The 144179-nt window shown below is 45.9% G+C and overlaps 2 protein-coding genes across 20 annotated transcripts in view; one reads left to right on the top strand and one right to left on the bottom strand.

The window, feature by feature from the left end:
• LOC137439936 (interleukin-17 receptor A-like) overlaps positions 1-15589 on the bottom strand; it is a 75775-nt gene extending 60186 nt beyond the window's left edge. Inside the window, exons 1-3 of the mRNA XM_068136206.2 lie at positions 15354-15589; positions 15153-15177; positions 13336-13482 (exon numbers count right to left, since the gene is read on the bottom strand). Of these exons, the coding sequence (XP_067992307.2) occupies positions 13336-13482; positions 15153-15177; positions 15354-15461 (280 nt within the window). The 5' untranslated portion in view covers positions 15462-15589. The remainder of the gene's footprint in view (positions 1-13335; positions 13483-15152; positions 15178-15353) is intronic.
• A 10548-nt stretch (positions 15590-26137) lies between these two features.
• On the top strand, positions 26138-128664 carry CPM (carboxypeptidase M). 19 transcript variants are annotated; one of them, XR_013621467.1, is made up of 11 exons: positions 26138-26204; positions 44859-45069; positions 48770-48867; positions 58412-58584; positions 63870-64054; positions 77991-78149; positions 83120-83272; positions 103958-104106; positions 124893-125045; positions 125241-125330; positions 127497-128664. XR_013621467.1 is itself a non-coding variant. In XM_078768632.1 (11 exons), exons 2-10 carry the CDS (start codon positions 44895-44897, stop codon positions 125279-125281), a joined length of 1260 nt encoding a protein of 419 aa, XP_078624758.1. In that variant the 5' UTR covers positions 26138-26204; positions 44859-44894; the 3' UTR covers positions 125282-125330; positions 127497-128664. The 19 variants fall into 19 exon arrangements, 18 of the variants coding, with proteins under 18 accessions (XP_078624758.1, XP_078624726.1, XP_078624765.1 ...); XM_078768632.1 differs by lacking the exon at positions 124893-125045 and adding an exon at positions 117286-117412; XM_078768600.1 differs by lacking the exon at positions 127497-128664 and adding an exon at positions 117286-117412 and having other exon boundaries at positions 125241-125545.
• Positions 128665-144179: the final 15515 nt, after the last annotated feature.

The raw sequence follows: 144179 nt of genomic DNA, 5'->3' as shown, positions 1-144179 counted from the left end.
TCAGCTCCATCAGCAAACTCCAAAATCCTTTCACCTTCTCCATTTCTCACACCATATCCGTAACCCCCATGAACACCCTCAAAACCATCCATACTCCTTCCCACATGTCCATTTAGGTCTCCTCCTACCACAACAACTTCCTCATCTTTCACGTTTTCCATTAGCTTCTCTATCGCACACCAGAACTTGTCCTTCTCTTCATCGCTCCGACCAACCTGCGGCACATATCCCGAGATGACGTTCACCAAGAGCTTTCCAATCATCATTTTCACCATCATCAACCTATCACTCACTCTAGTCACACTCACCACACTGTCTACAAACTCCTCAGAAAACAAGACACCAACACCATTCACGCCCTCCGGGCACCCTTGCCACACAAACTTGTATTTCTGTCCCTTCCTACCCTTCACCATTCTCACACCACTTCCCTTCCATCTCGTCTCTTGCACACAACATATGTCCACTCTTCTTCTGACCAATACTTCCACCACTTCTCCTGATCATTGTTCCTGCAATCCATGTCCCAAACCTCAGAAACCGATCTCCACTTCGGGCTGTACCCCTGCTAGTAGTATTATAAATGGGAAACCCTATTTTCGAGCAGTCACCCTTTAATATTAGAGGACATTCAATAGGTTTGTGAAGTACAACAAGCTGTGTTTGATATTAAACCCATCAGCAAAGCTGCCGCTATAGGCACACCTAGTACCCCTAAATATAAGGATAAGTTATGCATTTCATATGTGATCCCTAAAATCTGGTCTTAATTCAACATATTGATATTTGAATTTTATTTCAACATGTTCAACATTTCAAAGTTTCATTTCTTTATTTAATTCAACATTTCAACGTCTCAAGGTATAAACTGAGCCTGGCAGACAGCACAAATGGATTCAGCAAACCCAAATATTGTTGACAAGTGTTTGCTAACGTTTCTCCCAAAACGCCTCGAGGAGAGTAGGGTTTTCTTTTCGGAAAATTCAACGAGGCTCAAAATTCAATGAAGGTTTTATGGAAACCCAGAATGCAACATTGTGACATTATAAACTGTACCTGTAAAACTAGATTTATTACCACTGAGTGACAAGTCTTTCAATCCTGACAAATCTCACACTCTTACTATGTCTCTCCGAAAAGATCGACTGGACAACCCTCCCATCTACTTTCTCAACAATCCTCTCCAAGAAGTTCTGTCGCTCAAGATTTTGGGTCTCACTATCTGCCATGATCTTTCTTGGGAAAACCACATTTCCAAGCTGGCCTCCAAAGCCTGTCGCCGACTGGGCATCCTCCGTCGTGCGAAGTCCTTCCTCGGCACACCTGAGCTCCTCACCACATACAAGGCTTTCATCCGCAGCTCAATGGAATACTGTTCTCCCCTATGGGCCGGTGCTCCTGCCTCACACCTAGCTCGGCTTCACGCTGTTGAAACCAAAGCTTTCAGAATTATTGGAATCTCCCGCGATGAAGCTATCTCTGAGGGCCTTTCACTCACTCACCGCAGGCAGGTAGGTGGTCTTTCTGTCTTCTACCGACTCCTCTCCGGCCTTGCACCCCCAGCTCTCTCTGTGCTCTGTCCCCCAAATATTCCTACAGGTCGCACAAGATCTGCCAGCAACCCTCTGATGGTTAAACTGCCGAAATCTCGGCTCTCTGCTCACCTTCACTCTTTCATTCCTCTTTTCTCCCGCCTCTGGAACAAACTCCCTCACTCCCTTCAATCCCACTCCTCCCTCCAGGTCTTTAAAACAGCTGTTCACCACCATCTCTTATCTTCCCCCATCCAAAACCTTGATCTTTTCTACCCCCGCTAATTCACCCCAGATCCACCTTGTTTGAAATTCCAACTTCTTTCCTGGAAGTCCTGGCAGTGTCCATATGTTTTATACCTCTCCCACCGCCCCCTTCCCACGCCCCCCCCCCCCCCAAAGCCCTCGCCCTCTCTCAGATCTCTCGATGTCTCCATGTCTCTCGGTCCCTGCTCTCAAATGTTGTGTTTGTGTCCTTCCCCCTCTCTCCTCATCTTGTCTACCGCTCCCTATGTTATATGTTTTATGTGTCGGTTTGTCTTTCTGTGTGATTAATGTTCGCTCTTTCACGAGCCTCGATCTTGTATACAAAAAAAAAAAAAAAAAAAAAAAAAAAAAAAAGTATGATTAAACTTGTAAGTTGTAACCTGACAATAAATATGCAATGACAGGTGGTAATGAAATTGATGTTTTTACACATATTTTTTGCAGTATTAACAGATTATTTATGGACAGCCCTTTTACAATGTTTTTATTCTTCTGAAAGTCACCTTTTCATTCATTGACTGGATTTTTCAGGTGGTGCAATGAAGATATTAACTCATCATGATGGATTTTATGCATATAAATCAGTAAACCTTGAATTGTCTAAAAATTGTAATTATTTGAGTAAGATGGGGCCCTTCCTCCTCCCTTGCTCTCTCCTCAACATCTGCGAGGCGTTTCCAACTGATGGTATAACAGATAATTTCAAATTAAAACAAGAAAGAGCAATCAGAGATTGCAAACCCTTGCCAGGACATGTTTTTGGTGGTTTTTAAGGCTTTTGTGTGAAACCAAATATGGCGGCCGAACCACATTACCGATGACGTCATCATTATTATTTTTTTCTACACCAATTTATCCCTAGATGATGCTCAAGAAATGTCATCTTGATCGGATAAAGTTTTGAACTTGTCGAATTATGACGTCATAATGGAGGCACCTATGACATCATCATTAACAAATGTTATTCCACATGGAGGGTTCTTAACAATGAGCCATGTCTCAATTTTTTTTTCTATGCAGTGCTTTCGGAGATATAGAGGTGCAAAGTTTTTTTTGATTTTTTTTCCAAGATGGCGCCCGTACCACGTGAGCTATGATGTCATAGTTATTTTTAAAATTATACAGGTGGCGGTGCACCAATGGTGAAAATTTCCTGTCAATCGGACCAACGGTTGCAGAGAAAATCATATTTATTCTGTGCGGACAAACAAACAGACAGACAGACAGACAGACAGACGGACTCAAATGCAATACCCTCTCCTCTGGTGAGTGTAATGAAAATTATTCACTATCTCACTATCGTATACAATGGTTCGAAGACGAAGTGGTTCCAAACCCAGTTCTACCGAGCTAGTTCCAACCTCAATACTGGCCTTAAGGGGCCACCTAAGGCCAACAGATGAGCACGTACTTTAGCCTTACGCTGGTGCGCGTATTCCAGCACGTACTCCAACCCGAGCTCCGATAACCTGAGAAGGGTGCACCTGCCTGGAGGCCGGGGGTGCCCACTCATACTGAACAAAATAACCGTGGAGGATGCACAGGATTCAGATAGGGCATCTTTCCCCAACAACCGCAATGTCACCCATTCCTTTCTCTGTGATCAGGGTGAAATTGTTGGAGATGTTCTCTGCACATTATTTTTTATGCACTTCCGTTTGCGTCTTACTGGTACCGCCATGTAGATTACAAAACTCTCCGCATGATGCCCAAATGATGAATTAGTTTTTGGCATTTTGTTGATAGTTTTATGACCTCTGCCACTGATGCTGGATGGAGGTTATGTTTTTCTCTCCTGTCTGTCTGTTTGCCTGTCTGTGAGCAGAATATCTCAAAAGGTTGTGGACGGATTCTGATAAAATTTGGTGGACAGGTTGAGTATGTTACAAGGACAAAATGATTAGATTTTGGTGAAGATCGGATATTATCTCGAAGATCGAAGATCGGATCTCCCCCAACCTTCTGCCTCGCTCTTCCCCCTCCTCAAATAACACCTCAGTGTGCCTCACCCAATCACCATCAAACCTTTTGTCCGCCCCATCCTTCCCTTTCTCCGAGCTATTCTGAAATCTCTGACACACCTTCAACAGCTCTCCCGACCTCTTCCACCTCTTCCACATCTTACCCTACCCCTCCTCCCCCCTGTTCTGTATCCGATGCTCCGGGGCCTTCGTTCAAACTGAAATGATCTCTCCGTACAGGTTGCTTCTGTCAAACCAGACGTGATCTGCTTAACAGAAACTTTCCTCCTTCATGATGTCTCTGATTCCTTAGTATCTCTCCCGGGCTACTCCCTCCTCCGGTATGATAGACCTGAGCCTCGTCCTGGAGGTGGGGTTGCTATCTTTATCAAAAACTCTCTTCCTCACTCGCCCTGCACTGCACTCTCTCCACCTCACCCCCAGGAATACCTCTGGCTACGGCTTCCCCTTCGCTCCCACCTCTTGTTCATATGTGTGTTGTACCGTCCACCAAACAGTGATGACTCCATCTACATCTCGCTGTCTGATAATATGGACCAACTTCTATCTACTCATCCCAACTCTCTCTTCCTCATATGTGGTGATTTCAACTGTCATCATGCCAGTTGGCTGGGTGTGGGTACCTCTCTTACCAGCCATGGCTCCTCAGCAAAGGACTTCTGCAACTCACTGGGACTGACACAATCTGTCAATTTCCCGACCCGGATCTCAGTCAACGGAGCATCTTCTCTTCTGGACTTGGTTATGACTAACTTCCCTGAAAATGACTGCTGCTCTTCTTCTGCTCCAATCGGATCATCTGATCATGTCCTTGTTAAAGTGGACATCTCTCTGACCATCCTCAGGGAGCCTGCTCAGCATCGACGAGTCTGGCATTTCACTCAGGCCAACTGGCACGGTCTTCAAGCAGCCATCAATCATCTGGACTGTTCTCCCATCTCTACCACCTCTGACATCAACTCATCCTGGGAATTCTTCCAAAGTAAATTGCTCTCTCTCATGCACAGATTTATCCCATCTCATCTTCAGTTGTCATACCCTTCCTCCCGTCCATGGTACACGGAATCTTGTGGTGAGGCTGTTAGAAACAACTTGCCTTCGTCTCCTGGAAAGCAAATCCAATGGAAGGAAATCTCATTTCCTTTCACAAAGCCCGAAACAAGTGTGTGTCCACCCTCAGGAGAGCCAGGAAACAATATCTCTCCGTTCTCAAGACCGAACTGTCTTATCTGTCTCCCTCTTCCAAATCCTGGTGGCATCTGGTCAAATCCGTTTCTGGTGTTTGTTCCCCCTCCATCCCCTCCCTTACCTCAAACGGCTACACAGCTGACTCCGCACGTGAAAAAGCTGAATGCCTCAACTCTGTGTTTGCCTCTAAATCTTATGCCCCAAACCCATCCCTCTCTGTACCCACCATACCCAGTCGTACCCAGCTGCTCCTGGACTCCGTGTCCTTTACTCCTGACAAGGTGGAAAAGTTTCTGTCAACCCTCGACTCTGATTCTGCAACTGGACCCGACGGCATCAGCCCACGGGACCTAAAATCCTGCTCTGCCACTCTATCTCACCCTCTCTCTGTTCTCTTCACCCTCTCTTTTGCTCAAGGTCAACTGCCATCTGCTTGGAAATCAGCCAACATCACCGCTTTGCACAAAAAAGGTGCAAAAACAGATTCTAGCAACTACAGACCAATCAGCCTTCTCCCAATTATCAGCAAAGTCATGGAATCCATCATTGCTTCGGATATGAAATCTTTCCTCTTCTCCAATGGCCTGATCTCTGATCATCAATTTGGTTTCAGACCAGGTCACTCTACTCTGGACATGCTGCTTCTGCTGTCTCAACAATGGATGGAGGTCCTCAATGCCAAACAGGAAATTAGAGCTGTCTCCCTCGACATATCACGTGCCTTCGATATGGTCTGGCACCCCGCTCTGCTCACCAAACTCTCCTCCTTTGGTATCCATGGAAATCTCCACGCATGGCTGGCGGACTTCCTCTCTAGTCGTCGTCAACGTGTGGCCCTGAATGGGTTTCTCTCATCTCCTTTTCCTGTTCAGGCTGGAGGTCCCCAAGGCAGTGTTCTGGGCCCTGTGCTTTTTCTGGTCTTCATCAATGATCTCTCTGACTCTCTTGAAAATCCTCTCTATCTCTTTGCTGATGACTCCACTCTCTGCCGCTCCATTCCTCTTCCCTCAGATCGGCAGTCTGCAGCCTCCTCACTCTCTGAAGACTTGGACAAAATCACAGACTGGTCAAACAAGTGGAACATGTCTTTCAATCCTGACAAATCTCACACTCTTACTATGTCTCTCCGAAAAGATCGACTGGACAACCCTCCCATCTACTTTCTCAACAATCCTCTCCAAGAAGTTCTGTCGCTCAAGCTTTTGGGTCTCACTATCTGCCATGATCTTTCTTGGGAAAACCACATTTCCAAGCTGGCCTCCAAAGCCAGTCGCCGACTGGGCATCCTCCGTCGTGCGAAGTCCTTCCTCGGCACACCTGAGCTCCTCACCACATACAAGGCTTTCATCCGCAGCTCAATGGAATACTGTTCTTCCCTATGGGCCGGTGCTCCTGCCTCACACCTAGCTCGGCTTCATGCTGTTGAAACCAAAGCTTTCAGAATTATTGGAATCTCCCGCGATGAAGCTATCTCTGAGGGCCTTTCACTCACTCACCGCAGGCAGGTAGGTGGTCTTTCTGTCTTCTACCGACTCCTCTCCGGCCTTGCACCCCCAGCTCTCTCTGTGCTCTGTCCCCCAAATATTCCTACAGGTCGCACAAGATCTGCCAGCAACCCTCTGATGGTTAAACTGCCGAAATCTCGGCTCTCTGCTCACCTTCACTCTTTCATTCCTCTTTTCTCTCGCCTCTGGAACAAACTCCCTCACTCCCTTCAATCCCACTCCTCCCTCCAGGTCTTTAAAACAGCTGTTCACCACCATCTCTTATCTTCCCCCATCTAAAACCTTGATCTTTTCTACCCCCGCTAATTCACCCCAAATCCACCTTGTTTGAAATTCCAACTTCTTTCCTGGAAGTCCTGGCAGTGCCCATATGTTTTATACCTCTCCCACCCCCCCCCCTTCCCATGCCCCCTCCCAAAGCCCTCGCCCTCTCTCAGATCTCTCGATGTCTCCATGTCTCTCGGTCCCTGCTCTCAAATGTTGTGTTTGTGTCCTTCCCCTTCTCTCCCCATCTTGTCTACCGCTCCCGATGTTATATGTTTTATGTGTCGGTTTGTCTTTCTGTGTGATTAATGTTCGCTCTTTCACGAGCCTCGATCTTGTATTAAAAAAAACAAAACAACAACAACAAAAAAAAACACCCATGTATAATGTTTTTCTGATAATTGTGACGTCATAGGTCACGTGGTATGGCAGCCATCTTAGATTAAACGCAAATAATTTAATTTTTTTATATCGGAAACCGCCGAATGGAAACATTTGAAATGTGCCATATTGTCAGGTACTCCCAATGGGGAACTAAAGCATGATAATGATGACATTGTGGCGGACACAAAAGCCCACTGGCGTGGTGACATCATTCCGCGCACCAAGTGGGCGGTGGCCACGCCCGAGGGGTAGGCGTGGCCTCATGCTATACACCGGGCGACCAGCCCGGAGGAGTTCAGTGTTACAGTGTAGTCTTACAATAAAGACGTTTATATGTTACCGCTTGTCCGCTTCCTCCTTGCTCACAAGCAGCGCGCGTAACGCCGCGCTTTACTGGTGACCCTCGACGTTGGATCTGCTGGAGCGATCCTTCCACACGCGACGCCATCGCCATGGCCGACTTCGTCAAACTTCCGGAATTTTGGGAGGCTCAGGCCGAAGTCTGGTTCGTCCAGGCCGAAGCCCAATTTCAGCTTCGGCGCCTCACCGGCGATGACACGCGCTATTGCCACGTCGTCGCCTCCCTCGGGCCCGGCACGGCCGCTCGAGTTGTGTCCATCCTTCGCCACCCACCGAACGGCCACAAGTACGAGGCACTCAAGCGGCTACTCCTAGCCACGTTCGGCCTTACGGACGACGCACGGGCCGACCGCCTCCTGGATCTCCCCGAGCTCGGTGAGACGCGCCCGTCGGTCCGAATGGACCATATGCTGTCACTGTTGGGCGACGAAGCCCCCGGTTCGCTATTCCGGGCGCTTTTCCGGCGCCAACTTCCAGCGCAGGTCCGCCTCGCGTTGGCCGGGACCGAGCTAACGGAACCCCGAGCATTGGCGGCCGAGGCGGACAGGTACTTCGCCGCTTCGGACATGCGGGCGAGCGTCGGCGTGGCCGTCACGGCCCTCGACGCTGATGTTCAGCAGCATGTTCCACAGCATCAGCTTCTACAGCACGCTGATGTTCAGCAGCATGCTGATACGCACCTCGTGAACGCCGCCACGCCCCGCCCACCGCCGCGGCGAAAACCGCCACCGCGGGGAAACCCGCCAACTCCACCGGCCTGGCGGAGCCAGCCGCGCTCCTCCAGCTCCACCACCTGGTGCTGGTTCCATGCCAAGTTCGGCCACGAAGCTCGGCGGTGTCATCCGCCGTGCTCCTTCAACGGGTCGGGAAACGCCCGGGCCGACGCTCAATAGTGGCGATGAGCGCCGGCCATTCGAACAGCCTGCTGTTCATAACGGACACCTTCTCCAGGCGCCGTTACCTGTGCGACACGGGAGCGCAGGTGAGTGTCATTCCCGCCGGCACGTCAGACAAGCACGCCGCGGGTGGGGGCCCCGCGCTGCTTGCCGCGAACGGGACGCCCATCCGTACGTACGGAAAACGCTGCCTCTCTCTGCGGTTTGGAGGGCAGGTTTTCCGATGGACGTTCGTCACCGCCGACGTGCCCATGGCACTGCTTGGCGCGGACTTCCTGTGCGCTAATGGGCTCCTGGTCGACGTCAAGCGCAGACGGCTTGTCCAGGCCGAGACGTTCAGCTCGCTCGCTTGTGCGTTGCCCAGCTCAACGAGCGGCTTGCCAAGCGGCTTGCCGAACGATTCGGTTCCGGCCACGTTGGTCTGTACGCTTCCGGCAGCGGACGCATTCACCCGCCTCCTCGCCGGCTTCCCGGCCCTCACGCGGCCCACCTTCTCGGCGAGGGCCGTCAAGCACGGGGTGGCCCATCACATCCCCACCGTCGGGCCACCGGTCTACGCCCGGGCACGCCGCCTCGAGCCGACGAAGCTGGCGGTGGCAAAAGCGGAGTTCGCTACCCTGGAGCGACTCGGCATCGTTCGGCGCTCAGAGAGCGCTTGGGCGTCGCCGCTGCACATCGTGCCGAAGCCCGGCGGGGGATGGCGACCGTGCGGGGACTATCGCCGTCTCAATGACGCCACGACTCCCGACCGCTACCCCGTCCCCCACATTCAGGACTTTTCCGCCCGTTTGGCGGGCAGGTCCTTCTTCTCGAAGGTGGACCTCATACGCGGCTACCATCAGGTCCCCGTCAGGCCGGAGGACGTCCCGAAGACGGCGGTCATCACGCCATTCGGACTCTTCGAGTTCTTGCGCATGCCCTTCGGTCTGAAGAATGCGGCTCAGGCGTTCCAGCGACTGATGGACAGCGTCCTGCGCGACTTGGATTTTGTCTACGTTTACCTGGACGATATCCTCGTCGCCAGCGCGTCCCGCGAAGAGCACCTACGCCACCTCCGCACGCTCTTCGAACGCCTGGGCCAGCATGGCCTGATTGTGAACCCCGCAAAGTGCCGGTTCGGCGCCGCCACAATCGATTTTCTGGGGCACCGTGTCACCAGGCACGGAGCCGTCCCCCTACCAGCCAAGGTGGAGGCGGTGAAGGGGTTTCCGCGCCCCCGCACGATCAGAGGGCTGCAGGAGTTCCTGGGCATGGTGAACTTTTACCATCGGTTCCTGCCCCGTATCGCCCAGCTCCTGCGCCCCCTGCACGAAGCTCTCCGAGGTAAGCCGGGCAAAGGCGACGTTACCTGGACCGAGCAGATGGACACGGCGTTCACGGGCGCGAAGCTCGCCTTGGCTAACGCCACCATGCTCGCGCACCCGGCGCCCGATGCACCGATCGCCCTCACCACCGATGCCTCAGACTACGCGGTGGGCGCAGTGCATGAGCAATGGGTGCGTGGAGCTTGGCAACCGCTGGCGTTCTTTAGCCGGCAGCTTCGCCCGCCCGAACGCCGTTACAGTACCTTCGACCGCGAGTTGCTCGGACTTCACTTGGCGGTCAGGCACTTCCGCCATCTGCTCGAGGGCCGGGCGTTCACTGCCTTCGTCGACCACAAGCCGCTGATCTTTGCGATGGGCAAAGTCACCGAGCCGTGGTCGGCCCGGCAGCAGCGTCACCTCTCGGCCGTGTCCGAGTACACGACGGACATCCAGCACGTCGCGGGGAAGGACAACCCGGTGGCGGATTGCCTTTCCCGGGCCGTCGCCCACGCAGTCCACCTCGGCATCGACTATGCCCGGATGGCAGCGGACCAGGCCGCTGACCCCGACGTCCAGGCCTTGCGGACCGCCGTCACGGGCCTCCGCGTCACCGAGGTGCCGTTTGACGGCGCGGGCGCGGCCCTCTTGTGCGACGTCTCCCTCGGGCGTCCTCGCCCCATCGTGCCCGCGGGCTGGCAGCGCCAGGTGTTTGACGCCATCCACGGCCTGTCCCACCCGGGCGCGAGGGCCTCCCAAAGGCTGATCGCCGACAAGTTCGTCTGGCATGGCCTCCGGAAGGCCGTCCGCGGCTGGGCCAGGACGTGCCTCGCGTGCCAGCGCGCCAAGGTGCACCGGCACACCCAGGCCCCGTTGGCCCCGTTCACGGTGCCGGAACGCCGGTTTGACCACGTCCACGTGGACCTGGTGGGACCTCTGCCCCCCTCGCGGGGTTTCACCTACGTCCTCACCATGGTGGACCGCACCACCCGGTGGCCGGAGGCCGTGCCCTTGGCGTCGACAACGGCGGCCGATGTCGCGCAGGCTTTCATCGCCACCTGGGTCGCCCGGTTCGGCGCCCCCTCAGACATCTCATCCGACCGCGGCCCCCAGTTCACCTCGGAGCTCTGGGGGGCGGTTGCGCAGGGGCTCGGGGTCCGGCTGCACCGAACCACGGCCTACCATCCCCAGGCTAACGGCCTGTGTGAGCGATTTCACCGCTCATTGAAGGCCGCGCTCCGGGCCACCCTCCGCGACGGCGGCTGGGTCGACAGGCTCCCCTGGGTCCTGCTGGGCCTCCGGACGGCGCCCAAGGAGGACCTGCGCGCATCCGCGGCGGAATTGGTCTTCGGGCAACCGCTGCGGGTGCCGGGCGAGTTCCTCCCCGACTCCACGGCACCATGGTCCGCGGCACAGCAGCGCTCCGCTCTACAAGAGACCGCCCAGAGGTTCGCCCCGGTGCCAACGGCATGCCACGGGCACCCACCGACGCACGTCGCCCCGGAGCTTCGCACGGCGGAGTACGTCTTCGTCCGCCACGATGCCCATCGGACACCACTGCGGCCCCCGTACGACGGGCCTTTCCGCGTGCTGGAGACCGGGGCGAAGCACTTCACCCTGGACATCGGCGGTACTCCTGACCGCGTTTCGGTAGACCGCCTCAAGCCGGCCCACCTCGATGTGGACCATCCACCGCCAGTGGCGCGACCCCCACGTCGGGGCCGCCCTCCTGCGGGCGGACCCCCGGCACCGCCCAGCCCCGCCGCCACGCCGCCCCCCGGTCCTGCACCCATCCCAGGGGCAGCCAGGGGCATCCCACCTGGCATCCCTGCACCCCGGACGCCGCCGATCGCCAGGGGGCGCTTCGGCCGGGTCATTCGTCTGCCCCGCAAACTGGCCCTCCAGGTGCGCGGGAATTCTGGGGGGGCGCGTGTGGCGGACACAAAAGCCCACTGGCGTGGTGACATCATTCCGCGCACCAAGTGGGCGGTGGCCACGCACCAGGGGTAGGCGTGGCCTCATGATATACACCGGGCGCCCAGCCCGGGACAGTACAGTGTTACAGTGTAGTCTTACAATAAAGACGTTTATATGTTACCGCTTGTCCGCTTCCTCCTTGCTCACAAGCAGCGCGCGTAACGCCGCGCTTTAACATCATCTGTGAAGTGGTATACCAGCCATAAATGTCTTAATCAGATGCCTTATCCTAAAAATCTGAAATTGCATGCACATCATCTATGACCCATTTGTATTGAAGTATTACATTTATGACATCATAGGTCACATGGTTTGGCAGCCATATTGGATTTAACCTAAAACTAATTTTTTTTTTTTTCCCCAAACCATCGGAGCGATGCGATATACGTGTGTCATCAACTAGGAATGGCAATTAAAAGTTGATCACAAAAACGATAACGTCATCGGTCACATGGTGTGGCAGCCATATTGGATTGAAGGAAAATAATAAATAATTATATCTCAGAAACCACTTACCATATTGATGGAAAACTTTACAAATGTCATTTAACACCATTGCTGAATCTAGTTGGAAAATGATGACATTGCAGGTTACGTGGTTTGGCAGCCATCTTGGAGAGAAAAACTAACATTTTCCAATCAACACGAAACTTCACAAACGTGATCCCCTTCCTATACATATGCAGAGTGTACATTTTTTTGATATCATATGTCACATGGTTTGGCAGCCATATTAGCTTGAAAGCCGATATTTAAAAAAAAAACCTTCTGCAAAACCACTTCACCGATCGATGTGAAACCTGTCATGTGTGGTAAAAATGTGAGACTTCAGAACAGCTGAAGGGATTTAAATCAAACCTCTTTATTTTTAGGACAGTCAACGAGGGCATCTACCTGTTGTCAAAGGCAGGGACTACATGGAGTCATATTGGCGACGCAGTCGCATTGCTCTAGTTTTATGTGATTCTTCACCATCGAGAGATACGACTAAAACGATATATAGCATGATATCTCAAAAAGTTATAGACGGATTGTGACAGCACTTGGGGGATGAGTTCGTTTGGTGACGAGAACAAGCTGATTCGATTTTGGTTCAGGTTCGGATCCAGATCCGGCCTATCAGTGGATACAAAACCTAATCTGTTCAGCCTGGTGGAGGTATGCGCTCTACAGTGTGCTGTTATAGTTTTATTTTACTTTCTTCTCTGGATTATACAAAAGCATATTTTGATTATTTACCTGTTATCGAAGATTTGCAAATACTTTACATTCGAGTTATGCTTTCTGTCATGCAGTACAAAATCACTTTAAGCAAAAAACTTCAAAGTCAAAGCAGGTTTTGATGGACAGATAACGTATTTCCTTGGCATGTGTTTGGTGGTCTGCCTTAGAGCAGATTGCGCGTTCTGCTCAAACAGTCTCATGGCAAGGATTACACTGGGTTGTCTGCCATTGCCTATGCAGATTCAATTGACATTTTTATGTAAACGATCTCCACAATTGTGCTGAGTTGTGAAACTGCAATCTCTCATGCAATCCAGCCGAGGCATCATGGACGAGGATTATTTGAGGATTATTGATGGATTTAATAATACTGTACATTGCAAACCTATAATATATTTCATGAGTAATTGTAATAAAGGTTGTCCATTCAGTGAAGTATAACTATCTATACGCACCATCTTGGTTGACTTCCCAGCGTACGTGTAGCCATGCAGATCCATCTCCATCTTCATCCTCCCGGTACAGTATCGACAAGTTGAGGGACTTTGGGGAAGATGGATCATGTTTGTAACCTTTGAGCCATGATTCGTGGACCCCATCCCCTGAAAGTAGGGAAAAGGCATGCGAGAAGGACATGTGATGTTCTCAGACCAGAAGGGTCTGCAGTCACGTGGATAAAACTCTTTTTCACAAACGACGAGTTTGGAAAAAGGTTCTAGGTTTTCCCCAAATCCTCAAGTGATATCCATCTTCTTGACTATATTGCTTAACCCAGCACGTTCTGGATGCAGTATATTAGTTGAAGAAAGTATTCATTTAAGTGAGCCCCAGCAAGATAACAGGAAAGTTAAGCATCTGCAAACACTTAAAAAAAAAAAGCATTAATGCATGGCGATTGTTATAAACTAGCAAAGTTACCCGGCGTTGCTCAGCAACGCTGGGTCCCTCCTCCCACCCCTTTCCACTGTCTCCCTCGTACGGTCTGGCACCCCGCTCTGCTATCCAAACTCTCCTCCTATGGTATCCATGGAAATCTCCACGCATGGCTTGCAGACTTCCTCTCTAGTCGTAGTCAACGTGTGGCCCTGAATGGATTTCTCTCATTTCCCCTACCTGTTCAGGCTGGAGTTCCCCAAGGTAGTGTTCTGGGCCCTGTGCTATTTCTGCTGGTCTTCATCAATGATCTCTCTGACTCTCTGGTCAAACAAGTGGAACATGTCTTTCAATCCTGACAAATCTCACACTCTCACTGTGTCTCTCTGAAAAGACCGACTGGACAACCCTCCCATCTACTTTCTCAACAATCCTCTCCAAGAAGTTCTGTCACTGAAGGTTTTGGGTCTCACTATCTGCCATGATCTTTCCTGGGAAAACCACATTTCCAAGTTGGCCTCCAAAGCCAGTCGCCGACTGGGAATCCTCCGTCGTGCGAAGTCCTTCCTCGGCACATCTGAGCTCCTCACCACATACAAGGCTTTCATCCGCAGCTCAATGGAATACTGCTCTCCCCTCTGGGCCGGTGCTCCTGCCTCACACCCAGCTCGTCTTCACGCTGTTGAAACCAAAGCTTTCAGAATCATTGGAATCTCCCGCGATGAAGCTAACTCCGAAGGCCTTTCACTCACTCACCGCTGGCAGGTTGGTGGTCCTTCTGTCTTCTACCGACTCCTATCCAGCCTTGCTCCCCCAGCTCTATGTGTGCTCTGTCCCCCAAATATTCCTATAGGTCGCACAAGATCTGCCAGCAACCCTCTTGTGGTTAACCTGCCAAAATCAAGACTCTCTGCTCACCTTCACTCTTTCATTCCTCTTTTCTCCCGCCTTTGGAACAAACTCCCTCACTCTCGTCAATCCCACTCCTCCCTCCAGGTCTTTAAAACAGCTGTTCACCACCATCTCTTGTCTTCCCCCATCCAAAACATTGATCTTTTTAACCCCCGTTAATTCACCCCAGATCCACTTTTTTGAAACACCGACTTCTTTCCTGGAAGTCCTAACAGTGTCCGTGTGTTTTATACCTCTCCCACCTCCCCCCCCCCCCCCCTTCCTATGCCTCCTCCCCCCAAGCCCTCTCCCTCCCACAGATCTACCGATGTCCCTGTTTTCTGCTGCTGTACTTATGTGCTTCCCTCTCTTTCCCCATCTTCTCTCCCGCTCCCTTTATTGTATGTTTTGTGTGTCCGTTTTTTTGTGTGTGATTAATGTTAGCTCTTACACGAGCCTCGATCTTGTATACAAAAAAAAGAAAAAAAAGTAATGAAGCATTATTTACCTTCTTCCATCGTGCAATTAAGACCCTGCAAAATAAAAAGTATGAAAAAATAGGTGATTGTAAACCAAACTGATGACACAAACGGTTCGGGTATTAAACACAAATGGATCCAGGTAATAGGACCCAGGTATAAAGGATAAGGTAGGAAAAAACCTTTAGTTCCAAGGTTGTTGTGTACAGTTCCAATGCTATTATACTCACGTCTTGCGAGCAGTTGTTGTGTGTCAGGAATAGGCCGTACCTGCACTCCATTCTGGCTTGCACATCGCAACACAATATGGATGCAGAGATCACCAAGAAAGCAAACATATTCCTACTTTAGTGAAAAGACACAGAACATGAAACATCCGATGGCGACATAATGATATCTGCACCCCACAGCTCCAGCATAGATTGTCTCCAGAGAAACTGTTACCGTACGGTGAGCTTTGCCCTCTACATACAGTTTTATTGCCTGTTTGCAGTGGAAGCCCGTGCCTCAATTACAGGACACCCGAGGTGTAAGATCAGGGTGAAGGAGCAAAAGTCACTCGTGAGGGGTGCTCTGTGGTCAGTTTGTAAAACTACAACAAAGCCCTTACATTTTTCCCAAATTTCCTGCTTTATCCTCATGCAACAATTGCCAATTGTGCAATTCCCTTTTCAAAAATCATATTATCTCTGTTTTATTGCAGAAAGAAGCTTATTCTGGTGTTGTGGTGTTTGTGTGTTTTGAAAATGGAGGGCGTGGAGGTGAGGGAGGGAGAATGAGAGAAAGGAGGATACATTTTCAATTTTTGCACCTGTCATATGAAGATGGTTACTATTTGGCTTTTTCAAAAGCTGTGAAGGACAACATGAGCAGAAATAAATGATACCATTACTCTCGGCCTACTTAAAGAATGACGCTTTTGTGCTTGCAGGATAAAGTTTAAAAATACCTGCCAGTTTCAAGAAGAATTAAAAAATTAACCAAACTATAAAATGATAATAACGACTTTGAAGGGAGGAAAATAAAATGAAAGATATAAAAATGGATACACAGACAACTAGAGGTTCTCAAACACATTCTCCCACGCATTCTTGCGAAAACAAGACCAAAAGTCTAACAGCGGCATGGCCGGGCTTGTAAAACATTATAAACCACAAACACATATTAAACAAAGACATATGGAGGAATCCCGACATCCATGACGTAAGTTTTACTTACAGAACTGAGCGAATATCTACTGTAATCTATATACCCCACAAGGGTTGGAGGTATATATATATATATACTGTATATATATATACAGACTTGGCATTTAATATGGAATATTTTTTTTGTGGGGGTGAACTTACATTTCAAGATGTCTTAGAACCAAAAGTTCATTGGAATTATGTTGAAATAATTCTAGATTTTGTTAATGTGACCTTTAAAAGAAACAAAAACCACATTTGACATTTTGAAACAAATAAATTGATCCTTGAAAGTGATGTAAACTGATATCGAACTCAATTCATGGACAGTACTGTGTTAAACTTCTGTACGTTTTCCAGAAGTATCTCTTTATTTTGCACATTAGCCAAAATTTTTTTTAACAAAAACAAAAGTTAAATTACGACTGGGATTACGGACAGGAAAATTACAGTTCAGAACTTCGTGTAACCCCCACGAGCATTCAGGAGAGCACGTACACGTCGAGGCATGCTGTTCACGAGATTTGCCAAGGTTTGGACAGGAATCGCTTGCCATGCAGTGACAATAGTCTGCTGCAATTCACGCACAGAGGTAGGCTACTGGTCCAAGTTGTCGATTTGACGCGTTAATTCTGCCCACAAGTTCTCTATCGGATTCATATCCGGGGACATGGCAGGCCACTCCATATGCTCTACACCACGGTCAGCAAGAAAGTGTTGGATCATGCGAGCACGATTAGGCCGTGCATTGTCATCTTGGAAGACAAAGTTTCATCGAAAGGCTGCACGAGCAAATGGAAGCAATGTTTCTTCCAGAATGACCCTGTACTTGAACTGGTTCAGGTTTCCATTCAGAACAACCAGGTCAGTTTTGCCCCCTGCATGAAAAGCAGCCCAAACGGTCACCCCACCACCTCCAGCCTGGACTCGTGGCACTATACAAACTTTGTTGTGGGCTTCATGCACTTGTCTGCGCACTCGAATGCGGCCATCTTGACGATAGACCAGAAATCTAGACTCTTCACTGAAGGTCACATGATTCCAGTGTCCTGGCTGCCATTGACGGTGCTCTCTGGCCCACTGCAATCGGCGCTGGCTGTGTTGTCTGGTCAGGCGTGGCTTTCTCATGGGACGCCTGGCACGATAGCCTGCTTGAACCAGTCGTTGGTTGACTAGCCTTCTGGATACAGGCACATTTGTCAGTTGCTGCCACTCAGCCCTAAGCCGATTAGCTGACTTGGTACGGCCATTGTAGACTAACCGGTGCAGCTGGCGATCACCTCTCCTTGTGGTTCTGCATGGACGTCCTGGCCTCGGTATTGGAGTACGGACACCCCTCTGAGCATTTCGTTTCAGGATCTTTGACACCTGACCTTGAGTGATGCCATACTGCCGAGCAATAGCATGCTGTTTCATGCCAGAATTTCGTAAAGCCACGACTCCATGACAAACAGCATTGTCAAGTTGACGGACCATCTCCAGAGGAAGCGGCAATAACTTTTGTAGACGTGCAGCAGTTGTTTTCCACTAATACAGAACGCAACAACCCTTATATACCCGATTGTGAAGCCAATCGTCAAATGTACCTGTCCTTACATTTTGTCACGCCACCTGTGATATAATCCTGTTATTGACTTCTTGCTGCGAAAGACAATCAGTGACATGGTTCTTTCAACAAAGACATCACTGAAGGGTAAAAGAAACTCACCAGATTGATATACTGAGTTCAGAAAGTAAACCCAAGTCAAGAAAAAAAAAAATTCCATATTAAATGCCAAGTCTGTATATATATATATATATATATATATATATATATATATATATATATATATATATATATATATATATATATATATATATATATATATATATATATATATATATATGTATATATATATATATATATATTGTTGCGGATATGAGGATTGAGTTTTTTTGATTGTGTTGTATTGTATAGTAAATGGTTGTGAATTATTGGTTTAGTCTGAGCCCTCCTTGCTCCAGTGTGTATAAAGGTCAAAGGGCGTTCCGGTCGTTAATTCCATAAAGCATACATTGAAGGACACTATAATACCCTTGTTCAGTAGTTTATTTCCTTATTCTGTGTATTAGGTTAAGGCTTTGTCTTCCATTAAAATGACACTCCATTGCACCAAGTGAAATAAGATAGATTCCCTTCATTCTTCATTCCCATTCCCAAAAACCTCCATTTCCCCTTTCGTCATGGCCAAGCCTCAATTTGCCAATTACATCCCCTCCAAAACCACCATTGAACATGTGCTCGGGTCGGGGAAGAAAGGCGTGCCCGCCCGTCGTCATCAAGGGCGGAGCCAGAGGGTCGCGCGACCAACCATGGCCGAGGTGAGCACACCGATGGGCGTGTCCTGAAGGCCGGCGGCTTAATCGCCGGAGGCGCTATAAAGGCGCGCGCGCAAGAAGTCAGTGGTTGCGTTGAGTGGTCGGTGGTTGCGTTGTGATGGTCAGTGGTTGCGTTGGTTGCGTTGGGTTGTCGATGGTGAGGAGTGGTCGGACCAAGAAAGAGAAAGAGTAGATGATCCAGGAGAACAGAGAGAACCAACTGCGAGAGAACATTAAGGAGATCATCATCCAGGGAAGCACAAAGTCTGTTGTAGTCCTGGCAAAGCACGCGACGTCCACAGCAGCAGCAGCAGCGGCGGCCACAGCAGCAACAACACTCAACAGCCGCTTGGGGCCTGGACGGCGGTTTTGAGCAGGGCCGCGAAGGAACGGCGGCTGCTAAACGCGCCGATCGTGCTGCCGGACCCCTTGGACTTTCCTCTCCCTCCAGCCATCCACCTCCCGCCAGTCCTATCATCATTCCCCGCGTGAGTTTGTTCTGTTTGTTCTGTCCTTGGGTTAATTAAGACTGTTTAGATAAGCTAGCGATTTGCACTGTGTCTCTAAAATCTTCTGTATATTATTTTCTTATCTTTCCTTCTTCCTTGGTTATTTTGAGCCTGTACATAGTAAATAAATTAGATTCGTATTTCCAACCTTTTTGTCTTCTTCTCTTCACATCCGTGTCGCTTTTGTCTTTTCCATATTGAATATCTGTGGCGCGATCCGGTCAACGTTCGGGAATCGGGTTAGTCGGGGTAACTGTTAGGCCGCGGTGCCATCCGCTCGGCAAACCAACATCCTTATCCGCGGGCCGTAACAATTGGTGTCTGGGAGTGAGATACGAGGCCCGAACCAAATTTTTAAAACATCTAGAAAAAAATTTGGTCAAAATTTGGGGCGGGAGAAATTTGTTTTGTTTTACAAAACCCGAATTTTGAAATCACGCCATGGCTGGTCAAGGCGACGGGATGTCGGTGGGAGAGATAGACGGGGTAGAATCGACCCAGGACCTCGGGGAAATGTATGTGGAGGAAGGGGAGGAGGAGAACAATGGCAATGTGGTTGAGGAGGTTTCAGGCGCACAAAATGGCGCTCTCGTGCACGTGGTTGAAGAGGCACAAAATGGCGGCACTGCGGCGGTCGAGACCGCAGCGCTGGGGAAATTGAACCTCTTTGCTGCGCAGATGATGGGGTATATGGAAAAAATGGGTGAGCGAATGAGGGCTGATAGAAAAGAAATGGAAAACAGAATAATGAACGAAAGGAGGGCTCAGGGAGAAATGTTGGGAAATCTAATTGAAGGGTGTTGTAATAGAATAAAAGGGGACAAATTTAAGGACATAACTGCCCAGGCCAAAGAAGTAAATGAGGGACTGGCGAGGGACAAAGTCGCATATGAAGTAAGGGAAGCGGAGAGGGACAGAGACCGTGGGTTGAGCGAGCAGGTCCCAGGGGTGCACGAAGAGGTAACGCGGGTCGAGAAGCGCTGGTTGAGCGAAGCGGAGAAAAGCGCGGGTACAATGACGGGGGTAGAAATCGTGACACGGGGTTTGGAAAAGCCGGCGACCGATGAGGTAGAGGGAATTTTATTAAAGCCAACGGTCGTCGAGGTGAGTAAAGAAAAAGTGGTAGTGGGCATTGAAATTGAAGAGACCGGGGACTTAGAAAACCACCCGCGGCGGGAGGAAAAGATGGAAACTGTACAAAGTCCGTGCTCACATCACGATGCTGTGCTTAATCCTTATAAAGATTTGCAGGTGTTGGTGCAGGGAGGAAGAAGAACCCCGAAGGTGAGACGGGCTGCATGTGGTGCCGGGAGCTTTTGTAAGAGGGGGTTTGGCGCGAAGAGAATTGTCGCGCGATTGGGATCGATATGGCACCCGGGCGTTGGTGAAGGGTCCCGAGTGAGTGGAAATGGCACGCGTGTGAAAAAAAAGTGTGCGTCAAGGGATTCGTAACACGGGTGAGCGTGTTACGAAGCGCGAGTGTGAAACCGAGTGCGAGCGAGAATGCACGTCGGGGTGTACGGAGTGTGACACAGGGAGTGAGAGCGATACGGAGTGTACGTGCGAGGGTGAGTGTGACACGGAGAGTAAGGTGGTGGTGGAACGTGTGCGAGGAAGCACACCGGAGTTGGCCGTGGCGCGGGTGTGGGAGAGCCCATCTGAGCGCGTTAGTGGGTGGATGCAAGAGAGCACGCCCATGGTGAGTGGTACGGAGTACGTACCGGGGGAGAGTGCGCAAGATGGTGCGCAAGTTGTGTTAAGGGAGTGTGCAAACGGCAAGTGTGCGCGAGAGGTGTGGTGTGTAACAGGGAGAGTGTTGGTGGAATGTACGGACGGCGTTGGAGCACCGAGCTCGGTGAGGGTGAAAGGGGTAGCGTATGCGTGTGAGCATGCAGGTGAAGCATCGACGGAAACCGGGTTAGCGGTTAGAGCGACGGATAGCCGATGCAAGCACTCGGGGCGCGGTGTGCTTTGTTGGATGCCAGGCCCGGCGCGGATCGAAGCTGCGTCGCTTCTCGTCGAAGCGTCGTTGCCGATTCGGGCTTGGCCCCGCCCCGCACGGTCGAGTCCGGGCCTTGTCGGGCGAGGCGACCGGTCCGGTTCAAGGGTGAAGGGGAGGAAGCGGACGGTGCCTCCTCATGGGGACGGGGTTCCGACCTGGCGAGCCTCAGCCATCGGGCCCGGGATCGCAAGGTACCGTGCCGAGATGGTGCGTGGAACCTCGTCCCGAGCATGCCTCCTCCCCAGACTCGTGAATGCCGGACGGATCCAACTGCAGGCGACCAAACCACCCGAATTCATTGCTCGGCTTTGCGAAGCCGAGTTTTAATGATGTGACGACGCACCGAGGCTCAGATAAAGCGGACTGTGATGATGATAATGAGGATAGTGTTTTTGATCCGAAATTTAGAAAAGTGAATAGAATTGGCAGTAATTGGAAATTTTTGATTGGTTGAAATTTGGGTGTGCAAAATTGGTAGTGAGAGATACCCGATGTGGTGGGATGGCAACTCTGCCATCTCTCACAGCGGGGGCAAAGGAGCACTAGTTATGGGGTTTATGGCAGTGAAAACTAGCCCGGGAGGGTTAGGATATATGTGTAGGGCCCTAGAGATTGACAATAGGTAACGTTAAGATTAGTTAGTGACAATGATACCGGTAGTGGGGACGCAGGTAGATTAGAGTGGATGATAATGACATGGTATGTGCTTAGTTTAAAGGGAAGACGGGGAGCACTAAGTTAGCAGGGCAACAGGTAGATTAGATGATGCCGTGTGAGTGTTGGAGGTGTATTCAGAAGTGTATTGTGAAAAGTGTGTGAGGAACAGGTGTGATTGCACAGGTGTGCAACTGGACAGGTGTATGGAGCAGTGTATGAGTGAGTGATGGTGATGAGTGTTGTATTGACCGAATGGTCCTGGGAGGAAGGAGGGTGCAGGTGGCACCAGGTAAGATTGCACAGGTGTGCAACTACAGGTGAATGGAGAATGGTTGTATGGAATAAATGGTATGGAATATATGGAGTATGGGAATGGATGGTCGTGGAGTGAGTATGATGGAAACTGTGGAGTGGAGTGGATGGTGCGGAGGTGTGAATGGGGGAAGGATGGATCCCCATCACGAATACCCAGGGAGGGTAATGTAAGTGTTAGGTAGAGGGTATAGGTAAATTGTGGTTGGATATTGGCATCTGTGGTGCGGGTGAAAGAATGGTATTTGGATGGGTGCATTAGTGTCGTGGAAATGGCTGGGCGTGTAGCCTGTTAGTGTGTGTGTAGTTGGTTTGGGCACTCCACCACTGTGAGGATGTCGGCCAGGTGAGGCCGCAGTTGGGCTCTGGGAGCCGGTAGAGTTGTTGTGGATGGGGCCCGAGGATCCGGAGGACGGACCCGGGTAGCCCAGTGCCAGAGGGCACCGAGGGGTGACAGAGCCAGGAGGGGCCTTCCCCAGTTAGATAGGTTAGGGTGAGGAGCTAGGTAAGCTCGGGTGGCAACTACAGTGGTGGAGGTGTGCAGGTGGGTAGACCTGCTGGGAGAGCTGCACGACCCAGCCCAGAAATTGTGCAAGGGCACCGGGAGATGAATCGGGGGAGTGAGACCCCAAATTGAGAAGCACCACAGTTTGGTCAATGGGAATTGGTTTTTAGAACCCATAGTGTAAGTTGGCCAATGGATTGGCAGGGAAAGACCCCGGGTGGTGTAAAGTGTATTAAAGTCATTTAGAAAGTAGTTAGGATGAAGATCTCCTCACACCATCTGCATCCACTCACCTGGGATGACGTACCTCCACACCATGCCAGGTTGTTTTATTATTTTGATGCAAATGTTTGGAATGTGAGACGCATCATGACGTGGGTGTGACATTGTGCTTGATGTTCCATCTCTTCCTCCTTATGAGGATTGATGATGAATTGGTGATGGCAAATTTTGGATAGAGGGATTGTGGAGACGAATTTGGTATAGGGGAAATCTGGGGAAGATGTGACGATAGCGACCGATTTGTAAATGTGTAGATTTTTGTAAATATGGGGTAAGGGCAAGGGTAGTGTAGGTGGCAGGGGGGGTGACGTAAGGTAGGGACGAGCTTTCTCACTTCGCTCTCCGTACGCATTTCGCCTTGCATTGCCTTATTGATGTGTACCCTTGTGACCTTACCCCTCGCTCATCTGTCTCTCCCCCCCTTTGTCTCCCACATGAGGACCTGTGCGCCACTGGGCGCCAAGGGGAGCGTGCGTGAGTCCGCCATTGTGCGCCCGGAACTCCCAGAACCAGCTGTCTGCATCGATGCACCACATTATGGACCACATGTCTGTGGCTGAGCACCACTGATGGACCCCATGGGTTGGGGCATGGCCTCTCTGCTGGAACCGGCCATGAAGGCCCGAAATCTTGCTGGTGGACCTTGATCACAGGGCACCGATGCCCCACAGGTGAACCACACTAGTCGGCCCTGTGGGCCATAAATAAAATAAATAGACATGGACACATTGGGTGCATTTTTTATTGCAAATAGGCCGCCAGCAAAGGAAGATGACAACATCAGGAACATAGTAATAGCCAGCAGAGGGAGCCGAAGAGCAAGAGACCACCTGCAGGGTTAGGGGTTGTTGTTTTTATTTTTTATTATTGAACAGAGATGACTGTGCACCGATTGGTGCTTGAGGGTATGTTGGTGCGTTTTGGGTGCTTTCAGGGTGCATTGATGCAGAGCAGACTGTCTCTCCCCCCCAAAAGAACAATCACAGGTCCTGGGTTGTGTTTTGTAAATAAAAGTAGAGTCATTGTAAATAATGCTCCCCACCGTCAATGTATAGTTTGAAGACCATCCCACAATTTGGTTAGCTGTGGGCATGAGTCTGTTAGGTAGGGTGCAATGGAGCAGCGGGACATACTTATTTATGTTTTAAAACTGTCGCACTCAGGGTCAGGTTAAATGTAGAGGGAACTACACCTACGTGTCACACTAAATTAAAGTTATAGGCCCGGGACGTGCCTAAGAGGAGGAGGGTGCAGTGTTGCGGTTATGAGGATTGAGTTTTTTTGATTGTGTTGTATTGTATAGTAAATGGTTGTGAATTATTGGTTTAGTCTGAGCCCTCCTTGCTCCAGTGTGTATAAAGGTCAAAGGGCGTTCCGGTAGTTAATTCCATAAAGCATACATTGAAGGACACTATAATACCCTTGCTCAGTAGTTTATTTCCCTATTCTGTGTATTAGGTTAAGGCTTTGTTTTCCATTAAAATGACACTCCATTGCACCAAGTGAAATAAGATAGATTCACTTCATTCTTCATCCCCATTCCCAAAAACCTCCATTTCCCCTTTCGTCATGGCCAAGCCTCAATTTGCCAATTACATCCCCTCCAAAACCACCATTGAACATGTGCTCGGGTCGGGGAAGAAAGGCGTGCCCGCCCGTCGTCATCAAGGGCGGAGCCAGAGGGTCGCGCGACCAACCATGGCCGAGGTGAGCACACCGATGGGCGTGTCCTGAAGGCCGGCGGCTTAATCGCCGGAGGCGCTATAAAGGCGCGCGCGCAAGAAGTCAGTGGTTGCGTTGAGTGGTCGGTGGTTGCGTTGTGATGGTCAGTGGTTGCGTTGGTTGCGTTGGGTTGTCGATGGTGAGGAGTGGTCGGACCAAGAAAGAGAAAGAGTAGATGATCCAGGAGAACAGAGAGAACCAACTGCGAGAGAACATTAAGGAGATAATCATCCAGGGAAGCACAAAGCCTGTTGTAGTCCTGGCAAAGCACGCGACGTCCACAGCAGCAGCAGCAGCGGCGGCCACAGCAGCAACAACACTCAACAGCCGCTTGGGGGCCTGGACGGCGGTTTTGAGCAGGGCCGCGAAGGAACGGCGGCTGCTAAACACGCCGATCGTGCTGCCGGACCCCTTGGACTTTCCTCTCCCTCCAGCCATCAACCTCCCGCCAGTCCTATCATCATTCCCCGCGTGAGTTTGTTCTGTTTGTTCTGTCCTTGGGTTAATTAAGACTGTTTAGATAAGCTAGCGATTTGCACTGTGTCTCTAAAATCTTCTGTATATTATTTTCTTATCTTTCCTTCTTCCTTGGTTATTTTGAGCCTGTACATAGTAAATAAATTAGATTCGTATTTCCAACCTTTTTGTCTTCTTCTCTTCACATCTGTGTCGCTTTTGTCTTTTCCATATTGAATATCTGTGGCGCGATCCGGTCAACGTTCGGGAATCGGGTTAGTCGGGGTAACTGTTAGGCCGCGGTGCCATCCGCTCGGCAAACCAACATCCTTATCCGTGGGCCGTAACAATATATATATTTAAATTTTTTTTTAAATCATACAATATTTTATGACTTTATCCTTGATGGTGATGATTCCAAGAATCACTTAAAAATTAAATAATTCTCATATTCGAATCCATATTCGGGTCTTCACCAAAATCGAATCGCATTGTCCTTGGCAGATCCCCAACCGGTCCACCAAGTTTCGTCCAAATCCGTCCACAACGTTTTGAGATATCCTGCTATGTATCGTTTTTGGCCCTATCTCCCAATGGTGAAGAACCACTTAAAAAATTAAATAATTCTCATATCCCAATCCATATTCCGATATTCACCAAAATCGAATCGAATCGTCCTTGTCAGACACCCAACCAGTCCACCAAGTTTTGTCCAACTCGGTCCACAACTTTTTGAGATATCCTGTTCACAATCAGACAGAGGCAGGGATGAAAACAACGTCCATGAACCTTCGGTGGTGGAGGTAATGACCACTTTGTATATTTGTTGTTGTCTTGGTTGCAGTGCGGATGGTGCTTCATAGGAACTGATTGGTGAACAGAACTTCGATTCATCCAACATGAAGTTCTCCTTTCCGAATCCCACGAACCCTCGTGAATAATAATTCATACATTTCGAGCGATCCATTCCGTGCTGAAGAATCCGTTCCTCGTTTTCGCTTCCTCCTTCAATCCCACGCCCCCCAAACTTGAAATCCTCACGGCACACAGACCCGGCAAACTTCACGATGGAGAGTCAAACTTCCTAGAAGGTACCCAAAGCGTGGCTCTCATTATAGGTGTGTTTACCTCCGTTAAGGTGTGTGCGCTCGGTTTAAGCAGGCGATGATGTCGTGGCGAGTGATACAAACACGTGTGTTCGTTCCAAACTCCATTTAATGAAAGCTCATGCAAATAGATCGTTGATGGATTCGCTTCCCCAATTCCCCCATTGTGCTGGAGTTTTCATTGCTTCCAGTGTTTTTTCAAAATTCCCCCATTGCTTCCAGTTTTCCGAAGTCACGTGTTGCGCCTCAGCCACCGCAGTGTTTTTCGAGTTAAAACTCCATTATATCCACTCCAATGCGGACAACCATAAAGGATATATGGGCATGCACTCCTGCTTGTACTTTATGATCATTTGTGTCTGCGATTCGAAGTTCATATATTTGGGACAAACATCTACGAACGAGACCGGGAAATTCAAAAATAAAGTTGCTTTTCTTGGACAATATATTGTATCTCATTCCGAGAACTATTTCAACGCTCCACGTATGACGTCGATGTTCGATCCTCCGATGAACCGACAACGTATCGCCGTCGAAATGTTGGATTACAGGTGAGACGCAATGATGGACAGTACGCTTTTGTAATTGTGTCGTAAAGCCGTATGTAATTGATCACAATGTAAGCAGCATTTATATGTCAGCCATACCCAATGGAGGCGTCAGTGAAGTCATCGTGTTCCAAAACAGCAAAGGTGTTCATGTTTCAAAACCACTCGTGGGTGTGCTTTGGTGAGAAACCCAGAAGGACTTTTCACCTGATGTGGAATTTAAGTTGAATTCTTGAACGATTTTTCATTCAAACTTGAAACTTACTTGAAACTATTTTGATTAGAAAAACCTGAAACTTATCTAAGATTCTTGCTTAAAATGCAACCTGGGGCTTAAAATGCTTAGAATGCCAGGGGCTTTTCATTTGTTTATTATTCATGAACAAGATGTTCATTTGTTCATTATTCAAGACGATATAAAAGACTTGAAAAAGTAAGGGGAAAAAAATATTCAACCCAGACAGGATTCAAACCCACAATCCCCAGCTTGGGAGTCTGGTGCTTTACTCCATTATAGTGGAGCAGATATGTGTCCATTACAAGACGAATTGTGGGTTTTGTGGTAAAAGCACCAAAATTGGTGTATATGATGTTAAGGGGTTACTAAATTATTTCAGATATCGTGCCAAGCTGATTTTTTCCCATGACGCCCCTAACATGGGAAAATCGAAAATGGCCGCTGCCCGAATCTAAATATCTATTAATTGTCCTATCTTTGTGCATAGTTAACATAAAAACATAAATAAACTGTCTTTTTATATGTTTTCAGACATGCCAAATCCAATGGCATCAGCAGTTCATTGAAAAAAAATGCATATATTTTAAGATAGGGCTCAGGATAACCCTAACTTACTCGGGGGGGGGGGCTAAATTACCCCCCCACCCCCATGACAAAATTACCCGCTCTGCTGCGACCACTGACTTTTGCGGTGTGCTACTTCATGACTTCTTTCCTTCGAGTCTTACTCATCTTTTGACACCTTATTCGTGAAATTCTGATGTGCCGTTAGGAAGTCACATGATTTTTTGTACACCCATGCGGCTCCAAAAATGACAATTTGCATGTATTTGTGTACAAAACATGGAGAACGCTTTTGGGATTTGTTCCAAAATTGCTGTAATTTAATATTTTTTAGAATAAAGAATCAATAAGATTGGTCAAGTTTTACTCACAATAAACTTCTAAACAAGATTAAATCATAAAAAAACAAAAAAAACAATAGAATGCATAAGAAATTTGTAAAACAATTTTTATCCTCAGAATTGCTCCTAAGTGTTCGGACAAGGTTTTCTGACAAAAACTTTTACTGTAATATCTTTCTTTTATTTCTTATGAATATTAATGGTGATTTATGTCCTACTTTGCATAAAATATATAAGAAACAAGTACAAAAAGTTTTAATTAAAACAAAAGCCGCGTCGATGTTACACAATGCCTATATGCAGCTGTGCCTATAACGTCGATGTTATAGGCACAGGACATTCCTATTGATTCGATTACTTGATGTTATTTTTGTTTCAAGTGAAAATATATCTCGGCAATTTCCCGTGTGTGGCGACGAATTTTTAATATATCTCGGCATTTTCCCATCTGTTATTTCAGGCGGTGTATGACTGACCATGCCGCGATTAAAAAAAAAAAAAATCTCTGCAATTTCCCGTGTGTGGCGACACGTGAACGAAGCTATGCTCCTCTCTCCACATTATTGTGACGACATATAAATTAAATATTTCATCGTGACGATTGTCATCAAATGGACGAATTTTAAATATATCTCGGCATTTTCCCGTCTGTTATTTCAGGCGGTGTATGACTGACCATGCCGTGATTGTAAAAAAATATATCTCGGCAATTTCCCGTATGTGGCGACACGTGAACGAAGCTATGCTCCTCTCTCCACATTATTGTGACGACGTATAAATTAAATATTTCATCGTGACGATTGTCATCAAATGGACGGATTTTTAATATATCTCGGCATTTTCCCGTCTGTTATTTCGGGCGGTGTATGACTGACCATGCCGCGATTTAAACAAAATATATCTCAATGGACTTGAAGTTACAGGCCTTTGAGAATTCATTTCGTTCTATAAAGGGCAACTTTCATCGGATTTTCTTCCCGTTTTTTTTCAACCGAGTCTAAAACTATGTTAGCGACTGTGAAAAATGAAATGATATATCGAATTTGATTTGAAATAAAACTGTGTGAGAGAGGATGACACCACGGGCCTACAAAACAGGCCTCAAAGCTATGCGGGTTAATAAAATGGTGGATATTTGTTTATATGAAGCCTCTCCCAAAATGGGTGGAGCTATGGTTCCCAGAATGGGTGGAGCTTTGAGGTTTTGTCTTCTCTGCAAGAACAAGAACAAGAAGAAGAAGAACAAGAAGAACAACAACAACAGCAGAGGGCACTCTATTAGCAGCATCTGCGACACGGCTAAAAATGATTAACAAGGATTAAACAAAATAATGATCGTCATTTTCTTCACGACATTCTTGACGATCAAGCAAATGTTTCAGTTCGTGTGACAAGATATCACAGGATAATCGTTATATAACCTGATGTTGGCATACAAATGAAATGCACTTGATTAGAGGATGACGGTGATATGGTGTAACACAATTTTGAATAACAAGTCGTATCAGACACTTCAATACCCATATAAAACGAAGATTGTACTTTACATTTATATTACGTGTTGCAACACCAAAACATGTTGGAAAGGAAATAGTGATGCATTCCATACTGTTACGGATGCGGCTAGGATGTTGTTTGCCGAGCGGATGGCCGCCGCGCCCGAACAGTTACCCCGACTAACCCGATTCCTGAACGTTGGCCAAAATCACGCCACAGATATTCAATAGGGAAAAGACAAAGGCGACACGGATGTGAAGAAGAAGAAGGAGACAAAAAGGTTTGAAATACGATTATTATTTATTACTATTTACAGGATTGAAAGAAACCAAGGAAGAAGGAAAGATAAGAAAATAAAGCAGAAAGAGGGACGGACCAGAAAGACACAGTGAAAATACTAGCTTAACTAAACAGGCTTAACTTATTACCCAGGACAGAACAAACAAAACAAGCTCACGTACGCAAAAGGATTGAAGGGCAGGAATCGTTTGGAGGGATACGGGAGCAGGTGGAATCACAGGGCACAGCGAGCAGGTCCACTCCGGGCGGGAAGCGAGGAGCCGGCAGCTCCTTGTATTCGGCTTTACACCACACACCAGCAGGGTCACTCGCTGCCCCGTCAGGGCTTCACGCGGCTGGTTGAAACGGGGCTGGTTGAAGCGGCTCTTTGTCAAAGGCTTTTCGTATCTCTCACGCAACAACCACCCAAAGGCTTTCCGTATCTCTCACGCAACTCCGGTGCAACTCTCAACTCTCTCCCGGTGGACTGCCAACCCTCTTACGCACCTGGACTCATCTGCCGTATCTCTGGTGTATCTTCCTTTAGCGATCGTCGCACCCTTCCCTCATTCCTTCAGCGCGGGTGTGACACGCCCTCGTCGGTTTCGGTACCGCCCTCCCCCCCCCAACCCCCCCCCTTGCTCTGTTTCGTGACCTTGTATGGCAATCCCACGGGCTTGTCTCCTTATTTGGGCATGGCGCCGACGGCACGCCCCTCGTGGCGAGCCACGGGCTTGTTTCCTTATTTGGGAATGGGGCTGAACAGCCCCGCCCTTCGTGGCGCGCCCTGGGCTTGCCTCTCCCTGGCGATCCCGCCCCTCCTGTTCAAACAGAGCACGGAGCACATATTCACTATAGCAGCGAAATGAGAGGGCGCGCACCCCACGCTTGTGAACTGCTTTACCCAGAGATGGAGAGTTTGGCTGGGAAATGGAATTATTGAAGGGGAGCTATTCTTAATTGATTCGGTGCAATGGAGTATTAATTAATGGAAGACAAAGCCTTAGCCTAATACACAGAATAAGGAAATAACTGTCAACAAGGGGGAAATCTATTTTTGGCTAACGTGAGTGCTTATGAACTAATTACGGGACGCACTTTGACCTTTATACATAACTGGAGTAAGGAGGGCGATATTTTTACAATAATGTAATGCAATGTAAATGCACAACAACAACAGCAGAGGGCACTCTATTAGCAGCGTCTGCGACGCGGCTAAAAATGATTAACAAGGATTAAACAAAATAATGATAGTCATTTTCTTCATGACATTCTTGACGATCAAGCAAATGTTTCAGTTCGTGTGACAAGATATCACAGGATAATCGTTATATAACCTGATGTTGGCATACAAATGAAATGCACTTGATTAGAGGATGACGGTGATATGGTGTAATAGTGGGGCGGCTTAGCCCAAATATTCAAAAGAATTGTGCATTTTGTGATACAAGCACCAAATTTGGCACAAATGTACATTAATATGTTGCGAACATTTTCAGATATTGAGCCACTTGAAATTCCGTAATTTTTTTTTTAAAATTTTTTCAAATTTCGTAATTTCAAATTTTCGGGTGACACCGTCACAATTTCGGTCTTCGAGGCCGGCCGATAGGCAAAGTGTGACCGGAAGGGACGAGGTTCTCCTGACCACGTGGCCCTCGATCTGGGAAGCGAGAGGCGTTCCATTAGTGGACGCGCCCCTCACGCCCGACTTTTGGGCGGCCCCGGCAGGCCGTTTGTTTTGACGTGCCGTGACAGGCCCCGCACCCCCACCTCCGGGCCGACCGGAAGCTTGTGCTGAGTACATCATACCTGAACAACTCAGTGAGGCAGAACACAGCAGTGCACACCAGGGTGACCCCTTCAGTGCATAAACCAATTAACCTGTCCACTGCAGGGCATATAGAAATGAAGTTATTTTCTGCATATAATAATAATATAAGTTCAGTTCTATATAACAATTTCTGTTATCACCACTACCACTACAACTACCACTACTACAAGCTTTGTCTGGAATTTTGTGGACTAACAGACAAACAGACATACAGACAAGCTGGGATCAAAACATTACCTCCTTCCACCATTGAGTGTAGAGGTAAACATCATGGAAATTATATCATGCCCTAGATTTAATTCATGCTTACCCGTGTATTTGCTTCACTGGTTCACAAGGTCTTTTGCATACATGTAATTCAGACTCTCGTCTTCATTGCTGACCACACAATGTTCGCAACATATTAATGTACATTTGTGCCAAATTTGGTGCTTGTATCACAAAATGCACAATTCTTTTGAATATTTGGGCTAAGCCGCCCCACTATATCGGCCGGCCTCGAAGACCGAAATTGTGACGGTGTCACCCGAAAAATTTGAAATTACGAAATTTGAAAAAATTTGAAAAAAAAAATTACGGAATTTCAAGTGGCCCAATATCTGAAAATGTTCGCAACATATTAATGTACAGTTGTGCCAAATTTGGTGCTTGTATCACAAAATGCACAACAGGTTTGCTATGCTGCTACACTATAACACAATTTTGAATAACAAGTCGTATCAGACACTTCAATACCCATATAAAACTAAGATTGTACTGTACATTTATATTACGTGTTGCAACACCAAAACATGTTGGAAAGGAAATAGTGATGCATTACATACTATACATCACATACATGGTTGATAACTACAAACAATGTCGTGCATTGGCACACTTCATCCAGAATTTAAAAGAAACTGTTCTGTACATGTCATATCGAAACAATTACGCTTAGTTGGAGTCATTGTGGTCGCAGTTGCCACTGCAACGGCATTGTGACGTGCATTTTAGAGCAGCCCTGACACACCTGCATATTCACAATTCACAATTCGTGAATCATCATTCCGATATATATAGGTAGTGGAGTCTCCCTGCTTTTACTGTGGTGTGAACCAGTCGACCCTTGGCGCCTTCTCACATAACTGTTGTACTCCAGCAATTGAGCAAGACAAAGTGATGCTTGTCTTACTTCGTCTGTATCCCTTTTCTTGATATTAGGTCCATCCATGATCATGCTAACTAATGCAACGAGCGACTTGGGCACAGCATCTTCCTGACAACCCCCCGGAAAGGAACCATCAAACCGTGTATGTATTCCCATCATATCTCGGCGGATTATGACTGCCGCCTTGGCCAAGCAAATAGCTTCATCATCAGCCTCGTCCAAACACGCATCACGCAACGCATGTCCGATATCATCGTCGAAGCTCAGCATGACATCTCGACCTTGTTTGTAGGAATTGAGACCTGGCACATTTGCGAGTATTCGATTTTTCAAATCTGTAGAGTGAATTCGGGCAGTTACGTCCAAATCAGACGGTCAGTGTACAGCTGGAGAAGATCCGTCAGCTTGAAGATAGGTGCAACATCCTTGGCACTCCTTTTTGTCTCCTCGATATAACCCATGAGTTCTACCAATGCTATGCCATGAGAAACTCCATCAGTGTTCTCCTTTTTACCTTCCTCAACCTGCCTGTTGCTAGCATTGTACAATTTCACAAGGCAATGTGAATGGTACTTTGCTTCTTATGCCACGAGATCACCAGGACATAGTTTTGCGATTAACATTTGGTCTTGTAGTTTCAGTGCACATTGCCTAACACGTTGTGTGATCCTTGGTGTCATCGCCTCAGGCAGAGGCGCAGTTTCCGTTCCAACTTCGTCACAGAAGAAACATTTACAATCTTCGAGAGGAATATCCCTGCGAGTAGCCTGTCGCCGCATAAAAGGATGTCCTCCAGTGGCATCACTGGTCCCAGCTACATTTTGTTCAAACCTGGCAAAACGACTGGCAGAACACTTCAGGCGGCATGATGCGTGCCATTTGGCATGATTACGTGTCAGTGTGCTTGAAATACCATCGCCTTCATCGAGCCTATTTATGTCAATGGGTAAAGGGTCGTTGCCAACACTACGAAAACTACTCAAGTTATCACCCAAAGTATCATAGCCAGCCCCGATGTCCGTACGCTTTGGTTTGCCTGGACAAATTAGTGGTTTTTTTTTAGTGTTCCTGGCACAAGGCACAAAGACTCCATTCAATAGGTGCGTGTGTGGCCGTAGGTGATGTCATTCTCTCACCGTGAACAAGCTTACACTTTTTCCGTGCAGACATGATTTTCGTCACAGTTGTTCCATCACAAAGAGAGAACAATAATATCATTACAATGAGAAATAATCGTTTATTCTACCGATAATTATTACATGAAACTGCTGGTCCCAAAATGCTTTCTATGCCTTATTTGTGAAGAGGTGATGCTGCCATTGATTCCCGTGTGCGAAAACATTTAGAAAGAGACTTCATTGAAGTTCTTATGTTAAACTATTGTGGAAGATACAACATTTGGTAGATAACCACATTTCAGGCAGTGGCCAGCTTGAATTTGAACATGAATCTGGCTTCCGATGTATATTTGTTCGACAAAAGGATGGTGTGATTGGATTCGCCATGTCAGGAGAATCTTCAACCATGGTTTTATGTCAACTGGTTGGGAAGATGTGACACAATTCACAATTCAGGTGGCGACCATCTAGGATTTTAGCATTAACCTGTGCTACATATATATATATATATATATATATATATATATATATATATATATATATATATATATATATATATATATATTGTTACGGCCTGCGGATAAGGATGTTGGTTTGCCGAGCGGATGGCACCGCGGCCTAACAGTTACCCCGACTAACCCGATTCCCGAACGTTGGCCGGATCGCGCCACAGATATTCAATATGGAAAAGACAAAAGCGACACGGATGTGAAGAAGAAGAAGAAGACGAAAAAAAGGTTGAAAATACTACTAAATTTATTCCTACTATATACAGGCTCAAAATAACCAAGGAAGAAGGAAAGATCATAAAATAATATACAGAAGAATTAGAGACACAGTGCAAATTCCTTATACAAGCTTAATTAAATTCCCAGGGACAAAACAAACAGAACAAACTCACGTACACAAAAAGGGTGGAAAGGCAGGAGGTGGATGGCTGGAGGGAGAGGAAGGTCCAATGGTACTGCAGCACGATCGGCGCGTTTGACCGCCGCCGTTCCTTCACGGCCCTGGTCCGGAACTGCCGTCAAGGCCCCACGCTGCTGTCGTTGCTGCTGTGGCTGCGGCTGCTCTGGGGACGTCGCGTGCTTTGCCAGGACTCGTCTGGTCCAACCACACAACTGAACAACGTGCTTGCTTCTTGCCCAACTCTCTTGCTTGGTCCAACTTTGGCGAGCAAGGCGACGAATAGCAGGCTTTGTGCTTCCCTGGACGGTCTCCTTAATGTTCTCTCTGGATGATCTCTCTGGATGATCTTTCTGGATGATCTCCTTAATGTTCTCTCTGGATGAACTTACGCAGTACCTTGCGCCCGCGCTTTTATAACGCCTCAGGCGATCAAGCCGCCGGCCTTCAGGACACGCCCATCGGTGTGCTCACCTCGGCCCTGGTTGGTCGCGCGACCCTCTGGCTCCGCCCTTGATGACGACGGGCGGGCACGCCTTTCTTCCCCGACCCGAGCACATGTTCAATGGTGGTTTTGGAGGGGATGTAATTGGCAATCGAGGCTTGGCAATGATGAAAGGGGGGTGTGAAAGGAATCTACTCTATTTCACTTGGTGCAATGGAGTGTCATCTTAATGGGAGACAAGGCCTTACCCTAATACACATAATAAAGATATAACTATCAACCAGGGGGAAATCTATGATTGGCTGACGTGTATGCTTTATGGACTAATTATGGGACGCCCTTTGACCTTTACACAACACTGGAGGCAGGAGGGTCCAGAATCAAGCAATATTAATAAAACACACAATAAAAAAAATACAATCCTCATATCCACAACAATATATATATATATATATATATATATATATATATATATATATATATGTATATATATGCATTTTGTCAATGAACTGATGACGCCATTGGATTTGGCATGTCTGAAAACATATAAAAAGAAACTTTATTTATGTTTTTATGTTAACTATTCACAAAGATAGGACAATTAATAGATATTTAGATTCGGCGGTGGTCATTTTGGATTTTCCCATGTTAGGGGCGTCACGGAAAAAATTCAGCTTAGCACTATATCTGAAATAATTTAGTACCCCCTTAACATCATCTACACCAATTTTGGTGCTTTTACCACAAAACCCACAATTATTTCACATGTCTGCCCCACTATTAGGCCATTGGACCAGCACACTCGATTTGTGTAATAATATTTTGAAGAGTTATAAAGTGTGTATATATATATTCAATATATTTTTATATATTTATTTATTTATATATATTTATATATATTTAATTTTAAAGCAAAAACTATAGCACGTTGGTGGAATTTGTTCCGAAAGCCATTAACCATTATTGGCTATTATCTATTGGCTATGATCTATTAATATACTATTGGCCGATGTATATTCCAAGTTTCATCTAGTTTCAATGTACACTACTCACAATAAGTTCGGGATATTGTGGGAGTGAGTTTATTTTTTGTATAGGGGTTAGGGTTATGGTATTGAAATCAAGAATGCTGTGTTTTTTCACACTCATTAATAACCATAGAATTAGGACCAACAACGTTTTTCAACATAATTAATACACAAAATCAACCACACCGAAGCACCTGCCAATATCCCTAACTTATTGTGAGTGGTGTATAGTCCTTGGGATATGAGCGCCAACACATTTTGGGCTGGCGGACGGACGGATGGACAGACAGACAGACGGACTTACAGACACCAGCGTGATTTTCAGGTTTTTCTAAATATAACGAAAGAATGCATAAACGGACGTTGCTGATATTTGAACATATTACCTCAGCATATAAAGCATTTACTTCTGAAATTTGCAGCCGATTTCGTCCAGTGGAAGTTGAGAAACGTATTTTCAGTCCCCATGTAAAAGCTGCTGTACGGAGAAAGATCCCTTATATAAAGGGAGTGGTGCTTTGCGCCTCCCTTTGATTTAGATTTGAAGGAATTGAAACTTACTTGAAACTAAATAATCTTAATATTGTTGCGGTTTTGGGAAACCACTAAAAAGTAATGGGAACCACCATACCTGTCGGTTAGAATAGCTATTTCATAGCAGACCATTATCTTAGCCCCTTCCCCTTATTTTGGGTTGGTATGTCTTTGTGCATTGGAGAAGGGAAAGACAGACCCTCCACTCATAAGGGATATTAAAAACCAGACAGATGCACAAATATTGTATCCACAGATTGATTTAAAGTTTTGAAGAACAGAACACAGACCAAAGACCATTGGGATATGCACCAATCAGGGACTGAGGAACTTCGGGGAAGTTGGAAGGGGCAGAGTGATGGGCTCCACCAATCGGGAGCCTGGACACCCTCGAACAGCAGACCCACCCCTTGCCAGGGCCCTGGCAAAAGGCCTTGGACACATGTTTGTTTTCTCTCTCTCTCTCTCTCTCTCTCTCTCTCTCTCTCTCTCTCTCTCTCTCTCTCTCTCTCTCTCACTCTCTCTCTCTCTCTCTCTCTCTCGCTGATGGGTTCACCCAGCACGTGCCTGCATTACTCTCTCTCTTGGTTTTTGGACATTTTTGACCTAGGACATGCCTGCATTTCTCTTTCTTGGCTTTTGTATTCCATTGGCAGAGCATGTGAGCATCCGCTCTGGGCTGGACCCTCTGCACGTGATTCACTCTCTTGGCTTTGGACATTCTTCACCTTGCACGTAATTGCTCTCTTGGCCGTACTCTTCCTGCTCCCTCTCGCTGCACGTGTACATGACAAAAAGGCCTTGGGCTATGCTCGTTTTGCACGTGTTCATTGCTCTCTGCTGGCCGCAAGACTCCCTCTCGGTGCACATGTGCACGACACTCACTTTCTGCACAAGGCCATGGCGTATTCTTTACCCTGCACGAGATCACGACGTGCTTACTCCTCATGTCCCTGGCACTCGCTCTGCATGTTTCCCGACGCACTCACTCTGCACGGTTCCCGGCACTTCTCAACTGCCTGTCCGTGCTGGGATCGCCATTACCTGCGCGTGTTGTGGACTGCCATTTGCCGGCCAGGTGTTCGTTGGTGAGGTCAGAACAAAAGGCATCGCGAGGAGAGGCATCTGGAACATCGTGGCCTTTGTGCTAACAGGTTTCCAACGTTCGTTTTCCCCTCCCACTTCCCCGTGAATGTGTGCTGGGCCCATATAGTGTTTATTTGTTCTGCTCATAATAAGGCATAGAATAAGCTAAGTTTCTGCCTCTTGCCCCTTTTTTTTTCCTATCAATAAGTTTCACCGTAAATATTTGTAAATAAATCAAATCGTTAAACGTTTCCTTTTCTCTCTGTCTGTGAATGTATTTTCTTCCATTGGTCTGCCATTGCTCGCACCCAGGTTAGCGATCGGCCACAACAAAATTATCATTAGCCCGGTGGGTACGAACAGTTGCTCGGCCATCTAAATTTCCATCCAGGAACAAAAGAATGTGGTACACCACCGGTGGGAAGGTACGTAGGTACGTTCTCCGATTGGGAACATCATGTGGTACAGGTAAGCTATCGCGCGATGGACCAATTGGCATTTGTAGTTGCTGGTTCGCAACCTGCCGAAGCACGAAGTTATTCGTGCATGTCAGCCGCAGGTCCGGTAAGTTCGGGAGGGAACCGAGGCTAACCCCCTCGTAGTAGACATGAACCCCGGGCCGTAACAATATAATGGAACTAATGCGCATGCATATAATGTATAAATAAATGTATATATATATATATATATATATGTATGTATGTATGTATACATATATATATATATATATATATATATATATGTATATATATATATATATATACACACATACATGCATTCTGACACCGCTATTCGAGTGGGATACATTCCTGCAAAATCCGTGAATATCGAAACCCGCGAATAGCAGGGCATTGTTTAAATGGAAAAAGGCGAACGGTGAGGCAAAATCCGCGAATGGTGATGCAAATCCCGAGAATGTCGAAGATAATCCGCGAAGGTTGATGAAAATCCACAAAGGTCGATGAAAATGCACGAAGGTCGATGAAAATCGCCGAAGGTCGATGAAAATCCCATGAATGTATGCTGCGGCATTGTTTCAATGTGAAAAAGGGGGATACTTTGGAGGTTCCCGGCAGTTCCTGATTCATAGAGGAAAATTTTTAAAGTTTAAGATGTTTTCGACCACAAATGCACATGATTGCAGTTTCATTAAAAAAAATGCTTACAAAAAAAAAAAAAACACACAACATCAGGTACTATTTCCAATTTATTGAAGGAATGCGCTTACAGTTTATGAAAAGTGCTTAACCATACCGTACCATGAAAGTATAAAAACACAACACCATCATGTGACGTTAAAAAAATTTTTTTACTCGTACAAACACACGCAACTTTCAAATGATGAGGATGATGGTGATGAATTAAAATCCCATGAATTCCTCGAACTCTGAGGTTGACCCAAATGATAGTCCTGCAACATCGTGCACTGAGGGAGAGGAAGGAGAGGCAGGAGAGGGAGCTGTTGAGGCTGTTGGTGAGGATGCTGGTGAGGAAACTGAGAGGGCATCAGGAGAGGAGAGTGCTGGTGGTGTTGAGGTGGACTGAGCAGTACTGAAGAAATGGGTAATGGAGAGCTGTCTGGCAGATTGCTGCAGGTTTTGATGCAGATCTTTGTAGGGGAGAAGCAAATCATCCAAGCACCTCTTGAACTTGAGGTACCTCTCCATGACTGGGTCAGCATCTTCCAACTTATCGACAAGTGCCCGCATGCCATGCAGCAACTCACCCAGGAACTGGACTGTGAGGTTAGACTTTGGCACCTCTTCCTCATCACTGCCTGCCCCCTCCTCCTCGGAAACCATTATAATGGCCTCCATCTCCTCCTCGGTGAGGTTGTCACCATGTGAGGCAATGAGATCCTCCAACTCCTCAGGCTGCATGTCATCAAATCCTTCCTCTCCCAACTGCTGTGCCAACCCAACAATCACATGCCTCTCCTCAGTGTTATCGGGAAAGCCAGTAAAGTTTCTGACTGCCTGTGGCCACAGGTTGTGCCAGTATGCATTGATGGTGGAGGCTCTCACCTCATCCAGCTACTCCATGACGGTGCCAATGCAGTGGGCAATGTTGAAATCCTTCCAAAACTGCCCGACGGTGAGCCCTGGGTCGGTCTCCATCGTATCCAAAATGCGGTGAAAGGTGCGATGGGTGTAATACGTTTTAAACGTTGAAACCACACCTTGGTCGAGTGGCTGGATGAGGGAGGTGGTGTTGGGCGGCAGGAAGATCACCTTGACATTCGGGTGAGCCACGTCCAGTTTCGGGGGTGGCCAGGAGCATTGTCCAGGAGCAAGAGAACCTTGAATGCAAGGATTTTGACCACCATGTACCTCTCTAGCTGAGGGACGAAACAATTATGGAACCAGTCCAGGAAGGTTGCTGCTGTCACCCAGGCTTTCCTGTTGGCCCTCCAAAACACAGGCGGAATTTGCTTGTTATTGCACGGGTTCAGGGAATGGTACATTATCATGGGTTTTAGCATGAAGTCCCTTTTGTGTTTGCACAGAGGAGAAGTGATGCCCGGTCCTTGGCAGCCTTGATTCCTGATGCTGTCTCCTCACGCTTCGAGATGAAAGTTCTCATGTGCATCTTTTTCTAGAAGAAGCCAGTCTCGTCAGCGTTGAACACCTGCTCTGGGAGGTATCCCTTCTTTTCGATCAGCCTCGCGAGTTGAGCAGGGAATGCTTTTGCCGCTCATGGGTCGCGGAGGCACCTTCCCCTGTGAGCTTCACATTTTTGAGAGAGTACCGCCGGTTGAAACGATGGAACCATCCCCTGCTTGCAGTGAATGAAGTCTCGCTGCTTGTACCATCATCGCTCGGTGCATCACTCATGCTGGCACCACCCGTGCCAGACAGATGATCGTAAATTTGTTTGGCCTTTTCACGAATGAGATGTCCACTCAAAGGCATGTTCTTCTGCATGTGTACTCGATCCATATGCTGAGGGCCTTCTCCATCCTTTCTATGTGGACATCATCCCCGACATGGGTGACCACCTTCGTACTCGATACAGAACTCGCTGAAATAATGTCATGTATCACCTTCTCATTCTTCCGTATGTGGCGAACGGTGGATTTGTTGACGCCATAATGCCTGCCCACAGAGGCCGTACTCTCTCCTCTCGAAAGCCGGTCGAGCAGCTCCAATTTGTTGCTGAGGCTCATAACTGTCTTCTGCCTTTTGGTAGTCGACGCATCTTCGGCACTGGTCTTGCGCTGGGGAGCCATGATTGAACGATGAGCAGAGCGGGTCAAAAACCCAAGTCAAAGCAATGGGACGAGAACATTGATCGGGATCGAGGACACAGCCTGTATATGTAGGATTGCGAGCATTGTGGGTAGCTGCGGGAGGGGTGAATCTCCTGACATTTTCTATGGGGGATGTTATCGGATGATGCTCTATTGATACAATCTGCTAATTTCAATAATAGATTTAATGAAGCATTTGCATTCTATAATTTGCTGGGTTGACTTGTTTTTGTCGCTGATGGAACATCCCCCGAAGCATTTTCATTGTCTAATATCTCTGAAGATGCTTTACTGAAAATTCAAATAGTAATCGATTTAATGAAGCATTTGTATTCTATAATTCGTGGGTTTGTCTTTGTGACTTGGTTTCGTAGCTGGCAGAACATCCCACGAAGTTCTCGTTTATAGTCCGGCTAAAATTCGCAGCCGCGAAAGCCATGAAAACGCAAATCACACAGCAGTAAATGTATAAGCAAGTCATGCTTGTGGCTCGTAGATAGTTTTTTGTGTATGTCCAGCTGCTTTATGCAGGGCTGGTGAAAGATGGGTTGTATAAATAACTGTACCTGTACCGTATGTCAAACTAACAGCTCGTGAAAATTTTGTTTTTGCGCCCCTGAAAAAAAGCGAAATTGCGGAACACGGCCGCGAATAGAAAACAAAACCACGACTTCGTGGAACACGACCGCCAATAGTAAAAAAAAAAACGCCAATTTGCGGGACACTTTTCAACAAATAGAGAAACAGGTCGCATTTTATCACCCATGAATATGCGGATTCCGCGAATAGCAGAACCGCGAATAGTAGGGTCCAACTGCATATTGATATACACATAATGTCAAAGTAGAATTTTGTTTTTAGAATTATTCTACAAATTAATTAAAGATGAAAAGCTGAAATGTCTTTAGTCAATAAGTTTCCAACCCCTTTGCGAAACACTCCAAATTGAGCTCAGGTCCATCCAATTTCCTTTGATTATCCTTGAGATGTCTCTACAACTTGATTGGAGTCCACTTGTGGCTAATTCAATTGACTGGACATGATTTGGAAAGAAACACACCTTTCTATATAAGCCCCCACAGTTGACAATTAATGTCAGAGCAGAAACTCTATCAAGAAGTCCAAAGACCTGTCCGTAGAACACCGAGATGGCATTGTGAGTAGGCATAGATCTGGGGAAGGCTATAAAAGAATTTCTAGAGTGTTGAAAGTTCCCAAGAGCACAGTGAGCTCCATCGGAACTACACAGACTGCCATCACCGGAACGAATATGGAACGAATATGGAACTACCCAGACTGTTCCTAGAGCTGGCCGTCCGACCAAACTGAGCAACCAGGCAAGAAGGACCTTGGTCTGGGAGGTGACCACAAATGCAAGGACCACTCTGACAGAAGTACAGAGTTCTTTGGATGAGATGGGAGAACCTGCCAGAAGGCCCACAGTCTCTGCAGCCCTTCCCAAATCTTGGCTTTAAGGAGAGTGGCCAAAGGGAAGCCACTCCTGGGAAAATGGCACATGACAGCATGTCCCGAGTTTGCAAAAAGGAACGTGAAAGATTCTGAGAGCAAGAGGCCAAAGATTATGTTGTCTGATAAGATGAAAATTGAACTCGTTGGCCTGAATACAAAGTGATACGGCTGGCAGAAACCAAGTACAACTCAACACCCTATCTATGACCAACCCTACTGTGTAGCATGGTGGTGGCAGCATAATGCGATGGGGATGCTTTTCAGCGGCAGGGACTGGGAGACTTGTAAGGATAGAGGGAACAATGAATGGAGCCAAATACAGACAAATCCTTGAGGAGAACCTGCTTCAGAGTGCAAAAGACTATGGCAAAGATTTATGTTCCAACAGGACATTGACCCCAAGCATGCAGCCAAAACAACACTGGAATGGCTTCAGAACAAGAACATTGAAGTCCTTGATGGCCCAGCCAAAGCCCAGACTTGAATCCCATTGAGAATCTGTGAAAAGACTTGAAGATTGTTGTTCACCGACACTCCTAATCCAACTTGACTGAGCTTGAGCAAATCTACAAGAAGGAATTGGAGAAACTCCCAAATACAGATGTGCAAAGCTGATATATACTGTCCTGTCAGCCATAACGGGTAAGACCACAGGGTGACGAATGGCCGTAACAGTTTTAAATTCCGAGGTGCATAGCCGAAACTGGCGGGTGGTCCATCGGCGCGAGTGAGGAGACCCAAATGTTTACCTGCACGGAGCTCACTGGGCTTATCCTCAGACCCACAAACACAGAAATGAGACAAGGAAAATAAAAAATACAACAAAGGAAATGCATCAATTAATGGTTTAATGAAATAAAGCATGGCAAAGTAAAGACTGAGGTAAAATAAATATTTGCTACTTTGAGGGACCCTCCACGCTGACACAAAAACAGACAGGGGTATGATAAAAGAAAATAAATGTTTTAAGCCAGCTGATAATCAGCTTTGCGTCTCAAACGTGTCTGGGAGCTTGATGGTCGCAGCAATCCATGCCGCATGTGGGTTAGTGTGTGAATTTTGGGTGTGGGTTAGTGGTGGTGATGGTGGATCGGGGCTTGTGGTAGCATGGGGGAATGGTAGAGGGGGATAGGTTGGATGGTGATTGGGGGAGCGGGGGAGGGGTGAGGAGTGGTGGGGGAGGTCGGCCAAATATATTTTGTGCTCTGATTGAATATACTAGGGCATTGCCCGTACGTGGGTGCCCGTTCCTTGCCAAAAAAAAAAAAAAACGCTACCCGTACGCTCTACCCCGCCCGTACGCCCGTAAACAAAAAAAACAACGCTCTTCGCTTCCGCCCTTCGCTCTGACTGAATTGGGAGAAATAATGCGCATAAGAAATCGAATTACGTACCGTAATGGCGGTCAGCTCGTAACGCGCTCAGCTCCGCTCGTCTCACATCGGCCACGCCTACGCAACAAAGCGTTCTGTGATTGGCTGCCGGAAGTGAAGTCGTCACTGTCCGGAAGTTCGCAAATCGCAGTTACGAGGAATCGTTTTAATTTAATCGCAGTTTGAATTCGTTTTAAAACATAGTTTAACGGCAACATAGTTTTCCAACGTGAAATAAATGAATACGCTGTCAAATGTGCCGTCCGAGGCAGAGTCTGATCGCCACGTTCGGCACACGTGATAGCTCGCTGCTCTCTGATTGGTTGAAGCGTTTTTTGGACATAGCTCGGTAAGTACTTGTCCGATTAATTACAAACCTTGAAAAGGCACATCCTCGGGTCCCCAGCAATATACCTGGCAAGTTTAAAGTATATCGGACCCGTGGTTGTCGAGAAACAGCGGTCACAGACACACAGACACACAGACACACAGACACACAGACACACAGACACACAGACACACAGAGATTGCTGGAATTATAGATAGATACCGTAAATCAGAAGTCAGAACCCAACACGTATAAATAAAAAAGGAACTGAGCACAAATTTATGTTTATTTTAAATTATCAGTTAAGCTGGAAGGGAAGGTCAACACAAGTTTATCAAAAACTGGAATGGAAATTCCAACTGCCAGCCTTACAGAGCAGGTGTTCCCCCAATACACCGCCGGATGGTCATGTTCCTTTGGACAGAAATATTTTGAGGCTCATCATGTTTAACCTTCAATAAGCTATATCGATGGGATCTACAGAGAGAGATGAGATGTGTTTGGGAAAAAATTGAGCTGATTTCAGGATCATTTTGTAGCAATATAAGTTGTCTCAAGAATCAGTTTCATGGAAATTCCATCATTTTGTATGTGCACTGTGCAGTATGTATATGGATGTTAAAGGTTCTACATATCCTCTAATTTTGTGACAGCATACCGGAAGGTTGTGGCATTCCCAAACAGCAGTCATGGTTACCTGGAGGCTCCTGCAAGCATTCGGCCTTCCTTTCACCCTGCTTGCAGTAAACGCTGTGCTGGATTTTGGCTACCATGATGCTGCACTGCTCGAAATCTTCTTGAAACGAATGCACGAGATACACCCAAACATCACGCATTTGTACAGCATTGGCCGTTCCACTAGAGGTGCCTTTATTTTGCTCTGAACCAGCTTGAAATTGAATGTCTATTTACCAGTTAAGGCGTTGTGTGACGAACAAAATATGTCACCAATTTAAGTATGCATTGTGAAATTAAAGTTAAAATTTGCTTATAATTCTGATGTTGAAAAGGCAGTCTTGCCTATCTATATTGGTCACAAAAAAGTTAAGCAACAAAGGTCTTGAGGCTTGTATTGTTTTTGTACCTTCAAATGTGTTTATACTCTGATTGAAGAGAATCAGCGCACTGATCGGTACACTCCGTCAGCAAATGTCATGTCAGTAGAAGCCAAAACCAAGGTGTCTAATATGTGCGTCCGAATTTGCAACGAGACGAGTCCACAAATGATTACAGATATTTTTTACATTGCAGACATGGCTTTAATAATGTATGTAGTGGAAAATGAGTATTCTGGTCCTCTTTTCCCACCAGGTATTGGTTAGTCTCATGCTCACCGGTTACCACTCCTGAATATCATGTGCACTTTCTGTTTCTGGATAAAGCTTCTCACGATTTTACATCATTCCTTCCATTAAGCTTAATTGTAGCTGCTCTTACACATTTTCTTCTTCACAACGATACCTTCCTGTTTACAGGAAGTACAAATAAAGTCTCTGTCAAAACACAAAATATCACGAAAATGCATTTTGATTTCAGGATGACAAAGTGGGATTCGAATAACTTGCTGTCTCTGCCATTCCAGACTAGTTGCCTACACACAGGGTATGTAGAGTCACTTTCAGCTTTTATATCTACAAAATGAATGTTCGTTGAATGAAGCACTTCTTCCTTTTAAAGCTTTCAAATACATTTACAAATGCTTCACTTTCCTAATTTCTCCAGTAGGAACACTCCATGTGATCTTCTTCTTCATCATGATCTATTCCTCGTCTTTTCGTCTTCGCAATGGATTATTTTTCAAAGCTTCTCACTCATATATGCCTGGTCCATCAACCCTCCTCTCACACCTACAGCATCCCTCCTCCATGTCTTCAACAATCCTTCTTTCCACCACTTCCATGATGTTTGTCTCCGTATATATCCAGATTGAGAATCTTGAGAAATCCAGCTTACAGAGGTTGTCTGTCTGCTCGCAGCAATCAATTCCAGTAAAAAAAGGTGCAGCCAAATAACAATAATTGTTATAAAATGAAATATGACTACCGGTAATTATTATTAGTATTAAACTATACTCTTCCACAAACTATACTCCATTCGTATAAAACTGAAACAACTAAGAAAGAGTACCACTTAGCCTCAGATGACGTATCATTTCATAACCAAGACTTTGTTTACAGCAGAGGAGTGTCGTATAGTTTGTTTAGCTTCTTTTTGGAACATGTCCTACCCTGAAAGAGAAAATGAGAGAAGAGGGTCAAGACCAAAAAAGAAGAAGAAGAAAAAAAAGGCACAGGCAGCACAATAAGAGGAAAATAAAATTAGGTCATGATAATATATGTTTCCATTACAGTCAGGTACTTCACCTCAGGAACAATAAACATGTAAAGTGAGAGTTTTATTCTGAATTCAGTCAACATTACCTTTTGGGTTTGTTTTTTTTGTGTGATGGGTAATAAGGCAGATGCTGCTTATTAATCTACTATAGTGTAGTCTGGTGTTGGCATAGCGGCTAGGGTGCTGGCTTGGGATCCTAGGACCCTGGGTTCGAATCCCGGTCGATCGCTGAACTAACGCCAGGGGGGTTGACTCAGCCTGTTCATCCATCGAAGGTCGGCAAATTGAGTACCAGCTTTCTGGGATGAATGATCCTGGTGTGTACCCCAGCCTAGAATAGGTACACCGTATCCCTGCGCATCATAAGAGTGTGACCAAGGGCTGGCGTCAAGAAGGGCATCCGGCCATAAAAACATTGCCTCAAACAACAACCATGATTGTCATGGCACCCGCAAGGACTAACCCCCACTCCAGCGGGGAAAATGGCCTTAAAACGATCATTCATTCAGTGTGAAATTTCAATGGCCTGCAAATGTATTCACCCCCTACCAATAATACCACATTTAGGTGAATTACGAATTATGTCGATTTTTTTTTTCCAAATGAATTTTTTATTCATACCTAAAGATATCAAACTAAACACTTATAGTTGAAGCAGGTTACATGTCAGGAACACCTTTAAAAAACATGTACAAATCAAAATTCACTGGTTTTAACAGTATTCAGCCCCTTAAGTTAGTACTTGGTGGAAGCAACTTTTGCAGCAATGACTGCTATGAGTCTTTGTGGGTAGGTCTCTACCAGCTTTGCACAGTGAGATGGTGAAATCTTTACCCATTCTTCATTTGAAAATTTCTCTATATCTACCAAGTTTGATGGGGATCGTCGATGGACTGCAATCTTCAAGTCTCACCATAAATGCTCAATTGGGTTAAAGACAGAACTTTGACTGGGCCACTCAAGAACATTTATTTTCTTCTTATTCAGAAACTCCAGCGTGGCTTTAGCTTTGTGCTTCGGATCATTATCCTGCTGAAATGTGAATCTCCTACCCAGTTTCAGATAAATGGCTGACTCAAGTATGTTTTAATCAAGGATTCTCCAGTAATTTGCACCATCCATTGTCCCTTTTATCCTGCCAAACTTGCCAATCCCTGCTGATGAAAATCAGCCCTGTAACATGATGCTGCCACCGCCATCTTTGATAGTAGGGATGATGTTGACTAGGTGATGTGCAGTGTAAGGTTTACGCCAGACATAATTTTAGGCCAGAATTTAATTTAGACCAAAAAGTTGAATTATTGCCTTGTCTGACCACAACTTTTTCTCCACCTGCCTGCAGTATCATCAAAATGCTTTTTCACAAACTTCATATGAGCTTTTATATGCATCTTTTCTTTTTATTGGATTTTTTCTTGCCACCTGTCTACAGAGGCCAGCTTTGTGAAGGGAACGGGATATTGTTGGTTGATGAACACTGGCCCCGATCTCGGACATAGTGCCTTGCAGATCTTTCAAAATCATTATTGGATTTACAGTGATATCCTGAAAGAGTTTCCTGCTTGCCCAGATGCTGAGTTTGGATGGGAGATCTGATCTGAGTAGAGTCTGGGTGGTATGATACGTCTTCAACTTCTTAATGATGAATTTCACCATACTCAAAGGGATAATGAGTAACTTTGAAATATTCTTATAACCCTCTCCTCAATATTGCTTCTCTACCACTTTATGTCTGACGTCTTTGGAAAGCTCCTTGGTCTTCATGTTTGCCTTGTTGGTTGACCAAGTGAGTTACACCTTAAAACTCCTTAGATAAGTAGGAGAGCTTAATTTTAAAGTTAAACTACTGCTTACATACAGGTAAAACCTATTACACTTATTTTGTAACTGTTCAAACAAATAATTTGCTCCTGATGTGATTTAGGGTTAATTAGTCAAAGGGTTTGAATACTTATGCAACTGAGAATCATCTGATTTTCTCTGTTAATCTAACTTATTCACATTTTATCTGCATTTTTTCATTTTATCACTTTCGAGTAGTTTGTGAAGATAATATATATTAAGTTTGATTTGGAAGTATCATGACAACCTCAGGTGGCATCAAAATGTGAAAACTTTGGAGAGAGGTGAATACTTTTTCAGGCCACTGCATACGATTCTCAGTTTCAGCTCATTTGACCTGAATCGATTTCTCAATCCATTTTTCCTTTTTTTTTTTTTGCTGCTGCAGATGTCGAGCTGTGGGTGCTGGTGATTGGTAAGAATCCTTGGAATCACACCATTGGTGTCCCGGAGGTGAAATATGTGGCCAACATTCATGGAAATGAGGCAAGTATGGTATTGTGGTGATTTATTTTGAAAGCACTTGTTTATTTAGCTCCAATCCATCCTCCATATCAAAGTGAAGTTGTTATTATGTAAATATTTAAAAGAAAAGAAATTGTTTGTGAGCTTGGTATTTAGAATACTTGTTTTTTTTACCATCGCGTCATGTTGACAAAGACAACATGAGAGAGTTAATATAACACAATACCCCACACAGTATTCAAGTATATACTGTACTTAAATTATATAAAATAATGATTTTAAAGAACATTACTAAAATTCCTGAAGTTTAGCACTACTAGGGCATGCCCGTACTATATCTATATCTAAAATTATATCCCCCCCCTCTATTTACATGAAATGGTTTGGTCCAAAGCGAATGGCTTGCGAGTGGTGACAATCCCCCCCCTCTATTTACATGCAATGGTTTGGTCCAAAGCGAACGGCTTCCGGAGTTTGGTAAAGAAATCGCCATCGCGTGAACAAACGCGCAGGAAAGCGAATGAATCGCAAATTCGTTTTTATTAGTTGTAAAACATAGTTTAACGCCAACATAGTTTGCAAACGTGAAATAAATGAATACGCTCTCAAATGTGCCATCCGAGGCAGAGTGTGCCCGCCACGTTCGGCACACGCGATCGTTCGCTGCTCTCTGATTGGTTGAATCGTTTTTTGGACATAGCTCGGTAAGTAATTGTCCGATTAATATGAAACCTTGAAAAGGCACATCCTCGGGTCCCCAGCAATATACCTGGCAAGTTAAAAGTATATCGGACCCGTGGTTGTCGAGAAACAGCGGTCACAGACAAACGTACAAACGTACAAACGTACAAACGTACAAACGTACAGACAGAGATTACTGGAATTATAGATAGATGAAGCAGTCTTATGCACCACCCTTATATACCACCCTATAGATTCTATAGAACATGTTCAAGTACTGCACAATTAGAGGTCCTTGGAAGTATTATGAAGGCAATTTGTGTTATACAGTGTTCAAGTATGTAATTCAATTTAAATAAAGTAAAGTTTGTAAAAGTCGAAAAAGAAATTAATTCCGGGTTTTACCACCATTTTATGCATTGTCTATTACACCACCCTAACTAACACATTGCATTAGTCATTTGTGTCTATTGCATGTGTCCTTAATGATGTCCTTAAAAACAGTGAATTTCCTGTTTGGAATAATTTTCAATTTTGTTTGACTGCCAGGGAGGCAGACAGAGTAAAAATATTATCTCACTTCTCTCTGTGTAAAACCGCAGATTTATTTTCTGATTTATGTTCCGATTTATGTCCAAAGGATGACTTTCAATTAAAATAACTTGTTCCTTGATCATAAACTGATGTTTGCTGACAGACAGACGGACAGACATGATCCAATTGCTCAACCCCAATTTTTTGCGAAGCGTGCGTGGGGCAATTAATTGAAACACTAGTGAACTTTCATTAACATAAAAACTAGATCTAAATGTTATCAAATTTTATTCGCTTAACATATTCAGTGTACAGAAACATATCATTAAGCAGAAAATCCATTCCTCAGTGATTTGTTGGATGCACATTGTTTGCCATGTTTCTCAAAACGATTATATTGTTGCGGTTATATGAACCAGCGTGCACCGAGGCAAGGGAAACCAACTTACAGGTCCCTAGTTAGTTTTTCCTCAGTTAATGTGCAAATAGTGCTTCACTTTTGTGTAGTGGGCTTCTTGAGTCAATATGTGTTGTGTGGGATTAGCTAGGTTTTTCCCTTTTTATCCCAATTTCCTATTAATTAAACTCATAAACAAGTGCCACAACATCAAAACATAACTCACGCCACCAGCGTCCCTCGACCACCTTACTTCATTTGCTTACACTCGCCAGAACCAAACTGTGATGCTGATTTGGCCAACACCACACTCTTCCTACAATCGCTATAATAATCAAACCACACTGATAAATCATTAAGACACATTTATTATCACTCCTCTTTATTAGAACATTACACAAGCTCTTTACATGGGGAGCATTGGTGAACAGCAAACTTCAAATCTTTCTAGAGATTCTCAATGGGATTCAAGTCTGGGCTTTGGCAGGGCCTCTCAAGGACTTTCTCATTCTTGTTCTGAAGCTATTCCAGTGTTGCTTTGGCTGTATGTTTAGGTTCATTGTTCTGTTGGAATGTAAATCTTCTCCGCAGTCTAAGGTCTTTTGCACTCTGAAGCAAGTTCTCCCCAAGGAGTTGCCTGTATTTGGCTCCATTAATTGGTCCCTTTATCCTTACAAGTCTCCCATGCAATGCCACTGAAAAGCACCCCATAACATGATGCTGTAACTGCCATGCTTTACAGTAGGGATGGTGTTAGATGGGTGATGACCTGTGCTCGGTTTCCGCCAGATGTAGAGCTTTGCATTCAGGTCAAAGAGTTCAATTTTCGTCTCATCAGACCACAGAATATTTTGTTCATGCTCTCAGAATCTTTCACGTGCCTTTTTGCTAACTCCAGGCGTGCTATTAATGTGCCTTTTTCTCAGAAGTGGCTTACATCTGGCCACTCTCCCATAAACCCGAGAATTGTGAAGTGCTGCAAAGACTGTTGTCCTTCTGGCAGATTCTCCCATCTCAGCCAAGGAACTCTGTAGTTCTGTCAGACTGGTCATTGGGTTCTTTGTTACCTACCTGACCAATTTCCTTCTCTGTAGTTCTGTCAGAGTGGTCATTGGGTTCTTTGTCACCTACCTGACCAAGGTCCTTCTTGCCCGTTTGCTCAGTTTGGTCGTCAGCCACCTCTAGGAAGAGTCTTGGTAGGTCCATATTCTTTCCATTTCCTAATGATGGAGCTCACTGTGTTTCGGGAACTTTCAACACTCGAGCAATTGTTTTATATTCTTCCCCAGATGTATGCCTCCTCACAGTTATGTCTAGGCGTTCCATGGATAGTTCCATGGACTTCATGGTAAAGTTTCTGCTCTGAAATGTACTGTGAACTGTGGGACCTTATATAGAAAGGTGTGTTTCTTTCTAAATCATGACCATTCAATTTAATTGGTCACAGGTGGGCTCCAATGAAGTTATTGAGACATCTCTGGGATGATCAAAGGAAATTGGATGCACCTGGGCTCAATTTGGAGTGTCATAGCAAAGGGATTGAATACTTATTGACTTGAGACTTTTCAGCTTTTCATGTTTAATTATTATGGAAAATTTTCTAAAAAAAAAAATTCCACTTTGACATTATGTGGTATGATATGTAGATCAGTGACAAAAAAAATTTCAGTTGAATCAATTTTAAAGTCAGGCTGTAACACAACAAAATGGGAAAATAATTCAAAAATTCAAAGGGTGTGAATACTTCCTGAAGAAACTGTATTTAAGCACCGTGTTCCACATGTACGAGAGTCAGATTTTTGGCTTTGTCAGTAACATCTTTGAACAGAGGACAGGGCACCAAAAGGTGGAACAGAGCTGGTTGTGTGGAGCAGAGCCAGAAGAGCAAGAGGTGGAACGGAGCACTGGGCAAGCGAGTAAAGCAGGTGCCGTGCAAGGCGAGTTCATTAAAACCAGGCCAATTATCACCTCACACACATTAAGTACTCCATCACCTCACACATTAAGTTAGTCTGTCTCCACATGTTCTTTCTCTTCTCTCATCCTGTAGTTTGGACCTACCAAGAACTCAATAAAGGCACAGCCGCAAACCGTTCTTTTAAGAGAGACCTCACTGATACTTGACTCTTTCCAGTTTCCTCCTTGCACCTTACCCACACCCTCACCCACACCTCTTCAATATGCACCGTAGATGCCTGATTTCCTCCTTTTTACGTCCCTCCCCAAGCGAATTGGCAGTGAGGGCTCGTCAACCCACGCTTGGTGAGATAAAGAGGTCGCAACAACCTCACACTGTTCTATCTCTCTTGCTTCGTCTACCCTTCCGCGTGATGAGTCTTCTGGGTACCCTGTTATGTTAGATAGGTGAGGAGTGTAAGCTAGGTAGTTTGGGACAAGTCTGCTTTGTGTCCCTGTTCTTTGTCCTTTTTGAACCCTTGTACAATTTTGTTTGTTGAAACTTTTTGATTGCGTGTCCCCTTTTTATTTCTGAACATTTTGATTGCTCGTACATCAAATTGCTTTGAACTGCACCGGATGCTCCCCCTCGGCTCGCCTTGTGAAATAAACCCCCTATTGTTGAATTGTTCTTCCGATCAGTCTGTGCCTGTCCTTATTTTTTCATTGATCTAACACAGTCCGCATATAGTGTTAACCTGGGAGGTTTTATTCTCCAACTAATTGGCTCCAGTCTATGTCTGATGTGCAATGGCAGTTTTCGCTCGGATGCATCAAATAAAAATATAAAAGATAAGAGCAGAGCACATCAAGGGTGCGAGACCCAGATGGAAAACCCCTGACTGATAGGTAAACGGCAACTGGATGGAGGACCCTGGGGGAACCTGGTAGACAAGCTGGCACTCCTGGTTGATTAGTAACCCGCCGGGATACGGAGTTATTCATGCTGTGTGGTCTCAGCTCCAGTAGTCCGGGAGGAGCCGACTAATCCCTCCGTCCCCCAGCTCCCCACTTTAATCACCTCCCGGGTGTGATAAATCCCAAAAACCAGGGCCATAACAATATGTTTGTCATTGCAATCTGTTTTCTTGTTGATGTGGATATTGTAACAAATGAAAGTGCCAATTTATTTTTGTTTAACTGCTGAATTAATATTTGTGATTTTTATTTTGCAGTCTTTGTCGTTGATGGTCAACTCCCTCGTTCCATTTGACATTCATATTTTCTGACTTGCTTGTAGGCTACCCTCAGTCTCCTTTTGTATTGGCTCATGACTATTGGCACTTGGAAGAAAATGAGGGGATCTTGGTTTGGATAGGAGTTTGAGAGGAGGGAAATGGGGAGGAAGGGATGTGCATGTGTGTGCATCTATTGAAGATTGTTCTAAAGCTTACATTAAAAAAAATCCTTTATGAAGAAAAGTGTAAAGCCTTTAAAAATATATCTATACCAGATCAAGACTTATAGAAGAGTGAGGTGATGAAAGGTTAAAAAGTAGGAAACTGAAAATGGGGGCAGTGGGGTACCACATTTGGATTCAACAAGTTTGGGAATGAACAAACAGGAAAGAGAACATGGGTGATGGGAGTAAAAAGGTTGTGTTAGGTAGGGATGATGGTAGTAGAAAAGATCCCAGGTATGGTTGTGAGATAATATGGGATGGTAGGGAAGAGTAAGATCGAACAGTCTCAAGTAATTGGTTCCACAAATGTGAGAAAAGAAGAACCGAACAGTGGAGGTGTGCAGTGAGCCTGGATTGTGGGAGTTGAACCAGGATGGGGTTGCTGTAAGAGCATGTGTGCCCTGTGAATTTACGTGAAAAAAAGAGTTTAATTATCCACATATTCTACTCCAGCCACTCAGTATTGTTTTATTCTGGCTTTCAATAGCACATTTAAAAGAAATTTCGACATGGTCAAAGCACATCAAAAGCACGGAGAGCAGTACTCCAAGCTTTTTATACAGTTGCATCCAATATAAGCAGAATTTGTTACTCAACTGCAAGCCACAAACTCAAATTCAAGAGCATTTGGTAATTACAGGATATAACTTCCACCATATGAAATCTGTAGCAGACATCCCAACAAATCGTTAGCACATCTGCCATCGTCTTGAAATTCTTTCATTTCCAGTTGTTGTTTTGTAGGCAGCCTGTGGCTGCTGGTTGCATCGTTTTCTGGAAGTGTGGCTGTGCCGTTGATGCAGTTCCCCCTGTTCCCAGTAATCTGGTACTCATTTTGCTGACCCCGGAAGGATGACAGGCTGAGTCAACCCACCTGGTGTTATTTCAACGGCACGAAAGGGGCTCAAACTTAAGACCCTAAGATCTTAAGCAAGCCAACTTAACTGTTAAGCCAACACCAGGCTTTTTCATTTTGAGCTTAACTGTATGATATTATACAAATACAAAATCCGTTCAAAACAATGTCATAAATGCGCATGTTCAAAAGCATTTGATACATCTTCAAAAACGTTTGGCAACGGGTCACGTCTTGTTTTATATCAAACCAACCAATCAACACCTGTAGAGACAATTAGTACACAACATTAACGTGTTATCCAATGTCTTGGCGATTTTTCCCTGGATTATGGCAAGATGTCCCAGCACAGACCACATTTTGTGCAGTTGCATCTTCCAGATTGGCAATGATCTTCTGACTGCTTGCAGCCACATGTTGTAATCTGGAGACAGCTTTGAAACAGTTTCCTTTGTAGTTATCAAGCGTTGCAGGATGTTGTTCTGAATTTTCCAACGGCTCTCTGTGGTGGGCGGTAATTCTGGCTCCGGCACCATACATTTCCTCCACACCAGGGTCTGATAGTGAGGTCTTCCTATGTGCTGTACCAAAACATTCTTTGTCTGGGGGAGATTTTCCAGGTTAGTCTTTGTCTTTCGAAACAGGGACCCTCTGATAGTGTGGATAGAGATAACCTCTATTCAAGGAACATACAATTTACGACAAAGTTTTCTGCTTCTGAATGAACCGTTTCATCTGGCTTCAGATCATTGCTCAGACCATGTAGGAAATGCAGATTTTCTTGGAATATTTTCAAAGACTACCTATTCCCAATTCCAGCAAACTGACTAGAACATCCAGGTATGGTGTGATATGCCAAGATATTTGAGCGAACCACTTCTCCACACTGTATAAGATGGACAGCTATGTAGTTGGGTTCCATTTTGGTGCCAGTTTTCATCCACACTTCCTCGTAAACGTTAGGAGATGTCAGACGATTGGATAGGAGATGTCATTGCCATGGCAGGCTTTGACTATTTACTGACTAGCAGAAGTACCCGGCGTTGCCAGGCGGGGGAGCAGTGGGGAACGGAGGGAGGGGGGAAGGGGAGGGGAGGGGAGGAGAGGGGGGAGGGGGAGGGGGAAGGGAGGGGAGGGGGAGGGGGAGGAGGGCAAGGGGAGGGGGAGGGGGGAAGGGGAGGGGGGAAGGGGAAGGGGGGAAGGGGAGGACGTCGAGGGGGGAGGGGGAAGGGGTGGGAGAGGGGGAGGGGAGGGCCAGTCAACAATGACGTTGCAGTTCTCATGGTAGGAGAGCAGTGCAACAATCACGACATCGTCCTGCGTCTTCGCGACAACAGCATGAAGCGGATTTCGGAGACTCACCGATCCTATGACGCCCTCCTGTACCGGCGTTGCCGGGCGGGGGAAGGGAGACACGTACATTCCCAACCCATACATTCGCCCTCTCGACTCAAGCTCACTCGGACAAAAGCCTCACACAAATTACACTGTGATATATGGTGCGAGTCTGGTGGCGAGGATGGAACATCACGTGATTGATCTGAGCGAATCAGCGAACTGCTCTGGCACTGGCTGAGATTCAGTGTATAATGTTCCTTGCTGAAATGCGCTAAGTTAAATATGAATAAAAAATATGGATCTCATCATCGGAGGTCATTTTTAGGTAGGCCATGTCCTTCTGGGGCCCAATGGCCATGTCTATGCCAAAAATCAAGTACGTGAGCCTCTCCGTTTAGGAGTCTATAGGTAACACACAAACAAACAAACTGTGTTTTATATATATAGATATCCCAACAGCTGTGCATCTTTAGCATGGAAGATTATTGTTGTATCTGCCTCTTCGTGGTTTGCACAGAAATTGGAAACATCCCGGACAATAGATAAGGTACTTTTGGAGATGTCAGCAAAGTCACCACAAATCACTAGTTATTTTATGTCAACTGGAGGATTTGAAAGCAGTTCCTCACATATAAAACTTTCTATATTGGATTTGTTCTCACCGAGGCTGATAAATTTGCTTTGATGTTTGTTCTGTCCACCAGTCACATGGGAGACAATGTCCTGAGCAATGCATAGCAGTTTGATGTGGAAGTGTTTGTCCTCGGGAGTAGAGACATCATCATTTTCAATGTGTTTGTCATATGAACACAATAGCTGTAAATAGCAAAAACAGGCTGTCGGGCACTGCCCTTTCTGTGTGCTCCAAGTCAATTCCGCCAATGAAATTGTGCCTGGGAGTGTTCCTGATATCAGTACGCACATTTACTGCCACGTGAAACATCCAGCTCAGAATTTCCACATCGGGATCATCGTTTTCCGGAGTCAAGTGAGTCGCTGGGATACTGTAAGAACCTTCCACCATGTCGCTCACCTTGAAGAATGATTGCACTTCTGGCTCGATCTTCTGGCTATTACACACTTGGATGATTTTGGAAAGCACCATGTTGATCCGTTAACATCCACTCCCCTAGCCCACGAATAAAGAGTTTTCTCATAAGAATCTAAGAGTTGTACCTCGATGATATTTAATAGCCTAATCATTAGGAATTATGACTTTGTGAAAACTGTCAGGCAAATATAATATACTAGCAAAGGTGCCTTTCCCCAGTGATGGGAAAAGATAGCCATGGTGGTGGTGAGAATAATCACAGAAGATTACAGTCAGGCAGTTGTCGGGAGAAATTCAATCCATACCTTGGTGAAATTGCCAAAATCAAGACTCTCTGCTCACCTTCACTCTTTCATTCCCCTTTTCTCCCGCCTCTGGAACAAACTCCCTCACTCTCTTCAATCCCACTCTACCCTCCAGGTCTTTAAAACAGCTGTTCACCACCATCTCTTATCTTCCCCCATCCAAAACCTTGATCTTTTCTACCCCTGTTAATTCACCCCAGATACACTTTTCTGAAATACCAATTTCTTTCCTGGAATTCCTAGCAGTATCCTTGTGTGTTATACCTCTCCCACCCTCCCCCCCCCCCTTCCCATGCCTCCTCCCCCCAAGCCCTCTCCCTCCCACAGATCTCCCGCTGTGCTTCCCTCTCTCTCCCCATCTTGTCTCCCGCTCCCTTTATTGTATGTTTTGTGTGTCCGTTTTTTTTTTTGATTAATGTTAGCTCTTACACGAGCCTCGATCTTGTACACAGAAAAAAAAATATATATATCCTGCAACGTTCAACTTCACCAAAGGTGGGGCTATTCAAACCAACTGCAACAAAGAGGAAGTATTCCCCCATCATTTTTCCTGGTGGTTCCCAGGGGATTCTTGGCGACCAAAAGAGACGCCAACCCCGGCAAAACCTGGGCGGTACAACTTTGTACCTCTGTGACAAATTTGGTCCCAATCCGTCCAGAGGTGTAGGAGTGTATATGTAACACACAGACAGACACACAGACAGAGAGATCAACATTTATACTTTTTGATGATTAATGAATGATGAATTGGAGTGATTAAAGCATCCATTTGTGTTGAGGAAACGAGAAACATCACACAGCCAATTGTGAACCAGACATGATGACGCATGGAATAATACATCAGAAAAGTTCACTGAGGTCGTTTCTTATTAATAACTATCTTTAAAAAAAATTATATAGATAATATTAACATCGATAAATTTAGAGGTATTATATTGAGAATTCGTCAGAGCACAACCATGATTCTTTAAGGCGAAACTAAAAAGCACAAACATACATGCTGCATTGGTGGGACAATCACATGACGTTTTATCCTTGGCTACAGGTTGTCGGTAGAGAGTTGGTGCTCCATTTCATTGAGTATCTACTCGAGGGGTACGGTCAGAACGAGGAGCTCACTCAACTGATTGACAGCATCCGACTTCACTTGCTACCAAGCATGAATCCTGATGGTTTTTCCCAAGCTTTTACTTCCGACTGCGATGGAGTGATTGGCAGGTGGGCATTGAGGATTCAGCTGGTGTGAGACTGAAAATAATTTGCTCTACCTCTCCTATGAGTGCCATTTGCCATCATCTCTTTTCATTGTCATTTGTTTATCTGCTCATTCCAATCATTTGTTTTATTATGCCAATATTTCCATTTCTGCCTTTTTTGTTTGTGCAGTGGTGAGACGGGGCTTTGCAATCACTTCTGTGTGTGTGTGTGTGTGTGGCTGCATGGATGTGTGTGTGTGTGTGTGTGTGTGTGTGTGTGTGTGTGTGTGTGTGTGTGTGTGTGTGTGGCTGCATGGATGTGTGTGTGTGTGTGTGTGTGTGTGTGTGTGTGTGTGTGTGGCTGCATGGATGTGTGTGTGTGTGTGTGTGTGGCTGAATGGGTGTGTGTGTGTGTGTGTGTGTGTGGCTGCATGGATGTGTGTGTGTGTGTGTGTGTGTGGCTTCATGGATGTGTGTGTGTGTGTGTGTGTGTGTGTGTGTGTGTGTGTGTGGCTGCATGGATGTGTGTGTGTGTGTGTGTGTGTGGCTGCATGGATGCGTGTGTGTGTGTGTGTGTGTGTGTGTGTGTGTGTGTGTGTGTGTGTGTGTGTGTGTGGCTGAATGGGTGTGTGTGTGTGTGTGTGTGTGTGGCTGCATGGATGTGTGTGTGTGTGTGTGTGTGTGTGTGTGTGTGTGGCTTCATGGATGTGTGTGTGTGTGTGTGTGTGTGTGTGTGTGTGTGGCTGCATGGATGTGTGTGTGTGTGTGTGTGTGTGTGTGTGTGTGTGTGTGTGTGTGTGTGTGTGTGTGTGTGTGTGGCTGCATGGATGCGTGTGTGTGTGTGTGTGTGTGTGGCTGAATGTGTGTGTGTGTGTGTGTGTGTGTGTGTGTCTGCATGGATGCGTGTGTGTGTGTGTGTGTGTGTGTGTGTGTGTGTGTGTGTGTGTGTGTGTATGTTTGTCTGGGCCATAACTGTTTTTCCATTTGATTTTTGTCATGAAATTTCAACAAAGCTTTATTATGAGAATATGGAGAAGACAAATTTCGAATTTGGTCAAAAGGTCAGAGTTCAACATCACATAAAATCATCAATTTTCTTCCGATTGACCTGAAATTTTAAGAATTTGCATCTTGAGTCACTGAATTGGTTCAATCAAAAGGTAGAAGTTTATTGGGTTTTTTTTTTTTTAGATCAAAAGGTGAAAGGTAAAGGTTGCATAAAATATCAATATGTAAGTCATATCAATATGTCAGTGACCCAATATGACCCAATTCATTGAGTGTAACCTATGTTTGTCAAGATGGTTAAAAGGTCAAAGACCAAGGTCACAAAATCGTTAATTTCCATGTGATCGACTTGAAATGTTAACATATTGGGTCACTGAAGCCTATTGCTTTTGAGGTCATAAGGTCAATGTCGCCTAAAATCGTCAATGTTTTTGTATTTTTTTTTAGCTGATTTCATGATGTTTAGCAAATGGAAGAATAAGAAGTCTGAATACAAAGCAGAGGCAGATGGGCTTTGCATTTACAGGTGCTTTCTAGTTGTTGTTTTTTTGTTCAGTCACCGCAATCAGAATTACAAACATACTTATAGGCAGCTTGGCTAATTATTGCTTTGTGTCTGTTTCACTCTCCTGTTCAATCTGTCATTTGAAAGGCCATTGAGCTCTGGAGGTGAGCCAACTTTTAGGTTTTGTCAACTTTCAGGTTAAATGTGTACTTTTGCTGCCAGCTCAGATTTGGAGGTACTGCGGCTCCATGGGACGTCAGTGCTGCAGTCATTCAAAGTTATTATCTGGGTGTCCGTGAGAAAGTCCTCATGCCGAAGTCTGTTAATATGGTCAGGAGTCTTTTGATGGCAAATTCATTGAAAGAGTTTCAAGGCTCCAATCATTCTGTCTCAAACTCTTTGACAATCTTCTCTTGAAAACCAACTTTACCATTTTGCCCATGACTCCATCCTGTGCAGAGCGATACGGACCGCGGATAAGATGTTGTGTTTGCCGAGTGGATGGCACCGCGGCCGTACAGTTACCCCGACTAACCCGATTCCCGAACGTTGGCCGGATCGCGCCACAGATATTCAATAGGGAAAAGACTAAGGCGACACGGATGTGAAGAAGAAGCAGACAAAAAGGTTGGAAATACGAATATAATTTATTTGCTATTTACAGGCTCAAAATAACCAAGGAAGAAGGAAAGATAAGAAAATAATATACAGAAGATATTGTGAGTTTGGGAACATGAGTGAGTTTGATGCTGCTAAACAGCTTTCATCTGATCTGAAAAGGAAAAGCTGATGATGATCAATGCTGACAAGTCAAACGCTCTCACACTTCTCATTCTTTTCAATGCCGACAATTGACAATCTCCACAAGGATCGTCAATCAAACTATCCAATGCACCTTTGTTGGTTTGTGGGGTCTCTATATTATACAAACTTACAGTTGGCCTTAGGGGTGTTGATCGCTATTGAAAACTGGGGGGAAGGGGGGGCGTGGGGGGGGGGGAGGGGGAACATTTTCTGGGAAAATTATTTTGAAGTGGCTATGAAGACGATGATTATGTTTTTGGCATTTTCATGAATGTGATACAATCGCATAAATAGTCGCCAATTTGAAATCTGATATCAAACTTCAAATGATTTGATGATATATCAGGAAGTCGGGAGACTTCATATTTAGGGATGACACACAATTCCTAAAAAAAGAAAATCTACCAGGATACGAGCTTGCAAACCTATAAAAGTACCAACCAATCAGTCGTCTGTGGAGGATTTCACATCAGATAACACTCATTAACCCTTTGTGGGCTGCATTTTCTTTTTTATTATTGTCATTAAAAAATTAAAATTTTTGTCGTTTTCCAAAAAAAAAAATTAATCTTGTGACAAATCTGCGACAGCAGCACACAAAGGGTTAACCGTTTGGACAGCATTGCTGAACTACTAAATTGACAGAACAAAAATAGCCCGTCTGCAATTCATTCTTCTTTTCAGACAGTAACTCAACATTGGTTTAAGCTTAGTACTTTCTTCAGGCGCGGATATACTGCATTTTACAGTGGGAAGGTCCATGACACCTCAAACTTTTCACAACTTGAAAGGATTCCACAAAAAGTAGGTGTAACTGAATATTTACACTTTGGGAAATGAAGTGTCAAGAGGGGTGGGTGGGACAATGACTGTCAATCAGCCTGATGGGGGCGGGGCCACAAAACACATTGACTGTAATGTACTAAAGAATGGTAGATCCTCTATAAAGTATGTACAGTGCTGTAACATTACAATGTGAAAAAGTTTGGACGACAACATTTAAAAACTAGAATGACACATAAACTAGAGACCATACCTTGGCCAGGGTGAGCAGTATACGTTTTGTATCCCTCTGATAGGTCAGATCTGGATCCGGATCTGACCCAAAATATAATCGGTTTGCCTAATCAACTAATCCACCCAGTTTTGTCATAAGTCATCCACAACTTTTTGAAATATCATTTTATTTATCGTTTTTGGACCTATCGAGCAATGTTGAAGAATCACTTTGAAAATTTTAAAAAATTCTCGTATTCATATCCGGATTTGGATCTTCCCCAAAATCTAATCGATTCGGCATTGTCACCAGGGCCGCCGAGAGCTAGAATTTGCCCCGGGGTAATACCAAGTGTCGGGCCCACTTCATCCGGGCCCCCTTCAAAAATTTTTTTTAATGAACCTATAGCTAAGATTGTTTCCGTATTTTCATCAGACCAAGTAAATGCCATGATTAAGGGAAATCAATTTGTTTGTTTTTTCTATATTTTGTAGGTGCCTAAAACACTCCCCGACCTACACCCAAAAAGGAAAATTTATATTTAATATTACACACACACACATACGGCTCTCTTATCCGATGATTCTTCACAACTTTTTGAGATATCCTGCTCACAGAAAAACAGACAGACAGTGGCAGAGGTAATTATATTTGGGAACGTCCATATTCAAATGAGGGCTCCATCCCTCTGGGCTGGCTCCCCTGCCCCACACCTTTGCTCAGCTTGATACGATGGAAACCAAGGCCTTTACGATCATTGGAATCTCATGCGATGAAGCTGAGTCTGTGGGGCTATTACCTCCACATCCCAGACAGGTCAGTGGTCTCTCTGACTTCTACCGCCTCCTTTCTTGTTTTGCACCCTCTGCTTTTTCTCTGCTTTGTCCCTTAAGGTTTCTGCATGTCCCACACAGTCCGCCGGTAACCACCTCCTGGTAAAACGTCCCAAATCCAAAATCACGGCTCACCTACACTCATTCAATCTGCTTTTTCCACCAACTGTGGAACTAACTTCCACATTCTCTTCAATCTGATTCTTCCTTCCAGATTTTCAAGACAGCTGTTCACCACCATCTCAGATCATCCCCCACACATAACCATTATCTTTTCTACCCCCATTATCCCTGATCCACAAGCCCAACTCTTTCCAAGTTTCCAATTTTTCCTTTCTGAGAGTTTACAGCTGTATCCATCTTGTTTCACCCCCTGTCTCCTCTCCTACACTTAATTCTTCCCCACATCCCTCTATTTTGTCCCTCAACCCTGCTGTTGGTGTGTTCCCCCCCCCCCCCCCCACCCCCGCCACCTCTCTCTTTCTACTTTTACGTTTGTTCTGTTATTTCCTGATCCATTCTATGTTCTAGTTCCTCCATCCTCTAAATCCTCGACTTTGCATCTAAAAAAGATATATATTGTATATCTACCTCAGGGCTTGTAATTGTCAGGCGACCTCTGGGATTGTTTTTGATACAAGCATCTAGCCTCTGGATTTGCTAAACGATGACGGGAAGCAGGTTTACGGATATGGGGGAGGTACAGTGCATATACAGAACACAAGAACAAAAGGAGGAACGACACAAAAATGAGGAAGAATGTCCAGGAGAGGAATCGAATGGGAAGTAATCAAAATGTGTCGAAGATATTTTGGATGTACATGGGTGAGTACATGAGTTGGTGATGGGCAGGGCATTTGAAAGACTGTGGTGAGGAGGACGAGACAATGGACACAGTGACATGATTCCACAATTGGGAGAATAAGGGGATGAATAAATGCAGGTGGGCAACCGGTCTGGACTTTGGGAAGCTGATGGTTCCTTAAGGAACGCATCTGACCTGTGGTGATTGATAAGCTCTCATTTATTTTCTCCCAACAGAAACTCAAAATACTAGTTTGATGGAGGGATGTATGCACATACCACTTCATAGGTGTGAGGTGTGGGAGAAAACATTTGAAAGTAACCATACACAACTTACCTTTCTACTCCTGTTGCAGGTACAACCATAATGGAAAAGACCTCAATCGAAACTTCCCTGACCCATTTGATTCCGGGAACGGGTTGCGAGAGGCCGAGACCAAAGCAGTGATGCAATGGATAAAGAGCGAATGGTTTGTGCTCTCTGCGAGTCTACATGGAGGAGCTCTCGTGGCTAGTTATCCATATGATAACAGGCCCCCTGGTGAGAGTCTTACCCAGTTATCTGGAAAGTTAACTCTTTTAATCATAAACTTCGACCCAATTTGGTACCTTTTGTATTTGCACACTCTCACATGCCCGTTTGGAATTAATGATTGTTATTATTTATTAGGCATAATTTGCTTACTTATTATTCACGAAATGTTTAATTAGTGAGAAACTGGCAAAGGGATTCAAGGATGAAGATTTCCAAAACATGAACTTTCTCCAAACTTTATGTAAGCTTCCAACGAGTACTCGTCTATGTTCAGATAGTGTCAGTATGCAGACAAGACGAGCAATGGATTTTATCAACTAAAAGTTTTGAGCTTCTGCCACTTTTTTGCTCTTTCAGAGGGCTCCTTCCTTGGCACACCTGAGCTCCTCACCACATACAAGGTTTTCAACCGCAGCTCAAAGGAATACTGCTCTCCCCTCTGGGCTGGTGCTCCTGCCTCACACCTAGCACGGCTTCACGCTGTTGAAACCCAGACTTTCAGAATCATTGGAATCTCCCGCGATGCAGCTGACTGAGGGCCTTTAATTCGCTCACCACAGGCAGGTTGGTGGTCTTTCTGTCTTCTACCGACTCCTCTCCGGCCTTGCTCCCCCTAGCTCTGTCTGTTCTATGTCCCCCAAATTTTCCTTCAGGTCGCACAAGATCTGCCAGCAACCCTATTCTGGTGAAGCTGCCAAAATCAAGACTCTCTGCTCGCCTTCACTCTCTCATTCCTCTTTTCTCCCACCTCTGGAACAAACTCCCACACTCTCTTCAATCCCACTCCTCTCTCCAGATCTTTAAAACAGCTGATCACCGCCATCTCTTATCTTCCCCCATCCAAAACCTTGATCTTTTCTATCCCCGTTAATTCGCCCCAGATCCACTTTTTTGAAATGCCCACTTCTTTCCTTGAAGTTCTAGCAATGTCCATTTGTTTTTACCTCAACCCCCTTCCCCTGCCCTCTCCCTCCAAGCCCTCTCCCTCCCACAGATCTCCTGATGTCCCAGTTCTCTACTGTTGTACTTGTGTGCTTCTCTCTCTCCCCCCATCTTGTCTTCCACTCCCTTTGTTATATTTTTTATGTGTCCGTTTATATTTTCTTGTCATCATTGTTAGCTCTTACACAAGCCTCGATGTTGTATACAAAAAAAAAAAAGGGCTCAATTTTTAAATCTTAAAAATGCTTAGTTGGGAAGATATTGTTTCTGTAAGCTAATGTATTTATTTATTTATATTTATATATATATATATATATATATATATATATATATATATATATAGTTTCAAGGCACACCCGATCACAAGTGTGCCTCACTGACCGGGTCCTCAGTCGAGGTCCTCAGCATCATCCCGTTTAGGCCCTTCAACCTCGATACGGTCAGCTAAGGTGGGCCAGCAGGGGCACATACGCCTCCACATGCAGCAGCTACACCTGGATGCGTACTTACCCCACCCCCAGCCAGTGAGAACACAGACTACAACAACAAAACTGCCTCCACTCCCAGAATCAACAGCCCCTCATCCACTCACTCACACACCCAAAAAACAACAACAACAACAACAAAACAAAAAAACAACAACCGGCCATCACCCTTACAACATGCACCACTCAAACAAAAACACATTCATGCAAAACCACACCCACTCCTGCAACACATACACCCACTCCTGCAACACACACACACACACACACACCATTCACACATCTCCATTTATCTTCCGTGCTCAGTCAATACCCCTTTAGACTGGAATGAACCACCTCCCACAACCTCAACCTACACCATTCGACATGCCTCCATAAACGTCCTCCATATCCAAAATGAGCCTTTCAAGGCAACCTGGGCCACTTTGTCACACATCCTCCTTCTTTCTGTCACACACACTCCAAGCCAAGCAAGAAATGCAGAAAAGGAAATTGCCAATATACTCTCTACACCCCACCTCAAATGGCTGACAAGAAACTCGCCAACCCTTCTCCCGACACTCTGCCTCCAGCTCACTGTACTTTCCTCTCTTCCTCTCGTGCACCTCCTCGATGTCCTCTTCCCAAGGTACAGACAATTTCCCTAAGATGACCTGTCTTGTTGCACCTGACCAGATGACAATGTCAGGCCGCAACCTTGTCACACAGATCTCCTCTGGGAATACCAATTGTGGCTTTAGGTCTGCCACCACTTGCCAATCACAAGCATCTGACAGCCCGCTTGTTTTCCACCTCCTCCTCTTTCACCTCTTACCACTTGGCCATCTTTCACAAACAACACCTCTCCCCCATCGGTCTCCTTCTCCACTCTTCTTTCTCTTGACCTCAGCACCTCTTGTTGCACCATCTGCACCACCACCGCCAGCACCTGATCATGTCGCCACCTGTATTGTCCTGCTGCCAATGCTACTGAGCATGCACTCAGTGCATGCTGCATCGTTCCCAAACCTCCACACAAATAACATCTCTCCTGCAACAATCCACACAACCTCAAGTTTACTGGTGACGGAAGCACATCATACATTGCCCGCAACAGGAAACTCAACAATATTGGCTCCATCCTCCAAATCTCTTGCCACTTCAATGTCCTCACCCGCACACCTTCCCACCTAGTCCAAGCACCTTGCTGTGCCTTTCCGACTGCATTCACATATCTCCCCTCCTCTTTCTTTCTTCTCACCTCCCTCTCCACCATCTTCCTCCTCTCTTTCACACATGCCTTTCCCCATCGCTCATGCTTCATTCACTCCAAGCCATGTTTCCGGTGCTGTACCATCCCCACGACCTCCTCCTGTTGCAACTGCTCCTCCATCTCGTCCACCTCTGCTCTTGCATTCCACTTCCGACTTCCATTATTCTCTGGGAGAGCATTCTTTACCACTGAATCACTTAAATCCCACAACATCATGAACTCCCGCACCCTCACCACCTTAAACTCCTCGGTTAATGATGTCAAAGGAAACTGGAGTTTCCCACCCTGACCATAAAAGGCAATGTTCATCAAACAGCGTGGCACTCCCAACCACCTCCTCACAAACCCACTCACCACAACCTCCATCCTCTCTACATGCCCAATCGCAATATCATACATCATCAATGGCCACAATACTCGTGGCATCAATCCAAACTTCAAACACCATACCTTCAACTTACCTGCCAAACCACATCTATCAATCCTCTTTAAACCTCTCAAAAGATTGTTCCTCACCTCCTCCACCCTTCCCACATCATCCAACTCCATTGTATACCATCTTCCCAAACTCTTCACAGGGGCTTCTGTCAATGATGGAACCACTTCCCCTCCCAGCTCAGACCTATGCATGTTATCCACCACTCCTCGTCTCACTACCACACTCCTCGACTTTCTTGCTTTAAAGCCCATTCTTGCCCACCGCATCAACCTTTCCAGTTATCCCAGTACCTCTACTACTGCATCAGCGGGTTGTTGGACAACTTTCAGGTCATCCATGAATGCAAACATCGATGGCAAACTCTGACCAGTGGCTAGCTCCACTTCTTTCCCATGTCCACTCACCGCATGTATCAACAACTCCATAACCAGCACACAGAAATTAGGGGAGATGGTACATCCCATCGGGATCCCCACTTCCAACGTCTGCCACTCTGTTACATAGGACTGTGTCGCAAACCGCATCAAAAACTGATCATAATATGCTCTCAAAAAATCCCTAAATCTCCGTGGCACCCAAAAGAAATCCATGGCATACCTGATCAAGGCATGCGGCACTGACCGATATGCATTCTCCAAATCCAGCCACACCACTGCAACCCTCATATTTGCCTCTTTGCCTCCTGTAACACTTGCCAGACCATTGCCAAGTGTTCAATGCATCCTGGTGATCCTGGTATTCCTGCCTTCTGCACAGAACCATCCACAAAACGATTCTCTCTGATGAAGCCTGAGAGCCATGCCTCAAAGACACCCATCAATATCTTCCCATGTACATCTAGCAATGATATTGGTCTAAACTGTTCAAGTGTCACAGCCTCCTCAATCCTCATGCTTTGGAATATAAACTCCTCCCGCCCTATCCATTGACTGGGCACCACTCCTTGCCTCCATACCACCTTCAGAGGCTTCCACAGATACTGCCTGATGCCTTCACAACTCTTAAACACCTTGTAGGGCACTCCATTTAGTCCGGGATCCGATGCCGCCCGTGCCTTCCTCAAAACAGCCTCAACCTCAGACATCTTTGGCTCTGAAAAATCAAATGGAACACCTGGCTCTGCGGTCCCACCAAGCCTTTGATGTCCTCCACCATTTCGTTGCTCCTTGTGTCTGCATACGTGACACACAGGATATATATTGTTACGGCACCCAACGTCGGCCTCTTTCCCCCTTATCGAGGGGGGATTAATCCCCTCGTCTATGACTGACCGACGTGGTCCTGGGGGTATGACGTCACGCCCGGTCAGCGCTGGGCAGGGTATTAGGCCCACCCGTCCTATGACCTAAATACCAGTGCCTCTCGGTATGCAAGTAAATACTCCCGCTCACGGCCGCAGCGTAATGGATTGGTTGCGCCGAGCGAAGCGAACTGTGGCGTGAGCCATTTATCGAAGGGGCTAAGCCCGATTCATATGCGTTGGCCGAATCGCGCCACGTACACTCAATTTGGAAATCGCTAAAGCGACCGAATGAGAGAGAAGGAAGGCAAAGGTACAGAAGAACAGATATTTATTAATTATTTACACAACCCAAAGAAAAGAGAGCAATCAAGGTAATATACAGGGAAATGGAAGGAGCAGAAGACACAGTGCAATTATTAGCTTATCTATGCAGTCTTAACTTATACCCAGGGACAAGACACACAAAACAAACTCACGTACACGAATGGGGAATTTGTAAGCAGGAATCACTGGAGGGAGGAGAAGGTCCAAGCCGATGGCAGGGCGGGAGGTCCGGGCAAATGTACCCCGTCGAGGTCCACGTTCCGGGCTCGAAGCGAACAGCAGCTGGCAGCTCCGCGTCTCCACAACCGGCAATAGGGCCTAGAGGGTCTCGGCCTATTGCTGCAATATGAGCACCCCCTCACGTCTCATCCTCTCTTGGCTGCTTCAGCTGGGTCACGCATCTGCCGCGAAAAGGCATGTGTCCGTGCTTATATCGCGCATGGCGCGATGATCCGCCAACTCCTATGCCACGCCTCCGGTTTTTGCTCACCGCGGCGCTGATTGGTGGGCAAGGCTCTTTGGCTCCACCTTTGATGACGAGGTGGTGCCACGCCCGTGATCCGGCGGCTCCTGCCCCCTCCTTGGCCTCGTGTGCGATGGAGTCTTGTGGTGAAAATGATGGCAGTGAAAACCGCCCAATGCAACGGCGGCCAACGCCGCCGAAAACAGCCCAAATGTCGCTTGCACTTTGAGGAGACGATTTGGGGGAAACTTGAAAGGGGAACTAACTTATTTAATTGATGCAACACAATGAATTAGTGGACCACAGAGCCTTATACTGACATTTACTAAAACATAACTACTGAGGGACATCTATGATTTGCTACGTGTGTGCGATGGCCTAACTAAGGACGACCTTTGATCTTTACAATTGGAGGTATTTACAAGAAATATTTACAGCACACAAAAGGGTATATTTTACAACAAATTACACACAGGATTCTCAAATCCTCAACACTGCATCCTCATCCTCACGGGACGTCCCGGCCCGAAAACTTTAACTTTAGTGTGACACGCAGGTGTAGTAACCCTCTACAATTAACCTGACCCTGAGTGCGACAATTTTAAAACACGAATAAATATGTCCCGCTAATTGCGTTGCACCCTGCCTAACAGTTTCACACCCACAGCTAACCGAAATGCGGAATTATTTTCAAACTAAACATGAACGGTGGGGGAGCATTATTTACAGTGACATTATTTTGACTATTTACAAAATGCAACCCAGGACCTGTGATTTTTCTTTTAGGGAAACAAAAAAAAGAAATTCCTGTTGGGAGGGAGGAGACAGCATGCATTGCATCGACGCACCAGCACCAATAAACACCAAAGCACCAATCACCAAAACCGCACCCAAAGCACCATTCGGTGCAACAGTCACCAGTTCATAATAATAACACACAAAAAAACAACAACTGGTGGTGGTCTTCTTCTTCTCTGCTGGGCCGATGTCCTTCCTGATGTTTTCTCTACTTGCGGCCTATTTGGAAATAAAAGGGCACCAACGCGTCCAGTTTTTATTTAGGGCCACAGGGGCCAACTAAGGGTGGTCCACCTGTTTGGCATAGGTGCCACCTTTACCCTGGACCGCAAGTGAGATTACCTGGCCACCATGGCCGGTCCCCAGCAGAGGTGCCAGGCCCCAAAACGTGGGGTCCATAAAGTGGTGCTTGGCCGCAGAACGGCGGTCCATAAGTGGTGCATCAATGCAAGCATGCTGGTTGCGGGGGTTCGGGCTCACGGACGCGACCTCCCCGCACGCTCCTCTCAGTGCCCAGAGAGCACAGTCCTCGGGTGGGAGACAGGGGAACAGAAGACAGGTGAGTAATGGGTCAGGGCACAAGGGTACACATCAAACAAGGTAATGCAGAATGAGGTGCGCACGGAGAGCGAAGTGAGAAAGCTCGTCCCTACCGTACGCCCCCCACATGTGACCTACACTACCCCCCCTTGCCCCTCCCTGTATTTACAAAAACCTACACATTTACAAATTCGTCACTACCGTCACGTCTTCCCCATATCTCCCATATACCAAATTCGTCACCACAATCCCTTTGACCAAAATTTTCCATTACCAATTCATCATCAATCCTCATAATGAGGAAGAGATGGAACAAACAAGTACAGTGTCACACCCACGTCATGATGCGTCTCACAATCCAAACATTTGCACAAAAAATAATCAAAACATGGCATGGTGTGGCGTTCTGTCACCTCAGGTGAGTGGATGTAGATGGTGCGAGGAGATTCCAATCCTATCTACCTTCTAAATGACATTAACACACTTTACACTACCCGGGGTCTTTCCCTGCCAATCCATTGGCAATCTTACTCTATGCGGTTTTAAGAACCAAATTCCCATTGACCAAACTGTGGTGCTTCCTCAATTTGGGGTCTCACTCCCCCGATTCAACTCCCTGTGCCTTTGCACAATTTCAGGACGGGGTCTTGTGGCTCTCCCAGCAGGTCTACCCACCTGCACACCTCCACCACTGCAGTTGCCTCCGAGCTTACCTGCTCCTTACCCTAACCTATCTAACTGGGGAAGGCCCTCTGGCGCTCTCCCCACTCGGTGCCCTCTCGGGCACTGGGCTACCCGGATCCGTCCTCTGGATCCTCGGGCCCCATCCGCAATAACTCTACCAGCTCCCAGAGCCCACCTGCGGCCTCACTTGGCCGACATCCTCACAGTGGCAGAGTGCCCATTTAACTACACACACTAACAGGCCACACGCCCAGCCATTTCCACGTCACTAATGCACCCATCCAAACACCATTCTTCCACACGCACCACAGATGCCAATATCCAACCACAATTTACCTACTCCCTCTACCTAACTCTTAAACTACCCTCCCCGGGTATTCGTGATAGGGGTCCACTTTTCCCCCATTCACACCTTCGCACCATCCACCACTCCACTACACAGTTTCCACCATACTCACTCCACACCATCCATTCCATACTCCATATATTCCAGACCATTTATTCCATACAACCATGCTCACCTGTATTTGCATACCTGTGCCGTCACACCTGGTGCTTCCTGCACCCTCCTTCCTCCAGGACCATTTGCTCAACACAACACTCAATCACCATTACTCACTCATACACTGCTCCATACACCTGTTCACTTGCACACCTGTGCAATCACACCTGGTGCCACCTGCACCCTCCTCCCTCCCAGGCTTCTTCAATCATTCAATACAATGCACAACCACAATTGTTCCTCATGCACTGCTCCATACACTTTCACGCTCAATACAACTCACAATCACAATTATTCCTCATACGCTGCTTCATACACTTCCACGCTCAATACAACTCACAATCACCTCACTCTTTTCACAATACACTTCCGAATACACTTTCAATTCTCAAACACACGGCATCATCTGATCTACCTGGTGCCCTGCTAAAACTCGCGCTTCCCAGTCGCCCCTTACATTATTGCGCTCCCTCGTCATTATCATCCATTCTAACCTCTCTATGTCCCCGACTACCTGTCCAATGTTGCTACTTAAATCTAGTTACCGATGGTCATCTCTACGTCCCTATACATTATCCTAACCCTCCCTCGGCGAGCTTTCACTGCCATAAACCCCATAAACCTATAGCTCATGTGCCCCGTTTGTGCGAGGGATGGCAGAGTTGCCATCCCACCACATCGGGTATCTTCTACTATCATTATCAATTTTGTCATCAAATTTCAACCAATCACAAATTCCCTATCCAAAAATTTCGGGTCCAAAACACTTACCATCACAGTCCGCTATATCTGAGCCTCGGTGCATCGTCACATCATTAAAACTCGGCTTCGCAAAGCCGAGCAATGAATTCGGGTGGTTTGTTTGCCTGCAGGTTGAATCCGTCCGGCATTCGGTTCAAGGGAGGCAGTTTGGTCGGGCCAAGATTCCACGCACCATCTCGGCGCGGAACCTTGCGGCCTCCGGCCCGATGGCTCAATCTCGCCCGGTCGGAACCCCGCCCCTGCCAGGGGGCACCGTTCCGCTTCCTCCAACCTGCTCCTGAACCGGAACGGTCACCTTGCCCGACAAGGCCCGGACTCGACCGTGCGGGGCGGAGCCAGGCCAGAATCGGGCACGACGCTTCGTAGAGAAGCGATGCAGCACCGACCCGTGCCGGGCCTCGCATCCAACAAAGCGCACCGCGCCCGGAGTGCTCGCCTCGGCTATCCGTCGCCCTAACTGCTAACCCAGTTAACATCGATGCTTCACTTGCATGCTCACACCACGCGTTCCGTTCCTTATTCACACATCCAGGTGTCTCCAAACACTTCGTCATTGCACCTTCTCTTACACACCACCCAGGTACACTCATTACGCTCACAGACTTCATCACACACCTGACCACCGCACACCTTGGCACACACTCGTCGTTCGCACACCTCATCAACGCACCTCTTCGCGCCCACTCCTCGGTCACATCCTCTGGACAACCACGGGTGTGCACTCTTTTGCACACCCAATCACGCGCTTCCATGTGCCCTCTCGCACCTGCGCCAACACCAACTCAGGTGTACATTCACACACGTGCTCGACCATTCCAGGTGTGGATCTTTTCATTCCAGGTGTACATTCTTTCTCACCTGTCACAACTAACTCGTGTTCCGTGTCACTCTCACCACCACACTCTGTCATGCGTTCACTCTCACTCTCGACAGCATACTCACTCCTCGGCGCACACTCTTTCCTCACACACACCTCCGTTCCACACCTTTCTCGCGCAACCCTCGTCGTTCGCACACTTCTCCTCCGTTACGTCCTCCGTAACACTCACCATGGGCGTGCACTCTCGCATCCACCCACTCACATGCTTCAATGGGCTCTCCCACACCCGCGCCACAACCAACTCAGGTGTGCTTTCTCGCACACTCTCGCCGTCCATCCCAAACGTGCATGCTCGCACCCGCTCCTCCACCAACTCACTCTCCGGGTCACTCTCACCCTCTGTGGCACACTCCGTACACTCTGTTTCACACAGACCCTCCGACGTGCATTCTCATTCGCACTCGGTTTCACACTCGCGCTCCGTAACACGCTCATTCCCCGATGCACACTTTTTTTCCACAAGCACGCCATTTCCACTCACAGGGTACCATTCACCAACGCCCGGATGCTTTCTCGATCCCAAGCGCGCGACAATTCTCTTCGCGCCAAACACTTTACCGAAAAACCTCTTAGCGCCATACACAGCACGACTCACCTTTGGGATCCTTTATTCCACGCGCACCTGCAAATCTTTATAAGGATTAGCAAGTACGGCATCAGGATGTGAATACGGACTTTGCACATAATCCATTCCTTCCTCCAATTCCCGGGCTACCTCCGTCGTCTTTTCAATTTCAACTATACCCATTATTTCTTTGTTCACCTCGACGACCGTTGGCTTTAATAAAATTCCCTCTACCTCAGCGGTCGTCGGCTGCCCCATACCCCGGGTCGCGATCTCTATACCCGTCATTTTACCCGTGCTTTTCTCCGCTTCGCTCAACCAGCGCTTCTCGAGTCGCTTTACCTCGTCGTGCACCCTTGGGACCTGCTCGCCCGATCTGCTCCCAAGGTTCTCCCCCATTGCCAAATTGGTCCCCATCTTCCTTTTTGACTCTGCATTCATTTCTTTTAGTTCCTTCGTCATTTGAACACCCATGTCGTTAATTTCCCTGGTGGATATGAGCCCCTGGGCATACATTTTGTTTTCCTCATTCCATTGGGTCAAAAATTTCGACAAATTTGCAAGAAGTGGATCCCAGACCGTTGACAACGTGGGCTCGATTGCCGCGACCACGTGCGAGGCGCCATTTTGCGCGCCCGAAACCTCGTGCGTGCCGCCATTTTGTGTCTCTACAACCACGTGCGCGAGGGCGCCATCTTGTGCACCTGATACCCCCGCAACCACATCTTCATTGCTCTCCTCCTCCATTTCCCCCCTGTGGTCCTGGGTTACCCCTAACCCCTCTTCTAATTCCCCCACCGGCATCCGGTCGTCTTGATCATCCATGGCGCGATTTCGAATTTGGATGTTATTACAATTTTGTACCACTCGTAATTTTGAGTGCGTTAAGCGCACTTCGGGTCCGAATCCCACTCCTGGCACCAATTGTTACGGAACCCAACGTCGGCCTCTTTCCCCCTTATCGAGGGGGGATTAATCCCCTCGTCTATGACTGACCGACGTGGTCCTGGGGGTATGATGTCATGCCCGGTCAGTGCTGGGTAGGGTATTAGGCCCACCCGTCCTATGACCTAAATACCAGCGCCTCTCGGTACGCAAGGAAATACTCCCGCTCACGGCCGCAGCGTCATGGATTGGTTGCGCCGAGCGAAGCGAACTGCGGCGTGAGCCGTTTATCGAAGGGGCTAAGCCCGATTCATATGCGTTGGCCGAATCGCGCCACGTACACTCAATTTGGAAATCGCTAAAGCGACCGAATGAGAGAGAAGGAAGGCAAAGGTACAGAAGAACAGATATTTATTAATTATTTACACAACCCAAAGAAAAGCGAGCAATCAAGGTAATATACAGGGAAATGGAAGGAGCAGAAGACACAGTGCAATTATTAGCTTATCTATGCAGTCTTAACTTATACCCAGGGACAAGACACACAAAACAAACTCACGTACATGAATGGGGAATTTGTAAGCAGGAATCACTGGAGGGAGGAGAAGGTCCAAGCCGATGGCAGGGCGGGAAGGTCCGGGCAAATGTACCCCGTCGAGGTCCACGTTCCGGGCTCGAAGCGAACAGCAGCTGGCAGCTCTGCGTCTCCACAACCGGCAGTAGGGCCTAGAGGGTCTCGGCCTATTGCTGCAATATGAGCACCCCCTCACGTCTCGTCCTCTCTTGGCTGCTTCAGCTGGGTCACGCATCTGCCGCGAAAAGGCTTGTGTCCGCGCTTATATCGCGCATGGCGCGATGATCCGCCAACTCCTATGCCACGCCTCCGGTTTTTGCTCACCTCGGCACTGATTGGTGGGCAAGGCTCTTTGACTCCACCTTTGATGACGAGGTGGTGCCACGCCCGTGATCCGGCGGCTACTGCCCCCTCCTTGGCCTCGTGTGCGATGGAGTCTTGGGGTGAAAATGATGGCAGTGAAAACCGCCCAATGCAACGGCGGCCAACGCCGCCGAAAACAGCCCAAATGTCGCTTGCACTTTGAGGAGACGATTTGGGGGAAACTTGAAAGGGGAACTATCTTATTTAATTCATGCAACGCAATGAATTAGTGGACCACAGAGCCTTATACTGACATTTACTAAGGACATAACTACTGAGGGACATCTATGATTTGCTACGTGTGTGCGATGGCCTAACTAAGGACGACCTTTGATCTTTACAATTGGAGGTATTTACAAGAAATATTTACAGCACACAAAAGGGTATATTTTACAACAAATTACACACAGGATTCTCAAATCCTCAACAATATATATACAGTGCATTCCAAAAGTATTCAGACCCCCTCACTTTTTTCACATTTTGTTATGTTGCAGCCTCATGTTGAAATCGTTTAAATTCATTTTTTCCCTCATCAATCTACACTCAATACCCCATAATGACAAAGGGAAAACAGGATTTTAGAAAGTTTTGCAAATTTATTAAAAAGAAAAAACTGAAATATCACATTTACATAAGTATTCAGACCCTTTGCTATGATACTTGACATTTAGCTCAGGTGCCTCCCATTTCTCTTGATCATCTTTGAGATGTTTCTGCACCTTTATTGGAGTCCACCTGTGGTAAATTCAATTGATTGGACATGGTTTCGAAAGGCACACACCTGTCCATATAAGGTCTCACAGCTGACAATGCATATCAGAGCAAAAACCAAGCCATGAGGTCGAAGGAACTGCCTGCAGAGCTCAGAGACAGGATTGTGTCGAGGCACAGATCTGGGGAAGCCTACAATAAAATTTCTGCTGCATTGAAGGTTCCCAAGAGCACTGTGGCCTCCGTAATTCTTAAATGGAAGAAGTTTGGAACAACCAGGACTCTTCCTAGAGCTGGCCGCCCGGCCAAACTGAGCAATCGGGGGAGAAGGGCCTTGGTAAGAGAGGTGACCAAGAACCCGATGGTCACTCTGGCTGAGCTCCATAGATCGTTTGTGGAGATGGGAGAAACTTCCAGAAGGACAACCATCACTGCAACACTCCACCGATCTGGGCTTTATGGCAGAGTGGCCAGACGGAAGCCTCTCCTCAGTGAAAGACACATGAAAGCCCACAGAATCTTGTTTCTCATAGTCTGAGAGTCCTTTAGGTGCTTTTTTGCTAACTCCAAGCGGGCTTTCATGTGTCTTTCACTGAGGAGAGGCTTCCGTCTGGCCACTCTGTCATAGTGCCTTAAAGCCCAGATCGATTAATTAATCACCGCTTCATCCACAGATGAAACTGTTGGTATAACTGGATCGGTAGACTCCTGCTTCGGTTCGACCTTGAAGTAGACATTCGGTTCCATAGTCCAACTGGGATACAAAGTAGTTCACTTGGCGCATGACTCACAATCAGACATCGCAACGTTGCGACTGAAGTCTTTGTTCAAATCTTTGTTCCCTACTCTATCAAGGGTGTTAAAGTGAAGCAACGTTAACCGGAGCTAAGTTATACGAGGCTGACCTGTACTAGCTTTTTACCCTTCTCAATTAATTCCACCTTCTCATGGGGTCAGCAGAGAGGGAAGCTTATCATCAAGTTTTCATGAACTGACTGGTCAGGCTTGACATTCGACTGTCGTAGATATGCACAAGAACATGTTTGTTCAGGATACCGGTGATAACTCGCTTACTCTCGGAGAAACACACCGTATAATCTTTAAAGTCCAAAAACTAATACTAGCTTATGGGAAATGTAGATCAACATCCATTTGAGAGGCAGAGCACTTTGTGATGCAATACAATGCCTGAGAAACACCAATGCGACACTTTATAGTCGGGTCGGAAATCACACCCAGACTAGAAAGCTCAGAAGTAAGTGGACTAGATAGCTGCTACCTATGCATCATTCCATCTGAATTAAAATAACACTAAACACACAAAAAGAGACGTCAAAAATGTTGATTGTTCATTAATGATTTTGTTTTGTATTGTTTTCCTGTTGGGTTTAATAATTTCAGACGACAAATATAATTATTTTTTTTTGTTACAAAAGGAAACACCCACGGTCTAATAACAGGTTGCCCTTTGCTCTATGTTTTGACTGTTTAACAGTTAATGTTTTGTTCAATTTCTTCTGTTAACAGGAAGCACCAGTAGATATAGTGCATCACCAGATGACGACGTTTTTCAACACCTGGCACAAAGCTATGCAAATAATCATGGCAGCATGGCAACGTCAACAGAATGTTTCCCACGTTTCACGGGTGGCACGACCAATGGAGCCGACTGGTACACTCTTAGAGGTATGTTCTATGGGGAATTTAAAAAACGTTATCGGAATGAGTGCTCACTGAAGTGTCCACCTCCATTTCAGTAAGGGATCATGATTCATGGACCAATTTGTGAAATTTTCTTGTTCTCAAAGTTTTGTTCCGAGGGCTCTTTGAGGATCGTCACCAAACGTCGAGCATTAGACATCTTCAAACTGCGGTTCGTTTGTCATAATATTCCCAGGGATGGTTTTTAAGATCCCTGTAAGGTTCTTTTTTATCGTTCCCATTGCTCCAATAATCACTCGTACAATTTCGTCACTCTTCAGCTTCCAGGATCTTTTCACTTCACTTTTGAGCGCTTGTTGTGTTTGATCATTTTCTTGATTTCTGTGTTGGTTCGGCCAAAATTGCTGGGGGCTGACACCTCAATTAGCAATGTCTTCCTTTCTTTTTTGGACTTCAGTTCAATATTCGGTTGCAACCCCCGCAACCTTCGGGCTAACCCCCGCTCTAGAGGGGAAAATGGCCTTAAAACGATCATTCATTCATTCATTCAATGCTTTGTTTTCTGTTGTCCATGCCAAATTGATGCCAAATTTGATTGCGCATACACATTTCACGCCAGCGACTGCAGGTTAAAAGTTCCCCGACGAGCAGAAACGGGTCGCTGAAAATGCACACAACGCATGCGCTGAAGAGCTCGCGAGCATTCATTCGTCATTTGTCATTTTGCATTGTGTGATCATGTTATGCATGAGTGTTTTGGTCCTTTTTTGCTCACACGTGCTGGCCTATTTTTGTGGCTGCTGATTGAAGTCGTTTCAGTTTGAAATAAATAACTTTACCTCACTTGTTGGTGCCGCTGTGAAACTGGTTACAAGGGTAAAAAAAGTTGGAAGTGTGGGGTTTGTTTTATACACTGCCAATGATTCAGAATGGATAGTTATGGTAATAGTGAAGAGTTTTCAATGATGGCAAAGACAACACTGCATTTTGAGTAAGTGCTTCAGAGCTTTGAATGTGCCTTTTCTCACTTTTTACTCCTTTCTCTTTGCACGAGTTAACACTAAGATACGCGTGACTCTATCATGCATGAGACACGAGGTGAAGCACAACATACGGTAACTTGGTGAGATGGACAGAACCTCTTCTCACCAATAAAACTTTATTCTCCCAAAGAGAATTATGTCCTGCAATTGAAAATTATGATTGACTGCCTTCAGAGGCAATCTATTAACCTATTCTACTGGATTCTCAAACTCCCCTTGATTCCTACAAAGCCCTTACTTGCCTCCCCATTTTTTTCAGTCTAGACTGGTTATGAAAGTGTTGAATGGAATAAAATCACTTTGGGAAATGGACACAAAGAGCCCACCTACAGTATTAAGTATACAAAATAGTAACATTTTTGTATCCCTGTATGCCCTATCTATCCCTGTATCCCTGTTTCCTCTCCCCTGACTTCTACTTGGTAAAACGTTTCCCTTTCATCCCACCTCCTTCCCTCTTCTCTTCATTTTCCTTTTCTCAACTTTCTACCCTGCTCCCCGACCTCCCCCGTGGACCTCCATCACCAATACTCCTCGATTTCCTCACTGTCTAGTAATATTTATAAGGTCTTAAAGCGAATATTGATATAAATATTACAAAACTGGCATTTTAACTCTTATCTATTATTTTGAAAACCATCTTTCCCTACCATCGCTGGATACAAACACTTTTGTTTTTCATTATGGATGATACATCGTTAGTGCTGGAAGTTCCTTTATTTAATTTTATCCTTGTTTCCCCCTTTTGTGGTGTTCGCAAAAGCACCGCATATGTCACTGCGCATATCAGTGCTTTCGTATCCTGTTCAGTAAAGTTTTGATTTTTACTGCGCCCTTGAATGATAACTTGTGCAAAATTAAAACTGTACGGTGCAATCTAATGAGACCTAATACTTTTGTTGTGAACTTCTAATACAATCTGTTTAAGTTTCTTATTGAATACATATGGCCCATATCACATTTCCTTGGATTGGAGACAAATTAACGGATATAACTGTTTAACAGACTGTAATAATTTAACAGACCTGACAGATTAAGTGGTGAGATCCGATGGCATCAAGCTTCTTACCTGCCTTGACCACTATCTCCACTTCCCTCTGTCCTCAGCCGACTCTCTCCACCCTCCAATAACCCCCACATTACTGATATCCCTCTACACACAATCCTCCCATCTCAACCGTGGTCAACCTCTTTTTGTCCCCCATCGCACAGCGGAGCGAAAGGGGGACTATGGCTTTCTCCTCCGTCCGTCCGTCCGTCCGTCCGTGCGTGCGTGCGGGCGTGCGTGTGTGTGTGCGGGCGTGCGTGCGTGCGGGCGTGCGTGCATGCGTGCATGCGTAAGCGAAGGACCGCATTCGAATTTGGTGTGTGGGTGCAACCCACGTCAAAATCCAAGATGGCCGCCGCCATGTATGTCTGATGCCATGTATGTCTGAACCTTGTAACCTGCATATCCTGAAAAATAAGCGAAGTACCAACTTCTAATCTGGTGTGTGGGTGTATCTAGGCACAAGGAAGAACGCTATTTAAAATTGGGTCGCCACGTCAAAATCCAAGATGGCCGCCGCCATGTATGTCTGATGCCATGTATGTCTGAACCTTGTAACCTGCATATCTTGAAAAATAAGCGAAGTACCAACTTCTAATTTGGTGTGTGCGTGTATCTCGGCATAAGGAAGAACGCTATTGAAAATTGGGTCGCCACGTCAAAATCCAAGATGGCCGCCACCATATATATGTCTGAACCTTGTGAGCGAAATATCTTGAAAAATAAGCGAAGTACCAACTTCTAATCTGGTGTGTGGGTGTATCTAGGCACAATCAGGAAGGCTGTTTAAAATTGGGTCGCCACGTCAAAATCCAAGATGGCCGCCGCCATGTATGTCTGAACATTGTGAGATGAATATCTTGAAAAATAAGCGAAGTACCAACTTCTAATTTGGTGTGTGGGTGTATCTCGGCATAAGGAAGAAGGCTGTTGAAAATTGGGTCGCCACGTCAAAAGCCAAGATGGCCGCCGCCATGTATGTCTGAACCTTGTGAGATGAATATCTTGAAAAATAAGCGAAGTACCAACTTCTAATTTGGTGTGTGGGTGTATCTCGGCATAAGGAAGAAGGCTGTTGAAAATTGGGTCGCCACGTCAAAATCCAAGATGGCCGCCACCATATATATGTCTGAACCTTGTGAGCGAAATATCTTGAAAAATAAGCGAAGTACCAACTTCTATTCTGGTGTGTGGGTGTATCTAGGCACAAGCAAGAAGGCTGTTTAAAATTGGGTCGCCACGTCAAAATCCAAGATGGCCGCCGCCATGTATGCCTGAACCTTGTGAGATGAATATCTTGAAAAATAAGCGAAGTACCAACGTCTAATTTGGTGTGTGGGTGTATCTCGGCATAAGGAAGAACGCTGTTGTAAATTGGGTCGCCACGTCAAAATCCAAGATGGCCGCCACCATATATATGTCTGAACCTTGTGAGCGTAATATCTTGAAAAATAAGCAAAGTACCAACTTCTAATCTGGTGTTTGGGTGTATCTAGGCACAAGGAAGAACGCTATTGAAAATTGGGTCGCCACGTCAAAATCCAAGATGGCCGCCGCCATGTATGTCTGAACCTTGTGAGCGGAATATCTTGAAAAATAAGCGAAGTACCAACTTCTAATCTGGTGTGTGGGTGTATCTAGGCATAAGGAAGAACGCTATTGAAAATTGGGTGGATTGAAAATTGAAATCAAAAGATTGAAAATCCAAGATGGCCACCTCCATGTATGTCTGAATCTTGTGAGCAAAATATCATATCATAGCATGTTTTCTGTGTCTTCCACTTTGTCAACTCACATCACTTCACCGACGGGGGACCTAGGCGTAACGCTTGTCCTCCTGCCTTGTTACCTCAACCTATCCGCTCTCTTTGCTATTCTCTCTTCCCCTATCTGCACCAAATGTCCAGCCCATCTCAGCTGGCATTTTACCAATCTCCCTGTCAAGCTCATCTGCACAACAATCTCCTCCCTCAGTTCATCCATTCTCCTTCTATCCACCCTCTTCACTCCCACAATCCTCCTGACCCAGTTCTCGCAAACCTGCAGCTTCTGTTGTTGTCTCTCTGTCGGTGCCATCTTCCAAAGACCGTAAATGTAGGCCGGCGTTACACATTACATCAGAACCTTTTCTTTCAATCTCCTTGAAATCTTTCTATCTGCCGTTATACCCTCCACCCTCCTCCACACATTCACGCCCACCTGAATTCTCCTCCGCGCCCCTGCCTCTGACTTGCCATCCTCAGTCACTGTTCTCCCCAGAAACTCAAACCTATTTCCTTGTCTGATCTCCATCCCCTCTGACCTGATATTCATTTATTTTCTCTGCTGCCCAACCCACATCATCTCGGTCTTCTCCATGCTCATTTTCAGCCCATGTTTCTCAAATGCCTCCTTCCACTCCGCCAGTACTTCCTGCATCACCCGCCCACTCTCCACCATAACAACCAGATCATCTGCATACAATATCCTCCCCAGAATATATTTAATGTTTACCTTCCTCCTTACCAGCTCCATCACCATGATAAACAGGAGTGGGCTGAGAGCGCTTCCTTACCTCAAACCAATGTTCACATTGAACTCCTCCAACAACCCAGGACCAAACAAAACTCTCCCCTTCATTCCCTTATACATCCCTTCCACCAACCTAACTTCTGCTTCTGGCACTCCCATCCATCTAAGTGTCGCCAGCACTATCTCTCTCGGGACAGTGTCGTAGGCCTTCTCTAGATACACAAATCCCAATGCCATTTCACCTTGCGCCTCCAACCTCTTCTCCACCAGCTGTCTCAGCGTAAACATCTCATCTGTCATTCCCCTACCCTTTCTAACATCCTATCAGGTGTGCACGATTAGTCACATATGTGTTTGTTAGGGATGTACACATACTTTGTGTTTTTGGGCAGGTGGAATGCAAGATTACAACTATGTGTGGGGTCAGTGTATGGAGGTGACGTTGGAAGTGAGCTGCTGTAAATATCCAGAGAGTGATAAACTGAAGGACTTCTGGGATGAAAACCTGCCAGCTCTTCAAGCTTTTCTACATAAAGCACATTTAGGTATGCACCAATGTTTGTATTCTTCCTTGTATTCATTTGTCTGTGCATCATCTCCATTTTTGACTTTCCACAATTAGTGGCGAATATACCGATAGGACATAAAAAGCAAGTGTAAACCCCACCAAGCTTGTATTTTGCCGACAGATTTTTGACAATTTATGGATTTTTGTCGATACACATTTACCCGTATAAGTTGTTTTATTTAATTTTATTTCACAAAAAAGGCTTCCTGCTTCACTGCACTTTCTCATTCCTACTTGCTATGTCTCATTAAATGGTGTATAGGTTGCCTTGTGCATGTGGCATTTTAAGCTGAATACGTTTATTATTCATTATTGATGACATCTGAAGGTAGAAATATATTACTATTGCATCAATGAAACCAAGGCCTTCAAGATTATTGGAATCTCCTGTGATGAAGCTGAGTCTATGGGCATATGACTTCGCCATCACAGACAGGTCGGTGGTCTCTCTGTCTTCTACCACCTTTTGTCTGGTCTTGCACTCTCTGCTCTTTCCGTGCTTTGTCCTCTCCAGGTTTCTGCAGAGCTCACATGGTCCACAATCAAACGCCCTTTGGTAAAACTACGCAAATCCAGGATAACCGCTCACGTACACTCATTCGTTCCTCTGTTTCCCTGCCTGTGGAACCAACTTCCACATCCTCTTCAATCTCAATCTTCCCTCCAGGTCTTCAAGATAGCTATTCCCCACCATCGGAGATTGTCCCCAATCCAAAACCATGATCTTTTCTACCCTTGTTCAACTCCTCTATCCCAACCCTTGTTAACCCTCCTCCTTCCAAATTTCCAATTTTCCCTACTGAGATTTCTTTCTGTATCCATCTTGTCCACCCCATTCACCCTCTCCAGTCCCCATTTCTCCCCACTCCCTTTGTTTGTCCAAGTCTCCCTATAGCTTGGCCTTCTACTCTGCTGTTGGTGTTTCCCCCCTCTCTCTCAACTGTTCCTTTTGCATCCTGTTATGTCCTGATCCATTCAGTTTACTAACTCTTCCAAGAGCCTCGACGATGCATACAAATTCTTTTTTTTAATGTGAATTTTACTGCCACTAATAGTGCGTGTGTGCAATTGCATTATGTACAATTTTTCAGGGGCAAGTGTGAGTTATTTGTTGATCACTTAGTACCCAACTTTCCCATGTATGGCACTAGTAATCTAATGGCTGCCCCACCACAAGAATGCACTGTTACGATGAGTTTGCTTTTGGAAACCGGATGACACCTCAATGCTCGTAGGGTTGCACTCTTGTAGTGTGGCAGCCATCCACAACACCACCACCAGGGCCACATGCGGGGAAGTTAGGTACTAAGTGGAAAAACAAGACTCACGTTTCCGAGCAATGTCGCACATATTACAATTGTATTATTTATCATATGGAAAAACTTGTATCCTGTATCGAAAATACTTTTGTAAAAAGGTTTTCTACAAATTTTGTTTATTTAAAAAACCCATGTCACAATACATGAATGTAATACAATTTTTTTTATAGATTATCCACAATTGGTGGAAAAAGAGAGAGTTTCGGGTGAGGGGGTAGATAAAACCAAGGGTATGAAAGACGAAGATAATAAATAATAGATCTCCAAAAACAGGACATTGTCATGAACCACCACCCAAAATCGTAAGTGCGCAATGGTCACATGTACCGACAGTGGGTCAGCGAGGCAACAAGCAGGGCAGCAGACAGACAGGAATTCCTGGAAGGAGAGGAAACACAGCAACCGACCTGAACAAAGCTCACAAGACCATAGGGCCTGGGCAAGGACACACGAGATGAATATAAAAACATGCGAAGGCACTTGACAAAATGCGCAAATACATTACATTGCGAAACTAGAACGGCACCCAGTAGAGGGCATACCTCCGCCAGGTAAACAGTTTACGTTTTATATCCCAGACTAGACCAGAAAATCACAATGCAGAATCACATTTAATCAAAATCATCCATCCACAACTTTTTGAGATATCCTGCTTTGTATCGTTTTGGGCCCTATCTCCCAATGGTGAAGAATCACTTAAAAATTATACTAGCCGGAACCGGATCCGGATCTTCACCAAAATCGAAATGATTCAGCCTTTTCACACACACAACCTGTGCACCAAGTTTCGTCCAAATCCATCCATAACTTTTTGAGATGTCCTGCTATGTATCGTTTTTGGCCCTATCTCTCAATGCTGAAGAATCACTTTAAAAATTACATAATACTCATATCCGAATCCATATTAAAATCTTCACCAAAACCGAATCGATTAGTCCTTGTGACACACACAACCTCTCCACCAAGTTTCGTCCAAATCCGTCCACAACTTTTTGAGATATCCTGCTATGTATCGTTTTTGGCCCAATCTCCCAATGGTGAAGAATCACTTTAAAAATTCTACTAGCAGGATCCGAATCCGTAGCTTCGCCAAAATGTAATAATTTCGTCCTTGTCACATACACTACATCTCTGCCAAATTTCGTCCGAATCGGTCCACTACTTTTTGAGATATCTTGTTCACAAACAGACAGACAGACAGACAGGGGTGAAAACATAACCTCCATCCATCTTTGGTGGTGGAGGTGACTATAACAGCACTCAGTAGAGCGCATACCTCCACCAGGTTGAACAGTTTACGTTTCATATCCACTGATAGGCCGGATCTACATGTGGACCTAAACCAAAATCTAATCGGCTTGTTCTTGTCACCACCAACTCATCCACCAAGTTTAGTCATAACCTGCGCACAACCTTTTTTGAAATATTATGCTACATATCGTTTTTGGCCCCAGACCTCAATGGGACCTTGTGCACAATGGTTCATTGCATGAAGAGACCCTTGGTGCATTCCAGAATCGACAGGGAGGAGAGATGAGCAGATCCCATCAAGTCACGCACTGTCTACGAGAGTGGACGAAATCAGGAAGCCATGAGAAGTGGCCTTAGATGTCATAGGTAGAGAGTTTAGAGGGCAGGGTTGTGTGTCAGACTATGTGAAAAGCTTGACATATATCATGTCCAGAGAGAAAGAGAGATGGCGCTGATTTCATGTCGGAGATTGAGGGCATCCATCCATTGTTGGGAGAGGAGAAGCAGCAGTTCCTGGGTGGAGTGACAGCGTCTGAATCTGAACTGATGATCATACAGGAGAAACACTGGAGAAATGGAGAAACACTAGAGAAATGGAGAAACACTGGAGATCCATTGGAGAAACACTGGAGAAATGGAGAAACACTGGAGAAATGGAGAAACACTGGAGATCCATTGGAGAAACACTGGAGAAATGGAGAAACACTGGAGATCCATTGGAGAAAACACAGGATTTGTTGTCAGCCACGATGATGGATTTCATAACTTCGCTTGTAATTGGAAGTAATATAATTGGCCTGCAGTTAAAATGATGTGTTTTTACACCATGTTTGACTTTTACAGTGATGTTGGCTGTATTTTAAGGATAAAGAAGGTGAAGTAGAGCAAATTCAATGCTGTTTTCTTTAATCTTAGGAATCGCTGCTTGCAGTGCGTCTCCTCATAATTTTAGGCCCACAAGAGGGCAGCAGAGTAAGCATAATCATTGCAAAATGGCATTTCTAATGATTCGTAAGCACTGGACTTTATAGAGCAATGTTATTAGCTACCTATGGTGTACTTGAGCTTTGGTCCTTCATTACTGCCAATGTAAAATGATACCGAATAACCTTCAAAAATCCCCTCGAGCCTCGGTTTGCATCTCGACCGAGCTACAAACTGTCACCTTGGTGTTTGGCAGGTGGAGTGACACCTCAGTGTGCGCACCAACCCTCAGATGAATGTTACACTGGGTGTCCCGTCTTTTACAATTAGCTGCTGGACGTTAAACATCCCACGGTATCTTTCGCAGAGGAGATGAGTTATCACCGGCACGCTGAACAAATTACAAATTTCTCCTACGACTGATTTCTGGAAAGGCAATGGCAAACTACCCAGCATAACCTTTGCCCAGGAACTGTTTTGGCAATACGAATGCTCTGTCAAGAGTATATGTTGCATTTGATTGATTGAATTCTATCCGAGGCACTTCAGAGAATAAAAAAAATGATCATTTCGCAGAAGTTAATCATGAAAACATCATTAAAAGATGATCATTGCATTCACCTGTTTAACATTTGCTTCTGAACTAATGGCCCATAAAGCTCCAAACCCAAGTTCATTGTCTACTAATGAAGCTGAGTTTGGAGCTTTATGAGCCATTTATATATTGTCTACAAATGTCCTTGTAATTCACATTAAAGTACAGTGTTGCTTTTGTCCTGCACATGATCACAGGCTCCTCTATGAGCCTAAGGTCAACTGAAAAAAATATTAAATAAAATAAATGGACCACAACATGACAATAGGCGGATATCCATCCTCCCTAAGGGCTGTATAAAAAACTTCCAGCCTGCTCTTGGGGGTTGTTATCTCAATGATGCGGGGTTCAGAAGGAGGAACGGAGCCCTCCCAGGTCTCAAAGTATCCACCTGTGTGTGTGTGTGTGTGTGTGTGTGTGTGTGTGTGTGTTTACATGTGTGTGCCCATATATGCATGTATGTGTGTGTGTGTAAGTTATTGTTGTTAACTGCTTTGTCCACACCTGTGTGGGTTTCAGAATATGGAACGGAGCCCTCCCAGGTTTCAAAGTATCCACCTCCATGTGTCTGTGTGTGTACATGTGTGTGCCTGTATATGCATGTATGTGTGTGTAAATTGTTGTTGTTGTTAGCTGCTATATCCACACGTGGGTGGGTTTCAGGAGATGGAATGGAGACCCACCATGTCTCAAAGTATCCGCCACCTCCGTTGTGTGTGTGTGTGTGTGTGTGTGTGTGTGTGTGTGTGTGTGTGTGTGTGTGTGTGCAGGTGTGTGTGTATGTAGATGTGTGTGTGTAGATGTGTGTGTGTGTGATATTTGTGTATCTAATATGTAAAAATAAATAAATAAACAAATAAATACTAACCCCATCCCCTAATTTAAGGCTAGTTTTAACTCCATTTCTAAACTCGCGCTTCACACTATAGAAAATGCCTTGGGCTGTGATATCTTCCTCATTTTGTATGCATTGTGGGAAAAACTTTCAGATTCATGAAAAATAAACGGTTTAAGCCTCCCTGCTACCTCACTGAACTCTCTTTTGCAAACAAAGAAGATTACTGGCCGAGAAACAATCAACACAGTTGGTGCACTTGCCTCGCAGTGCTGGATTCCCCATCACGAGGCAGCTCCACTGTCTTTCAAATGCAATGGCAGTACAGCAAACCCAAGCCACTAACCTGGTGGCTTGACCACACTCATTTGTGGTGTGAACCCGTTGTGCAACAATATGTTACTCACCAGCAATGGCTGCGCACTTATTGTGTAACAAAAACTTCTGGGCAATTGCACAGGTTATTTCACCCTCTCATCTGTTTTGATCCTCAACGTACCATCCTGAGACCCAACCATTTTATCAATCGAGCGTAGTTTATGTTTACTAAACGGTGTTGCTGATGTGTGCAAGAAGCTCGGCTCATTCTCTCTCTTCCTCTGACTATTTTCATATTATTGGCTCTTGTGTCGTTGCTCAGTTCGATGTGCACTGTGCAGGCAGTGTCTGTAGGAAGTGGGGCGTGCAGGAATGTTCTGTACCTAGTGCTGTAGTTCTCCAGCTGTCTTCATGTTTCTCATCTTTCTGGCTTTCTCCATTCCTTTGACTCAAAACACAAGATACAGCAAGAGTAAGTCCTCAGGATGCTTCAAATATTGAGTCTTGTCTTGCAGAATCAACCACTTGAAGAAGTCCTCATTCTGCATGTCCATCTCCTTGCCAGTCTTATGAAGCTGCAACAACTGAAAAACAAACTTCTGACCAATCATGCGTAAATTTGCCTTCTTAGGGCAACTAAACAGGTCTCTTTTATAGCCTTGTCCTTTGTTCTATTTCGATGTCCAGTTAATCCCGTATTTCCTTTAAAAAACAACACCATCTTGTGCCAGGAGCCTAGCAAAGTTTGAATGAAGCTTTATACTGGTTAATCACTAACCAGTTATGTTTGCACCTTCAACCAGTTTGTCCTGCAGGCCATGAAGCTTAAAAGTCATCAAGTGGATGGAACAGCGATGTGTTGCCCTGGCGTGCCTCAAAAAGGTCAAAATTAGTCGGTAGCTTCGCTTTTCATCTGCTTGTTGACAACATTTGATATTGGCATCTTTGGAATGCAAGAGGCATTTCTCGGGCTGCAGTCATGATGGCGCCATGATTGTGTAGTCAAGTTGTTCGTTCAGGTCGGAGAACTTCATTAATCATCTTCATAAAACTCCCGACCACTAGAGATAATGGTGATGTCTACTGGTTGTTATTGGTAGGCCCAAGACAACATGTCTATTGTCCATGTGGCAGATGGCATTTGTTTGTCCCAGATTGCGCAGCAATGGCTGCGATGCGACCGGATCTGGTGTCTTCACTAATCACAAGTAGGGGTGCATCATTAATCATTACCCAAATAACCAATACAATATTATATATATAGTACCTTCCGGGTGATATAGAAAGCTGAAATTTGGCGTGCTGACGGAAATCGAAGCCGATACACTGGAAAAGACCACAGAACCGTCAAAAAGTGTCTGAAAATGAAAAAGAACCTCAATCGATATCTAGCATTTGAAAATTGTAATTTATATAACTGTAAATTATGAAATAAAAACCTTGATGAAAATTTACATATGAAAACACCAACCATAAACGCACCCATTAAAAAAAAAAACCTAAATTGATATCTAGCAGGAGATCGGTGATGCTTGCCGATAATCATAAAGCTCTGATTTATTCTGTACCTACAAAAGAAGAACAGTTCGTTATTGCTTAAAATGTGTAAGCATACCCCACTAGTATATGTACATCTATACATGTGTGTGTGTATATATATATATCAGATTATAATTTAAGTTCTCCAGCCTAATGTTAAGTTATCGCTCCCATTAAGGTACAGCATAGCTGGATCGGATACCTTAATGGTGGTTCACCACTCATGGTATGAAGTCGCATAATGACTGATATATATGTATATATATACATATATATATATATATATATACCGTACAGCTAGGACGGTTCATTGGTGGCCCAGAAGTAATAGGGCAGTTGCCAGAAGTTGCCCAGAAGTAAAAGGGCAGTCAGAGAATCCACATTTAAGCAGAAATTTTTTATTAGCAGATCATAATATATGTATGCAATGTATGTGCAGAACATAATATTTAGACACACAACAAAACAGAAACTGTTACAAAAATTGTTCACTGAGCTGCCCAACTCTTTTCACCACAGAGTAGCATACCTTCCAACATAAATCCGCAGTCATTTGTGCGCAAGCATCAACAATTTTCTGTTTCAGTTGCTCTATTGTCCGGGGTTTCTGAGTGTAAACCGCATTCTTTAGAGTGCCCCAGAGGAAAAAATCCGGTGGAGTAAGATCTGGTGATTGGGCAGCTACTCAACTTGTCCACGGCGACCAATCCACCGCTGAGGGAAATGTTCATCCAACCAATTGCACGCAACGATACTGTAATGGGCTTGTGCCCCATCATGCTGGAACCACATTTCGTCAATATTCGGCCAGTTAGCTACAGCTATAAGAAATTAGTTGTTCAGCATCGCCACATAACTCTCACCAGTCACTGTTTGGTCAAAAAAGAACGGACCCATGAGACCAGCAGCACAAATCCCAATCCAAACGGTGACACCTGGGGTGTTGACATCCTTTTCAACTTCATCGTGCGGATTTTCACTTGCCCAAATAAACAGTGTTGTGCCGATTGACATGGCCATTCAACATATAAGTTGCTTCATTACTCCAAAATATTTTTTCAGGAAAGGTGTCATCCTCGACACATTTTTGTCTAAAACATTTGCAAAACTCTACTCGCTGATCTGGATCGTCTTCAGTCATAACATGGAGCAAATGAGGATGATATGGTTTCAAGTTGAGCTCGTGAAGCATCCTCTGAATGGATGTTCTTGAAATGCCAATTTCTTGTTTAGCTCACCTGGTAGTCTTTTTTGGACTTTGGCTAAAAGCAGCTTCAACAACCTGTTTGTTTTCTTCAGTGCAGATGGATCTTGGTCTTCCAGGTCTCACCAAGTCTTTAACTGAACCAGTGGTTTCAAAGCGCTTGATAAGGTTGGCCACTGTGTCTCGTTTTATTAACAGGTGAAAGTGCTCTTTAAAAATGCGGCACGTCTCACTCTTATTCTCCGTTTTGTAAAATGTCTTCACAATAAATACACGCTGTTCGCTTGTATAACGTTGGTAATTACGGTCCTCCATGGTTCAAATCTTCCACTTTGGGGATTCTGAAATCAAAATAATTCTCAATTAATAACGTCAAACAAAAATCAATTAATTATTAATCATAATAATAATAATAAATTATAAAATAATAATGAAATTGTAGTGACTATTGTTCCGGCAACTGCCCTATTACTTCTGGGCAACTTCTGGCAACTGCCCTATTACTTCTGGGCCACCCTGTATATATATATATATATATATATATATATATAAATATATATATATATGGTACTGTTTATATATATATAAACAGTGCCTTTAGAAAATATTCACACCCCCTGACTTTTTTCATATTTTGTTGTGTTACATCCTGAATTTAAAATGTATTAAATTGAGATTTTTTTGGTCTCTGATCTACACACAATACCCCATAAGGTCAAAGTCGAATTTATTTTTTCGAAATTTTTACAAAATGAATAAAAAATAAAATGCATAAATAACGAATTCACGTAGATATTCAACCCCCTGAGTCAATACTTCGTAGAAGCGTCATTGGCAGTGATTACAGCTCCAAGTCTTCTTGGGTATGTCTGTATCAGCTTTGCACATCTGGATTTTGGAAGTTTCTCCCATCCTTTCTTGCAGATTTGCTCAAGCTCCATCAAGTTGAATGGGTAGTGTTGGTGAACAGCAATCTTCAAGTCTTTCCACAGATTTTCAATGAGATTTAAGTCTGGGTTTTGGCTGGTCCACTCAAGGACTTTCACTTTATTCTTCTGAAGCCATTCCAGTGTTGCTTTGGCTGTATACTGTTGTCCTGTTGGAATGTAAATCTTCTCCGCAGTCGAAGGTCTTTTGCACTCTGAAGCAAGTTCTCCCCAAGGAGTTGCCCGTATTTGGCTCCATTGATTGGTCCCTTTATCCTTACAAGTCTCCCATTCCATGCCACTGAAAAGCACCCCATAACATGATGCTGCCACCACCATGCTTCACTGTAGGGATGGTGTTAGATGGGTGATGAGCTGTGCTCGGTGTCCACCAGACATAGTACTTTACATTCAGGCCAAGGAGTTCAATTTTCGTCTCATCAGACCACAGAATATTTTGCCTCATGCTCTAAGAGTCTTTCCCGTGTCTTTTTGCAAACTCCAGGCATGTTGTAATGTGCCACTTTCTCAGAAGTGGCTTCCGTCTGGCCACTCTCCAATAAATCCTAGATTTGTGAAGTGCTCTTGAGGCTGTTGTCCTTCCGGTATGCTTTTTCTTCGATTGAAATGTATGAAAAATAATGCCTCACAGTAAATCCACCAATATGCTACACCAACCCCTCCTGTGTTAAGTTCAGCTTTGCCTTGTATTTCTTGTTTCTGCCAATTGAGTTTCGGACATTCTGCTTAAAGTGACTGGACTTAATACTCAATGTGTTAACTTAATCTACCTATTGACTTACCTTCTGTATAATAATCCAATTCTTACTATCATCTTCATCAAAGTTAAGCTCTACATGCTTGTATCCATACTATAATTCACGGACCGGTGTGTGTTTGTCGCGCTACTCCTACAGTTCTTGGCCGATTGCATGATCAAGACTTGCTACATAGGATCATCATGACCCCTATTAGTGCATGGAAGTATTTATATATTTGCCTGATGGTCTTGGGGGTGGGGGGTTGGGAGATGCAAATTCTCCATGAAAATATGTAAATGTGTATCGTGTAGCACCGCCTCCAGGTGAGAGAGGGTATTACAAGTCCTCATCCTTTACAGTCCGTACTGTATTTCTGTCTCCCCGTTTTCCAGTGTAGTGAAGTATTTTGAATTATAAGCAGTAGGCATGCTTTCGCTTCGTGCACGTAACTCAGGTTATTGTTATTTTTATTTTTAGTGAGCGATTGAGGCAGCTGTTAGTTGCCTATACACCGCCCAAATGAAAGTATGTGTCAGAAGAACGTTGCCAGCGGTTACTCTGCTAGTAATCAAAGAATACTTTGGATACAATTTTAATGTTTCTTTAAAATTTTCTGCATTGTCTCCTTTCCTCATTTGTGTTTTAGGAAAATCATTAATACCTATCTCAGTGTTTTGTTCACCCATGATCTTTTTCAAAATCACCCATGACCTTAATGGGAGGTGTGGCTTAGTTCATGTCTCTACTTTATTTGATCTAAATGTTAGCAGGATAGCTGAGAGGGATTTACACTCGACTTTGAGCTATGTGGTATGTGTTTGAATCTCGGCTCGGTTTTACACTGTTATGTGAAAGCCAGTTCATGAAAAGTTGAGGCTAAAATCTCTTCTCAGCCGACTCCACAAGAAGGCGGGAATAATTGGGGCTGTTAAAGAAGTAGTAGTAGTAGAAGTAGTAGTACATCATATCTGAACTTTTACATTGCAAAAGCAAGAAATTACTTCAAAGCATGATTTCAATTGAAAATGTTTGCAATGCCTGGAGGTCGATGGTGGAATGGTGGGGTTGGGGAAAGGAGTTTGGGGAGGGTGGAGGGAAGTTTTCGACGTTGATGATAACTTTGTACATTTATTTGACACTCCAAATGCTTATTATGTTTATTGCTATTTAGTATACTGTACTTCTAACTTTTATGGGTTTTTTGTGTACAATGTCGAGACTCATGGAGAAGCTAGAACATAGAACGGATCAGGATGTACCGTAAAATGGGGTGAATAGGGACAGCAAGGTGAATAGGGACACAAACTGAAAAAAAGCTCGGAAACTTTTTTCGCTGAAAATTGATAACCATACTGATTTGTTGATATTTGGGTTGAAAGTGTTCTCTTGTTTTTTTAAAAATCAACTTATAGTCCCAATTAACCCCATATATGGGTTAAATAGGAATAAATAGGATTTTTATGGCTGTCACTATTCACCCAGTTTTATGGATGAATAAGGACAGTCACTAATACAAAAAAAATAATAATCAAGAAATAGGGACCGTTTGGAGAAACTTTTTATCCCATATTTTTTTTCATTGGCACCGTGGTTTATATTATGGGTGCATATTATGTGCATCCATCTGAGCTATCAATTTAGCAATAAGTTGGAAACTCAGGATTGTTTCTTGATTATTATTTTTTTGTATTAGTGACTGTCCCTATTCACCCGAACCAGACGTGATCTGCTTAACAGAAACTTTCCTCCTTCATGATGTCTCTGATTCCTTGGTATCTCTCCCAGGTTACTCCCTCCTCCGGTATGATAGACCTGAGCCTCCTCCTGGAGGAGGGGTTGCTATCTTTATTAAAAAAACTCTTTAGTAAGGGAAACATATAAAAATCTGTTAACTAAATTGTTACCAAAAAATTTCTTCACCAATATGTTTGTAAAGGTGTGTAATAACATGTGTTAAAATGTTGAAGGTCAACTCCCGTGGGAAACCCAGAAAAAAAGCTGTTGAATTCGGGTACCGAAAAATTATTTTCGAGAATTTTTATTTTTTTAAATCGGCCCTTAAGTAACTTATGAGGGGTCAAATAAGGGTTTTTCATGATTCTGAGTTGATTGTTAACATTTATATTTCACCACAGACACTCCTTTGTGGAAAAATAATTTCTAAATATATCTCATTTTCTACTTTGCAGGACATGGAGTCTAGCAATATGGATGAAGACGTTACTCCACCTGTGCTCAATTGCTTCATCTGTGCACGCTCGGATACACCAGCTGAAAGGCTCATACAGGCAACTCCAAAGGGATACTCAACTTTATTGAAACAAGCAGAAACTGTCGAAAATGTTACTGTTGTGGAACGTATGAAGGAGGCTCAAAAGGAAGGAAAACTGAGGTACCACCAGAAGTGTAAAAATGATCTGTACAACAACTTTGTTGCAACCACCAAGAAGTCAGCTCAAGCATCATCAAAGGCAGAGAAAGAGTCATCAAAGTTGAAGAGAAGACGCACTACTTGTGAGTTCAGTTCATCAACTGGCTGCAGTTCTAGAAGATCACAGTCAGTTGACCTCCTGTATAAGGATGTATGCATTCTTTGCAACCAACCAGCCCAGCTCTACAAAAATAATCCAGCACAAGCTAGAAAGAAATACAGAGTGCCAGATAATTTGACTGCAGATACACTGAAGGCAAGCTTGCTGAAGACAGCACGGAGTCGCGGGGATGACTGGGGTACTGAAGTCACTGGACGCCTGGAAGGGATCAACGACTTGGTAGCAGAAGAAACACTGTACCATTTGCGATGCAAACTTATGTTTGCGAGAGGTGACAGTTTGTCCAAGACTGATGAGGAAGGAAAAAGGAAGAGAGGACAGAGGAGTATTGATGAGGAGCGAGAGGCAGTTTTTATTGAATTCTGCGAATGGTTAGACTCAGAATTAGAGCATGGGGTAATGAACATGGACCAAGTCCATGAAAAGCTGCAGGAGTTTGATCAGTCACCAGAGAAGAGCCTTTCTTATTCAAAGCATTGGCTAAAGATAAAACTTCTAGAGAAATACGAAGACACCTTGTATTTCACAACACAGGAAAGAAGGGCAGATGTACTCTGTATCAAAGATGGCACCGACAATATTCTGCGAGGGCATCATGCTAATCTTGACCATGGAGATGAGAAGACTCAGATCATAAAGACGGCACTCAAGTTCATATCCAATGATATTGCCTTGATTGATTTAGGTCCAAAGTCATACCCCACCACACACAGTATGACTGACATCGATAGTCAGCTGTCACTTGTTCCTGCAAGCCTTCAGATGTTCTTGAGACCGATTGTCAAGACAGACGAAAGAGTTGCCGTTTGGGGGCAGAATTTTATTAAGGCCTGTCGACCTCGGTCTGGAGTATTGCCACACCAAATGGGGCTTGCCATACAACTTGATCATAGATTTGGGTCAAAATGGATGCTCAACAAGTTCCACCGGCTGGGATACACTGAGTCTTACACGGAGACACAAAACTACAAATACTGCTTCCTTAATAGTAGGAGTGGAGATGATGTTCCAGATACTTCTGGCACTCTTGACACCATTGTGGAGGAAACCGATGAACAGATCAATGATGAGGTTGCGGTTGATGCTGCGCTTGAGGATCAATCAGTGATGACAGCCAAAGTGCCAGCCAGTGAAAGTGAATTGTCAAGTAATGATCAGGTGGTCTTTATGGAGGTTGGGGAAACAAACAATGCAGTCACTCAGTTTGTTGGAGACAATATAGATTTAAACATTGTCTCTATTCACGGAAGCACTCCCTTTCACTCAATGGGTTGGATCGAAGTCACCTCTCCGGCACCACCTTTGCCAGATCCACAGACAACAGCAGCTTTCCCCCGGGTGAAGTTGAAGGCACTCGACAAAGCTAAGATCCTGAGAGGAACTGAAGTAAAGATTATTCCATTTACAAAAAGGAAACAGATAGGAACGAACGCGATCATGTTTCTCCCCCTCGCTGAGCTTTCCTCCTCCCTGGCTCATGATCAGCCACTCCTCACTCCAGGTGACACACTCTGGGCAGCGGGGTGGGTGATCAAAGCCAACGATCCTGAGTTCCCACACTCCAACTGGAATGGCTGGATGAAGAGAATCCATGCTAATGATGCAAAGCAGAGCACACAGATCGAGTTCCTCCCAGTTATTGAAGGAGACCCTAATGACCTCAACACCATCTTCACCACTCTGAAAGAGTGCATACGGCGCGCTGGGGTCGCTATAGTGACCTTTGATCTTCCGATTTGGCTGAAGGCTGTGAATATAATAAAGCAGGCAAATCTACCCGTCATTCCAAGGTTGGGTGGTTTTCACCTGCTGAAGTCTTATCTTGGATCAATGGGTAACATCATGGAAGATTCTGGACTACTAGATGTGATCCAGTTGATCTATCCTGGAAGTACGACAGCCAACCACATCATGGATGGAGGATGTTTTGACAAGGCAATCCGTGTTCACCTCCTCATCGATGCAGCCATCTATCAACACATCATGAAACTTGCCTTCACTGAGGAGGAGCGTGGTGACATGAAGACCTTCATGGAGAAGGTGGCTGATGGGAAGATGGGAGCCAGACACTCAGACCCAGTAGTGCCAGTGTTTGAGCAAAGGTTTGAAGAAACCTTCAAACGACTCGCAAAAGGAGGAAGAACACCTGCACTCTGGGTGGATTACCACCACATGGTAGATGTGATCAAGGTCTTTATCAGAACCGAGCGACTTGCAGACCACAATGGGCATCTGTCCTGCATTGTTACCAAGATGCTTCACATCTTTGCCGCTGCAGGCCATCATCAGTATTCCAAGGGCGCACGGCTGTACTGTCAACTCATGAAGGAACTAGAAACTTTGCCTGCTTACAAAGACACCTTAGAATGTCTCACTGCCCACGGGAACCACGTTGTCCGTTACTCAAGTCATGAGTGGTCCGGCACATGGTGTGACATTTGCATTGAGCAGACATTAATGAAGGCAGCCAAGTCACAAGGTGGACTGAGCAGAGGAAGAATGAGAAACAGTTTTTCTGGCCACAAATGCTGGGTGCTCACCCTCAGTCACCTGTCTGATGTCAACCGGCGGATGGAGGAGGACGTCAGTAAACATGTTCCAGTCCACAGAGACCTTGCCAAGACAGAGATGAAGCGAGATGCAGAGGCAGTTGAACTTGTCCTAAAATGGTTTGAGGAGATCAAGCCATTCGACAACGATAGAGACAAGGAGTTGCTCGTGTCTTTCTCAACAGGATTCACAAGCACTGGAGATGACGCAGTCAATGCTGAGAGAGCAGCTGAAGTTGGGATGGAGATGCAGATCAAGCTGGATGGACAGTCAGTGACGTCGACCATGGATGACACAGAAGCCACCAAGGAAACAGTGATTCAGGCTGGTACTGCGATTTTCAAGTACATTTACCATGGACGAGATACTACATTGGGTGAAATTCGGTACAACATGTTCTCAAGGAAGGCAGCGGCAGGAGTGATCAAACCAGAGACTCTACCTCCAACAGAGGGTGCAGCTGCACAACATTCACACCATGCCTACCTGCAGACCCGGGACTGGATCCTTCTACAGAGCATGTCTCTGAACCCCAGTGACTATGGATGGACAATAGGTGTGCATGGGTATGAGCCAGTTCCAACACTGGACCCCACGGCTCCTGAGGAGCTATTGCAGTTCACAAGCTGTAATTGTCATGGAGATTGCAGCAACCGGCGATGCAGCTGCAAGAAGAATGGGGTCACGTGCATCTCGGCCTGTGGAGTCTGTAATGGCATTACATGCAGAAACTGCAGTCATGATGTTGTTGAGTCTGAAGAAGACATAGACAATGACTGTTGAAACTTCTGACATTGTGAATGAGAAATAACTCTTGAGTATTATATATGTATGTGAAATAAAAGCTACTTTGTGTGTAAATGTAAAAGTGAAAATATAAATGTTAACAATCAACTCAGAATCATGAAAAACCCTTATTTGACCCCTCATAAGTTACTTAAGGGCCGATAACAAAAAAAAAAATTCTCGAAAATAATTTTTCGGTACCCGAATTCAACAGCTTTTTTTCTGGGTTTCCCACGACAGTTGAACTTCAACATTTTAACACATGTTATTACACACCTTTACAAACATATTGGTGAAGAAATTTTTTGATAACAATTTAGTTAACAGATTTGTGAAATATCTCATAAAATGCCCTTACTACTTCCTCACTCGCCCTGCACTGCCCTCTCTCCACCTCACCCCCAGGAATACCTTTGGCTACGGCTTCCCCTTCGCTCCCACCTTTTGTTCAAATGTGTGTTGTACCATCCACCAAACAGTGATGACTCCATCTACATCTCGCTGTCTGATAATATGGACCAACTTCTATCTACCCATCCCAACTCTCTCTTCCTCATATGTGGTGATTTCAATTGTCACCATGCCAGTTGGCTGGGTGTGGGTACCTCTCTCACAAGCCATGGCTCTTCAGCAAAGGACTTCTGCGACTCACTGGGACTGACACAATCTGTTAATTTCCCGACCCGGATCTCAGTCAATGGAGCATCTTCTCTTCTGGACTTGGTTATGACTAACTTCCCTGAAAATGTCTTCTGCTCTTCTTCTGCTCCAATCGGCTCATCTGATCATGTGCTTGTTAAAGTGGACATCTCTCTGACCATTCTCAGAGAGCCTCCTCAGCGTCGACGAGTCTGGCATTTCACTCAGGCCAACTGGCACGGTCTTCATGCAGCCATCAATCATCTGGACTGGTCTCCCATCTCTACCACCTCTGACATCAACTCATCCTGGGAATTCTTCCAAAGTAAATTGCTCTCTCTCATGCACAGATTTATCCCATCTCGTCTTCAGTTGTCATACCCTTCCTCCCGTCCATGGTACACGGAATCTTGTGGTGAGGCTGTTGCCTAGAAACAACTTGCTTTGTCTCCTGGAAAGCAAATCCAACGGAAGGAAATCTCATTTCCATTCACAAAGCCCGAAACAAGTGTGTCCCCACCCTCAGGAGAGCCAGGAAACAATATCTCTCTGTTCTCAAGACCGAACTCTCTTATCTGTCTCCCTCTTCCAAATCCTGGTGGCGTCTGGTCAAATCGGTTTCTGGTGTTTGTTCCCCCTCCATCCCCTCCCTCACCTCAAACGGCTACATGGCTGACTCCGCACGTGAAAAAGCTGAATGCCTCAACTCTGTGTTTGCCTCTAAATCTTGTGTCCCAAACCAATCCCTCTCTGTAACCACCGTACCCAGTCGTACCCAGCTGCTCCTGGACTCTGTGTCCTTTCCTCCTGACAAGGTGGAAAAGTTTCTGTCAACCCTCGACTCTGATTCTGCAACTAGACCTGACGGCATCAGCCCACGGGTCCTAAAATCCTGTTCTTCCGCTCTTTCACTCCCTCTCTCTGTTCTCTTCACCCTCTCTTTTGCTCAAGGTCATCTGCCATCTGCTTGGAAATCAGCCAACATCACCGCTTTGCACAAAAAAGGTGCAAAAACAGATCCTAGCAACTACAGACCACTCAGACTTCTCCCAATTATCAGCAAAGTCATGGAATCCATCATTGCTTCAGATATGAAATCTTTCCTCTTCTCCAATGGCTTGATCTCTGATCATCAATTTGGTTTCAGACCTGGTCACTCTACTCTGGACATGCTGCTTCTGCTTTCTCAACAATGGATGGAGGTCCTCAATGCCAAACAGGAAATTAGAGCTGTCTCCCTTGACATATCATGTGCCTTCGATATGGTCTGGCACCCCGCTCTGCTCACCAAACTCTCCTCCTTTGGTATCCATGGAAATCTCCACGCATGGCTGGCGGACTTCCTCTCTAGTCGTAGTCAACGTGTGGCCCTGAATGGGTTTCTCTCATCTCCTCTTCCTGTTCAGGCTGGAGTTCCCAAAGGCAGTGTTCTGGGCACTGTGCTTTTTCTGGTCTTCATCAATGATCTCTCTGACTCTCTTGAAAATCCTCTCTATCTCTTTGCTGATGACTCTACTCTCTGTCGCTCCATTCCTCATCCCTCAGATCGGCAGTCTGCAGCTTCCTCACTCTCTGCAGACCTGGACAAAATCACAGACTGGGCAAACAAGTGGAACATGTCTTTCAATCTTGACAAATCTGACACTCTTACGATGTCTCTCCGAAAAGACCGACTGGACAACCCTCCCATCCACTTTCTGAATAATCCTCTCCAAGAAGTTCTGTCACTCAAGCTTTTGGGTCTCACTATCTGCCATGATCTTTCCTGGGAAAACCACATTTCCAAGCTGGCCTCCAAAGCCAGTCGCCGACTGGGCATCCTCCATTGTGCGAAGTCCTTCCTTGGCACACCTGAGCTCCTCACCACATACAAGGCTTTCATCCGCAGCTCAATGGAATACTGCTCTCCCCTCTGGGCTGGTGCCCCTGCCTCACACCTAGCTCGTCTTCACGCTGTTGAAACCAAAGCGTTCAGAATCATTGGAATCTCCCGCGATGAAGCGAACTCCAAGGGCCTTTCACTCACTCACCGCAGGCAGGTTGGTGGTCTTTCCGTCTTCTACCGACTCCTCTCTGGCCTTGCCCCTCCAACTCTCTCTGGGCTCTGTCCCCCAAATATTCCTACAGGTCGCACAAGATCTGCCTGCAACTGCAGGCAGATCTGCAACTGCAGATTATGGTTAAACTGCCAAAATCAAGACTCTCTGCTCACCTTCACTCTTTCATTCCTCTTTTCTCCCGCCTCTGGAACAAACTTCCTCACTCTCTTCAATCCCACTCCACCCTCCAGTTCTTTAAAACAGCTGTTCACCACCATCTCTTATCTTCCCCCATCCAAAACCTTGACCTTTTCTACCCCAGCTAATTTCACCCCAAATCCACTTTTTTGAAATACCAACTTCTGTCCTGGAAGTCCTTGGTATCCTTGTGTTTTATACTTCTCCCACCCCCCCCCCCCACCCCCTTCCCACGCCTCCTCCCCCCAAGCCCTCTCTCTCCCACACATCTCCCTGCTCTCAAATGTTGTGTTTGTGTGCTTCCCCTTCTCTCCCCATCTTGGCTTCCGCTCCCTCCTTTTATATATTTTGTTTGTCTGGTTGATTTGTTTGTGAAATAAATGTTTGCTCTTTCACGAGCCTCGATTCAGTATACAAAAAAAAAACAAAAAAAAACGGGGTGAATAGGGACAGCCATAAAAATCCTATTTATTCCTATTTAACCCATATATGGGGTTAATAGGGACTATAAGTTGCTTTTTAAAAAACAAGAGAACACTTTCAACCCAAATATCAACAAATCAGTATGGTTATCAATTTTCAGCGAAAAAAGTTTCCGAACTTTTTTTCAGTTTGTGTCCCTATTCACCTTGCTGTCCCTATTCCCCGCCCCCCCCCCCCTCCCCCATTTTACGGTAACATAAGAAAAAGAAGAGTAGAAAGAGAGGGGGGGAACACACACAACAGGGATGAGGGACGGAATAGACGGAGATGGACAAACAAGTAATGTGGGAAAGAATGAGGCATTGGGGAGGACGCAGGTGGTAGACAAGATCTATACAGAAACAAACTCTCAGGAAGGAAAAATAAAAAACTGGAAACTTGGAAAGAAGTGGACTTGGGAAGGGTTAATGTGGGAATGAGGGAGGGATAGAAAAAAATCATGGTTTTGGATGTGGTGTGATTGATCTGAGGTGGTGGTGAACAGCTGTCTTGAAGACGTAGAGAGAGGAATGAGATTGAACTGAATGTGGAAATTCGTTTCACAGTTGGGAGGGGGGAGAAGAACAAATGAGTGGAAGTGAGCAGTGATTCTGGATCTTGTGAATTTCACCAGAAGGTGGTTCAACTGGCAGAACACTGCACGCCGCAGATACCTGGGGTGGTGGGAGGAGGGGAGGACAGAGCGTGGAAAGAGTGGATTATGGAAGACCAGAAAGGGGGCGGTATAAGACAGAGAGACCACCGACCTGTCTGCATAGATGAAAGCGATCGGCCCAGAGGCTCAGCTTCATTGCAGGAAATTCAATGATCTTGAAGTCCTTGGTTTCCATGGCATCAGGATGAGCAAGGTGTTTGATTTGCATCTTTGAACAATGTGTTTTTCATTTTCTGTATGTCAACTTTTTCATGTGATACCACCAATTATTCCTGGTCCACTGGAATAGTCTGCAACAATATAAGTTTTTAATTGTATTCCATTATTTGCTTTTGATTTCCTCTGGCATTTCTGAGGAATAATTATATGCAACATTGCTAATTCACTTTAATTGCTACGACGGCCCTTGGGGTGTCAATCTCCAAGCAGTCCTGTGATAGATAAGTGTACTAGGTGCCCTCCCTCAAGTCACATTCACTATTTGCAATCCCTTTTATGACTAATGGCTATATTTTGGATTAATCAGTATGTGACACGTAGCTTGTGTGAAAGACAACAAAAGGAATAAGATGCATCCAATAGTTGATTTTAGTCTTACAAGAAAAATAACGATAGCAGGAGGAAACATTTTGCTGAAATCATAAACTGTACATAAATTAATCATTTAATGTTTCCTTTGATTTGTAAGTGATTCCGGGGCCGGCAAGATGGTGCAGAGGTAGCACACTTACCCTTGAGCTGTCTAGTCTGGGCTCAAATCCTGACCGGACAACCTGCCAGGTTGGAGCCCTGCAGCAGGATGGCACATCACAAAGTGCCCCAAATGGATGTTAAGTTGGGTGTCCCATCTGCCAGCATCATTTGGTGGATGTTGCAGATCCCACAGTGTCCCTAGTGAAGATTAGGTGAGCTATCGCGTGGACCTTGAACGAATTACAAATTGCTGCCCTAGTCATCTTCATTTTTAACGTCAGGCCTGGCCAAACCCCACGATTATGAACATTATTCCTGTGTAATGTCTTTGGATTGTGGACATGACCATGTTTGTTTTTGGAATGCTGCCATGTTTGCTTTTTGATGAAATACAGGTGTGAAGGGGCAAGTGTTGGATCAGGGTGGATGTGCAGTTGTGGGCGCAAATGTTCTCGTGTCTGACCATAACAACCTTCGCCCTTTTAACACCACACAACATGGAGAATATTTTCGTCTGCTTCTTCCTGGACAATACGATTTTACGGTGAGAGCATTATATTGAGGAAATTTATTCCAAGCTATTTGTCGCATATTTTTCTTTATTTATTTTTAACAGTTATCTAAGGCTTCTGAAGGGAATGTATTATATATATATATATAAGAAAGTTTTTGTTTGTTTGTTTGTCTGCGCAAGCTAATCTCCTGAACGGTGAAAGATAGGAGGAAACCTCTAATACAAAAAATGTCGGGACGGGCCCCGGGAAGGTTATAGGCTAGGTGGCGAGGCCGGTCGAGGCCGCTTCGGCCAGGCTGGGCCCATTTCGCAATTAAAAGTTGAGCTAAATTATAGTAGTCTATCTTCTACAGCCGTGAGTAAAAGCTGAATTATAGTAGTAAATGCATTCAAAAAGAACCAAAAATGTCGGGACGGGCCCCGGGAAAGTTATAGGCTAGGTGGCGAGGCCGGTCGAGGCCACTTCGGCCAGGCTGGGCCCACTTCGCAATTAAAAGCTGAGCTAAATTATAGTAGTCAATCGTCTACGGCCGCGAGTAAAAGCTGAATTATAGTAGTAAATTCATTCAAAAAGAACCAAAAATGTCGGGACGGGCCCCGTGAAGGTCATAGGCTAGGTGGTGAGGCTGGTCGAGGCCGCTTCGGTCAGGCTGGGCCCACTTCGCAATTAAAAGCTGAGCTAAATTATAGTAGTCAATCTTCTACAGCCGCAAGTAAAAGCTGAATTATAGTAGTAAATGCATTCAAAAAGAACCAAAAATGTCAGGACGAGCCCCGTGAAGGTCATAGGCTAGGTGGCGAGGCTGGTCGAGGCCCACCTCGGCCGGGCTGGGCCCATTTCGCAATTAAAAGCTGAGCTGAATTATAGTAGTCAATCGTCTACAGCCGCGAGTAAAAGCTGAATTATCTATCTATAATTCCAGTAATCTCTGTGTGTTTGTTTGTACGTTTGTACGTTTGTACGTTTGTACGTTTGTTTGTCTGTGACCGCTGTTTCTCGACAACCACGGGTCCGATATACTTTAAACTTGCCAGGTATATTGCTGGGGACCCGAGGATGTGCCTTTTCAAGGTTTCATATTAATCGGACAATTACTTACCGAGCTATGTCCAAAAAACGATTCAACCAATCAGAGAGCAGCGAGCTATCGCGTGTGCCGAACGTGGCGGACACACTCTGCCTCGGACGGCACATTTGAGAGCGTATTCATTTATTTCACGTTTGCAAACTATGTTGCCGCTATGTTGGCGTTAAACTATGTTTTAAAACTAATAAAAACCATTTCATCTAAATAGAGGGGGGGGGGGGGGGGGGGGGATTGTCACTGTACTCGCAAGCCGTTCGCCGTTCGCTTTGGCGTTGCGAATGAACCAACACATTTCATGAACCAAACCATTTCATGTAAAGCGTTCGCCGTTCGCTTTGGCGTTGCGAATGGACCAAAACATTTCATGGACCAAACCATTTCATGTAAATAGAGGGGGGGATATAATTTTAGATATAGATATAGTACGGGCATGCCCTAGTAGTAGTAAATTCATTCAAAAAGAACCAAAAATGTCGAGACGGGCCCCGATAAGGTTATAGGCTAGGTGGCGAGGCTGGTCGAGGCCCACGTCGGCCGGGCTGGGCCCATTTCGCAATTAAAAGCTGAGCTGAATTATAGTAGTCAATCTTCTACGACCGCGAGTAAAAGCTGAATTATAGTAAATTCATTCAAAAAGAACCTGGGCAACGCCGGGTGCTTTCGGCTAGTATATATATATTTGTTTGTTTGATTGTTCGTGAACATACTCCTCTGAACTACCAAGGTTGATCGGCACGAAACTTTATAGGATAACATATTTTACCACGATGCACCTAAATAGGGGTTTAAAAACAGTTATTTTCTCACAATTCATAACTTATAACCACCTGAGCCTCCCCTTTCCCCTCCTCTCCCCCTCCCTCACTCCTCCTCCTCCCCCTCCCTCACCCCTCCCCCTCCCCCTCCCCTTCCATCCTCCCCTTCCCTCCCGCTCCTCCTCCCTTTCCCCCTCCCCCTCCCCCTACCCTTCCCACTCCCTTCTCCCTCCACCCTACCCTCTCCCCTTCCCCACTCCCCTTTCCCCTCCTCCCCTCCCCCTCCCTTTCCCCCATGCCCCTCCCTTTCCCCCCTACCCTACCCTCTCCCCTTCCCCACTCCCCTTTCCCCTCCTCCCCTCCCCTCCCCCTCCCTTTCCCCCATGCCCCTCCCTTTCCCCCCTACCCCTTCCTTTCGGCCCTACCCCTTCCCCATCCCCCTCCACCCTCCCCTCCCCCTCCCTTTCCCCATGCTCCTCCCATTCCCCCCTACCCCTTCCTTTCTGCCCTCCCTCTCCCCCCCTCCCTCCTCCCTCTCCCCCCCTCCCCCTCCCTCTCCCCCCCTCCCCCTCCCTCTCCCCCCCTCCCTCTCCCCCCTCCCTCTCCCCCCTCCCCCTCCCTCTCCCCCCTCCCTCTCCCCCCTCCCCCCTGTTCCCCTCCCCCCTCCCCCTCCCTCTCCCCCCTCCCTCTCCCCCCTCCCCCTGTTCCCCTCCCCCCCTCCCCCTGTTCCCCTCCCCCCTCCCCCCTGTTCCCCTCCCCCCTGTTCCCCTCCCCCCTCCCCCCTGTTCCCCTCCCCCCTCCCCCCTGTTCCCCTCCCCCCTCCCCCCTGTTCCCCTCCCCCCTCCCCCCTGTTCCCCTCCCCCCTCCCCCCTGTTCCCCTCCCCCCCCTGTTCCCCTCCCCCCTGTTCCCCTCCCCCCTCCCCCCTGTTCCCCTCCCCCCTGTTCCCCTCCCCCCTCCCCCCTGTTCCCCTCCCCCCTCCCCCCTGTTCCCCTCCCCCCTGTTCCCCTCCCCCCTTCCCCCTGTTCCCCTCCCCCCTCCCCCCTGTTCCCCTCCCCCCTCCCCCCTGTTCCCCTCCCCCCTGTTCCCCTCCCCCCTCCCCCCTGTTCCCCTCCCCCCTCCCCCCTGTTCCCCTCCCCCCTCCCCCCTGTTCCCCTCCCCCCTCCCCCCTGTTCCCCTCCCCCCTCCCCCTGTTCCCCTCCCCCCTGTTCCCCTCCCCCCTCCCCCCTGTTCCCCTCCCCCCTCCCCCCTGTTCCCCTCCCCCCCTCCCCCCTGTTCCCCTCCCCCCCTCCCCCCTGTTCCCCCTCCCCCCTCCCCCCTGTTCCCCTCCCCCCCTCCCCCCTGTTCCCCTCCCCCCCTCCCCCCTGTTCCCCTCCCCCCTGTTCCCCTCCCCCCTCCCCCCTGTTCCCCTCCCCCCTGTTCCCCTCCCCCCCTCCCCCCTGTTCCCCTCCCCCCTCCCCCCTGTTCCCCTCCCCCCCTCCCCCTGTTCCCCTCCCCCCCTCCCCCCTGTTCCCCTCCTCCCCTTCCCCCTTCCCTCCCCTCCCCCGCCCGGCAATGCCGGGTACTTCTGCTCGTGATCTCTAAGGATCAATCGTCGATCCACATGTACAAAGCTTTTTCAAAGTCCAATTTTTTTTTCGGATTCCAACATGGATTTCGATATAATTAGTGAGATGGTGAGCTCCGATCATCAAAAATGTTATCAGATGTGAAAAGCAACTCTTAATTAAGGCTTTACCATGATCGGTATGTTCTGAAAAGGAGTCACGTGACCTCTGAAATGCACTAATTTTTCAAAAACGGTAAATATTACAAAGACACCCTATACATTGATTTAAAGTGAATTGTACTGCTCATGGAACAACATAACTCTCAGGGGTGAAAAATAGTTAGTAGAAAAAAGTACCCACGTGACGCCAATTACGAACCACCACATGCGAACGGGCGAATCTCCACCGATTACCTCATCCTCACAATAAGGTTGGTTGTTGTTTTGCTGTTTATTTGTGACCTTACTGCTTTGATCTCCTAAAGTTAAGGCCGAGAAAAATATATTTCCGGGTATTGGTCAGCGCGCGCATCGATTTTGACCCTGCGCGTCAACAATTCTTTTTCCAAATTTGGTATCGACGTTCGCGCACGGTTCTCCCCTACAAAACTGCGTTTAGTTTGTCCAAATCCATCCAGCCGTTCCAAAGATATGAGTAGTTTTGTGTGCCGTGACGTTGTGAATCCAATGGGGAAGTTGCATGTGACGTCATCGTCTTAGTCACGTGACCCCTTGGGGTGGCAAACCATTGCTTCTGCCACCATACGTTAAATGGCGGCAATTTGAAACTCGTCTCACATATAAATTGCCCCCTACACGATGGTAAAGAGTTGTTGTGCTGTCGGATGTACAGCCCGATTTCATCCGGACGACACAACGCTAAAACGGATTCATGGCTGCCTTGACTGCAGCTCTCAGGTGAGAATATGGCTCATGAGGTTGTTACCTTCGCTCGCGAAGCGAAAAGCAGGATTAGGCATTTGGTTACGTACATGTGGAGTGTGTATGGCGTACGTGTGGCGTACTTGTGTACGTGTGTGTGGAGACTGTGTGGCGTACGTGTGAAGTGTGTGTGGCGTACGTGTGGAGTGTGTGTGGCGTACGTGTGGCGTACGTGTGGCGTACGTGTGGCGTACTTGTGTACGTGTGTGTGGAGACTGTGTGGCGTACGTGTGGCGTACTCGTGGAGTGTGTGTGGCGTACGTGTGGAGTGTGTGTGGCGTACTTGTGGTGTACGTATGGAGTGTGTCTGGCGTACGTGTGGAGTGTGTCTGGCGTACGTGTGGCGTACGCGTGGAGTGTGTGTGGCGTACTTGTGGTGTACGTATGGAGTGTGTCTGGCGTACGTGTGGAGTGTGTGTGACGTACGTGTGGAGTGTGAGTGGCGTACGTGTGGAGTGTGTGTGGCGTACGTGTGGCGTACTTGTGGTGTACGTGTGGAGTGTGTGTGGCATACGTATGGCGTACGTGTGGAGTGTGTGTGGCGTACGTGTGGAGTGTGTGTGGCATACGTGTGTCGTACTTGTGGTGTACGTGTGGAGTGTGTGTGGCATACGTTTGGCGTACGTGTGGAGTGTGTGTGGCATACGTGTGGCGTACTTGCAACGTGTGTGTGGCGTACGTGTGGCGTACTTGTGGAGTGTGTGGCGTACTTGTGGAGTGTGTGGCGTACGTGTGGCGTACTTGTGGCGTACGTGTGGAGTGTGTGTGGCATATGTGTGGCGTACTTGTGGTGTACGTGTGGCATACGTGTGGAGTGTGTGTGGCATACTTCTGGCGTACGTGTGGAGTGTTTGTGGACTGTGGAGTGTGTGTGTGGCGTACTTGTGGGTCCACACGGGTGCACAGGCAGATGACATAGCCTCAGTTTCTCGCAATACCGCGAAAACGCATCAACGGGCAAGCTACGGGCGTAAACTGACAGGTCCGTCTGATCAAACGACAGCTTTCCCGTCATGTTGTTTATGCCACCCAAGATGGCGGCCGGAACCGGTTGCCATGGACGACGCTCACGCGATGCAAGGCCTCTATCGGCTGGATATTGTAATTTATTGAAACGAAGACGTCCTTTGTCGGGTTCGTGTGAAGCAATCAGAAGGCCTAGAGAGCTGCGGGTGGTCTCGTTAGTTAGGCCTGGATCCTATCTCGTTTGTCATGAAGTTGTAACTGTCTGTGATAATCTGGTGGACTGGGAGAAGAGATCGTGGGAGACCATCGGCCTGTTAGACCACTTGCGCATGCGCAGTGTTGACGCGATGGACGCATTGGAATGTTTGACGGTACGGCGAGGCGATCTCGAGAACGAAATGGCAGTCTATAATCTGCTTGAAGAACTTAATAATTTTCAGAATAAATACATTTTAAAATAACTTAAGCTTGTGTTCATTATTTACAAAAAAAAGGCCTACAAGTCCCATTGGCTGTCTTTAATTTCTCTCTGGATGGCGCCACAGCAGATGAGGAGGACCGCAAGGCATGAGGACACAAAAACACCTTTATATGTGCAATCCATGCTTTTCAAAAAGAAAAAAAGAAAAAAAACGCATCGCTGCATCAATTCTGGAACTTTGGTCTGACCAGAGACCAGCAATATATTTTTTTCGGCCTAATCACAACGAAACTTTCTACCGTCAGAATTTTAACCACGATGCACCTGATTAGGGGTTTTATACCGTGATGAAGAGGTCATGTGACCCGTTATTGTCATGTTGCACTCCCGAGTTAATTTATTTACGAACCCAAGGTAATTTATTTACTACAAGTACAGCTTCACTCCTTTACACCCTTTAGACCCTTTCCACCCCTTTAGACCCCTTTAGACCCTTTATATCCTTTAGACCATTTACACCCTTTTGACCCTTTAAACCCCTAAGACCTCTTTCGACCTTTTATGCCCCTACACCCCTTTGGCCCTTTAGACCCCTTTAGACCCCTTTGACCCATTAGACCCCTTAGACCTTTTACACCACTTAGACATTTACACCCTTCAGACCCTTTCATACCCATTTTGACCCTTTTGAGATAAAAAAAAACCTTCTTAAACACTTTTCAGACCTTTTGACTTTTTAAGACCCTTTGGACAATTTAAGACCATTTGGACAATTGAAGACTATTTGGACACTTTTGACCCCTTTTGCTATTTTGTCCTGAGACACCTTTAGACCCCATTTGGCCCTTTTAAGGGGCCTTGATTATTTAAACACTTTAGTCCCCTTTATGACCCGAAAAACACTTTAGACCCATTGGAAAATTCAAATAAATTTCCTCCCAAAATCGGTTTTCATGAACTTTTCTGTGCACTATTCGCGGCACATCACAAGTTGCAATGACGAATCTAAACTGATATCTCAAAGCGAAACTGATGTTGAAAAGTGAAACGGAAACTATTGATATATGGATCATCGAATGGGAAAACCAGAATGAAATGCAGTGGGAAATTTCTGAAAGCAAAGCTATGGGGAGTATAGAGAGAAGGGGAAGGACAGGAGCTGAAGAAACAATGTGGAGAGGGATAGGTGTCTGGAGGTGGTTGGTTGGTATGAAAAGAACTTTGGTGATCTTCAGGTGTTACGCCCAAAACATGCCTAAACCTGTTTCCCAGCTGAGTTTTCATAATATCACCCTTACTCCTGAGAAGTACTTCGGAGGTACAACAAGTTTGGATTGGAAATCTTAGCTGATAGAATGGAACGAGGTCATCGAGGTTACCAGCTACACCCATTGCGACATCTTCTCACTGAATATTTACACTAAATTCCCGTTCCTACCAATACACATTCCAAAGGAAATTGCTCATTTCAGGTCAGACATATACGAACCCCCGTCATTGACGGATACCTCTGCTGGTACATATTTATACATATACATATATGTATACATATAGATATACATATATATATATATATATGCATATATATATATATATACATACATATACAGATATATATATATATATATATACAGTCACATGAAAAAGTAAGTACACCCCATGTAAAGTTTTGGCTTTTTCAACATATTTCAACATACAGCTATTTGATCTTCATTTCAACAATATTGATAGATAAATGTGATATAATATAACAAATATCATGAAATATTTACATTTTGTAGTCTATTGTATAATTTAAATAAACATAAATGCAAATTTCGCATGTGGAAAAAGTAAGTACACCCCTACATTTATCACTACTTCAAATACCTGAAATTAGAATCAGGTGCAGCAGCTCAGGTGCAAATGATTAGAACATCGTTAGAGAGGATTTTGGAGGAACCTGTTTTATTTAAACCTCAGACATTTAGTTTGGTTTGCTCTTTGTTGTTGAAGTGTGTGGCATCACCATGCCGAGATCAAAAGAGCTCTCTGAGGCCTTCAGAAAGAAGGTTGTAGATGCCTACGAGTCTGGGAAGGGATTTAAAAAGATCTCCAAACAATTTGAAATCAATCATTCGACTGTCCGGAAGATTATCTACAAGTGGAGAAGATTCCAAACAACTGCCAACTTGTTCAGGCCAGGCCGCCCCAGCAAGTTCAGCCCGAGAGCAGACCCCAAGATGCTGAAAGAAGTCTCTAAGAACCCCAGAATGTCATCACGGGACCTACAGGTAGCTCTTGCCACTGTTGATGTCAAAGTGCACGAGTCTACCATTAGAAAGAGGCCGCACAAATTTGATCTACATGGGAGGTATGCCAGGAGGAAACCTTTGCTGTCCAGAAAGAACATCAGGGCAAGACTAAAGTTTGCCAATGAACACCGCGGCAAAGACCAGCACTTCTGGAACAATGTGCTCTGGACAGATGAGTCAAAGGGAGAGCTATTTGGCCACAGTACCAGAAGACATGTTTGGCGAAAACCAAAGACAGCATTTGTCCACAAGAACTTGATACCAACTCTCAAGCATGGTGGTGGAAATATTATGGTTTGGGGCAGCTTTGCTGCATCAGGGCCTGGCCAGCTCACCATCATAGGATCCACTATGAATTCTTCATTGTACCAGAGGGTGTTCGAGGATAATGTGAGGCCATCTATCGGAAAGTTGAAGCTCAGCCGAAGGTGGACCTTGCAACATGACAATGACCCTAAACATAAGCAGTAAATCCACCAAGTAATGGCTGAAAAGAAAGAAATGGAGGGTTCTGGAATGGCCAAGTCAAAGCCCGGAACTAAATCCCAGCGAGATGTTGTGGGGGGATTTGAAACGAGCTGCGCATGCAAGAAACCCCTTAAACACCGCACAGCTGAAAGAATTCTGCGTGGAGGAGTGGGCAAAAATTTCTCCCAGTCGATGTCAGAGACTGGTAGACAGTTATAAGAAACGCCTCCTTGAGATTGTTTCTGCCAAAGGGGGCAATACCACCTATTAGATCCAAGGGTGTACTTACATTTTCCACATGCGAAATTTGCATTTATGTTTATTTAAATTATTCAATGGACTACAAAATGTAAATGTTTCATGATATTTGTTATATTATATCACCTTTATCTATCAATATTGTTGAAATGAAGATCAAATCGCTGTATGTTGAAATATGTTGAAAAAGTCAAAACTTTACATGGGGTGTACTTACTTTTTCACATGACTGTATATATATATATCTGTATATATATATATATATATATATATATATATATATATATATATATATATATATATATATATATATATATATATAGACACACTTTGCATTTAATATGGAATTTTTTTTTTTTCTTGACGTGGGTTTACTTTCTGAACTCAGTATATCAATCTGGTGAGTTTATTTTACCCTTCGGTGATGTCTTTGTTGAAAGAACCATGTCACTGATTGTCTTTCGCAGCAAGAAGTCAATAACAGGATTATATCACAGGTGGCATGACAAAATGTAAGGACAGGTACATTTGACGATTGGCTTCACAATCGGGTATATAAGGGTTGTTGCGTTCTGTATTAGTGGAAAACAACTGCTGCACGTCTACAAAAGTTATTGCCGCTTCCTCTAGAGATGGTCCGTCAACTTGACAATGCTGTTTGTCATGGAGTGGTGGCTTTACGAAATTCTGGCATGAAACAGCGTGCTATTGCTCGGCAGTATGGCATCACTCAAGGTCAGGTGTCAAAGATCCTGAAACGAAATGCTCAGAGGGGTGTCCCTACTCCAATACCGAGGCCAGGACGTCCGTCGTCCACGCAGAACCAAAAGGAGAGATGATCACCAGCTGCACCGGTTAGTCTGCAATGGCCGTACCAAGTCAGCTAATCGGCTTAGGACTGAGTGGGAGCAACTGACAAATGTGCCTGTATCCAGAAGGCTAGTCAACCAATGACTGGTTCAAGCAGGCTATAGCAGGCGTCCCCTGAGAAAGCCACGCCTGACCAGACAACACAGCCAGCGCCGATTGCAGTGGGCCAGAGAGCACCGTCAATGGCAGCCAGGACACTGGAATCACGTGACCTTCAGTGACGAGTCTAGATTTCTGGTCTATCGTCAAGATGACCGCGTCCGAGTGCGCAGACAAGTGCATAAAGCTCACAACGAAGATTGTATAGTGCCAAGAGTCCAAGCTGGAGGTGGTGGGGTGACCGTTTGGGTTGCTTTTCATGCAGGGGGCAAAACTGACCTGGTTGTTCTGAATGGAAACCTGAACCAGTTCAAGTACAGGGTCATTCTGGAAGAAACATTGCTTCCATTTGCTCGTGCAGCCTTTCGAGGAAACTTTGTCTTCCAAGATGACAATGCACAGCCTCATCGTGCTCGCATGATCCAACACTCTCTTGCTGACCATGGTGTAGAGCATATGGAGTGGCCTGCCATGTCCCCGGATATGAATCCGATAGAGAACTTGTGGGCAGAATTAGTGCGTCAAATCTACAACTTGGACCAGCAGCCTACCTCTGTGCGTGAATTGCAGCAGACTATTGTCACTGCATGGCAAGCGATTCCTGTCCAAACCTTGCCAAATATCGTGAACAGCATGCCTCGACATGTACGTGATCTCCTGAATGCTCATGGGGGTTACACGAAGTACTGAACTGTAATTTTACTGTCCGTAATCCCAGTCATAATTTAGCTTTTGTTTTTGTTGAATTTTTTTTTGGCTAATATGCAAAATAAAGAGATACTTCTGGAAAACGTACAGAAGTTTAACACAGTACTGCCCGTGAATTGAGTTCGATATCAGTTTACATCACTTTCAAGGATCAATTTATTTGCTTTGAAATGTCAAATGTGGTTTTTGTTTCTTTTAAAGGTCACATTAAGAAAATCTAGAATAATTTCAACATAATTCCAATGAACTTTTGGTTCCAAGTCATCTTGAAAAGTAAGTTCACCCCCACAAAAAAAATATTCCATATTAAATGCCAAGTCTGTATATATATATATATATATATATATATATATATATATATATATATATATATATATATATATATATATATATATATATATATATATATATATATATATACATACATACATATGATTTGAACTTTGGATTGCAGCATCATGAGCGTTGGGTGAAAATGGGGGATATGGGCCTCAAATGGGTCAACTCAAAGAAAAAAATGAATCAATTTTATCGGCATTTCTTCTTCTTCGTGTAATTATTCAAAAATGTGCATTTAACAATAATTGCTGTTTGGGTTGAAAAACGTGTCAATATTGTCAATGCTTGTTATATATTGTATTTTTATTTCTAATATCTATTTTCTGATCACCTGTAGTCTAATAATTATTACAATGCTTTTGATGGAAGTACAGTACTGCATTTTGATTTCAAAACCATTCATTGGTTTATATATGTCCTTTTGAGAAGTCTCTGGGGCAGTACCCCAGTCAGTTTCTCAGCATACCATTGAGGGCCATCTACATGTAATGTATCGAAGGAATGGGTGTGTGTATTGCCAAAAATACATTTCATTAAAATAATGGATAACAAGTAGAGCTACATTCAAAGTACGCCGTCACCATGCCAAATAAATAAATAACATGTCCTCCAGCATGTGACATTGCCGGGGTGTCTTCAGATGACGCATTGCAGTACATGGAGACAGAATTGGGAGGGAGCGGTGTACAATATAATCGATTGATTAACTGGTTAATTGCATAATTAAAATAAATAAATAATGATCTTAAAATAATTAATTTCTTAATCAATTGGCTAACATCATACATACCTAAACCACTCAATACTGCTTCATCTGAATCTTTAACTTTTTGAAAATCAATTAATTGATTGATTAATTGAAAAATTAAATAATTAATCCATCAATAGATTAATCAATAAATCAAAGATATCCTGTACAGCCAAATAACTTGGTCATTGTCATGTCCAAATATCAGCTTCATAACTCAAAAGGTCTCTGAGATATTGCCCAGATGAGAAAGGAAATAAATAAGTACTTAATCAATTAATTGATTAATCAAAAAATAAAAATACCATTTTTGCCAAAGCACTTGTTCACTCTTCTGCCCAAATTTCAGTTTCCCAGCTCAAAGGATGGCTGAGATATTGCCCGAACAAACAAGAAAGAAAACAAACAAACAAAGGGAGTGAAAACTAAGTACTCCCTTTTGGCGCGCATCATCGCCAGTCCCCTTCGGCATCCGGCGATGACGCCATGCAGCGCCTGGAGATTGAATCGGAAAGGAGTGGTGTACAAAAAGGAGAATAGAAGAAAAATTTAGGGTAAGACAGAAGAGGAGGAAAATACAATGGGAATTGGAGATTAAGGAGAAAGAAGTTAAGAGTTCCTTCTTATTCTATATGTATCACGTGTCTGTGGGTTTTGCGTAATTTCTAGGAGTGAACTTTTGCTGATGCAGTTCATTAGTTCAAAGCAATCATTTGCAATTTAGTCAGGATGGTGGTGATAGCTAGCCTACTCTTTGTGAAGGACATGGTGGGATCTTTAACGTCCACCAACTAATGCTGGCAGACAGGACGCCCGGCTTTACATCCATCATGGATGGCATACATATTCATGCCGTTCCCTACTTCAGAAACACCAGAATGACAGTTTATAGCTGGGTCAAGGTTTGAACCCAGGCTAGATAGCTCAGAGGTGAGTAGGCATACCTCCAGACACTCTTAGCAGCCCAAGAGGGATGTTTGAGCCCATTCAACCTTCGGACGACCAATGGTGTCCAGGTATATGCCATAATCACATTTAATCTTCAAAATATTTTGATCTCAACAGCCATGCAAAGGATATGGCAGAGGTCTGTGGGTCAGTTTTGCATATACAGTACAGTACATGTAAATTCCTTCATGACTACTACAACTAGGAGGGACTCCTTAACCACCATGACATGGAAGCATTCCTTAACTGCCATGACAAGGAGGATGGAGGATGTGACTGGAATGATTCTAACAGCACATTTTATAAATCATTATTCCTTCAGCGTTCCACTTTCTATTTTAACATAATGAATGAGTTGAGAAAGAGCACACAATGCAGTTTCAGATCCAAACCCAAAATCTCATAAAAACAAAGGTATAAATACAAAGGTATAAATACAAAGGTAAAGGCCCCCCCCCCCCTCCCCCTTCCCACGCCTCCTCCCCCCAAGCCCTCTCCCTCCCACACTTCTCCCTGCTCTCAAATGTTGTGTTTGTGTGCTTCCCCTTCTCTCCCCATCTTGTCTTCTGCTCCCTCTTTTTGTATATTTTGTTTGTCTGGTTGATTTGTTTGTGAAATAAATGTTAGCTCTTTCACGAGCCTCGATTCAGTATACAAAAAAAAATAAAAAAAATAAACTAGTTAGAACATTGCTTGAAAATCAAGAAAGCCTTTCACATCGCCATGTGTTGATGCATGTAACTCTCCGCCACCTTTAGATCCTTGCGCCAGGATTCAAACCCTTGAAGCAAACGATCTTGCTGAGTGAGCCAATAAATTTCTCTGCCACAAGACAAGATTTTATTCTGGAACGCCAAAGCAAGAAAAATGGAGGAAAGTGGATTGGTGCGGCAATGTTAAAAAAGGAAGAAAGTTTCATTGCCGCCCTGTTTGCTATTGTATTCCTGATGTTCTTCTGAGAGGCTATTTGCACTGAATCTTTTGTTAATTAATTTATCAGACAGGACACATAACTGACTGCTTCTCTTTTGCCACTGATGAGATATTATGTCCTACCAGTTCATTGTTTACACGGCTGAGGACAGTGTTTGTAAACCATTAAACACGGTGTATAGGTGGAGGTTTGAAAAATGTATGGTGGGGATAGGGGTGGCCCCAACATTTTATACAGTATATCTGAGTTTTTCTTTTGTGAAAGCTGTTTTTGTGCAATCTTTCATCCGACGAAATGCAAATTTCCACACAACAAAGGTGGCAACACAAGGTTGGTGGCAGGTCTTATTGCCACGATTTTTTTTAGAACAATTTGAGAAATGTGAGGGGGGGGGGGGCAGGGGAATGAAATACGAACTAGAACTGTACTCTGTTTTGTATCCCACTGATAGGCCGGATCTGGAGGACCTGATCCAAAATCTCATTGGCTTGTTCTTGTCAGCTGATGATCTCATCCACCAAGTTTTGTCTTGGTTGATTAAGTTCGTAAACTATTTTATGTAATTTTACTCTATTCTATTTTGATTCTTATTACATTTCATTTTTCTTTTTCTTTTTTTACTTGATCAACTGATTTTCCCTTGTTCAATACTTTGCGATTTATTTGTATTTGAAAAGTGCTATATAAATAAAATGTATATATATATATATATAATTATATATTGTCATAATCCATCCACAACTTTTTGAAACATCATGCTTGACACTTTATAGTATTTGGACCCATCTACTTTGGTACTACATATTTCCATATATACACAAAGAATTAAGTTAAGCACCCCTACACAAAGAATTAAGTTAAGCACCCCCTAATATATATTCTTTGTGTATATGTATACATTGGCATATATTCTAAGGTATGTGAGATCAAATAATGATTGGTATGACATTAGCAATTATCCATTGATGAAATGCAGATGAGTGCACGCATCTGTGACGCCCATCGCTCGTGCAGCACGTGTTATCATCCACGTGGTCGTGATTTTCTGTAAATGCACTATCATCACGGGTTATTGCAAGTCACGCCTGAGCTCGTGTGGGGGTTACATGGTCATTTTCTCGTAATGGTGGCTCGTAGACGGTTGTCGGACGGAGAAAGATGGCGGATAATAGGCATGATCGAGTCCGGAATGTCCAGAAAAGCTGTAGCTCGAACGTTTGGTTACCACCATTCGGTGATCAGTCGGTTGGTGCAGAAACACCAGGAAACGGATGCGGTGAAGGACCGCCCAAGGTCTGGAAGACCTCGCGTGACAACAGTCCGCCAAGATAGAGCGCTTTTGAGACTGGTGCGACGATATCCCTTCGCCTCGAGCCATTTCCTGAAGGACAACTGGCTGCCCAACAGAAGGCTATGTCACCGTACCGTGAGGAACCGCCTGTAATCGGCCGGTTTAAGGTCAAGACGAGTGATCAAGCGTCCAAGGCTACTCGAACGACATCAGAGGGAGCGTTTGGCATGGTGCCTAGCGCGACGTGGATGGAACATCCGGTCTTGGAGGCGAGTTCATTGGTCGGATGAAAGCCGGTTCTTGCTGTACGTGACAGATGGGCGTGTTCGGGTGTGGCGCCACAAAAACACCGCGTATGCACCTAAAAACATTCAACCAACGGTACCCTTTGGTGGTGGCTCGATTATGGTCTGGGGATGCTTCTCCCATGACTGTAAATTGGACCTGATAACTGTGCGAGGTAACCTCAACGGAGAGCGATATGCCGAGGAAATCCTGAATACCACCGTAATCCCGCACTTCGATGACCACACCCTCGCCAGCAGACCCATCTTCATGGATGACAACGCCAGGCCTCACCGTGCGAGACGCGTCCGAGCCTTGCTGGAGCAAGGTGCTGTGACAACCATCCCCTGGCCTGCGTACAGTCCTGACCTGAACCCCCTCGAGCACGTTTGGGACATGTTGGGACGACAAATTGCGAAGATGGTCCCTCCAATAGCCAATCTGGATGAATTGGAACGTGCATTACATCGGGAATGGAACAACCTGCCACAGCAACGCATACGACAGCTTACAGGGTCTATGAGACGTAGGGTTGAGTCAGTGATCCGATCACGTGGGTCCTACACACGTTATTGACGCAAAGATCGCTAGAGGTCTTCTCAGAACAATGACTGTACGTTAGAAAACATAAACGTCATCCACACTGTCCGTGATGGACCTATAGCTCCATACTTAAATTGAGGTGAAAATATGCCTAAAATTCCCGAAAAATTTCACCTTAAATTATTCAGAATAAAATATTGCAAACGGCATGATTGTTATGTTTTTATGTGACCATAATATCACTTCTCCAGAAAATATAGCAATATCATGGGTATATTACACTGTTTTGACGACAACAAACTTGTAATGTGCGAGGTTGTAAAAAAACGGGGGGGGTGCTTAACTTAATTCTTTGTGTATATATATACAGTGCATTCAGAGAAAGTATTCAGACCCCTTCACTTTTTTCACATTTTGTTATGTTGCAGCCTTATGCTGAAATCGTTTAAATTCATTTTTTCCCTCATCAATCTACACTCAATACCCCATAATGACAAAGGGAAAACAGGATTTTAGAAAGTTTTGCAACTTTATTAAAAAGAAAAAACTGAAATATCACATTGACATAAGTATTCAGACCCTTAACTCAGTATTTAGTTGAAGCACCTTTGGCAGCGATTACAGCCTCGAGTCTGCTTGGGTATGACGCGACAAGCTTTGCACACCTGGATTTGGGGATTTTCTGCCATTCTTCTCTGCAGATCCTCTCAAGCTCTGTCATGTAGGATGGGGACCGTCGGTGGACAGCCATTTTCATGTCTCTCCAGAGATGTTCGATTGGGTTCAAGTCGGGGCTCGGGCTGGGACACTCAAGGACCTTCACAGAGTTGTCCCTAAGCCACTCCTGTGTTGTCTTGGCTGTGTGCTTAGGGTCATTGTCCTGTTGGAAGGTGAACCTTCGGCCCAGTCTGAGGTCCTGAGCGCTCTGTCAGGTTTTCATTAAGGATATCTCTGTACTTTTCTCCGTTCATTGTTCCCTCAACCCTGACCAGTCCCCCAGTCCCTGCTGCTGAAAAACACCCCCACAGCAGGATGCTGCCACCACCATGCTTCACCGTTGGGATGGTATTGGGTAGGTGATGAGCGGTGCCTGGTTTCCTCCAGACGACGCTTAGAATTGAGGCCAAACAGTTCAATTTTGGTTTCATCAGACCACAGAATCTTGTTTTTCACAGTCTGAGAGTCCTTTAGGTGATTTTTTGCAAACTCCAAGCGGGCTTTCATGTGTTTTTCACTGAGGAGAGGCTTCCGTCTGGCCACTCTGCCATGAAGCCCAGATCGGTGGAGTGTTGCAGTGATGGTTGTCCTTCTGGAAGTTTCTCCCATCTCCACACAGGATCTCTGGAGCTCAGCCAGAGTGACCATCGGGTTCTTGGCCACCTCTGTTACCAAGGCCCTTCTCCCCCGATTACTCAGTTTGGCCGGGTGGCCAGCTCTAGGAAGAGTCCTGGACTCCTGGTTGTTCCAAACTTCTCCATTTAAGAATTATGGAGGCCACTGTGATCTTGGGAACCTTCAATGCAGCAGAATTATTTTTGTAGGCTTCCCCAGATCTGTGCCTCGACACAATCCAGTCTCTGAGCTCTGCAGGCAGTTCCTTCGACCTCATGACTTGGTTTTTCCTATGATATGCATTGTCAGCTGTGAGACCTTATATAGACAGGTGTGTGCCTTTCCAAATCATGTCCAATCAATTTCATTTACCACAGGTGGACTCCAATCAAGGTGTAGAAACATCTCAAAGATGATCAAGAGAAATGGGAGGCACCTGAGCTAAATTTCAAGTGTCATAGCAAAGGGTATGAATACTTATGTCAATGTGATATTTCAGTTTTTTCTTTTTAATAAATTTGCAAAACTTTCTAAAATCCTGTTTTCTCTTTGTCATTTTTACGTGCTCCTCCCCAAACCCCGGCCACGGTGTACCTCCGAGCCCCGAAAGGAGTCACGGCAGAAAGATATGCTATTATGTGTGCCAATGACCAATGGTGAAACCACACCAATCAGTTGTTACCAAAAACCAAGTATTGTATTGATATCGCACAATAATAACAGCACAAGTACAATATACTTCAATTGCACAACAAAATACCATATAATTCCTATGATGGTACCACCAGTTTCTTAACTCGATAACTCACGGTGCTCCACGTGAGCGAAATGTAACACCCCCAAAGTCACTGTCCCGGCACCAGGCCAAAGTCGATCCACGCACGCTCCGGTGATCACAAGAAAAAGGTCGTATCGAGACCAGAACCCCGGACGACTGACAGTCAACGCTGCGGAAGAGCCGCTGGTTGGGTATCGGGCCGACGTCGGTCAGGCAAAAGTTCACCCAAAAGGCGACTGTGAATTCACACCTTCAGTTCACCAGATAAGGACGCTGATATGAACGAGCAGCGGCTCCCAAGCGGAAAACCGCGAATTGCCAAGCAAAATCCACGTCACACACGTGAACCAGGCTAACGGCTGGCTCGAGGTGAAATGGCTCGTGCGAGGCGAAATGGCGGACGGGCCCGTAATGGAGGCGTACCTGCTCTCCAACAATGATTCACTTTTTGGAATCAACAGCAAAACCCGTCACGCAGGTTTATCTGCCACAGCGACACTGTCACAGGAATCCCTTTCCCGGAGAAACCAATATTCGCTCATGACCAACGTTCGCCAGCATCCGCTCGACACCTCCAAGTAGATCGGCCTTTTCCTTCCGATCTCACTTGCTCTGCTTTTTCCTCCTCTTCTTCTTCTTCCGGTTTCTCCCGATCCATTTCGTTTTTCTTTTAAAACACTAATTTTTCCTTTTGAAGACAGTTATCTTCATGTCACTCAAACTATAACAATAATAGTACATGAAACTAAAAATGCTACCAGTGGGTGAAAACCACAAAGACGGAAGTGACGAATCTGCAACAGTCATCATGGGGTATTGAGTGTAGATTGATGAGGGAAAAAATGAATTTAAACAATTTCAGCATAAGGCTGCAACATAACAAAATGTGAAAAAAGTGAAGGGGTCTGAATACTTTCTGAATGCAATGTGTATATATACATATACTGTTACAGCCCAGGGTTCGGGTCTAATATGAGGGGGTTAGTTTCCATTCCCTCCTGAGCTCACCAGACCCGAGGCTGCCATGAACGAGCAACTTCGTACTTTGGCAGGTTGCGAACCAGCAACTACAAACGCCAATTGGTCCATCGCATGATAGTAGGATCCATTGTCTAACTCTGCTTACCTTTACCACGTGACGGTTTAAATCGGGGAATGTGCCTTCCCTCCGGCGGTGTACCACTTTCTTTTGTTCCTGGATGGAAATTTAGATGGCCAAGCAACCGTTGGTACCCGTCGGTCTAATACTAATTTTGTTATGGCCGATCGCTACTCTGGGTGCGAGCAATGGCGGACCAATGGAATAAAAGACATTCACGGACAGAGAGAAAGGAAACGTTTAACAATTTGATTTATTTACAAACTAGTATGAAGCCCATCAAAAATGATGGGTTGGAACAATTTTTGATGGTACAGCCGCGTGAGCATGCTAACGTTAAGTCTGGGCCTAGTGTCAGGTATGCTTATATCATCTTTATTTATTTTACATCATACATACATAAATGAACACTCATTTTACTCTGCGCACTTTGCACATCATGTGTAGCAAATTTCACCTCCCTGTGCCTTGTATTTATTGTGATTTAAAAAATACCACTTCTGTACACTTCCTTGAGGCTCAGTTTGCAAGCCATTGTCTACAATTCCAATGTAAGAGGTTTAATTACTCTTCTTTTGTGTCTTCGGAGTCCTTGGGGTCTTTTGTATCCTTGGGGTCATTTGTGTCCTCTGGGTCATTTGGGTCCTTGGGGTCTTTTGGGTCTTCAGCATCTTTTGTGTCTTTTGGGTCTTCTGGTTCATCAGCGTCGTTTGGGTCATTTGAGTCTTTTGGGTGCTTTCAGTCTTTTGAGTCATTTGAGTATTTTGTGTCCTCGATCTGGATCTTTGGTGTATTTAAGGGTATTTTGGGTATTTTGGGGTCTTCGGGGGTGTCCTGGCTCCTGATTGGTGGAACCCGTCACTCCGCCCCCACTAGCTCTCTCAACGGGATTCAGACCCTGATTGGTGCATATCCCAATGTCTTTCGTCTCTCTTCTGTCCTTCAAGACTTCAAATCGATCTGTGGATGCAATCTTCGTGCATCTGCCTTGTTTATTACCCCTCCATGAGTGGAGGGTCTGTCTTTCTCCTCCCCAACACATAAAGGCATATTAACCTGAAAAATGGGATGGCGCTAAGATAATGTTCTGCAATGAAATAATTATTCGAAGGGACCAGTATGGTGGTTGTCATTAATTCTTAACCGTTTCCCAAAACTATTGGCACCCTTGCACTTTTTTCAAATAACTCACAATTTTCTCTAAAAATAAGTTCAAATTGACAAAGGTATTTGGATCCACAATTCTTTATTTCACTGTTAATATTACAGAACCTTTGTTTTTGATTCAGAACTTAATATATCCTTTTAAATCAGAAAATAAAAACAAATGGCATTGACAAAACTACTGACACCCAAGACTTAATATTTGGTCGCACAGCTTTTGAACAAAATAACTGCAGTCAAGCGTTTCCTATAGCCATGAATGAGCTTCCTACACCTCTCTACTGGCAGTTTGGCCCACTATTCTTGTGCAAACTGCTCCAGTTCTCCCAGATTTGATAGGTGCTTTCTCCCAACTACTGTTTTTAGATCTCCCCACAGGTGTTCAATGGGATTTAGATCTGGATTAATTGATGGCCACTACAGAACAGTCCAGCGTTTTGTCTTGAACCATTCCTGGGTGCTTTTCAAAGTGTGTTTGGGGTCATTGTCCTGCTGCAAGACCTATGACCTTGAGGGAGACCCAGCTTTCTGACACTGGGTGAACATTGTGCTCCAAAATGTCTTGGTAATCTCCTGATTTCATGATGTCATGCACACATTCAAGGCACCCAGTGCCCAAGGCAGCACAGCAACCCCAAAACATCACTGAACCTCCTCCATGTTTGACTGTAGAGAAGGTGTTTTTTTTTTTGAAGGCTCAATTTTGTTTTCTGTAAACATAGAGATGATGTGTTTTACCAAAAAGCTATAATTTGGTCTCATCGTTCCACAGGACATTCTCCCAGAAGGGTTTTGGCAAACTCCAGTCAGCCTTTCTCAGCAAATGGGTCCTCCTGGGTGTCCCACCATAGAAACCCCTTTTGTTGAGTTGTCGACGGATGGTGCGAGTTGAAACTGTCGTACCTTGTGTCTGACGGTCAGCTTGAATCTCTTTGGCAGTTGCTCGAAGTGCTTTCTCCACCATTCGAACAATCCTTCGCTGCAATCTTCGATCAAGTTTCCTCTTGTGGCCACGTCCAGGAAGTTGGCTACAGTGCCATTGGCCACAAACTTCCTGATAACATTGCGTACAGTGGACACAGGAACATCAAGGTCTCTGGAGATGGACTTGTAGCCTTGAGATTGTCCATACTTGACTACAATCTTGTGTCTGACCTCTTCAGACAATTCTCTGGTTTTCTTCTTTTCTCCATGCTCATTGCGATACACGCAGTCACAAAACAGCAGAATGACTCCTTTTCTCCATTCAAACTGGATGAATGAGTGTTTTTTTTATTTATATTGCAGGCACCTGCAACTCACCACAGGTGATTTCAATTCCAAAGTAAAGGAGAATCACTTGCTTGAAATCTAATTATTTCTAACAACTTCTAAAAGGTGCCAATAACATTGTCCGGACCATTTTAGCATTTCTTTGAGTAATAAGCCAAGATTTAGTAATTCTTTCAGCTTTTTTTGTTTTTTTCCACTGCAATCCAAAGAAATACATATGTGGATACCAAAATAGTTAAAAATTTCAACAATTTACCTGGAAGAAATGGTGCATTCTTTGAAAAAGGTTCCATTGGGAATAAACCAATATCAAATTCTGATTTGAACCTTTTTTCTGTGTTGATCACTGTGACCCACCCCATGGGGCATGAACCAGAGGTCAAATCCCAAAAACCGTTACATGTTTCGTGTTTCTCACAATGTTGATTGAATACATGAAGTTTCATCAAAAATATTTTAAAATGTGCCTGTAATTTGATTTTGGGGGGATTTGACCTTTTGACCCCACCAAGGGGACTGTACCAAAAATGATACTACTTTTTCAACTTTGTGCCACGTGGTGATCATAACTACCAAGTTTGATGATTTTCTGCAAACCATTTGGGAGGAGATAGTGTGACGGATGGACGGACAGACAGACAGGCGGATCTGATTCCAATTCCCCCCGTTTTTTTTAAAGCGTAGGGATAATTACGTTTTTGCTCATGTTTTTCCAGCCAACGGGAATATCTTCTATCTTTTTATCAAGCACTTTAATATGATTATCTTCTTGACTAGCAACTTTGGATTGTATACGAAATTTCAAGTGGCCCAATATCTGAAAATGTTCGCAACATATTAATGTACATTTGTGCCAAATTTGGTGCTTGTATCACAAAATGCACAACAGGTTTGCTATGCTGCTACACTACAGCATCTGAGCAAGTATAATGTTTTGGTTTTTGTTACTTGAGCTAATTTCTTTCGACATTTTGTTATAATAAAGCATGTTATTAGAATCCCGTTGTTTTTAAAGAAAGATAGATTACAAGGATTTCAGGCACGTATAAAAAATCATGAGTCGTTGGGAAAGGTCACGTGAAATGGCAACAACTTGACACATTGTAATGAAGGAAATGCGGACAACAAGAGCCACCATCTTGCAATGAAGGAAATATTCATTTAAGGAATGTATATATTCTACTGCAGAAGCTCTAGGGTGGAATTGTTGTTGTAATTACTCATTCAATGCACTTAAAACTAGAACGGCACTCAGTAGAGAGCATAACTCCGCCTGGTTGGCCATATCACTCAATGATGAAGAATCACTTAAAAAAATTTCTACTAGCCGGATCCGGATCTTCACCAAAACCGAATCGATGAGTCCTTGTCACACACACACATACAACCTGCCCACCAAGTGTCGTCCAAATCTGTGCACAACTTTTTGAGATATCCTGCTATATATCGTTTTTGGCCCTATCTCTCAATGGTGAAGAATCACTTAAAAAATTAAATAATACTCATATTCGAATCCATATTCAGATCTTCACCAACATCGAATCTATTTGTCCTTGTCAGACACCCAATCGGTCGACCAAGTTTCGTGCAAATCCGTCCACAACTTTTTGGGATATCCTGCTACGACGTGCTACGTATCGTTTTTGGCCCTATCTCCCAATGGTGAAGAATAACCTAAAATATTCTAGTAGCCGGATCCGAATCCCGATCTTCACCAAAATATAATCATTTCGTCCTTGTCACATACGCTACAACTCTGCAAAATTTCGTCCGAATCCGAACGCAACTTTTTTAGATATTTTGTTCACAGCAAACGGAGAGACAAACGGACAGACAAATAGACAGGGATGAAAACATAACCTCCATCCACCTTTGGTGGTGGAGGTAATGAAAGGCCCAAGTCCTTCCCTCTTTCCACTCCTCCTTCCCCACTCTCCCCCAATACTTAATATGCTTTGGAACCATGATAAAGCCGCTGAAGCTTATCCCTTAATACCTCAAATATGTAAACATACTCTTGATCTAGAATCAAGCTTGCCTTGTTGGTATTAAGAACTAAAAAAACAATTTTCAATTTATTCTCCACCATAACCCACTCCTCGCTCTCCATCACCTGGCCTAAAAACATTCTTAGTACAAATGTTTCGTTTTCATTTTTTACTATTCCACATTGTCATTTTCTCCGCCGGAAGCCTGGATTACCAGGTTAATTCATTTTTAGCTACAGCTTTTTAATGTGCTAATTTTCGCTTTTTCTCCCTACCCTCACAGAAATATTTCCACCTGTTTCATTCTTCATTAATGCTGCAAATTAAATTGCATTTTTTTGCTGGTGAGCAATTTTCCTCTGATTGTTCCATCACTATGGATCAATAGTGACAGTTTTTGACCCTTTCTTGTACTGTATACTCTGTAACGATGTAATAGATGGATGTAAAAAAAATTGGTAACCTCAACAATTACCTTGAATCAGCAGATAATGTAGAATGAGTGATCAGCCATTAGGATTTGTACCGATAATCTTACTATAATTCACCAAATGTCCGTCTGTCTGTCCGTTCGAAGGTACCGTAAAAAATGCTGAACCGATCGCAACGATATTTTGGGTGGGTAATCCTGGGATCACCAGGAGTAAAATAGGCTATTTAGTTTTCCCAATTTTAGCTTTGGTCTCCAGCATTCTCAGGTTTGGACTCCCGCATAACATTCGCGTTCGCATAACGTTCATTGTGACGATGTTTTCATTGTGACGATGTTGTTTTCCCGGGTGCCACACAAACGGCTGCACCGATCGCTGCACGGCTGCATCGATCGAACTCGGTGACCTCAGACAAAGACCTTCTATAAGGACACGGGTTGAATCCCTGCTTGAGAGAATTCTAACCCATTTCAACTGAAGGAAACACGTATCGGGAGTACATACAACAGCCCTGGTGTTGGGCTAGCTGCTAGGGTACCGGCTTAGGATCCTAGGATCCTGGGTTCGAATCCCGGTCGATCGCTGAATTAACGCCAGGGGGGTTGACTCAGCCTGTCATCCTTCCGAGGTCGGCTAATTGAGTACCAGTTCACTGGTAATCCCTGTTTGTCATAAAAGGCAACAAACGGGGTTGGTGGCAGGAAGGGCATCCGGCCGTAAAACATTGCTTCAAAAAGGGGACCAAAAAAACAACAACAACCACGGTGCCCGAAAAAGGCTAACCCCCGCTTTGCGGGGGAAAATGGCCTCTAAAGGTGGTTATATATATATATTTTTTATACAACAGAGCGATTGTGAACACGATTATCGATCACGATCATCACGATCATAGTGCATCGATCACTGTGGGACATTTGGTGAATTATAGTAAGATACTGTTTAGATTTTGATGATATGCGTGTGATATGATTTAATGGATGTTTACATGAATCGTTTAAAATAAAAAAAGCCTTCAATTTCTGATATTTTACCATTTCATTTGGGCCTCCCAATTGAAGCCCGGCCCATAGGGCGGGTACCGTTGCTAGTAATAATAACTATAATAATCACAAATATATATACAGGGTGGGTGGGAAGTCGCTCCATATTTTAGATTGGTAGAAAAAGTCGAACATGATCAATTTATTTGAAAAGAAGTAATTTGAAAAGGTAGGCACAAAGGTTAAGTTTTCTCTAGAATTCAATGTGAGCTCCAACTCTTGCCACCAGCTTCTGGAGCCACCCAGGAATGGCGTCCACTGACTTCAGTAGGAACTCCGGCGGGATGGAAGACATGACTTCCCGAATACGGTCCTCCAGTTCTTCCAATGTCCTCGGTTTGGTGCGGTACACTTCTTCCTTTGCCCACCCCCAAAGAAAGAAGTCGCACGGTGTCAAGTCGGGGCTCCTGGCTGGCCATTAATTTGGACCACGACGACCCATCCAACGCCCTGGGAAGTTGACATCCAGCCAGTCACCAACGACATGAGCAAAATGCGGAGGGCGCCATCTTGCATAAATATCAGATCGTCGATATTCTCCCATGTGCTGACAACAGGCCAGACCTCGTCTCGCAACATAGCCAGGCACCACTCAGCATTCATGGTGTTGCGCAGAAGGAACGGGCCCACAACCTTATCCGAGGTCATACCACACCACACCGTTACCTTTGGCCGATTCTGCATCTCCTTCGAGCATCTGCCACAGACCCCGTGGTCATGAGCTTCGAGTGACAATTCTTGATTGTTTTTGGGTCCACTTGGGCACGTGGTCCGTGAATGGCCCGCCACCATCTTTGAACTTGAACCACAGATTGCCAAACTTCGTACCGTGCCGCCAACTGAGCACGCTCCTGCACTGTTAAACGCTGAGCCATGTGAGGGTTTAATCTGAAATGGGAAAAAAATAGTAGCGTTAAAATTGTACAACGTTAAAGAACACAGCACAATAATATATAGTAATACACTCGCATTTTATACATAATTTATAAGTACTTTAAAATAGGGAGCGACTTTCCACCCACCCTGTATATATATATATATATATATATATATATATATATATATATATACATATATATATATATATATATATATATATATATATATATATATATATATATATATATATATATATATATATATATATATATATATATATATAATTATATATATATATATATATTGTTGTGGATATGAGGATTGCATTTTTTTGATTGTGTTGTATTGTATTGGAAATTGTTATGAATTATTGCTTGAGTCTGGCCCCTCCTGCCTCCAGTGTTGTGTAAAGGTCAAAGGGCGTCCTGGTAGTTAATTCCATAAAAGCACACATGGAAGGACACGATAAAACCCTTGTTCAGTAGTTTATATCCTTATTATGTGTTTTAGATTAAGGCCTTGTCTTCCATTAACATGACACTCCATTGCACCAAGTGAAATAGATAGATTCCCTTCATTCCCATTCCCAAAACCTCCATTTCCCCTTTTGTCATGGCCAAGCCTCAATTTGGCAATTACATCCCCTCCAAAGCCGCCATTGAACATGTGCTCGGGTTGGGGAAGAAAGGCGTGCCCGCCCGTCGTCATCAAGGGCGGAGCCAGAGGGTCGCGTGACAAACCATGGCCGAGGTGAGCACACCGATGGGCGTGTCCTGAAGGCCAGCGGCTTAATCGCCGGAGGCGTTATAAAAGCGCGGGCGCAAGTGATAAAGAGGAAGTCGTCAGAGCAAAGCTGCGTAAAAAGGGTCCAAGAGAGAGCTGCGTGGTGAGGTGCAAAGAAAAGAGCTGGGTTGTGAGGTCCGAGAGAGAGAAGGGAGATCATCCAGCAGTGATTCGTGTTCAAAGGAGATCATCCAGGGAAGCACAAAGCCTGCTATTCGTCGCCTTGCTCGCCAGCAGCAGCGTCCACAGCAGCAACAACACTCGCCAGCTGCTTGGGGCCTGGACGGCGGTTTTGAGCAGGGCCGCGAAGGAACGGCGGCTGCCCAACGCGCGGATCATGCTGCCGGACCCATTGGACTTTCCTCTCCTTCCAGCCATTCCTGCCTACAAGTTCCCCATTCGTGTACGTGAGTTTGTTCTGTTTGTTCTGTCCTGGGTATTCAATTAAGTCTGTATAAGCTAGTATTTTCACTGTGTCTCTAAAAAGCTTCTGTATATTATTTTCTTATCTTTCCTTCTCCTTGGTTATTTTGAGCCTGTACATAGTAAATAAATTTAGTAATATTTTCAACCTTTTGTTTCTTCTTCTTATTCCTTTTCTTCACATCCGTCGTCTTTGTCTTTTCCCTGATTGAATAGCTGTGGCGCGATACGGCCAACGTCTGGGTGAATCGGGTGAATCGGGGAAACTGTTAGGTCGTGGGGCCTCCGCTCGGCAAACATAATGTTACAGACGTGGCTTGGATGTTATTTACCGAGCGGTTTTATGGTATGACCACGTCTGCACAAGTTACCCGATTGTGCCCGAACGTTGACTAGTCGCGCGATGCTGGCTCAATAAGAAAAAGAAGACACCCGGCTGGATTACAATAACACAATACGACACCAATGTGTCAATTCTCAAGACCTCCGGAGGAGATTATATTCGTACGGAAAGGTCAGATTACAGGGGCTAGAGGTATATTACAGGAAGACAGGCACTTAGACACACTCTTACATTAACCCCGGACAGACGACAGGTAAACGGGACAAGGCTGACTCACACGGGGGTTGATGGCAAGGAAAGGCAGATAGCGATGGCTCAAGGTGCACTCTTGGCTCAAAGCAGGGTACAGTACGGTCCGGTCCGGTCCAAAGATGCGGGGAGGTATCGTCGCGCTGGGGGTGGCGGTGGCTTCTCTCTCCAAGCTGAGGCGCATCTGCCGTCACATCCGGCGCGGGGCCGCGTATATCCGGCGGGGAGTGACACGCCCTCGGCTCATTAGCTCCGCCCCAGATGGAATCGGCACGTTGCTTCTCATTGGGTGCGTGGGGGGGTTACTGGCTCCGCCCCTGACGAGGAGCTGACAGCCAGCCCCTTCGGGGTAACGCCGTGGAGCGCATGGTCATGGCGGGTAACCGAGCCGGTGTGAGGACGCACACTCCCCGCCCCTCTGTTGTTGTAGTCGTAGTTGTAGTTGTAATTGTTGTTGTAGTTGTTGTTTGGGGAAGAAGATGGGAGGAGGTATGGGAAAGGTCCTAAACTCACTACTGATGCCATATAATCACATTCTGGTGCAACGAAGAGTCATAATTAATGGAAACGAGGCCTTAACTGACATAGATTAAGAATAACTAGGAAGATGTCCGAAAGTTGTCTACGTGTGGTGCGGTGGACCTGGGCACGACATTTAATGGGGGAATAAGGGGAAGGTCGGCTCTACTGATTGTTATTTACATGCAATGGGACTAGGGAATGGGGGATTGGGGAAAGTTGGGGAGTATTGGAGAAAATAGGGGAATATTTACAAGCGGATATGGAGGCCAAATTCCATATTCGCAACATTGCACCCTTCTCTACCCTCGGGGCGTCCCGACCCGATAAATTTTTACCTACTTTAGTGTGGCACGCAATGTAGTTCCCTCTACTATTAACTCTACCCTGAGTGCGACAGTTTTACAGATATTCACAAATGAGTAAATATGTCCCCCTGCGACGTTGCACCCTTCTCCTCACAGAAACACACCCACAGGATAACCGAATCCGGAAAGAATTCGCAAACTACACATACAGCCGGTAGGGAGCATTATTTACACGACTACGCTGCTATTTACACTACGATCCAGGACCTGTTTTTTTTTTTTGGAGGAACACATGCAGATGTTATGCATAGAGAGAGCGCGCTTGCCAGCATCGATACACCAACCCACGAGTGCTCTGTGGCCGACGGCCTTTAATAACGTGCAGAGCACCCTTCCCGAGCATCAAAAGCACCACCCCACCACCAATCGGTGCAGTCACCATTGTTCATTGGAATAAAAATAAATTCGACAACCCCTAACCCTGCAGGTGTCTCTTGCTCTTCGTGTGGCCTTCAGTGGTGTTAATTAACAGTGGTTCACCTTTATGGCATAGGTGCCACGTTGACCCATAGGTCCATCCCCGGGTGGTGCTTGGCCGCAAACGAACTGCGGTCCATTGTGGGTGGCCACAAACATTGCGGTCCATATGGTGTATCGATCCCGGCAGCAAACAGCGAAAGTGCAGGCCCACAACTGCGCAGCCAGCACCTCTCTCTCCTCTCTCTCTACCCCAAAGCCAGATCCTCGGAGGTGGGAGACAAAAGAAGCAGACAAGTGAGTAAGGTGGTAAGGGCGCAAAAGTGCACGCAATGTAAGGCGATGCACACTGGGGGCATATGGGAACCAGGTGAGACAGGTACGTTCCTATCGTACGCCCCCCCCCCACCAGGTAACCTACATGGCCCCTCCCTTACCCCTTACTGTATCCACAAAACACAACACTACCCATAAACATCTACTTTACAAATCAACAAACATCCCTACTGTCTTCCCCGTTCCTCCCATAAACCAAATTCGTCTTCTCTCCCTCCTAACCAATCAAATTTGCCATTTTCAACTCTCATCAAAATTTGCCATCTCCAACTCAACATCATAATTTGCCATTACCAATTCATCATCAGTCCCTCCTAGGGAGGGAGAGATGGAATCACCCCAATGTCTCATCCACGTCGTGATGCGTCTCACAAATCCAACAGCAATTCTCATTTCTGCAACACAAACAAAGAAAACACAGGTGTGGAGTCATCATCATCACCACAGGTAAGTGGCTGCGTATGGTGCGACAAGTTCATCAATCCTAACTATCTCCTAAATGACTTTAACAACTTTACACTACCCGGGGTCTTTCTCCGGCCAAACCATTGGCCCTCTTACACTATGGGTTCTAAAAACCAATTCCCATTGGCCAAACTGTGGTGCTCTTCAATTTGGGGTCTCACTCCCCCGATTCATCTCCCGGTGCCCTCGTACAATTTCTGGGCTGCGACGTGTACCTCTCCCAGTGGGTCTACCCACCTGCACACCTCCACCACTGCAGTTGCCTCCGAGCTTACCTGCTCCTTACCCTAACCTAACTACCAGGGGAAGGCCCTCTGGCTCTCTCCCCACTCCGTGCCCTCTCTGGCACTGGGCTGCCCGATCCACACCCGGGATCCTCAGGCACCCACTCACAACTACCGGCTCCCAGAGCCCACCTGCGGCCTCACCTGGCCGACATCCTCACAGTGGTGGAGTGCCCAACCAACTACACACACTAACAGGCTACACGCCCAGCCATTTCCACAACACTAATGCACCCATTCACAACACCATTCTGCAACCGCACCACAAATGCCAATATCCAACCACAATTTACCTGCACCCTCTACCTAACACTTACACTACCCGCCCCGGGTGCTCGTGAAAGGGGTCCACTCTTCCCCCATCCACACCTTCGCACCATGCACACCACTCCGTACCACTCACTCCAACTCTCTCCACACACCTGTACCTGCACACCTGTGCTCTCACACCTGGTGCCACCTGCACCCTTCTCTCCCCAAGCGCATTCGCGCTGATCCACACACTCACTACTCATACACTGCTCCACACACCTGTCCAGTTGCACACCTGTGCAATCACACCTGTTCAATTCTCACAAACACGGCATCATCTCAGCTAACTACTCCCTTCTGAAACTTGCGCTTCCCAGTCGTCCCTTTAAACTATTGCGCTCCCTCGTCATTATCATCCATACTAATCTACCTGCGTCCCCACTACAGGTATCAGTCACTAACTAATCTTAACGTTACCTAATGTCAATCTCTAGATCCCTACACACGATATATCCTAACCCACCCGGGCTAGTTTTCACTGCCATACACCCCATAAACCTAGTGCTCCTTTGCCCCCCCATGGGAAGGATGGTGGATTTGCCATCCCACCACATCGGGGGTCTCTCACTACCAATTTTGCACATCAAATTTCAACAAATCAAAAATTTGCCAATCATCTGCCAATCACTGTACCATTACCAATCATCACTCTGCCAATCCTCTGCCAATCATCAAATTTTGCTTTTCTCTAATTTTGGGTCCAAAACACTAACCTCATCACCCAGTCTACTCACTAATACCTCTCGGTGCGCCAATTCCTGTCCAAAGCCAGGCTTCGTAAAGCCAAGCCATGAATGCTGGTTGTTCTGTGCCAGCGGCTGGGTGCGTCCCGCATTCGGTGCAGGGAAGGAGGTTTACCCGGGCCGAGATCCCACACATCACCTCGGCGTGGAGCCATCCAATGTCCCGATCTCGACCTGCCGGCACGTCTCAACAAAACGTGGTCGCCATAACGACCCTTCCTATCGGGCTGCCCGCTCCGCCTAGTGGAGCACGGACGCGGCCGTTCAAAGCGAGGCCCAGCACGCACCGAGGGCCTGCTTCGGCTAAAAGTCGCTCTAACCTCTAACCCGTGTAACGTCGATGCTTCACCTGGACGCTTACACCCCGCAGCCCGTTCCTTGCTCACACATCCAGCTGTGCCCATGCTCCTCGTACCCTTCCTTACACACCCAGGTACCCTCATTCCACTCACAGCCTTGGTCACACACCTGACCACCGAACACTTTGGCACACATTCGTTGCTCGCACACCTCACCAATACACCGCTTCGCGCCCCCTCCTCTGTCACCTCCTCTGTGACAATCACAGGTGTGCCCTCATTCGCACACCCAACCACGTGCCTCACCACCAACTCCAGCGTGCATTCCCACTCACGCTCTACCATTCCAGGTGTGCATCCTTCCATCCCAGGTGTACATCCTCGCTCACCTGTCACAACTAACTCACGCTCCATGTCACTCTCACTACTTTCACCTCCATTCCTGACAGCGCACTCACCCTTACTCTTGACAGCACACTCTTTCCTCATGCACCTGTCCGTCACACACCTTTCTCGCGCACACTCTCCCGTTACACCCTCTGTAACACTCACCACAGGTGGACACTCTTCCTTACTTCTGACAGCGCACTCTTTCCTCATGCACCTGTCCGTCACACACCTTTCTCGCGCACACTCTCCCGTCACACCCTCTGTAACACTCACCACACCACGCTTCCATGTGCTCCCTCGCACACGCGCTACGACCGACTCACTCTCGCCAGCACCCTCACTCCTTGGCACGCACTTTTTCCTCACACACCCCAGAGTCGGACTTTCTCGCACACCTCCTCTTTCGCACACCAGACCTGTCGCACACTTCACCAGTGGCCTCTCACGAACACCCGGGTCCATCTCGAACCCCAAGCCTCTTAAATCACCTGGCGCATCATACGCACGACCATATTGGTCACCACTTACACCGGGTCCTCTTCCTCTTCGCTTCTCCTCCATCACCTGCGAATCCCTCATCCGGTTAACGAGCACATCACGATCCAAACACAGACTTTGGACCAATTCTTTTATCTCCTCTTTTATCTCTTTGTTATCCCCTCTCCGTCGCTTCTTAATTTCGCTCACCCCTTCTTCCACTTCTTCTAATTTGTGCCTCACCTCTTTTATTCCCCGGTACGTCTCCTCAAGCTCGTCCTCCAAGGCTACCTTGACCGTTTCCCTGTGCGTCCTCACCTGCCGGTCCTTCGTCTCCATTACCTCTATCACCTCGTCCAACCTCGTTGTCAGTCCCTCACGTACTATCTGACATTCCCTCTTTGTCGCTATTAAGTCGTTTTTTATGTCGTTTTGTGTCGCTTTTAAACCTCCTAATACTGCAGTGTTCCTTTGAACCTGCTCCGTTAGTCCTTTTTGTCCCTCCGTCAGCTGTTCCACCTCCTGCGTCAGGTCCTCTATGCCCCCTTGTAACTTTACAGTCCCCTTTCTCACCTCCTTTTCCATGTGCTCCTCACAGTGCCTCACCTCCTCGCGCACTCCTCCGACCTCCTCACTCACTCCTCTTCTGATCTCCTCTCCCATCACTTGCATCTCCTGCCCAGATGCCACCCTCATCTGCTCCATTTCCTCCCTGTGAGCATCCAATTTGGTTTCTACCCCCATTCTGACCCCCTCTATCTGCTGCTCCATTTGTTTAACTTCCCTTTCCGCTTGGTCCCTCATGTCCCTCAATTTGCCTTCCATACTGTTTTCTAACCCCTCTAACCCATTTTTCACTCCCTCTATCTGATTCTCCTGGGCAGCCATTCTATTTTCTACCCCCTCTAACCCCTTTTGCATCCCTTCCATTTGATTCTCTTGAGCGGCCATTCTGTTTTCTACCCCCGTTAACCCATGTTTCACCTCTTTTATCCCGTTGTCTAACCCCTCAAAATTATTGTCTAACTTCTCACCGGTACCCCTAGCTTCGTCCCTCATTACCCCCATTTGGTTTCCCATTACCCCCATTTGGTTTTCCAATCGCTCACTATTCTTTTCCATAAGGGCCGTCATTTGTATAAAAAAAAGTTCCAATCTTCCCAGCGGCGCTACTTCGGTCGCGGGCACGGTGACCAGCGAGGCGCCTTTTTGCGCGCCTGAAGCATCGTGCGCGAGAGCGCCATTTTGTGCACCTGCTACCCCAGCTGTTTCGCTCTCCTCATGTCCCTCATGTCCCTCAATTTGGTCCTGGACCGACCCTGCCTCACTCTCCCCTACCGGACCCCAGCCGTCTTGATCCGCCATAGCGCGACTTGCAAAATTCGAGTTTCGTAAAACAAATAAAAATTTCGCCGTTATAATTTCGCGCGGGAAACGCGCTCCGAATCGATTCTACTTGTTACCAATTTGGGCCTAATAAATTTAGTCCCGGGTTCGAATTCCACTCCTCGACACCAATTGTTACAGACGTGGCTTGGATGTTATTTACCGAGCGGTTTTATGGTATGACCACGTCTGCACAAGTTACCCGATTGTGCCTGAACGTTGACTAGTCGCGCGATGCTGGCTCAATAAGAAAAAGAAGACACCCGGCTGGATTACAATAACACAATACGACACCAATGTGTCAATTCTCAAGACCTCCGGAGGAGATTATATTCGTACGGAAAGGTCAGATTACAGGGGCTAGAGGTATATTACAGGAAGACAGGCACTTAGACACACTCTTACATTAACCCCGGACAGACGACAGGTAAACGGGACAAGGCTGACTCACACGGGGGTTGATGGCAAGGAAAGGCAGATAGCGATGGCTCAAGGTGCACTCTTGGCTCAAAGCAGGGTACAGTACGGTCCGGTCCGGTCCAAAGATGCGGGGAGGTATCGTCGCGCTGGGGGTGGCGGTGGCTTCTCTCTCCAAGCTGAGGCGCATCTGCCGTCACATCCGGCGCGGGGCCGCGTATATCCGGCGGGGAGTGACACGCCCTCGGCTCATTAGCTCCGCCCCAGATGGAATCGGCACGTTGCTTCTCATTGGGTGCGTGGGGGGGTTACTGGCTCCGCCCCTGACGAGGAGCTGACAGCCAGCCCCTTCGGGGTAACGCCGTGGAGCGCATGGTCATGGCGGGTAACCGAGCCGGTGTGAGGACGCACACTCCCCGCCCCTCTGTTGTTGTAGTCGTAGTTGTAGTTGTAATTGTTGTTGTAGTTGTTGTTTGGGGAAGAAGATGGGAGGAGGTATGGGAAAGGTCCTAAACTCACTACTGATGCCATATAATCACATTCTGGTGCAACGAAGAGTCATAATTAATGGAAACGAGGCCTTAACTGACATAGATTAAGAATAACTAGGAAGATGTCCGAAAGTTGTCTACGTGTGGTGCGGTGGACCTGGGCACGACATTTAATGGGGGAATAAGGGGAAGGTCGGCTCTACTGATTGTTATTTACATGCAATGGGACTAGGGAATGGGGGATTGGGGAAAGTTGGGGAGTATTGGAGAAAATAGGGGAATATTTACAAGCGGATATGGAGGCCAAATTCCATATTCGCAACAATAACATCCTTAACCGCGGACCGTAACAATATATATATATATATATATCTATATATATATTGTTACTGATCGCGGTTTAGATGTTATGATGGGCCGAGCGGATGGTCCACCGCGACCTAACAGTTCCCCCGATTCTTCCCCAACTCACCCGATTCACCCCAAACTTTGGCCGTATCGCACCGCAGCTGCCCAATCTGGAAAACTCTAAAACGACCGAATGCAAAGAGGAAAAGGAATAAGACGAGAAGACGGACAGAAGAGTAATGGGATTTATTATTTACACATATAATCAAGAAGGAGCAGTCACGATTATGTACAGGGACACGAGACGCAGGTGACACAGTGAATTCCTTATACAAGCTTAATTACCTACCCAGGACAGAACAAACAAAGACGACTCACACGGGGAATTGCAGAGTGGATTGGCTGGAAGGAGGTGTGTGGCTGGAGGGGGAGGACGGCACGTAGCTGGGTGGCGCTTGATCCCGCACGGGACGTCGGGCTGGACCTCGACGGCCGCTGATGCCTCCGATCCTGTCGTGTGCACGGGATCACGGGTCGGATCACGGGTCGGATCTCGGGTCGGATCACGGTCAGAGCCGACGCGCTGGTGGGGGGTCTGTCGTGACGGGTTCTCTCCTCTCTCTTTTGTTTGTCCAACCACTCTTTCTCCAACGCAACCACTCAACGCAATCACTGAACGCAACCACTGAACGCAACCACTGAACGCAACCACTGAACGCAACCACTGAACGCAACCACTGAACGCAACCACTGACCACCCCTGACGACCAACTCAGCTCTTGTCATGGACCTCTCTACGCGCTCTTGCTCTGACGACCCAGCTCTTTCCTTTGTACTCGTCTCTCCTCTGTAAAAGCTCATCTGCCTTGGACCTCCTCTCGTCTCAACGGCTTGGGCTCCCTTTCGTCTGCCGGTAAAAGCTCCTCTGCCTTGGACACGCCCTGCCTGCGGGTTATATAGGCCCCGCCCCTCAACCTTCGCGAACCTCCTCGATGTTTCTCTCCACACCCTCTCCAAGTCCAACCCCTTGTTCGTGGTTGGTTGAGTGGGGCTGACTCACTCCTCCCCTCTATGACGAGGTGGGGACCCGCCTTTCTTCCCCAACCCTGCCTCGTGGTCAATGGCGGATGAAGGGAAAACCGCCCAACATGCAGTTGGCAATGCGAATTGCAATTGACGAAAAGGGGGGAATGGAAGTGTTGGGAGTGGGAATGAAGGGAATCTATCTCTTTCACTGGTGCAATGGAGTATTTCAATTAATGGGAGACACAGCCTTACCCTAAAACACAGAATAAGATATAACTATTGAACAGGGGTATTCAATGATTGGCTGTGGTGTGGATGCTTTATGGACTAATTATGGGATGCCCCTTTGACCTTTACACAGCTCCGGAGGCAGGAGGCGCAGAATAACAATAATAATAATAATAAAGCACACAATCAAAAAAATATATACAGTCCTCATATCCGCAACACTGCACCCTCCTCCTCTTAGGCACGGCCCGGGCCTACAACTTTTATTTAGTGTGACACGTAGGTGTAGTTCCCTCTACTTTTAACCTGACCCTGAGTGCGACAGTTTTAAAACATAAATAAATGTGTCCCGCTGCTCCATTGCACCCTGCCTAACAGACTTACGCTCACAGTTAACCGAATTGCGGAATTGTCTTCAAACTATACACTGACGGTGGGGAGCATTATTTACAATGACGCTATTTTTATTTACAAAACTAACCCAGGACCTGTGATTGTTCTTTCTTGGGGGGGAGACAGTCTGCTCTGCATCGACGCACCATTAAAGCACCCAAAAACGCACCAATACACACCCAAGCACCAATCGGTGCAGTCATCACTGTTCAAGAATAAAAAATAAATCAACAACCCCCTAACCCTGCAGGTGATCTCTTGCTCTTCGGCTCCCTCTGCTGGTTATTATTATTGTCTTCCAGTTGTTGTCTTTCTTTCATTTTCTTACTGGCGGCCTATTTGCAATAAAGCTTGCCCAAATGTGTCCATTTTATTTATTTTATTTATGGCCCACAGGGCCGACTACGTGTGGTTCACCTGTGGGGCATCGGTGCCCTGTGGCCAAGGTCCGCCAGCAAGATTTCGGGCCCTCATGGCTGGTTCCAGCAGAGGGGCCATGCCCCAACCCATGGGGTCCATAAGTGGTGCTCGGCCACAGACATGTGGTCCATAATGTGGTGCATCGATGCAGACAGCTGGTTCTGAGAGTTCCGGGCGCACAATGGCCGACTCACGCACGCTCCCCTCGGTGCCCCATGGCGCACAGGTCATGTGGGAGACAAAAGGGGGACAAGAGAAATGAGCGAGGGGTAAGGTCACAAGGGTACACGTCAATAAGGCAATGCAAGGCGAAATGCGCAAGGAGAGCGAAATGAGAAAGCTCGTCCCTACCGTACGTCACCCCCCTGTCACCTACACTACCCTTGCCCTTACCCCATATGTACAAAAATCTACACATTACCAATCCGTCGCTACCGTCACGTCTTCCCCTTATTTCCCTTATACCAAATTCGTCTTCACTCCCCCACTATCCAAAATTTGCCATCACCCAATTCGTCATCAATCCTCATAAGGAGGAAGAGATGGAATTACGCACAATGTCACACCCACGTCATGATGCGTCTCACAATCCAAAACATTTGCATTAATGAAAAATAATAAAACATGTCATGGTGTGGAGTTACCTCATCTCAGGTGAGTGGATGCAGATGGTGCGAGGAGACTCCAATCCTAACTATCCTCTAAATGACCTTAACACTCTTTACACTACCCGGGGTCTTTCCCTGCCAATCCATTGGCCACTTACACTATGGGTTCTAAAAACCAATTCCCATTGACCAAACTGTGGTGCTTCTCAATTTGGGGTCTCACTCCCCCGATTCATCTCCCGGTGCCCTTGCACAATTTCTGGGCTGTGACGTGTAGCTCTCCCAGCAGGTCTACCCACCTGCACACCTCCACCACTGCAGTTGCCACCCGAGCTTACCTAGCTCCTCACCCTAACCTAACTAACTGGGGAAGGCCCCTCCTGGCTCTGTCACCCCTTGGTGCCCTCTGGCACTGGGCTACCCGGGTCCGTCCTCCGGATCCTCGGGCCCCATCCACAACAACTACCGGCTCCCAGAGCCCACCTGCGGCCTCACCTGGCCGACATCCTCACAGTGGTGGAGTGCCCAACCAACTACACACACTAACAGGCTACACGCCCAGCCATTTCCACAACACTAATGCACCCATCCAAATACCATTCTTCCACCCGCACCACAGATGCCAATATCCAACCACAATTTACCTATACCCTCTACCTAACACTTACTCTACCCGCCCGGGTATCCGTGATGGGGGTCCACTCTTCCCCCATTCACACCTTCGCACCATCCACTCCACTCCACAATTTCCACCATACTCACTCCACGACCATCCATTCCAATACTCCATTTATTCCACACTACCATTCTCCATACCTGTTGTTGCACACCTGTGCCCTCACACCTGGTGCCACCTGCACCCTCCTTTCTTCCTGGACCATTTGGTCATCAAAATACACATCACCATCACTCACTCATACACTGCTCCATCCACCTGTTCAGTTGCACACCTGTGCAATCACACCTGTTCAATCGCACCTGTTCAATCTCACCTGTTCAATCCTCAAACACACGGCATCATCTCAGCTAACTACTCCCCTCTGAAACTTGCGCTTCCCAGTCGTCCCTTTAAACTATTGCGCTCCCTCGTCATTATCATCCACACTAATCTACCTGCGTCCCCACTACAGGTATCATTGTCACTAACTAATCTTAACGTCACCTAATGTCATCTTCTAGGGCCCTACACACAATATCCTAACCCATCCGGGCTAGTTTTCACTGCCATAAACCCCATAAACCTAGTGCTCCTTTGCCCCCCCCCCCCCCTGCTGTGAGGGATGGTGGATTTGCCATCCCACCACATCAGGGAGGTCCTATGAATTTCGCTCGTCCAAATCCAACAAATCAAAAATTTGCCATTTACCGCTAATCACCGTACCAATCATCAAATTTTGCCTTTTTCTAATTTTGGGTCCAAAACACTAACCTCATCACTCGTCTACTTATTAGATCCTCTCGGTGTGCCAATTCCCTTCTAAAGCTCGGCTTCGTACAGCCGAGCAATGAATGCGGGTTGTTTTGTGCCAGCGGCTGGATACGTCCCGCATTCGGGGCAGGGACGGGGGCTTACCCGGGCCGAGATCCCACGCACCACCTCGGCGTGGAGCCATCCAATGTCCCGATCTTGACCTGCCGGCACGTCTCAACAAAAAGTGGTCGCCATGACGACCCTTCCTATCGAGCTGCCCGCTCCGCCTAGTGGAGCACGGACGCGGCCGTTCCAAGCGAGGCCCAGCGTGGATCACGTACGGCGGTCCTTTCGAACCCGCCGTGCTTCGGATCCCCACTGGTTCTCGCGGCACGCGAAGCCCGGCACGCACCGAGGGCCCGATTCGGCTAAAAGTTGCTCTAACCGCTAACCCGGTTACCGTCGATGCCTCACCTGCATGCTTACACGCATACGCTACCCCTTTCTTACTCATACCTCCAGCTGTTCCCATGCTCCTCGTACCTTTCCTTACACACCTCGGTACACTCATTCCGCTCACAGAGCTGGTCACACACCTGACCACCGAACACCTTGGCACACATTCGTTGTTCGCACACCTCACCAACACACCTCTTCGCGCCCCTTCCTCGGTCACCTCCTCTGTGACAATCACAGGTGTGCTTTCACTCGCACACCCAACCACGTGCCTCATGACCAACTCAAGTGTGCATTCCCACACACGCTCTACCATTCCAGGTGTGCATCCTCGCTCACCTGTCACAACCAACTCACGCTCCGTGTCACTCTCACTACTCTCACCTCCATTCTTGACAGCGCACTCACCCTTACTCTCGACAGCACACTCTTTCCTCATGCACCCGTCCGTTACACACCTTTCTCGCGCACACTCTTGCGCACACTCTCCCGTTACATCCTCTGTAACACTCACCACAGGCGTACACTTTCTCGTTACATCCTCTGTAACACTCACCACAGGCGTGCATTCCCCCTTACTCTTGACAGCGCACTCTTTCCCCATGCACCTGTCCGTTACACACCTTTCTCACGCATCCTCTTGCGCACACTCTTTCGTTACTTCCTCCGTAACACTTACCACACCGCGCTTCCATGTACCCCCTCGCACACGCGCTACGACCGACTCACTCTCAACAGCACACTCACTGGTCGGCGCGCACTTTTTCCTCACACACCCCATGGTCGGACATTCTCGCACACCTCTTTTTTCGCACACCTGACCTGTCACACACTTCACCAATGGCCTTTCACGAACCCCCGGATCCAAACCAATCCCCAAGCCGACTGAAGCTTTCCTCACATCATATACATTGCCGAAAATATTTCGCCACTCACCTTGGCACCTCGTCTCCGCACCTCTTTTGCCACCTGCAAACTCTTTATTTGGTTAGTGAGCAGCACATCATGAGTTGAGCACCGACCT

The sequence above is a fragment of the Myxine glutinosa genome, chromosome 1, assembly GCF_964187855.1.
Source record: "Myxine glutinosa chromosome 1, kmMyxGlut1.1, whole genome shotgun sequence".
NCBI lineage: Eukaryota > Metazoa > Chordata > Myxini > Myxiniformes > Myxinidae > Myxine > Myxine glutinosa.
Note: the sequence above shows the minus strand (reverse complement) of the source record. Positions and strands in the feature narration are given on the sequence as shown.

What these genes read in the sequence shown, in the direction of transcription:
- CPM (XM_078768567.1), top strand. Translation starts at nt 44,895, where the DNA reads ATGGTTACCTGGAGGCTCCTGCAAGCATTCGGCCTTCCTTTCACCCTG. An exon ending in TGCGATGGAGTGATTGGCAG is followed by an intron (nt 58,585 to 63,869) that starts GTGGGCATTGAG and finishes CTCCTGTTGCAG; the next exon opens with GTACAACCATAATGGAAAAG. An exon ending in CTGGACAATACGATTTTACG is followed by an intron (nt 104,107 to 124,892) that starts GTGAGAGCATTA and finishes TCTCTTTGGCAG; the next exon opens with TTGCTCGAAGTGCTTTCTCC.